Source organism: Cynocephalus volans, chromosome 4 (assembly GCF_027409185.1).
Source record: "Cynocephalus volans isolate mCynVol1 chromosome 4, mCynVol1.pri, whole genome shotgun sequence".
NCBI lineage: Eukaryota > Metazoa > Chordata > Mammalia > Dermoptera > Cynocephalidae > Cynocephalus > Cynocephalus volans.
In genome coordinates this window covers 10,480,684-10,624,862 of record NC_084463.1, presented here as the reverse complement: position 1 = coordinate 10,624,862, position 144,179 = coordinate 10,480,684, and the positions used below count along the sequence as shown (strand labels likewise).

General features: G+C 38.7%; 3 protein-coding genes across 11 annotated transcripts; 2 read left to right on the top strand and 1 right to left on the bottom strand.

Moving 5' to 3' along the window:
- The first annotated feature begins 31,674 nt into the window (after positions 1-31,674).
- USP28 (ubiquitin specific peptidase 28) lies at positions 31,675-87,659 on the top strand. 8 transcript variants are annotated; one of them, XM_063094459.1, is made up of 26 exons: positions 31,675-31,790; positions 45,340-45,417; positions 46,601-46,733; positions 56,383-56,488; positions 57,591-57,750; positions 59,964-60,050; positions 60,793-60,930; positions 61,899-61,972; positions 62,936-63,015; positions 64,380-64,528; positions 66,298-66,425; positions 69,134-69,229; positions 72,075-72,254; positions 74,338-74,558; positions 75,452-75,522; positions 77,257-77,485; positions 78,434-78,628; positions 79,213-79,352; positions 79,514-79,627; positions 80,669-80,764; positions 81,459-81,637; positions 81,755-81,833; positions 82,758-82,837; positions 83,380-83,503; positions 84,997-85,192; positions 86,442-87,659. In XM_063094459.1, the coding sequence occupies exons 1-26, from the start codon at positions 31,734-31,736 to the stop codon at positions 86,615-86,617; spliced, it is 3,366 nt and encodes a 1,121-aa protein (XP_062950529.1). In that variant the 5' UTR covers positions 31,675-31,733; the 3' UTR covers positions 86,618-87,659. The 8 variants fall into 8 exon arrangements, with proteins under 8 accessions (XP_062950529.1, XP_062950526.1, XP_062950531.1 ...); XM_063094456.1 differs by having other exon boundaries at positions 79,514-79,699; XM_063094457.1 differs by having other exon boundaries at positions 31,676-31,790; positions 62,939-63,015; positions 79,514-79,699.
- A 13,798-nt stretch (positions 87,660-101,457) lies between these two features.
- Positions 101,458-102,147, bottom strand: CLDN25 (claudin 25). The gene has a single exon (XM_063092699.1). It carries the CDS (start codon positions 102,145-102,147, stop codon positions 101,458-101,460), a length of 690 nt encoding a protein of 229 aa, XP_062948769.1.
- Positions 102,148-107,245: 5,098 nt separating this feature from the next.
- Positions 107,246-138,390, top strand: ZW10 (zw10 kinetochore protein). 2 transcript variants are annotated; one of them, XM_063094465.1, is made up of 16 exons: positions 107,246-107,409; positions 109,578-109,712; positions 114,741-114,842; positions 115,025-115,102; positions 115,256-115,415; positions 116,823-116,975; positions 117,395-117,586; positions 122,371-122,534; positions 123,083-123,265; positions 127,027-127,265; positions 129,321-129,392; positions 131,823-131,992; positions 132,835-132,965; positions 133,315-133,446; positions 134,188-134,390; positions 136,656-138,390. In XM_063094465.1, the coding sequence occupies exons 1-16, from the start codon at positions 107,305-107,307 to the stop codon at positions 136,774-136,776; spliced, it is 2,340 nt and encodes a 779-aa protein (XP_062950535.1). In that variant the 5' UTR covers positions 107,246-107,304; the 3' UTR covers positions 136,777-138,390. The 2 variants fall into 2 exon arrangements, with proteins under 2 accessions (XP_062950535.1, XP_062950536.1); XM_063094466.1 differs by lacking the exons at positions 134,188-134,390; positions 136,656-138,390 and adding an exon at positions 134,068-134,166.
- Positions 138,391-144,179: the final 5,789 nt, after the last annotated feature.

The following is a 144,179-nucleotide window of genomic DNA, read 5'->3' as shown; positions in this document are numbered from 1 at the left end:
GCCTCATATGTACCTCCATTAGGGCACTTATTCAAGTGTGTTACGAGTTCACTTTTCCATCTCCCCTAGAATTCTGTGACAACTTTGAAGGTACAGTACTCTTGTCTTATTCATCTCTGTATCTCCAGCACAGAGCTGGACACCCAGTGAGTGGTCATTAAATGTTCCAGAAGGATGGAAGGAAGAGAGGGAAGGGAGAATTAACAGAAAGAAAATAAATTTTGGCTTATCAAAAAAAGATGACACCAAGAGGGGCTCAGCTTGTTCACAACCACATCCAAGATGCCATCCTTTCGCCCTCATCTCAAAAAGGAGGGGTGAGAAGACGACTCAGATTTGGAGCAAGATTGCTTTTATTTGATTTGCTCCAGAACCAGCAAGCAAGCGGTGAAAAAGATGAACGTGAGACACAGGTGCAGGTGGATCGGGCTTCCCTTTGATTCTCTCAGAGGAGGCCCAGAGTTGGGGGGTCCCTGGGAGTAATATGTCCCCCAAAATCCGGAGGAAGATAGAACACAGAAGAAACTTGGAGGAACCCAGAAGCCTGATGCTTCTGTTCATGCTCCCAACTACATCAGTTCCAAGAGACGGCTTCGACTACAGTGTTGGGCAGCTATTCTTACTCAGGAAGTAAGCCACGTTGTTCAGTCCTTCTGCACAGATTGTGGACCTTGAAGTCTTGCTGTGCCAGGTGGCGGGATTCTCCTCTGATCTGTGGCTCACTGTGGGGCCCAGGACTTTTACATTTAAGCCCATTTAGGAGTTTTCGTGGAGAGGCCTGGATACATCAATCAGAGCATCCAGTAAGATGTTCTTGCTCGTGTCTAAATTTCTGAATATTTCCATCTTTTTGCTGGGGTGAGGTCTTTGATCTTTTAGAGCTTGTTTTATTTATTCATCCATTCATCCACTCACTATGTAGGGAATTATGGCAGACATTGGGGATATAAAAATAAGAAAGCTCAAGGGACTTGGGGTGGAAGTGACAGATAGGAAACACTTAGAATACAATGAGAGAAATGCCAACAGATGACTGAACTGGAGAAAATGGAGGGAAATCAAGGAGCCCAGACTTGGGGGTGGGGTGTGATGGGGAGAGGTTTGTTCCTGATGGCAGTTGTGCGGAGTGCTGATAGCTGAGTGCGGAGACGACAGAGCTCCTAGCGGAGGGAATGGCAGGATGGTGAGATGAGACGGTGCTTTCCAGGGGGCCCCAAACCTCATTTTGTAAAATTGGGGACAGATGATTCCAGACTCACACAAGTTGAATAGATTCACAAGTTGATGAAAAAGAATGTTGAGGAGGGATAAAATAGGAAAGTGAAGTATTGCATAAGTCTGTATAAGTGCTGTTATTATAAAGCTGTCTCCAAATGGCCTGTAGCAATTACTCTAAAATGCACAACAGCTGTATTTGTTCCCTCTCTGCCATGGCTGAAATTTACACTGTCATTGCTCCAGGAGGAAGGCTTGGCACTAATAACAGGTTGGCTGACTATGGCTGGAATGTGACAGACCTCTAGTTACAGCCGTGAAGACTGAGAGCAGAGGAGTGGGGAACTGCAAAGCTCCCAGAAAACCCGCTTGGGGCCGTGAGTACAGTCAGAGCACCACCTTGTGGCAGCCGTGATGCCTGCCTAAGCGAATGCTGTGCAGCCCCAGAAACCTCCATGCAACTGTTTTAAATTTTATTATACAGTGAACGTTTAGATGCTTCGAAAGTTATGTCAGGCCTCTGTTCATGTCACCACTCTTTTTCTTTGCTCTTAGTTCCCCTTTTGGGTTTCCCAACACCAACCCACACTGACCCCTCCGATCTGTTTCCACTGCCTTTTGAACTCCTGACTCTTGCACCTCTCAGCTATTGGTCCCTAGGAGCTCCCAAGTTTCCTGGGAAGCTGACTCGGTGTCTTAAGGGGTAGCTTCCCTACTCTTTTCCTAAGATAGGGAATAAATAAAGTTGGTTCTCTACTTCTGAAAAGCTATATAAATATTATTAAAAGCCATATCAAATTTTAATATTGACAGAAAGGATACTATTCCATAAAGTTGACTGTCTTATATTGGGTTTTCCTGAATCATACCTTTGATAAGGATTTGTGTACAAGTGATGTATTTCAGAAGAACTCACAATAGAAACTGGGAAGGAAAAGAGTGGACTGAGCTTGAATTTGATATCCTGGAGTGCACACTCTCACTTACACCTGTCAGTGCTGGCTAAGCAACAGCAGGGTGAGGTGGGGGATGCAGGGATTGAACTCCCAGGTTTTCCTTTTCTTTTCTGGGCAGGCAAAGCTTTAGTGGCCAAAGAGAAATCTCCTACAGAAGTCCTAGTATGCGCCTTGGAAGCAATCACACTCAGAAGCCCAGAGAGGGGAGCACAGAAACAGTAACAGAGATCTGAAATGATCTGGAAAGACCACTAAAGGTTTCCATTCCGGAGACAGCAAAGATATGTGGAAGACACTAAGTTTCCTATTCCTCCAGAAGAGAGTTACATCCCAAGGAACCTGATGATCAACTATTTCAGAGCCCAATTATACGGAAATATAATTAGCCATTTTCAAATTAATACTATCCCTCCTGGAGGAAGCGCTTCTTTCCCCAAAATACTTGATAATGAATTTGTCAAAAATTTTAGCAGAGGTACGTGGTCTTTCATTTGACCACATCTTTTAAGAACAAAATATGGAATAATAAAGTCTGAAATCTAAGCTATACTTCTGTGATGTCTAAACAAGTGAACTACAACTCTGACAGCACATTAGAGTCGTCTCCGGTGTTTAAAACCTTTTAAAAGTCAGGGCTGGCCCGTTAGCTCAGTTGGTTATAGTTCAGTGTTGTAACACCAAGGTCAAGGGGTTTGGGGATTTGGATCCCCAACCAGCCAGCTGCCAAAGAAATTGTAGCACTGGGGCTAATGTCGGAATCCTGCCAGTGTTGCCAATTGTAGCGTTCTTAATCCTGTTTGCGATACCAATTGTAAAGCTACACGACTGTGCCAGTTATCGGGCTCTTTAACCTGCCCGTAAACCTGCACCAAATGGGCCAATTGTCAAGCAAGGGCTGGGTCTGGAGCTCTCAGACCCCTCAAGCCTGTTCCAGGCTGGGCCACAAACCCTTCACACACCAGCTGGGTCCCCAGACCCCTCACACGCCAGGCTGGGTCCCCAGACCCCTTACACACAGGTCTATGAGCTAGGTAACTGGCAAACAGGTCCTTGGAAGCCATAAGTTGGAAAGCATGTCCGCCAGAGGCAGTAAAAGCCAGCCTAGGTGGCGGCGCTGCACAGGCGCACTAACCACCCACACACAACCTGCCCACAAAGAATACTGCACCACCCCAACCTGCCACGAGATGAGGGGGCCTGATTAAATTATTCTATTTTCCCAACAAATTGTTTTAAAGGAAACTTTTAAAGTTATAAATAAAACTTAAAAGATCACCTGGGTCTCACCTTTACAGATTCTGACATGTCAAAGGACAAAATTACAACAAGTTTAAAGATCTCGGCTCTATTTGTGATTCTAGAATCAGGCAACACTTCATTCCATAAAATAGAATAAGTGCTCCTTCAGTTGGTTAAAGTGCAAGGTCATGGGTTTGAGTCCCTGTACTGGCCAGCGGCCAAAAAAAAAAAAAAAAAAAGTACTCTAATGAGCCAAGCAAAAACAGTTGACTTAGACAGTAAAAGGGCTGAAGAAAGCAGAAACAAACAGAAAGCAGATTGGTCATTCTACAGTTACCTTTCTTATAAGGTGGAGACAAGAGGCAGACAATGGAAAAATACCATTAGTTAATATCAGGTTACTTCTTTAACGTAAGGATTAAAGCAGAGGGAAATTTATTGTCATGCCTATTGAAAATTTTTTTTTTGGCAGGTGGGCCATATAGAGATCTGCACCTGTGACCTTGGTGCTATAAGGCTGTAGTCTAACCAGCTGAACTAGCCAGCCAGTCTTTACTAAAGGTTTAAACTTGCTTATTTGGGAAATTGGTTGTTTGTTATCTTTCCTGATTTCGAGAAAGGTCAGACATCAACTTTGTTTGGGTTTGATGATGTGGAACTTCTGATATGAGTGACTCTATTTTGATTTCTAATCCAGTCTATTGGGGCCTAGTGCAGAATCTTAGTTCAAAATAAAGGTCTCCTATAATTTCTATTTAGCAGCTGTTACAGTATAAGCTGGGAGCCAGACACTAATATGGGTTTGAGATTCCATAGGTGACTCTGATTTGCTTCCAGGTATGGAAATCACAAGTTCAAATCAAGGCAGATAGGCTCACTTGTAGATGGATGGAATGGATTTCCCTTCATTCAATTATCATTTAATTTTGATGTTTGTACAAGGAAATTTGGGGGATATTTGCCCTGTCAACACTCCCATTCTCAGAGAATTACCTTCTTTTCCCGCTCCAGTGGCCACATGTGTGATGTTATCCCACCATCTCTTTTCCAAAGCCAAGAGGACAAGGAGTGGGTGCCTGGTCCAAATGGACCACTGTACTCTCTCCCAAACCTTGGAACAAGGACAATAAGTCACTAGGGTCAAGCTAGGGCTGGGTCTGGAGTTCACAGACCTCTCAAGCCCATTCACAGATTGGGTCACAAACCCTTCACATGCCAGGCTGGGTCACCAGACCCATCACATGCAGGTCTATGAGCTAGGTAACCAGCAAAAAGGTCCTTGGAGCTGCAGGTTCAAGAGCATGGCCACATGCGCCAGATGCCCGAGGCAGTAGACACCAGCCAAGTAGTGGCACTGCACATACACACTAACTCTACCCACACACAACTTATTTACAAAGAATGCACTGCACCACCCCCAACCAGACCTAAGATGAGAGGGCCTGATTAAATTATTCTACTTTCCCAACAACTAGCCAGTTGGTTAGTGGTGCTGAGGCTAAGAAGTGTTATAGACCCACAGCTGGGGTGACATCAATTTCCACAAAGAAGCAAAGAATGCTGGCTACAGAACATGAGAAGAAAGAAGATTGTAAAGAGATCAAGGGTGGAAAGTCATCTGTGGCAGCAGAGAGGAATAATTTTGACTTTTGATGACTGCAGGAACTGGTTTTAGTGCTCGTGTGGTCCTGCTTCACTCCCATGAGATTGCTCTGTGGCCTCCAAAAAACGCCAATCTCCTCCCTTTTCAATTTTACTTAGATTACCAGTCATGCTGATTTCTGTTACTTGCAACTAAAAAGCCATTGTTAAAACAATGGTAATTTGGCCAGGTGCAAATTTTGTACCAAAACATCTTTCTGTTAGGTGAAGTATAAGTATGTAGGGGAATGTAAACTGATAGAGCACATACCATGCTGGGCCTGTGTAATCATTCCTCACCACTGTGCTTCTCTGCCTCCCTAAACTAGATGCCATTTAAGGGCAAAAGGCCATGCCTTAAGTATCCAACCAGCATCTAGCACACTAAAGACATATGGCAATGTCCAGTAAATAATTGTTGAATTCAACTATTAGACTTATCAATAGACTATGCACCTATTAGTTTGCTAGGGCTGCCATAACAAAATACATCCACAGACTGGGTGGCTTAAACAACGGAAATTCATTTTCTCACAGTTCCAGAGGCTGGAAGTCTAAGATCAAGGTTTGGGCAGAGTTGATTTCTTATGAGGCTTCCTGCCTTGTTTTGAGATGGCTGCCTTCTCACTGTGTCCCACAGTCTGTGTCCTAATTTCCTCTTCTTATAAGAGCACCACTCATATTGAATTAGGAACACCCTTAACGATCTCATTTTTAATAGATCTGCAACATAACCAGCGTCATTTTAGACAAGCCCAAGTACAAAATGGCGCCGTCCACCTCCTCCCCTCCCCTCCCCCGTTCTCTTTTAAAAGAAGCCTCATGGTTTCGGAGAAAATGAAACTTTCGGTGTTTCTGCATGCGCAGAAATCGCCATTTCCATGACCTAAATCAATCCCCACCCCAGAATTACATCACCCAGCTCTTGGCGCCAACATACCAATATAAGCTCCCACTGCCCTATGTTAGCAGCTGCCCCCCACCCCATTTTCAGGACAGCCCCAGGCTGTCCTCCATTTTGAGAACAACTTGGCAGATTTCTTTCTTTAATAAAGCTTGAATGGTACCCAGCATCTTGGCTCACTTTCATTCAATTTTAACTTAATTACTTCTTTAAAGGCCCTATCTCCAAATATAGTCACCTTCTGAAGTACTGGGAGTTAAAATTTCAACAGATAAATTTGGTGGGGGGACACAATTCAGCTCGTATCAATGTATGTTCATTCAATTATTTATCAACATATTTTTAAAATCTAAGGCTACACACTTCATTAAAATGGTTAAATTTCCAGCACTTAAACATATTAATAAAATTAGTATGTATAGAGTTTTTTAAAAAGTTTTATTCTAGCTTTCATCTTTTACTTTATATATTTTTTCCTTCTTTCATGCTTTGTTTTTGTTACTATTCAATGGTGATGTGATATTATGATATATATTTTTTGGGTTTTCATACACAGTTCCTGGCCTGCAGCTCCTATAATCCTTGCAATTTCCTAAGTGACTAGAGCAATAAGAGTATCTTTTGTTAAAATATTTTGTCCTTTGTTCCTGAAACTCCAGAGCAGAAAAAGTTCTTTTGTTATTTATAACAAGTCCCTTTCAACCACACCTAAGCTTATGTTAATGAGGTGAGTTTTGGAAAGTCCCTAGATAACCACTAGTTGGGGGGCTCGTTGCCAGGGGAACCAACCAGAGGGTTGGAACTCGCAGCCCCATCCCCCACCTCCAGAGAGGGAAGAGAAGTGGAAGGTTGAGTTGATCACCAGTAGTCAGATTTAATTGATCTTGCCTACGTAATAAAGCTTCCAGAAAAACCCAAAAGGACTGAGTTCATGAGGCTTCCAGGATGGTGAACAAGAACACATCCACCCGCCCAGAAGGTGGTGCACCCCAACTCCATAGGGTGGAGTTGGGACCATTCCAGACCTTGCCCTATGTATCTGTTCATCTGGCTGTTCATTTGTACCCTTTAAAATATCCTTTATATGGCTGGCTGGATAGCTCAGTGGGTTAGAGGGCAGTGTTATAACACCAAGGTCAAAAGTTTGGATCCCCTTACTGGCCAGCTGCCAAAAAAACAAATATCCTTTATAATAAACCAGTAAAAATAAGTGTTTCCCTGAGCTCTATGAGTGGCTCTATCAAATTAATTGAACCCAAGGAAGGGGTCATGGGAACTCCAATTTATAGCAGGTCAGAAGTACAGGTAAAACAATATGGAGCTTGCAATTGGCATTGGAAGTGGGGGGCAGTCTTGTGGGACTGAGCCCTCAACCTATGGGATCTGAAGATTTCTCCATGTGGGAAGTGTGGGAATTGAACTGAATTGGAGGACACCTCATTGGTGTCCGCTGCAGAACTGATTGCTTACTTGATATGTGGAGAAAAAAACCCACACTTGTAGGGTCAGAAGCATGTTGTAAGAGTAGAGTAAGAGAAACAGTTTGTTTCTACTCAGGAAATAAGAATTTACATATAGTAAAATGCATAAATCTTAAATGTATAGTATGACGGGTTTTGAAAAATATATACATTAATGTAACCAATACCCCAATCAAGATATAAAACATTTCCAAAAAGTTCCTTCATGTCCTTTGCTGTTTTAGGGTTTCACATAATTAGAATATATGCTGTATGTACTCTTTGGTGTCAGACTTCTTTCTCTCAACATAATGTTTTTGAAATTCAAATATGTTGTTACAAATATTGATAATTATGAAATAATTTGTCATATGGATATAACACAATTTGTTTATCTAGTCTTCTGTTGATATATATTTGGATCATTTCCAATTTGGGACTGATAGGTTCTGAACATAACCGGTGCCGTTTTAGGACAAGCCAAGCACAAAATGGTCATCAGCCCCTCCATTGTAAGAAACCTCAAGATTTTTGAGAAACAGAAACCCTTTTGCTTCCGCAAGGGTGCAGTTCTCCACCCTGTTTGCATAGCTTCTGCATCAGCACAAAACCCCTCCCTGATTGAATCAGCCAGCCCTACAGCCCATATAAGCTCTCCTACCCCAACGCCAGGTGCTGCTCTCCACCTTGAGGGCAGCTCTGGCTGCTGCTCTCCATTTTGAGCGCGGCCCGGCAGATTCTTTTCCTTTAATAAAGCTTGACTGGTACCCAGCATTTTGGCTCACTTTTTTTCAGGGACTATTATGAATAAAGCTATTATGGACTTTCTTGTACAAGTCTCTCATGTATACATACTTTAATTTCTTCTAGGTAAAAACTAAGGAATGGATTGCTGAGAATTAGGATAGGTATATGATGAACATTTAAAGGAGTGGCCGGTTACTCAGTTGGTTAGAGCTCAGTGTTGATAACACCAAGGTCAAGGGTTCAGATCCCACACTGGCCAGCTGCCCCCCACAAAAAAAAACAATTATAAAATCTGAGAAACTATCAAAGAGTTTCCCAAAGTGGTTATACCATTTTATACTCCCACCAGCAATGGATGTGAGTTTAGGCTGCTCCATATCCTCTCCAACACTCTTTTAAATTTAAGTCATTCTAGTAGGTGTATAGTGGTATCACACTGTAGTTTTAATCTGCATTTCCCTGATGACTGAATTATATACCTTACTTTGTAAATTATCTGTTTAAGTCTTTTGCCTATTTTTAAGTTGGATTGTCTTTTTCATAATGATTTATAGGAGTTCTTTCTATATTCTGATATAAATCATTTTGTATGATAAATGTATTGTGAAAATTTCCTCCCAGTCGAAAGCTTACTTTTCCATTTCCCTAACAGTGTCCTTAGAGGAGCAGAAATTTTTAATTCTGATGAAGCCAGTGTATCAATTTTTTTTCTTTTATGGTTAGTGTATTTTATATCCTGTCAAATCTTTGCCTATCCCTCAGTAGAGAAGATATTTTCTTATTTTATCCTTTCTTTGGGAACATTAAAATATTAGTTTTACATTTAGATCTATGACCCATCTTTCCATCTTTTTCTTTTTCTTTTTTTCTTTTTTTTGACAGCTGGCCAGTATGGGGATTTGAACACTTAACCCTGAGTTAGCTGTACATGATGAAAGATTGAAGTCAAGGTTCATTTCTTCCCCCATATGCAAGGGCACTTCAAAAAGGTTGTGGAAAAAATAAAACATAAAGAGAAAAACATTTGTGGAAAAATGGAATTAAAGGATAATACAAATCTTTCCAAGAGCTTTTTGAAGACCCTTTGTAAGTATCCAGTTGTTTATCCCCATTTGTTAAAAAGACTTTTCTTTCTCCACTAAATTTCATCAGCTCATTTTCTGAAAGTTGACTTCAGATGACTGAATTTTTTTCTGGACTGCATTGATATATATGTCTATCATTAGGTTTCTCAACCTCAGCACTGTTGATATTTTGGGCCAGATCATGCTTTGTTGTGGGGGCTTTCCTTGCATTATAATATATTTAGTAGCATTCCTGACCTACTAGATGCTGGTAGTGCCCACACCCCTAATTGCGATAACCAAAAATACGACCAGGCATTGCCAAATATCTCCTGGGGGAGAACCATGGGAATATCCTTTTGCCAATACCATCTGACTTGAAATCATACAGTATAAGATCTCCAATGTTTTTCTTTTCAAGATTGTGTTAGCTATTCTAGCTCTTCTGCATTTCTGTACACATTTTAGAATCAGCTTATCAATTTCTACAAAGGAGCCTGCTGTGATTTTGATGGAATTATGTTAAATCTGTAGATCAATTTGAACAACATAATGATTAAATCTTCCCATCTATGAACATGGTATATCACTCTTTTAATTTCTTTGAGCAGTTTTGTATTTTTTAGTAAAGAGGTCTTGAACGTATTTCATTATATTAATTTCTAAGTAGTTTATTTTTCTGTAAATGATAATAATTTTATCTTCAAATTGTAACTAGTATATAGAAACAAACTTGATTTTTATATATTGACTTTGTGACTTTGTATATCCTATAACCATGCTAAATTGACTTCTTAGTTTCAATGGTTATTTTGTAGATTCCTTAGGATTTTCCACATGCAATCATGTTATCTGCAAGTAAACACAAGTTTACCTCTTTCCTTTCTATATATGTATATTAAAAGTAGTGAGAGCCGATATCCTTGCCTTGCTCCCAGTTGGGTTTTTGTTTCTTTGGTTTTTGGTGATTGGCCAGTATGGGGATCCAAATCCTTGTTCTTGGTGTAACTAACTGAGCTAACTGGCCATCCCTGTTCCCAGTCCTTGAAAGAAAGCATTTCACTATCTCATAGTGTGATTTCAGCTGTCAGGTTTTTAAAGATACCTGTTTTAGTCCGTTTTGTGTTGCTATAACAGAAATATCTGAGACTGGGTAACTTATAAGGAAAAGAGGTTTATTTGGCTTACAATTCTGGGACATCTGCATCTGGCATGGGCCTCAGGCTGCTTCTACTCATGGTGGAAAGTGGCAGGCAGCCAGCGGGTACAAGCAGATCACATGGCAAGAGGAAGCAAGAGAGAGGAAGCAAGAGAGAGAGAGAAGGTGCCAGGGTCTTTTTAAGCAATGAGCTCTCACGGGAACTAATCTAGTGAGAACTCACTCATTAATCCCCCCTCCCCCACGGAGAGCATTAATCCATTCATGAGGGATCCGCCCCCATGACTCAATCAGTTTCCAACACTGCCACATTGGGGATCAAATTTCCACATGAGTTTTGGAGGGGACAATACATCCAAACTCCATCAATACCCTTTATCAGGTTGTAGAAATTCTCTTCTATTCCTAGCTTGTCTGAGTTATATAATAGTTGGGTTTTGAAGTTTGTCAGTGCTTTTTCTGTATCCATGGAAATGATTATACAGTTCTTCTTTATCTGGTTAGGATAGTAGTATAGTAAATAATTTAACCTTTCTCCAAAAGAGGTTTGGCCTTTACCCTTGGCTTCAGGGAAGTAATCTCTAAGCTCTTGGAATGTCATGTGTAATAGGACTATCTTTGTTTACCAGGGGACTGGCTATACAGATAGTATGGAGGATGGGGTCTGACCATGTCAGAAAGGTTAACAATGTTGTTTAGAGTAGGGGTTCTGGGTCACACAGTTTCAGCTCAGCCTCTTAAAGGAGTAGAAACTGAGATCAGCCACATGAGCAGTCAGTCATACCTACATAATGGAACTCCAATAAAAACTCTGGACACCAAAGCTCAGGTGATCTTCCTTGGTTGGTAATATTCCATGCATTTTGTCACACTTTGATGCCCGGTAAATAAAGCTGTCCTGACTCCACAGGGAGAGGACAGTAGAAGCTCTTTTTTTGGACACTACCTTATGTACATCTTCACTTAGCTGATTTACATCTTTATCCTTTAGTTGTAATAAAACATAACCATGAGTATAACAACTTTTGGTGAGTTCTGTGAGCTTTTCTAGTGAATTATAGAAACTGAGGATAGTTTGAGGAATCCTGAAATTTACAATTGTTGTCAGAAATGAGAATGGTCTTGTTTGGACACTGTGATCTGTTTAACTTTGTAGTTGGGTAAACACTCATAGTGGTAAATTATATTGATTTTAAAATATTAACCAAACTTGCATTCTTGGGTGTGGTGGATGCCATGATGTACCACTAAGACCCCCATTCAGGATTAAAAGACTCATTCCCACAGCTGCTGGGAGCGTTGTAAGCAGAAAACCCACAGCTGCCAGCCACTTTGAAGAGTGTCTCAGCTGAAGTTATTTTGCCTAAGGATATATCCTTTTCTGGGGTGGCCCACATGCAATGGTTGATTAATGTGGTGGTATAAAGGCTGGCCCTGTCCCCATCCCCACTCAGGACAACTCAAAAAGACCATTCCAACTCCAGAGCTTCCTGCAGGATCAGCTGAGGTCTTTGTTCTGATTACATCGCAGCTCAACCTCTTCCTCCACTCAATCTTGCTTCCTTCCCTCTCCTTGTATTCCAAGAGCATTCCCTAATAAAATATCCTGCACACTAGAGTCTTCTCGGAGTTTGCTTCCTGGGGAACTTAACATGTGACAGTTGGTGCCAAGAATGGTTCAAGATAAAAGATGCTAAGATGGGATTTTGCAGCTGAATAACCTGATGTTAGCTGGAAAGAGGACATTATTATTCATAAATAATCCTTGTGCAAAGTAGAAGTGCAACTGTTAAAACTTTCATTAGTATTGAATTAGGATGGTATTCCAGTAGAAAGAAAAGCATTAGCTGGTGCAACATATAAGGAATTTGAGATTTATGGGGATAACAGGAACCATAAAGACAGTGGAATTGAGTGGCTATGGCTAAACTTGACTAAAACTCTGGAAAAAAATAAGGGAAAGCAGAGAGTTACTAACCAGCAATTAAAAGATAAGTGTGAAAGCCAGAGAACCACCTTGGTAGCATTTAAAAAGGATATTATCTCCTGCAGTAAAAGGATAGAAAAAGCTGAGAAATGGGCTCAGGACTTAATCAGTACGGTAGTCAAGCTCCAAAGAACATTAAATTCCCGGGAAACCAGGGCTGGTATGCCAGGGTTCGGCTCTGGGTAGAAAAGACGAGGTCCCTGATATATGGGATAGTAACATCTGGGTAATGCATCTCAAAATCTTGAACCCCAGATTTTCCTGAACCTGCTGAGTTTCAGAATTGGCCTACTCTTGCTTTTTTAAAAAAAAATTTATTTTATTTATTGATTCAAAATTGATTATACATATTTTTGGGCTTCAACATTGAGATATGTTGATCAAATCAATATTACTAGCACATATATTGTTACAAATCTTAATTATTCTATATGGCCCTTGTCCAATCTTTCACCATCCCCTGCTCCCCCTCTTCTCCCCCCTCAATTACCCTAGATTTCTTCTCTCCTTCTAAAAGAATAATGTTTACTCTGTTAATTTGTTGCCTAGATGATCTGTCCAATGCTAAGAGGTGTGATCAGGTCCCCCAATATTATCGTAGAGCAGATGCTTCTTCTGTCATTCTAAAATGGGCTTTGTGGAGAGAGACAGCCTCTTCTTTTCTTTATCTCTGCTGGTGACTCTCCTTGTGTCAATGCACTCCAGTGGAGTTATACCTGTTGCACTATTTTTTAGTGTACCATTTACAGTCCAGTTGTCATATGTATTAAATCTTTTTTTTTTTTAATTTTTTGGTGCTTGGCCAGTATGGGGATCTGAACCCTTGACTTTGGTGTTATAACACCCCACTCTAACCAACTGAGCTAACTGGCCAGCCCCCTGAATCTAAATATATTATATGCTCCATATGAATATAATTTTTTCTTTATACTGTAATATGTATCCCACTATTAAACCAATTCAATAAATTTTTTATTTCTGATATTGCATGTTCTACATTCTAAATTTTTTGTTTTCTTTGTTTTTGGTGGCTGGCCAATACGGGAATCCAAACCCTTGACCTTGGTGTTACAAGGCTGTGTTCTGACCAAACAAGTTAACAGCCAGACCAAATTTTTTATTTTGCTCTTGTTTATATTTTCTATTTATCTGCTGAGGTTTTTATTTTTTCATTTATTACAAGTATGTTTTCCTTTACTTCATTAAGCACAGTTATCATAGCTACTTTAACAATCTTTTCTGATAATTCCAACATCTGGATCAGGCATTTGTTGATAGTTTTTTCCCTTGAGAATGAGCCACGTTTTTCTGGCTCTTTATATATCAAGTAATTTTGGATTGTATCCTGAAAAATTATGTTATTTTGCTGAGACTCTAGATTATTTCATATCTAAAGAGTGGGGAGAGGGCAGGGGGACAATGGTATGTGTGTGTGTTTGTGTATGTGAATAAAATCTTCCTCCAGTGAATGTTGATGTTTTAGTTTTAACGGTGAATTAATTTGGTTAGACTCAAATCGTAAACTGTCTCTCCTGAGATGACAACAACTCAAATCTCAGTTTATTTCTTTTGTCCTTTTCTGAAGTGTTTTGTTTCTGTGGTAGAGAATTAGCCAGAGACTTAGACAGAGTTTACACAAGAACCTGGGGATTTCTTTCTCTTCACCTCTCTTTTTCTCAATTTCCTTCCTCACTTTTGGGTGGCTGTATCTGTTCCAAGTTCTGGTTTATGGTTCCTTGGGCCAGAAACCTGGTTTTTTTTCTGTCAGAGCTTCAACCGCTCTATGTCATGTCATGCTGTGACCGTGGCCTGCTGTAAAGCTGCAAAAAGGGCACACAGCCTTTGCTGAACCTTTTGTCCATGCTTTGATTCCCTTTTAAAACCTCAACTCGGACCCTTTAGGTAGCTGTTTCTTTATAGTGTCCAGAGTTTATGATTGTTATCTTTTGGAGAACAGGTTTGTTAGGGTTTTACTCCTCCACACCAAAAGCAACACTCTCTCTTTTTTTTTTTTTTTTGGTGGCTACCAGGTTCTGGGATCCAAACCCCTGACCTTGGTGTTACAACACCACACTCCAACCAAGTGAGCTAACTGGCCCGCCCCCAAAGCAATACTCTGGATTGATTCAATTTTTAACTCTTTTTTTTTGCAGTTGGCCTGAAGGAGAACCGAATCCTTGACCTTGGCTTTACAAGGCTACACTCAAACCAACTGAGCTAACTAGCCAGCCACTTTTTAAACCTGAATTTGTTTAAAAAGGCAAGACTATCTCAGTAATATAAAAGGAAAATAAATATCACTTGCTATGAACTGAACATAATCATAAAAATAACAATTATTAGGGCTGGTGGGTTAGTTCAGTTGGTTAGAGCATAGTGCTGATATGGGTTCAATCCTTGTATGGGCCAGCTGACAAAAATTTTTTTAAATGATAATTATTAATTATGATTAATTTTTCAAAGTTGAAAGTAAAAAATAATCAATAAACTGTAAATAACAATTAATAAATGTATAAAATATGGTTTTTTGTGTGAGAATAAAACTATTTTCAATTTGTCATTTGTAAAAGGGAAAACTAGCTCTAGGTAGCAACTTAAAGACAAAGATGAGTCTTATATCAATGAAACAGTTCAGATTTTTAGTTTTTATAACCATCACAGAGATTCTCAACTAATATGCTGCTGATTTAAATATTCCCTCCAAAACACATGTTGAGATTTAATTGCCATTGTGACAGTATTATTAAGAGGTGATTAGGCCATGGGGGCTCTCCCCTAATGAACAGATTAATGCTGTTATCGTGGCAGTAAGTTCCTGATAAAAGCAAGTTTGATCCCCTCTTGCCTACTCTTGCCCTTCCACCTTCTGCCATAGGATGACACAGCAAGAAGGCCCTTGCCAGTTGCAGACCTCTTGCCCTTTGACTGGACCCAGCCTCCAGAACTGTAAGAAATAAATTCCTTTTCCTTATGAATTACCCAGTCTGTGGCATTCTGTTATAGCAACACAAAACAGATCAAGACACATGTGTGCGTGGGTACAAAAGGTAAAAGATATATCATAGTTTTTCTTGTATAAAACAAAAATGTCACCTTTGTTATACTGCTGTTTCAAAAAGCCTCACCAACTGTTTCAAAAGCCTTACCAACAACCTCCAGAATCTAATCAAAATGTGGAGGCTTATTCGGTAGTATCCACAAAGTGATGGAAAAGGGGGGTCTTTTAACCATCCTATCCAGTTTGAGCAATGCATATTTCATTTTTTTTTTTTTAAATAAAACGTGTTCACATGTCAATTTGTCAGGTTCAAAATATTTTCATCGTTTTCTTCAAATGATCTCATAACCAGACTATTCAGACACCAAAGGGCTCACTCGCCATGATCAAGTCAGGTAGGGTTGGTTCTGCCATCATCCCGTTCACTTCATCTTGCCAAGGCGATCGTGAGGTTTAGCATAATATAGTAGTTGTTGGGATCACTGCTCATCTTTTCGTAAAGCTGAGGGAAGGAAAGTTGAGAATCCTCCACTTCAAATAACATACCTGATAGGTTCTGGAAGTGACTGGCGCCATTTTACACACACTCAACAAAAAATGGCCACCAGCCTTTCCCTTATGAGAAACCTCATGGTGTCTGAGAAATAGAAACTCCTCCACACCAGCACCAAACCCCTCCCCGATTACATCAGCCTTCCTTACAGTCTATATAAGCTCTCCCACCCCCACACCTGATGCTGTCCTCCATTTTGAGGGTAGCCCAGCAGATTCTGTCAGAGGCAGACTGACAACACCCAGGACCCAAGGCCCGCACGGAGATCACCATGCATGAGCCCAGGGTAACTTGCCTTGTAGCAGGTAAGCTGATCTCTTTTGTCATCGATATAGGGCCACTTACTCTACCCTTCCTAAATATGCAGGATCAACAACCCCATCTTCTATCACAGTAGTAGGAGTCATAGGATCAGAATACTGCCCATGGATCACTGAACCCTTTTCCTGCACCCTACATCACACCCAATTCACACACAAATTTTTAATAATGCCTCAATGCAAAGCCCCCTTACTGGGATGGGACATTCTTTTCAAATTCAAAGCTACTCTTATGCAGAGGATTCATAAAGTAAATGTAGTTCACAGGGCCTGGTTTTCCAAAGCCTTGAAGTTTCAAATATTGACCTTACAAAAGACAGGAAAATTTCCCCAGGCTATTGAGTCTCTGTTGCAAAATAAGAATTGTAACACAGCAAGGCTGCTGGTTCAAAGACACACAGTTTACTAATTGATTGTAAAATTACTAAATATCTGCTGGAGGGAGAAGGAATGTTTGCTAGATCAAGCTTTTGTTAGTGGATCGTCTTAATTGCATGTTACCAGCTTCTACTGTTAAAACTTATTAAACTGTGCTTAGCAAAACCCCACAGGTGTCTCTTCCTGAAACTTGCTGGTCTGGAGAATAAATGCAGGAAGAAAACACCAATTCGTGATTAATTTCCCAAATGGAAGCAATGCCTCACTGTTGAGGGCTATGGGAGATTAACCCCTTTTTGAGGCTTCTCACTGCTCAAAAGAGGTGGGCTTTGAGTAATCATTGGTGGCTCCATCACCCAGGGGAAAAGGGGTGACAAATCTGTGGGAGGCAAAGCAACACTCTTACCCTAAACACTTTAACTGCAGCTACAATACTCCTGTTACAGGCCGCACCCAGACCTGGCCCCTGAGGCTTCCACCTTCCCCTCCCCCTTGGACAAGGTTAATCCCTAGTATGGTTATGTTGCAGAAACACTCTTTGTTCCCTAATGTCCCACAATACCCCATTGCTAACAAACACCCAGTAGGCTTAAAACCCATCATACACAAACTCTTTCTTCTCATCTTTTACTGCCTACCCACTTGCCTTTTAATACTCCTATCCTTCCAGTTGTAAAGCCTAATGGCTCATACCATTTAGTTCAAGACCTCAGGGCCATTAAAGCAGATGTTTTACCCATAACCCCATTGTTTCTAACCCCTATACTCTTCTATACACAATCCCAACAGCAACCCATTTCTTCTCTGTACTTGACTTCAATGCCTTTTTTTCTACCCCCTTACACCTTTCCTGTCAAAACCAGTTCACTTTCACTTGGACTGATCCTGATACATGTCATTCCCAACAACTCACCTGGACATTACTACCTCAGGGTTTTTGGGATAGCCCCCACTTCTTTGGCCAGGTCTTAGCTCAAGACTTCTCTCAACTTCCTCCAACCTCTCGCACTTTAATACACTATGTGGATGACCTCTTCCTTTGTAGCCCCTCCTACGAGGATTCACAGGCCCACACAGTTGCTCTCCTTAATTTCCTGGCCTCCAGGGGATAGTGTATGTCCCCCAGGAAGGCCCAAATTTCTTCCCCTTCAGTCACCTATTTGGGAGTCCACCTCACCCCCAACACCAGAGAAATAATGTTGGATCAAAAAAGTTTAATTTCTGAACTACCAAGTCCTACCACAAAGAGTGAAATTCTCTCTTTCCTGGGGTTTGCAGGATATCTCTGCGTGTGGATTCCCAACTTTGGCGTGCTTGCAAAACCACTTTATGAGGCAGCCAAAGGGGATCCTGCCATTCCCTTAGATCCCCCAAAGCCCATTCATTCTCAGTTCCAGCGATTAACTACTGCTCTCTTCGCAGCTGCTGCTCTATCTCTCCCAAACCTATCTCATCCTTTTATCCTATATGTCACTGAAACCCAAGGACTGGCAGTCAGGGTACTGGGACAAGAGGCAGGAGATATTTTCTCCCTGGTTGCCTACCTCTTTAAACAACTAGACACCACAGCCTGCAGATGGACCCCCTGTTTATGGGCCTTGGTGGCAGCTGCCCCTTTAGTACAAGGAAGCTCTAAATTAACTTTTGGGCAACAGTCATTTGTTCCCCCCACCATTTTCAAGACCTTCTCAGCCATAAGGCCATGTCAATTCTCTCCCCTTCCCACCTACCACTTACCTACCTTACCTTCATTGAAAATTCCCAGTTCGCCTTTAAACCTAACCCCCCTTCTAAATCCAGCCACTCTCATCCCTATATCATAACCCCTACAACATAATTGTGTAGAGGTTTACTCTCCCCACACGGCCAAGTTACTTAAACAAATCACTCAAAATTGTCCTTTGTGCACTCATTGCTTCAATGGAGGTGGCCTCCAAGTTTAGTCCTTTCCCACCCACCAGGCCAGAGGATACACTCCTGGCCAGGAGTGGCAAATTGACTTTACTCACATGCTTCCCCACAAAAGGACATGCTATCTTCTAACCTTAGTAGATACCTTTTCAGGTTGGATTGAGGTCTTTCCCTGCACTTCAGAGGATGCTACAGCAGTAACACATGCTCTCACCTCAGAAATCATCCCTCGTTTTGACTTGCCCACCAGCCTCCAGTCTGACAATGGCCCAGCATTCATTTCCCAGATCACACAACTCACAGCACAGGCTTTACATATCAAATGGGACTTACATATACCATACCAGCCTCAGTCATCAGGCAAAGTAGAAAAAGCCAATCACCTCATAAAAACACACCTCACCAAGCTGTCCATGGAACTTCACCACCCTTGGACCCAACTTCTCCCTCTAGCACACACTTGCTTGGGAGCTGCCCCCCGCAAACCCACTGGCCTCAGCCCCTTCGAACTTATGTATGGTAGACCCTTCACTCTCACACCTCTCCCTTCCAGCTCATCGCCTTTAGGCCAGTGTCTCCCTATTCTTTCACTCATTAGGGATCTTTTTTGGGAATAGGCCAACCTTCTATTACCTCATCCTTTCCCCACTACCTCCTCAGACTTTAAACTGAGCCTGGGATGACAAGTGTATATTAAAACCTGAATCCCAAAGCCTCTCTCACTGTATTGGGAAGGGCCTTATGTAGTACTTCTCACCACTCTCATGGCAGTAAAATCACTAGGAAAGAGCCTTTGGTATCACTTATCCTTGGTAAAACTAGCTGTTAACACCAAGCCAGAGGGGTCCCTCTGCTCAACCCCCAACCCAACATCTCCTTACGCTTTGTCCATTTTAGGACCCACAAAATTGAAAATCTCTGGGACCTCCACTCTTCCCCCAATCCCAGAAGAAGGATGATCTTTCCCCTGGCGATTATCCTCTCACTCTTGCAGGCCCACTTCACGTCCTTCACACAGGAGCTGCTCCAAGACTAGTCCCGACCCGCCACCTCCAATGTTGAAGACATCCTTGAGTGGGTAACTGAATTAGCCTGGCAGGGTGCCCTCTGTGATTACACTCCTGACAAGGTTACCCTCTACTCCTTTTTCCTACTGTGCACCCTCTCAAACTCTCAGCCCCAAATGCTTGCCTTCTCTCTTCCTCTTGCTTCTTTTCCTAACAGAGACATATGCCACACCCTGTTCACAACGTATAACCAAGGTCTTGGTGGGTGGAAGGACACTTTCCAACCTCCCAGATTGCCAACCAGAATCTTCAGAGGAACCCTACAGGACACATTCACATCCCTGATATACGTTCCCACATGCTATGACCAGACAACTGCCACATCATGTTCTTACAGGGATAAAAAAAACTACAGGATAGCTCTTTCCAAAGGGGATTCTGCTGGAGTCCAGTGCCCCCCTGATGAAAGCATTTCTGCCTCACCCAAACTACTCTCCTTGGCTACAGTGATGGGGGAGGACTTCAGGACAAAACATGTCAGAACCCTAACCACGACAGGACTTATCCTTCTTCTTGGTCCCTGATAGGTTCTGGACATGACTGGTGCCATCTTGGATGTGACTAGTGCCATTTTACACACACTCATTACAAAATAGCCACCAGCCTTTCCCTTATGAGAAACCTCATGGTGTCTGAGAAATAGAAACTCCTCCACACCAGCACCAAACCCCTCCCCGATTACATCAGCCTTCCTTACAGTCTATATAAGCTCTCCCACCCCCACACCTGATGCTGTCCTCCATTTTGAGGGTAGCCCAGCAGATTCTTTTCCTTTAATAAAGCTTGATTGGTACCCAGTGTCTTAGCTCACTTTCTTTCAGTCCCTGCCTCTTTTGGTATTTTTCTAGTTTCTTACAGGAATGTATGCAGGCCTTCACCAATCAAAAGGTCACTGGACTCTTCATGGGAGGAGGATATCAGCCCCTCAGAATCAGCGACCCTTCCCTGGAAGAATACAGCCTCCCCACACAAAACCAATAAGCCAGCACCTAATTGTTTTAACTGCCAACATAAATCTTTTATGCCTATTGTGGCCCGGCAGATTCTTTCCCTTTAATATAGCTTGATCGGTACCTGGCATCTCAGCTCACTTTCTTTCAGTATTTGACAATTTTGAACTGAAGTACTTTTCTGAAGCTCTTTATTCCTTGCTACCAGAGCTCCTTCATTTGTGGAGCTGGCAGTCCCATCTATGAACCGTGTAATGGGATGTGGGGAGATGTGTGGAAAGGGATTGAGAAAGAGGTCTAAAGCCTCCATCCAATTGTGTTCTAAGGGTCATGAGTGTTTTGGGATGAGAGTGGCTGGATATAAGGGGGAGCAAGGTTTAAAGGAGAACTGAAAATTTTCAATGAAAGTAAGGTGAATAAATTGTAGGTGGGAAAGGGAGAGAATTGACTTGGCCTTATGGCTGAGAAGGTCTTGGCTCTTTGTTGTCTAAAAGTTAGTTTAGAGCTTTCTTGTGTTAAAAAGGGCAGCTGCCACCAAGGCCCATAAACAGGGGCCCATTCTCGAGATGTGGTGTCTAGTTGTTTAGAGAGGTATGCAATAGGGGAGAAAATATCTCCTGCCTTTTGTCCTAAAATCCCGACTGCCAATCTTTGAGTTTTGGTGATGTATAGGATAAAAGGATGAGATAGGTTTGAGAGAGATAGAGCTACGGCTGCCAGAAGAGTGGCTTTTAATCATTGGAAGGGAGAATGAATGGGCTTTGTGGGATCTAAGGGAAGGGCAGGATCCCCTTTGGCTGCCCCATAAAGTGGTTTTGCCAGCACACCAAAGTTAGGAATCCACACGCAGGGATATCCTGCAAGCCCCAAGAAAGAAAGGATTTCACCCTTTGTGGTAGGAGTAGGGAGTTCAGAAATTAGACTTGAACTGAAGGAGAAGAAATTTGGGCCTTGCTGGGGGACACTCGATATTCCCTGGAGGCCAGGAAATTAAGGAGAGCAACAGTGTGAGCCTGTGAATCCTCAAAGGAGGGGCTACAAAGGAGGAGATCATCCACATATTATATTAAAGTGCTAGAGGTTAGGGGAAGTTCAGATAAGTCTTGAGCTAAGGCCTGGCCAGAAAGTGGGGGCCATCCCAAAACCCCTGAGGTAGTACTGTCCAAGTAAGTTGTTGGGAATGGCACGTGTCAGGATCAGTCCTGTACTAAATGGTATGAGCCGTTAGGCTTTATAACCAGAAGGATGGGTGTATTAAAAGGAGAGTGGGTAGGCCGTGAGAGATGAGAAGAAAGGAGTTTGTGTACGATGGGTTTTAAGCCTATTAGGTGTTTGTTAGTGATGGGGTACTGTGGGACATCAGGGAACAAAGAGGAGCTCCACAATTCAACAAGGATAGGGGAATGGTGCGTAGCAATGGAGGGAGAAGAAGCATCCCGTACTAGGAATTAACCTTGTCCAAGGCGGAGGGGAAGGTGGAAGCCTCAGGGGCCAGGGCTGGGTGCAGCCTGTAACAGGAGTATTGTAGCTGGAGTTAAAGTGTCTAGGGTAAGAGTAGTTTTGAATTTGAAAAGAATGTCCCATCCCAGTAAGGGGGCTGGGCATTGAGGCATTATTAAGAATTTGTGTGTGAATTGGGTGTGTTGTAGGGTATAGGAAAGGTCTTGAGTAACCCATTGGTGGTATTCTGATCCCGTGACCCCTACTATTTTGATAGAGGATGGGGTTGCTGGTCCTGCATAATGAGGAAGGATAGAGTAAATGGCCGCTGTATTGATGACAAAAGAGATCGGCTTACCCGCTATGAGACAAGTTACCCTGGGCTCATACATAGTGATCTCCATGGGGGCCTCAGGCCCTGGGCATTGTCAGTCCCCCTCCTGGATAAAGCTGAGAAGCTCCAGTCGGAATAGGCATGAAGCCAAAGTCTGTATTTTGGGGACTGGGCCACTCCCTCTCTGGCAAGTGTCACAGTCAATCCCCTGGTGATCTGGCCATTTGCAGTGAGGACAGATTACAACAGGCCTGTGCTGATTGACCCGGTTGACTGACTTCGAAACAGTTTCCAGGTGGCTTGCCTCTTGAGGTAGCTGGCTTTGGAGTATGTGAGTCTCGGATGGCATTAGCCAGGAGCTGGTATTTGGCCTGATCTCTTTTATGGTTTTTTGAATATGAGGGACTGATTGGGTAATGAAATCAGAGCATAAGAGGGCCATGCCTTCAGGGGAGTTTGGGTCTATACATGTGTATTCATGTAAAGCCTCAGAGAGTCGGGTTAGGAACTCACTGGAATTTTCAGTGGATCTCTGTGTGATCTCTCTAAGCTTGTCAAAATTGACTGACTTGTGAGTAGCCTTTTGGAGGCTGTGAGGTAGGTGTGTGATCATATTATCCTGGAGATCCTGATCCCCGTGGCCAGCCCAGTAGTCTCAATTTGGGTCCGTGCAAGGAACAGCAATGGCTCCCACAGGCTGCCTATTATTTTGAGCATGTACCTGAGCCACCATCCCGACCTGCTCCCTGTACACGGACTCAGACAATTCCTTCCATCCCAGCCACTTCATGGAAGGGTTATAAAAAGCCAGAGCTGAAGTGTGTTGTTACCTGACGAAGGGGGAGAAGGGGAGGAGTTGGGCTGAGGACGAGCATCTGGAGGCCAGGTGTGGGGAAGAGAGAGAAATGTGGAGGGCTGATGGATCAGAAGATTGATCTGAGTCTGGAAGGAGAGGTCAAGCATGAGCTAGGAGAATTTGAGACATAGGACAGTTCTGACAGAGAGAAGAACACAGTCAGAGATAGGAAAAGGCCTGAACAAGGAATCTGTACAGCTTTTGCCACTTCAGTGTGTATCTAAATAGAGTGCCATCTTATGTCCACTGGGACCCATTGCAAAGAGGTGTTTGAGTTTTAATGTCTTCCTGGAAGCCAAGAAATTGGCCAGGAGATGACCCAGAGTCATAGAGTGTGGAGGTTTGGATCATGAGTATCCCGTGTAGAGGGTGAGAAAGGGAAGTCAGTCCTGGTAGAAGCAAAGTCCCAGCAAAGGGCATCCCCTTTGGTGCCCACCCTCTTTTCGAGAGAAAAGCCAATGACTGGCTAGAGGAGCATCCTCCAGTAGCTGGGGGACACAAGAAGCGTTCCCTCGGCCAGGCACCTGGGCTTCATAGAGACCAAAGTCATAGAGAGTAGATGGGGGAACTGTAGAAGTAGGCAGGACAGACCCACTGACTCACCCTGAATTGAGGCTGGTGTTGGATGCATTGGTCTGAAATGGCAAAAGTAGAAAGTACTGGAGGCATCCGGTTTCAGCAGGTCTGGGAAGGGTGGCCAAGGGCCAATCACCCCCAGAGAGAGGGGATCATCCACAACGTCAGGTTTCAGCACCATAATGAAAGAAAGTGAGCCGAGATGCCGGTTACTGTTCAAGCTTTATTAAAGAAAGAAATCTGCTGGGCTGTGCTCAGAGTGGCAGGCAGCCCAGGGCTGCCCTGAAAATGGGGGACAGCACCAGGTGTGGGGGTGGTAGAGCTTATATAGTGCACCAAGGGCTGGCTGATACCATCAAGGAGGGGCATTATGCTAATGTGGGTGGGGTAAACAACTGTGTCCTTGCGGAAGCAAAAGGGGTTTCTGTTTAAGTCAGGAGGCTTCTCATAATGGGAGGGGGGAGGGGAGGGGAGGAGGTGGACGGTGCCATTTTGTATTTGGGCTTGTCTAAAGTGGCGTTGGTTATGTTGCAGATCTATTTGTAGTGACCAAATCTGACCTGCTGGCTCTGGAACTCAACTCTTACTTGTACTTCTTAAAGCAACTGACACCCACTCTATAGAGCTGTAGCTCCTCACAGAAATGGCTGAAGAGGCCAGACAGTCTATTCAGAACCTTGTTCCTGTGGTTTTAAGTTTCTTGCTATGGATGACTCTTAAGAAATATAGGGGCCAAGGAATACTACAAAAAACAATTGTTCCAGAACTTTAGAGTTCTTACTGTGGCCATCAGGTCTGAAATGCTAAACTCTTCTCAAATGGAAACAGAAAGTCCCATTTAACTTTAGCTTCTAGCTTTTGCCCCTCTGGCAAGGACTATCAAACGCTTTTCTTCTTTACTACTTTACATTGTCTCCATCTTCTCAGGGATGGTCCTCAGGCACCTAGGCCTTAAATGCCAATAGAAGTTGGCTTATGCTCCTTCACAAAAGTGAAAAAGCTGCAGCCCTTTAAGAGAATGGGGCTCTCAGTGGGGTGCCCTCCACTCCCTCTGCCTGTGTTCTTTAAAAACAGATTAACCAGTGCTTGCTCATGATGCGTGCTTATCAGTGTTGACTCAGGATTTGCATTTTAGCTACACTTGCAAGACTTTGGGAAATACTATGCTATGCTGAGATTCTCTAAGATCATTGCTCAAGTTTAAGATGAAACTGCTCCATCATCCAAACCTGGAAGCTTGAGAAAGGAGGAGTTAACAGATAATCATCCGGGGGAAATAGGTGTAGACCAGATTACTCCAGTGTGATATTGTGAAACGTACATCCGGTCCTCATCAGTCTCCTGGCATATAAATCCTAAAATCCTTAGAATTTCCAAAGTGATGTCTTTTTATTTTTTTATTTTTTGTATGCTAATAAATTGAATAATGGTTGGCAGCCCATAGGTAGTTCAGGATGGGAGCTAGTCACAGAAACATCAAGGCAGGATTGGAGGGTTGGGACTTTTAGCTCCACACCCCCAACCCCTGGGCCTGAAGGTCAAGTTGATCACCAGTGGCCAATGATTTATTTAATCATGCCTATTTAATGAAGCCTCTATAGAAACCTCAACACGTAGAGGTTCCTGGAGGGTGCACCCAGGGAATGCATGGGAGTTCCACGCCCCTTCCCCTATACCTCACCCTGTATATCTCTTCATCTATATCCTTTGTAATAGACTTTGTAATAAACAGGTAAACAGAAGTTTTTCTGAGTTCTGTAAGCTGCTCTAGCAAATTAACTGTTTTTTTACATTTATGTTTTTTGGGGGGTTTTGGCAGATGGCCGGTAGGGGGATCCAAACCCTTAACCTTCATGGCACTATAACCCATTGAGTAACTGGCCAGCCCTCTAGCAAATTAATTGAATCCAAGGAGTGGGGGCATTGTGATAACCCTGATTGATAGCTGGTTGGTGATAAGTTCCAGAGGCCTGGACTCACAACCAGCATCTGAAGTGGGGGCAGTCTTGGGGACTGAGCCCTTAACCTGTGGGATCTGACTCTATCACCAGGTAGATAGTGTCAGAATTGATTTGAATTAGAGGACACAAACTGGTGTCTGCTGCAGAATTGCTTGCTTACTTGCTCTTGGGGGAAAATCCCCACCCATTTGGTCACAGAAGTCTTCTGTGTTGATCGTTGCTGAGCAAGAGCATAGAAAAACATTTCACTTTGTTTATTCCCATATTCACACCCAGGCAAACTGGGACCTGTGGTTACCCTAACTATAACTAGCCTTATGATTGAGTGCTAAGACCCCCATCGTCTTCCTTCAGTCTTCCCTGTCTTTCTCAACTGGGATCCAGTGGCATTTCTTCTAGAGGCAGTTCCCTTTCTAATTTTTCATCTTTTCAAACTAGGATTTCTTTAAATCAGAATCTTCTTATTTTTAACCTCAGGCTATAAAGAGAGAGCTAGACTGCTTGGCTCAGAATCCTGGCTCTACCCTGATTAACAGAAATACCTCTGGCAAATTATATAATCTTTCTGTGGTGGTTTCCTCATTTGTAAAGCAGGTATTAATAACAGCACTTACTTCATAGGATAGGGTGAGGATAAAACGAGCTCATACATGCCAAGCACACAAAACATTACCTTGTCCATTAACTGCTCAGTAGTGTTAGCTATTACTTTCTCTAAAGATGTTCTCTTTTCTTTCAGAATCAAATATCAGATCAGTAAAAGTATTTGTATTTCTAAAGGCTTACTCTTTCCCCATGTATTCTTTCACATTCCAATAATTTGAGGAGGAAGACTTTTTACTTAAGTGATGTCCTGAGTGAAAAATATTAGGTCACCTGGAGTCTCAGTTTATGTCCCAGTTCTTTCACATTATACAAGTTTCTATAGGTGGCTTTCTGGTTTCTATGCTAAATTATGTTTTTGATTTCTGAAGGAGTCTCCAACTTTGATACAGAAGTCTTCCCCAAAAGCTGGGAGCTAAAAGAGAAAATATTTTACAAAATAGACTTGCTAATTCCTTGGGCATTATCTAAAATCTGGAGTTTCGGCACACTAGGCATAAAATGGTATGGTAATTACTTTTAATTTGTTTTATCTTGAATATCGTCAAATTGTAATTTCTCCTGATTAGGAGAGAATGTTAAATCCTTGCCTCATGCATCGGCCAGCATAAAAAAATTATCTTCTGTAACCTGAAGAGACTTCTCTTGGTATATTTTGAGAGCACAGAAATGTTATCAAAGGAATGAGAATGGTATCCTTTTGATCTTTATTTTAAAGTAGTGTTTTGATCTTTCCTAAATTATTTAGTTACAAATGTATGTAAAATGATATAATGAACACCCATGTATCTACCACCCGATTCATGAAATAGAACATTATCGCTCTGTTGTATGCCCTATATGTCCCTCCCTTTCTCATCCTTTTCCTTTTCCCTCAGAGATATTACTCTGAATTTTGCGTTTATAGTTTTTCATTTATTTGTGGTTTAGCTATATGTTTATCTCCCCAGAGAATATATTGTTTAATCTTGTTTTTGTAATTTATATAAATGGAATCATTTAATGCATGTCATCTTCTGTGACTTGTTTTTTGCCCCACAACACTATGTTGCTTAGATTGATCCACAATATTCTCGGCTGTAACTCACGCATTTTCACTGCTAGGTCGTGTTCTATCACGTGACTATACAACAGTTTATCAATCTCACTGTTGATAAACATTCATGCTGTTTCCTGTTAAAAGTGCTATGACTATTTCTGTATATACATCCTGGTACAAATGTCCAAGTTTTTCTAGGATACTTAGGAGAGGAATCGCTGGTCATGAAGCATGTACAATTTAAAATTTTAGTAGTTAATGTCAAATTATCTTCCAAAGTGGTGGTACTAATTTACACTTTCAGGGTATAATGTTCTCTTTTTGCTCCACATTCAATAACGACACTTACTATGGTGGTCTTTTTTAACTTTTGCCAATTGTTGACATGAATGTTATTTTTTTGTGTTTTAATTCGTGTGTCCCTGATTACCAATGAGTTTAGGTCCTTCATATGACTGGGTTTCCTCTTCTGTGAAGTGCTTGCTTAAGCCTTTTTGGTCTTTTTTTTTTTTCTATTCCACTATCTTTTTCTTTTAAATTTTTTTTTTTAACTTATTTTACATCAGCGGTTCTCATTTGCATCTCAGGAAACATTTGGCAATGTCTTGAGACATTTTTGATTATCACAACTGGCATCTGGTAGAGGCCAGGGAGGTGGCTAAACATCCTACAACCCCCACAACAAAGAATTATTTGGCCCAATATGTTAACTATACCAGGTTGAGAAACTTTGTTCTAGATATCAGTTTTATATATTACAAATATTTTCTTTTAGTTTGTGGATATTTTCATATCCTTTTTGATACCTTTTGAGGAAGAGAAATTCCTAAATTTAACATACTTGAATTTATAAATCTTTTATAGATTATGCTTTTTGTGTCTGATTAAGAAAATCTTCTCTATCGACAAAGCAGAGAGATTCTCCAGTAGAGTTTATAAAAAGTTTTTAATTTTGCTTTTTACATTTAAGTCTTTAATCCACCTAAAAGTGATTTGTTTATAATGTAAAGTAGGAATCCAAAATTAATTTTTTTCACATGAACAACTGTCTAAGCACCATTTATTAAAAGTCCATCCTATCCCCACTGTTCTACAATTTTGGTCTGTCAAAAATCAAGTTTGCAGAAATTTATGGGATTATTGCTAGTTCTTCATTATTACCTTTTCATCTGGAGGTTAATAGTTATTTTCACCTTCTTATAAAAAGAAAATTGGATCCCAAGAGTTGAAGACTTTCAAGATTTCTTCATGAAAACAGATTTTAAGAGCTTTTTCCCCAGTGTTTCTCTACATTTTCTAGAGAAACAAAAAGAAGGGGACATGAGGTTGTTATTTTGAATACCAAAGTCAAATACTTCTAAATTCAATTTACTAACTTTACTGAAAGTTATTTCAATTATTCACAAACTACATTGCCTACAGTACACATTTCAGGATTTTGGGAAGGTTGGAAATCCACTCCTTTTTCTTTCTTTTCTTTTTATTTGTAATTTTATTTATATTTATTTATTTATTTTGGCAGCAGGCCAGTACAGGGAACCCTACAGGGAACCTTGGTGTATACATTTATTTTTCAACCAACAGTCTTTTCTGAAACATTTTTTTTTTATGGCTGCTTATCAGTACACTGAAACACTTTCTTAACACCTATAATTTAACCTTATATATGATCTAATTCTTTCACCTAGAGGTTATAATGGAAATATCCATATTCTTTTCTCCATAGTAAGAAAGGCCATTTTCCTAGCTGCTGGAAAACAGGCCCTTAAGGACATTTCTAACTAGATCATTCCTGAAAAGGAATCCATAGCTCAAAGACCAGTCACACCTGTCAATCAGCCATAGCCTTCAGCTTTCAAATTCAGTTGCTCAGAAGCCAGTGGCAAAAACTATTTGGAGTGAAGCTGAGAAGAAATAGTAGTACTTGTGTCTTTCCCCTTTTCTCTATTTTTTTTCTCCTAACACTTTCCCTTCATTCTCACTTACCCCCTTACTCCACACAAGCATTCAATAACACCATAACAGGTTCATTTCATTATAATATAAACTATATTTTGTGTTTGAGGTAAATCAGAAGAGAGACAAATTTCATTGACCAAGAAAATAACAGCGTTAGGATAAAAAGTTTTCCAGGAAAGGAAAAAAATTTTTAAAATTTCTTCTCTGGAAAGACACTCTGAAAATAAAACACTCTGGAAACTATTTCTTTTTTTTCTTTTTTTTTTTTTTTGGCGGCTTGCTGGTACAGGGATCCCAATCCTTGACCTTAGTGTTATGACACCACGCTCTAACCACTTACCTAACTGACCATCCCTGTTTTCTTAACATGTTAATTATTTGTTATTGCTCCTTCTTATTTCATTTTTCCCCCTGAATACTCTTGAAATGATTGTTGACTAACAATGTAAGAATTATTCTGGAACCTTCACGTATTGGCCCTTAAGAAGAATGAGAAGGGATTTTCTGTAGTGACAGCACATGTTCCACGATATATCCACTTTTGATACTTGATCACCATGAGGCTTGCCAACTGATGGTCAAGCACCCATTAAATACTATGGTTGGACAGGGTGTCTCTTGCTGATTACCATGTCCAGCACCAAGTGGAAATTAAAGGGGGCTAAGAGGACTTATTGGATCTCGAGCCCTCAAATTGATTTAGATCAAATTTATTAGATCTGAAGTTCTGTTTACAACCATATAGCAGAAAGATGCTTAATCAAAACTCATGAGTTATATTTACCAAATGGCCTGTATACATCTTTCAGAGATATGAGTACAGAAGGTCTCTGGTGATCTTTTAAGGAAATTTTCTTGAATAAGGGTTATAGGTTTTGATACCACTTACACATTAAAAAAGCAATTTCCTAAAATGAATGCGTAAAGACAAACAAGGTTGTTCCAGAGACATAGTAACAACACACAGAAATAGAGTTTCTAGAAGTGTAGAAATATGCTATGCTGCAAGAAACTGGACTTAGAAAGGAAATTAACTTGTTCTGCAATGATACCCAGGGTGAGGCCATCAATACAGGTTTTGATTACTCATGAGAAAAAAAAAGGCAACATCAGAAACAAAATGTCCTACAACCATCACACATGTACACAATAGTCAGCCTGTTGAATGTAGAAGATCCTGAGACAGTCACTCAGTAACAGATCACTGCAACCAATGCTCATGTGCCAGTTTACCTGCCAGGGAAAGGGACCCCCTATAAAAGCATCTCCAGGTGATGGAAGTAGCAGCTGCCCTAGTCTGGCCCCCCGAGAGGCTGCACCTGTCCTATACCTGTTTCCTTATGCCATAAGCTGTGCTCACGAGCACACTAAAGAGGCCTGTAGCTGAAACATCACAATCACAGGGACAACAACACAGGAAAAGCCACCATCCACATAAAATTCACACTGAAAGTGCCGCCCAAGGGCCAGACCAGGGCAATGGTACAAGCGATCCTCTCAAAATTGGCCCTTAGACGCTCGGCCTCTTTGCAGACTTGGGACAACCAAGAAGTGCGCCGAGTGGATTGTCATCGTGCTACATTTGTATCTGAAACGTGAAATGCGGTTTAATCATTACAATTTCCACCAAGTTGTTGAAAATACAATTCAATTGGGGCACCTTGGCTTTTAACACAACATCATAAGTATCTGGCTCAAACTTAACAAAATAACACAAAATTTTAGATTGAACTCCTGACCATCTAAAACTAGAAAACTCTGCCAGTTGTTTTCTAATGGTGCCCAGGTCAAGGTTAAAGGCACCACGCTGGGCATTTGTGAACGGAGGTTCTGGTCCATTTGGCTAGGTTTAGACAAATCACTCCATTCAGCCCCCGCTTCTCCTTTTCTTAGAGACGATGCACAGTTTTTCGTGTCACTGGACTTGGCTCCACGGACACGTGGGGAAGCCTCTATTAGGCGGTCCCTAGGCAGTTTCCCACAGAGGGGAGGCTGGAGATGAAGGTCAGTTCTAGAAATGAGGAGGTTCCGAGGGCAGAGGAGACGAAGGAGACTTGGGAAGGCAGTGTCCTCGCCCCCAACCCCAGTTCCTCGGCACCCTCCGGCCGGAAAGCCACCGCCACCGCCCTGGGCTGTCGCGCCGACCGTTAGCAGCAGGCGGGGCCGGGGTCACGTGGCCGGCGCCGAGCCGGAGCCCGGCGTGCGCGGGAGCACGCAGCGCGGCTCGCCCTCGGCCGCGCGCCTTACGTGCGCGAGCAGGCGGGCGGGGGCGGGCGTGTGTGGGCTGTGCCTCCGGCGCGCGCGCTGCGGGCGGGGGCGGGGGCGGGGCGGGCTGGAGGGGGCGGGGCCTCCTCCTGCGCTGCTGGGCTGGCGGTAGCGGTGGGAGGTGGGTGACCCGCGGTGGGGCTCCTCGGCCATGACTGCGGAGCTGCAGCAGGACGACGCGGCCGGAACGGCCGACGGCCACGGCTCGGTGGGCCTCGAGGCGGCGAGCGGGAGCCGGGGGGCGGGCTCCGGGGCCCGGGCAGGGAAGCGTGCGGGCCCGGGCGGGAGAGGCGTGGGACGCGGGCCAGCGGGGCCTGCGGGGCTGCGGGCGCGGGGCGGGCGGGAGCTGGGGGTGCGCCCGGGAGGGTGAGGATGGGCGCTCGGGCAGGAGGCTGAAGCCTTTTCAGGACTCGGCTGGCAGAGATAGAGGACTTGATCTTCGAGTCCGTGGGCGAGCTGAAGTTGGAGGGGGGTAGATGTTTTGGAAAACCAAATATAAAGGGCTGGACGTGGGGTTGTCCGCATCAGGGATCAGTAAGGAGAGTGCTCCTGGGCCCCGACTACGAGCGAGAAACTTCCGAAAGGAGCAGCGATGGTGGTTCTTGTTTGTTTTCCTTTGACTTTTAAATCAATTTTATGGCAGTGTTGTTTTAAAGAGTCTAAAGCAGACCGAAGTAATCTCACTGAAAGCCGGGATTTATTAACGTCTTGTAAAAGACCAGGGGTCCTAGTTACCACCACCTGCCTCTGTTTTTTTGTTTCCCCCCTCCCCCCCACCGAAGCAGAGAGCAGCCTCCCCAATTATTGCATTAATCACTCTAGATTTTTAAGGAGGGAAGAGGAACAGCGCGATGAATAGAGTGTACTGATAATGCTCTCCTGTTCCTAATATCTAAGATTGAAATCAATACCGGGAGCGAAGGTGGAGAGAGTAAAAGAACATTGGTTTGGGAGAAAATCAAAAGGCTAATGTCTGTGTGAAGAAACTTGGGAAGTGTGCAATTTGAGAACGTCTTCTAATGTTACTTTGGAATGTTATAACTTAACCCTACATTCTTACCCCTCAAATACTGCACTTTTTAAAGACACAATGAGAAATCTGTGCCAGATATTCAAATGTGAGTTTCTAAAGGAGAAATTTCATAAGATATCTATAATACAACGCTGTCAGATACCTCCAAGTGAGAAAATGCCTTTTTATTCTTTTTAAGTATATAAATAAACTCATGTAGAAAAAGATACCTCCAGGTCCTGGGCTCCAAAATGAAAGTATGTGGATGGTGTTTCATGTGCTGGTTTCTAATGGAATTATTATTGTTAGATGTTCACAAGTGCCTATTGGGATTTGGGTCAGGATTTTTTTCTGTTTGGTTTCAGAGATCAGTTCTATTTGTTTTTAGGACAGTGACTTAAAAACAAGTGAGAAGACTTTAGTTTTGAGACAGTCATAATGATTTAGAGAAGAGACTATTTTAAGGAGAAGTCATATTTAAATTTGTTGGGGCTGTGTCATTTAAGACCACGTGCCTGTTGATCAGCGGTATGTTCATTTACCTCTGCCACAGTCTGAGTAGTGACCCCTATTTCAGCATGCTCTACTGGAGAGTTTGTATGTGAGGTGTTGGGTGAGTATTTGTATATAAGTCATGGCTATTTTGGGAAGGCTTGGAACGCCAGTGGCTGTGGCTGGCGGGAGTAGTACCCTGATTCCTGGCGACCTGCAGAGTGACGACATTTACTTTTCTTCCTGGTGATTTGCCCTATACTGACAGATGATAAGCTTGGAATGCTTGATAATGTTTGCCCTTTTTGTTCTTGCTAATGTAAAATGCTTGAAGTTAGCAGGCTAGGTCAAAGGAACTTATATGGGAAAAGTACCTTTCTCATCTTAGAGGAAAGATTTTAATAACTTCTTCCTCATCTTATTAAGTTTCCTGTTAGAATGGATTCTTTTATTTTGAGTTCTCTGAGGCATTCTAACCTTTCCCTTAAAGGATATTTAATTGTTCTAGGTGAGAAGAGCTATCCTCCCCTGACACTCAGAAGCTATTTAAAACCTAGAATGCCTCCCTTCCTTATTGGTTAGTTGTACACAGGACAGACAAAACCCTTTTTAGCCTCCCAAGAATTTTAGTGAGAGAAAAATGTAGTTCTCTTGAAGTATGCTCTCAGTATGTACTCGAATCTAAGAGTGAGCATTTTGTGATATCACTAAATCCCCTAGACTGCAGACAGATATTTGAATGTCTAAAGAGATTACTTACTGACAGCATCCTGTATTTTAACCAATTCTTGACTTAGATAAACACCACCAGCAGCGTTTACTGTCATTGTAGGATAAACAACTTGAAGTCAGTTTGGTTCTTATAAACCTGTAATTCTTGGCAGCAGTACTGAGGGTTCACATCAAGCATTCTTTTTCTGGTGGCTAGGCAGTACAGGAATTGAACCCTGGACCTCACATCACACATTTTTTATGCTAGCTGAAGCCCTGTTAAAACCTGTCAATTTCAGTAAAAGTTTAATGCCCTTTTTGCTTTCCCTTGATTTATTGATTTTTCATTTCCTTTTACTTTGTCTCATTAATCATGATTTTTGGAACATCAGTAAGTCAGTAATTGGTTGGCTTCCATAACTCTCATACTCCCTTAGCCGCAAACAGTTACTGCTGTCACAGTGAGCATAGTATTTATAAGACATTGACAAATAGCATCTTGCCAGACAAGATTTTCCCATGTATCCTGTTTCATCAAAGAAATTTAAACCAATAGCAAAGTGTAGCAAGTACTAACCAAGGAAAGTAATGTTGCTGATAATAGTAATAGCTAAGATTAATTGAGCATGTGCTATATGCTGGACCCTATGCTGAAAAATTAACATATATTATCTCAGTACTTACAACAACTTCATGAAGTTTCTATGAGAAGGCTTATACTTGTTAAATAATTTGTCCAGGGTCATCCAGCTAGGAAATAATACAGCCAGGATTGAACCCAGGCAATTCTGACTCCAAGAGCCCAAGACATCCCTGATCTTATTTCTTAGTAGATAGACCTATTGTGCTGGGTCAGAACCTTTTCATTAATGCCTTCTCTAGAACTCTCCTCCTAATGTTTTAAACTTTTAGTCCTTCCTGCATTCTCTTTCTAAAAGATAACCTTCTTTTCTACTAAAGAGAGCTCCTTGTCTCATGTTCCCCACCCCCACCCCCAGCATCTCATCTCTTTTCTCTGATTTCGGTGGAAGAGGTACTCTTCCCTTTCTCCCTCTTCATTTCTTAGAGATAAATCTAGATCATTGGTTCTTACTGGGGAGAGATTTTGCCATCTAGTAGATTAGATATTTGGCAGAGTCTGGAGACCTTTATGATTGTGACCACTGGGAGAGGATGCTACTGGCATCTAGTGGGTAGAAGACAAGAATGCTGCTAAACATCCTGCAGTGTCCAGGATAGGCCCCAAAACAAAGTTATGGGCACAAAATGTATGTAAGTGCCAAGCTTGAGAAACCTTGATCTAGATGATGTCTTTCCTCACTCTCTTATTTTATGTCACTTCTCTTTTATCCTTGTCAAGCCCCCAGACAACTTCACTGTCTTCTGTTCCCTTGTTACTCAAATTATGGTCCATAGACCAGCAGCATCCGCATCACTGAGGATTTAGAAATGCAGAAAGTTGGGTGTGCTGGAGCCAGCTCATACTGCCTCTCCAGCTGATTGCGTATATCTCTTCCCAGCTCTGTGTTCAGGGACCTCATGTTGATAGCTTGAAATTGCCAAGGTGGGAGTGTGTATACCAAGGAAATAAGCATTGCAAATCAGCACACCAGTGCTTGGACCTCCTCCCTAGACCTATTGAATCAGATTCTGCCTTTTGACAAGATCCCTGGGTGATTCATTTGCACATTAAATTTTGTGAAACACTGTCCCGCTCCACAGATTTCCAATTTTCCATTCTGCTTGCACATGTGTTCTTGGTCCTCAGACACAATAACAACAAAATCCTCTGCTGCCCCATCCAGACTTTGTCTTGCCCACCTCCTTCCTTTATACAGAGTTTCTAAACCCACCTGTTTTTTTCCTAAAACATTTTTCCAATGACAATGTAATTCAAACTCCATTACAATTAGAAAACCTGGAAAACACAGACCTCAGCAGGATTAGCTCCTAGCTGATAGGACACTAAGGCAGGTTAGTTCCCAGATTCCCCACAGAGCTTGAGGTTGTTGCAGAATCAACAACAGCTTCTTCAAAAGCCCGAGTATGAGATGGCTTTGGGGACCAGTCTGGGCTCCAGCAAGAAGAGGGTTGATTGCCCAGAGGCCTGTAGAGTTGCTGACCGGGCAGCACCAGTTAGGTTGTAGGGCAGAGTGGTTTAATGTGAACAGCATCTGCCAGGCTGCGTAAAAGCCTTGCCAGAGTAGCCTTTTCATAAGTATTTGTTAATATTGACTGAAACAGATCTCTGGGGGCGGGCAATGACTGACCACCTTCTTGTGAAATCTGTGCCCTTTCAGTAGTAATACTGTTTTTACCATTTTCCCTTGGTTATTCAAGTACGCGCTCAAATTTTATTCTCATGCTTTTATTATTATTATTTTATGCTTTTATGATCTCTCCTTACTTTTTTGTTGATATTTATTTTGGTGTTTGATTTTATTGTTATTTCTTATCAACTAATCTGCTTTTCCTAAAAACTTCCAGTGTATATTTTTTAATCACTTGCCGTAGTCTCATCACAGAAGTACCACAGTAGGCCCTTAGTTCGGAATTGGCTACGTAATTTAACAACTTTCTTATGAATATAAGCCCTGGAATAGATGTTTGAATTTACCTAATACATCTTCATTTCATCTTGCACATGTAGTAATGGATTTAGGGAGTTGATTTCCTCATGATCACACAGTCTTTGCAGAACCCTGGCCTCTGCCTTCAGTTCAGTGTCTTGGTAGTGCCGCGCACTGCACAGCTAACTTGCTTCCTCATCTTGACTCCCTTTGATTTGTGGGTCCAGCATTACTACTGGTTCTTCTACCTTTCTTCTCTTCTTTGGCTTGACATTATTTGCCCATTTTTTAATTGAGGTGTTTGTCTTGTGGTCGTTAAGTTGTAGGTCTTATTTATTTATTTGGCAGCACCTGGTACAGGGATTGAATCCTGGACCTTAGTGTTATCAGCTCTCTGCTCTAACCAACTGAGCTAACCAGCCAGCTGAGTTGTAGGTCTTTGTGTAATCTGATGCCAGACCTTCATCAGATATATGATTTGAAAATATCTCCAATTATGTATGTTGTCATTTCACTTTCTTGGTAATAACCTTTGATGTACAAAAGTGTTTAATTTTGATGAAGTCCAGTTTTCTATTTTTTTCTTTTGTTGCTTTGGTGTTATATCCATGAATTCATTGCCAAATCCAAAGTCATGAAGATTTACCTCTATGTTTTCTTATATTTAGGTCGCTGATGCATTTTGAGTTAATTTTTGTATATTGTGTGAGGTAAGGGTCCAATATCATTTTTTTCTTATGGATATCCAGTTGTCCCAGCACCATTTGTTGAAGTGACTATTTTACCCTCATCAAATAGTCTTGGCATCCTTGTCGAAAATCAATTGACCATAGGTGTATGGAATCTCAATTCTATTTCATTGGTCTTATATCTATCCTTATGCCAGTGCTACGCTCTTGTGATTACTGTAGCTTTGTAGTAAGTTTTGAAATTGAGACGTGTGAGTCCTCCAACTTTGCTCTTCCTTTCAATATTGTTTTGGTTCTTCAAGGTCTCTTGAAATTTTATATGAATATGAGGATCAGCGTAACATTTTCTCAAAAAAAGGCCATTGGAATTTTGATAGGGATTGCACTAAATTTGTAGATCATTTTGGGTAGTATTGCCGTCTTAACAGTATTAAGTCTTTGTGCTGGTTAATTTTATGTGTCAATTGGATTGGGCCAAAGGGTCCCTAGATATTTGGTCAGACATTATTTTGGGTGTGTCTGTGAGGGTGTTTCTGGATGATACTAACATTCAATTAGTAGACTGAGTAAAACAGATTGCCCTCCCTGGTATGGGTAGGCCTCATCCCATCAATTGAAGACCTAAGTAGAACAAAAGGGCCGAGTAAGTGGGAACTTCACCTGCCGACTGCTTGAGCTGGGACTTCAGTCTTCTCCTTCCCTCACATGGGAACTTACAGCGTCAGCTCTTCTCATCCTAGGGCCTCAGACTTGGGCTAGAACTACACCACTAGTTTCCTGGATCTCCAGCTTGCTAACCTGCAGGTCTTAGGCCTTGTTAGCATTCATAGTTGTGTGAAGCAATTTCTTATAATAATAAATCTCTCTGTGTCTATATATATATCTCCTATTGGCTGTGTTTCTCTGGAGAATCTTGACTAATACAGTCTTCCAATCCATGAACCTGGATGTCTTTCAATTTATTTAGGTCTTGTTTAACTTCTTCCAGCAGTGTTACTTAGTTTTTAAATGATTCAAGTCTTTCCCCTTTTTCCCCTCTTTTGTTAAATTTGTTCCTAGGTATTTTATTCTCTTGGATGCTATTGTAAATGAAATTTTCTTAATTTTCTTTTTGGGTTGTTCTTTGTTGCTATATAGAAACATAACTGAATTTTACACATTGATCTTGTACCTGAAACTTTGCTGAATTTATTTACTAGCTCTAGTAACTTTTTTTGTGATTTTTTTTTTTTTTTTTTTTTCTTTTTTTTTGGTGACTGGCTGGTATGGGGATCTGAACCTTAGACGTTGGTGTTATAATACCATCCTCTAATGTAATTTCTTTGAGATTATCTATATATAGAATCATGTCATCTGTGAATAGAGATAGGTTTACTTTTTCCTTTCTGCTTTGTATGCCTTTTGTTTCTTTTTATTTCCTAATTGCTCTGACTAGAACTTCCAGTACAGTTTTGAATAGCAGTGGTGGAAGGGGGTATCTTTGTCTAGTCTCTGATTTTAGGGGGAAAGCTTTCAGTTTTTCACCAGCAAATGTAATGTTAGCTGTGGGGGGGGAGGTATTGTTTTGTTTTTTAATTTTTAATTTTGGCGGTTGGCTGGTGGCTGGTACAAGGATTGAACCCTTGACCTTGGTGTTATTAGCGCCATGCTCTAACTGACTGAGCTAACCAGCCAGCCCTGGATTTTGTTTATAAAGGCAAAAAAAAAAAAAAAGTTCAAAATTTCATATTGAAGTTACCTTCTATTTCTAGATTTTTGGCAGTCTTTATTATGTATGGGTGTTGGATTTTGTAAAATGCTTTTCTGCGTTAATCAAGATGTGTTTCCCCCCCTTTTTCTGTTAGTGTGGATGTATTACATCGTTTGGTTTTCTGCTGGTTTCCTTTTATGTTGTTGGCAGTAGCACTCTCTTAGGCATCCATTTGCAAATGTTTGACAAAGGTTTATCTCTTCATTCTTTGGGATGTTCAGAGTATATCCTACCTTTCTATTTTCCCACCAGCATCCTACCTCTCTCATTACAACTGGTTTACTAAGTAGCTCTGGAACTCCATAGTTAAACTTTATTTACCTAGTCTCATCCCACTTCGATCCTGTTGTTCACGTGTGCTAGGTTAATCCACTTAAATACATCTTTCTCCCTCATATCTTTTCCCTGATCAGGAACCTGTATTGATCATCCGTTGTTCATCAGAACAAGTCTAAACTCATCCTGACATTAAGAACCCTTCATAATCCAATCCCACATCACCTCTCTGATCTCTGTTATTTATCAGAAATAGAAACTATACACTAAGACCCAGCTAATAATAACTTTAAAATTTACTGTTGTTAGATTTCTGAAACTATAGGCATGTAAATTTGATTTTTCATATCTTTTCCCGATATTTTCCTAGTTTCTCAATTAACCCTACAATATATTGCTAAAAATGGTATTTTCGTTAATTTTTGGAGATACGTTTCATATGACAATGTAGTGACTTCCTAGTCTCATTTCTTGTATTTGATCGGGGTATGTATTCAGATAAATGAAAATATATTGTCTTAATATGTCCTAAAGTCAGAAAAAGTGAGAGTGTAGGACATTATGTATAGTATGAAAAAATATATTCATGTGCATAGACAAGAAAGTTGTATCAGAAACTATTAACAGTGGTAGCCCCTGGGAAATAGAACTGGGGTGGGAAGAAGTGGGCAATTTCCTTTTAATTTTATATCCTTTTATACTGTTGGAATTTCTTACTCAGTGTATATGAAAAAAAGATGACAAATTTTAAAAATAAATAATGATTGATTCCTATTTTTTTCTTTTAAGTTCTGTCCCTCTATATCATGTAATAGTGGCTAAATTTTAAAAGCTTTTAATGCTCTTTAAATACTTGAAGCAAGTTGGTGAATTGAAACAGCCATTTTCATTATGTACCGGCCTTTTTATCATTCACATAAATTATCAAGTAGCCCATTTTCAGGGAATTTAGTTGTATCCACAAAAGCTGCTATTGGTCATTTTAATTTTATTTTCTTTTTTTTCTTTTTTTTATTGAAACATAATTGATTGTACATATCTGTGGGGTACCGTGTTGAATATCAGTACATGTATGCAATGAATGATGCTCAAATCAGGATAATTAGTGTATTCAACATTACACAATGCAATCATTTTTTGTGGCCTTTTACCAATTTCTATTTGTCATTTTTCGAGAGTCAAATCCTTATGACTACTTTAGGTTTCAACTCCATAAATAAATTGAACCAACATGGAATTGTTGCCAGAAGAAAAACTGAAAAAATACCAGGGCTTTTATGGACCATTGCTTGCTTTGTGTTGGTTGGAAAGGTTAGCAACTGTCTCAGAATGCGTTATTAAGACACTTATCCAGACAGAGTTTCTAGAGTTGCTGCTGTGTATTTTCTTTGACTTCTACTTATTTTTTTGCTTTCCTTGGGTACATCAGTTTTATTTTAACATTGAAAAACCAGATTTTTAACTTTGGAGGGAATTCTATTACGCACACCTTGGTAGTTCTTTGGAATAGAGAAACATTTATCAATTATTTACTTGTTTTTAAATTTAGAAATATCTTCCTAAGACTAGACAGTTGAGATCAGGAAATATGTGCATCAGAAAGATGAAAAAATAGCATCCCTGTTTGAAGGAATGGAATAATTTAGAAAGCACCTCAGTCCAATGCTTAGTTAGGCCTTTTAGAGATTAGTAATTAGAAATTTTGCCTTATTTGATCAGAGAGTTTTAATTTGGTAGGATTAGGCCAATTATTGTTTGTTACAAAAACTTGATAGCTTAATGTTTTTATTGTCTGAATAATTCTGTTTATTGCTTATTGTGAGTTGAGTTATTATTTTTGCTAAGAAAATATCAGTCCTGGGAAGTGGACTGGATTGCACCAAAACCACTGAGTGAGTGAGGAGCTGAGGTCAGAAAGCTTGAGATCCTTCCTTCTAGAGACTTTTGTGTGCCTGTCTTTCTTTACTTCTTCTGAGCAAGAAAAGAGAGTGATTTTTGTTTTGTGAAAGCAATTTGAGTTTAGCTAAGGAAATGCAAACCTGTTGGCTCTTGCCAGTTATTTGACCTCATTGTGACAGGAACACAAGCTTTGTCTTGTCTCCTATTGGGTATGTACTTTATACATAGCAATGTAGTTAGAGTGACGTTAATATTTAAATCCACTTTCTGTGAAGTTCAGAAGAAACTGTGAGTTAGTCATACAATAGGATCCTCATGAGTTTCATTTGTTACTGTAAAACTAATGGACAGTACATAGTATTTATTAGGATTTGGGATGTGGGTACTGTTGCAAACTTAGGTTTAGCTAAGTATTTGTAAGACCGAGTCATGTCATAGCAGTTGCATGTGTTGCATGTCAATAGCATAGTACAATTTTTGTGAAATATGTTGTTCAGACTCTTAATAGCTACCTTCAATTTATTTCTTAGTTCAAGACATTTGATAATAAATAGGTTTTGTAAACCTTAATTTTCTAGTTTGCACAATGCTTACCTTTTGAGGTTGTTATAAGGATTACATGTATGTAAGGTGCCTAAGTTTCCTGACATAAAATTAGGTGTTCAGAAATGTTACAATTATTATCAGCACTATCCTTTAGATAATTTAAATTAGGCAGTATGTTGTATGAACCTTGCTTTAAGGGAGGTAAGAATTTTACTCTTTTCTTTCTCTCTCTCTTTTTTTTTTTTTGTGGAAAGCCAGTCTGGGGAACTGAACCCTTGAGCTTGGTGTTATTAACACCACACTCCAACCAACTGAGCTAACTAGCCAGCCAAGAATTTTATATTTAAAATAATTAGAGAACTGTATAATGAGAAATACCAGGTAAAGACTGTAAGTGCCATTCATTCACAGACTCATTTGTTCACTCAGCATGGGAGATTAGAACGGGGAGAGAATCGTATGAACCACAGTTCTTGGAACAACTTTATGGAGGAGGTAAAACCAGTCTATCCCTTGACTGTAGGCTGGTGTTCTTTACTTCAGCAATGTACAATGTAGGAGATATTACTAGAGGTAATAGGAGCAGCACTCCAGGGCATGAGAGAGTGAGTTTGTAAGGTAGGGAATTGAGTAGAAGAGGTTCAGCAGGTTAAGGGTCGAGTCAGGTCTTTGGCAAGATTAAGAGTGTGTATTTGAATTACCACATAGAACATTGTTCTTGGAGCTGTACAAAATAATTTTGAATAATTGTCATCTTTGCCCAATAGCTTTTAAAAAAGGGAAATGAGTTTATTTTCCCTTTCCTGAAAGCGTTATTCTAGATGTACTGATGTCCATTGCTACCTATTACAAGTGGAGAAAGGGGAGTTGTAATACTAGAGTGTAACTAACTTTAATCCAAGGCCAAATGTAAATAGTTAGTAAATTATTTAATATTTGAATATCATGTTTCATCGATTCACATTTATTTGGCATTTAAGATCTCTGAAATCAAGATGTCCCTTACATTTACTATCATCTAAGTAGCAGATGTGATGTAGTTGTCGTTGTCTGCACATCTGTGGACTTGGTCATAGCTGTTCCTACCATCATGATAGTCAAGTTATATGCAGTGTTAGTACCACACAGTTTACTTGCCATTTAAAATCTCTTTTAAAAGATTACACTGTGATTCAACATTGAAATAAAAAACCAAAAAACCTGTGTATGAAGAAAGGCATAGGAACAGAACAGTGGGATATAAATATGATTTTATGTGAAGCATAACATTTATCATTGGAGGAATGATTGCAGTTTCAAATTTTCTTGCAACGCTACAATCAAGTAACTTATGCAACCTATAAAGGAAGATACCATGGGTGTATTAAGCTGTGTTAAGTTTTGTTACTGAGAAATATGCAGAAGAATTGCTTGTCACATGCCACGCAGTGTACCTAGGAGTAGGGGAAATTGCTATATTCCTTAACATAAATGAGAAAATTCAGAACTACAAGAAGCTGGTGTGACCAATTCATGTGTCCTGGGAAGGACTGTCATTAAGGCATTGTGTCATAGTTTAAGGAGCAGCAGGTTTTTTTTCTTAGTCTATAACCGATGGCACCTTAGATTCAGTCAAATATATAGTATTCCCCTCTCCACTTCATGATGATAGCTCATTTGGAACAGATTGTACTAAGTAATCAAACTTGTGACTGTATAAAGGCAGGCAAAATAAAGAAGTAGGATACTTGTTAAGATGCAAAGATCATGGTCAAAATACAAGAATGAAATATTTGCACTGTTTTGCATCAAACAGTTATTGCCTATTTCTTTGTCTTCTCACATACAGTCTGGCATAGTGGTTAGAGTAGAGACTGGAGTCAGGCAGCCTGGGTTCAAATCCCAGCTCTACCCTTTAGAACCAATAAACTTGTATAAGTTACTTAACCTCTCTGTGCATCAGTTTTCTGTCAAGTGGACATAATACCTACCTTACAAGATTTTTATGAGGGTTAAATGAGTTAATTTAGTTAATACATGCGAAATGTTTAGAACAGCACTGGCTAAAAGTAAGCAGTGTATGTTAGCTATTTTTTTGTTGTTGCTATTTTGTGTTTTGGCTTTTTTTTTTTTTTTTTTTTTTTTTTTTTTGGTGGCAGGCTGGTTCAAGGATCTGAACCCTTGACATTGGTGTTATAACACCACAGTCTAACCAACTGAGCTAACCAGCCAGCCTTATTAGCTATTATTTTTTACTGGGATTATTTTCTGTAAATTGCGTTAATTGCTATTCAGAGTAATTCCAGATGAAGATGCGATTATCTATCCCATTGTTACCTTCTTGGTATTAATATGCTACTTATTCCCCCTCCCAATTATTCTATCCTTTTTTGGCTATATTGATTGTGGTGTTTTTAAAAATTGTGTATTATTGAGATACATAGGTTCACATACTTTTCCACAGTAAAATAAATGAAATCAGAATTAATTTGGGAAAACAAATTTAATACTTTATTTTTCTAAAAATCACATGCTTGTATTTTCAGCTGTTGCCAAGGATAAATCTGTACACCTTTTAATCTGTTAATCACTCTCCCAGTGCACAGGCGATGACTGGCTTTAACAAGACTCATAGCCTCAAAGCCTGCTGGTCTCAGCAGGGTAGGGTTCCATTTCCAGCCTATGACTATAGCTTATGACTAGAACAGAAAGATTGTTCATACTGTTTCAAGTAGGGGGATGTTTCAATTAGTTATTTCTAGTTGTATGATACTTTTAAGTGTTGCACTGGGCCCTCCACTGTTGAAGAACATAGGATATTGTTTGTATTTCAGCTGGCAGTAAATGTTTGTAGACTGTTTCTCTGAGGCATACTACTAACCGAAGGGTAGTTAATGGTGAAGTATCAAGTATTGAATCAGGACTTAATTTTAGCATAACCTTAGGAATGGTATAAATTAGATTTTTTTCTTGCTGAATTAATTTTGAACTATTTTGTTTTCAATATTCATTGAAAAGGTCATTGTGTCTCAAGTTGAGCCAGCCAGTTGTTTAAATTGAGCTTTACTTGTAAGTAGGTGTTTTGTGTTAACTTTTGTCCTTGTGCAAAACAGAATTAAATGCTAGGGTAAAGATTTTAAGGCTGAGAAGTAGTTATAAACTGATCTTGTGGTAGCTGGAAGTTAACAAGGTAAGTTTTTCCATGATTCAGATTAATGAAGAGAAAACATTCTGTAATTCATTCCCTCTGGAATTATACATTTTATTTAACAGTTCAGAAAATTCTTAGCTTTAGCTATACTTTTTAAAGCAGTCAAACCTAAAGTTTTAAATATGTTGTTGATGGCATCATTTGTTAATTAAATGATTGGAAACTTATTGTCAGTGAAAATTGACACACACAAATGGCATGTGCAGTAAAGCTTAAAATAGCACATCTTCACATTCATGCAAATTCCCTGGACTCTTTATATGACCTACTTATGCACTGCCTACAGAAAGAAAAATATGAGGCACTTTAAGTCTTCATTACATTTTAATACAGAATATTACATTTAGATGTTTTATATATTTGTAGTTTTATTGTTTACTCACCTTTCACAAATGCCAAAAGTATTTCCTACGATTAAACTTTTTAAAGAGTAATAGAGTTGGCATTTCGGAATACATCTGACATGTCAATACTTTGTTACTTCAAGCTTTTCAGTTCTTTAGAGTAAAAAATGCAAGTGTCAGGCTCTGTTTATCCAAGATACTTTTACTTATTCTTTAAATGTGCCCAGTGTACTTTCTGACTGACGTATATCTGTGGTTTTTTTGTTTCTCAAATATAGAGCTGTCAAATGCTGTTAAATCAACTGAGAGAAATCACTGGCATTCAGGACCCTTCCTTTCTTCACGAAGCTCTAAAGGTTGGTTTCCAGACCCCTATTAGTCAACAGGCTTTAAAACAGCTGTTCATTTCATAGTTATGTCAGTTCAAGCTATTTTTATGCCAAAATGAAAGCGCATATAGGGACAGAAGCTCTGCAGGTCAAATGACTCAATATCTTCAACATGTAAATTATAAAGGGATGGGGAGACTCGTGATAGGGGTTTCCTACAGGATAAAAGAGATTTAAGAAATATAACAACCAGTTTCATTGTATAAAGCTTATATGGATCCTGATTCAAACCAACTAACTAAACAATATTTGAGTCAGGGAAGTGTGAACTGGTTATTTGATGTTAAAAAAGCTGTTACTCAGGATATGATAATAGCATTGTGTGTTAGATTAAAAAAAGATACATTCTGAAGTGTTGATGCTTAGGATTTGCTTCAAGATATCTGGGAGAGGATGATCAGCAGTATAGATAAAACAGGATTGGCAATGATTTGATAATTGTTGAAATGATGGGTACATGGGGTTCAATTATTCACTCAACTGTTGTATATGTTAGAATTTTTTTCTAAAAAAAGTTGAAAACAAGTATGGTCACCACTATAAAATATGGTAACTGCTTGGCACTTTTATTGTAGAGGTTGACTTCCTGTAGAATCTCTGTTAATTGCCACCCCCCTTTTTTGATGTCTTAACTATTCTGTGAAGTCCAGAGTAGTGGTATCTTAAGCCATAAGAACAACTCTTCAGCAAGATTTTGGTTTTGGGCTGGCCCGTGGCTCACTCGGGAGAGTACGGTGCTGATAACACCGAGGCCACGGGTTCGGATCCTATATAGGGATGGCCGGGTAGCTCACTGGCTGAGCGTGGTGCTGACAACACCAAGCCAAGGGTTGAGATCCCCTTACTGGTCATCTTTTTATAGGGAAAAAAAAAGAAAAGATTTTGGTTTCGTTTGCATGTTGTGGGAGATAAGAGCATGACAACTCTCTTCCTGTAACTATGTGTTTGATATATGCTTTAAGCATGTTAGACTTGCTGTCTCTTTTTTCTTACTCTCTTTTTTCTACATTCTACCCCCGAATTATGCCTAAACTTACTCAGTATGTCACCAGAGCAGTAAGCAGTTATAACCAAAAAACTAACTTTCCATGTATTTTAGATTCTATGATGCTTTCCTTCTGAAATTCCTGTTGCCTTTTTCCCTGCTTAGGCCAGTAATGGTGACATCACCCAGGCAGTCAGCCTTCTCACTGATGCAAGAGTGAAGGAGCCCAGTCAAGACACCACTGCTACAGAACCATCTGAAGTAGAGGGGAGTGCTGCCAACAAAGAAGTGTTAGCAAGTGCGTATGTCTTGTCCTGGTTCTTCTCTGAACTAGCAGAAAATAAGGAGTGAGTGTATGTGAGTTCTGTATCAATCACATCAACCCTTTGGAAATAATTGTAATAATAGCTAATTATGGAGCCATTACTATGTAGCAGGCACAATTCCAAACACTTAAAAGGTTTCATTCATTCATTTATTCATTCATTATTTAGCACCCATTTAATCACCACCAACTATTGTGCCAAGCTCTCTTGAATCCCTGCTTTCATGTAGTGTATTTTATAGTGGGGGGAAATTAACAAATAAATGATATGGCATATTAGAGTGTGATAAGTACCATGGAGAAAAATAAAGGATAGAATGAAAGAAATGAAAAAAGGAGTGCCGGACTGGACTTCAAATAGGGTGGACCTTTTGAGAAGGTGCAAGGGAGGTGAGGGAGGGAGGAAGGAAGTCACGTGAGGCGCTAGGATGGGAATGCACCTGGGCTTGTTTAAGGAGCCACGAGAGGAGAGGCCGGACCGAGGCTTAGTGAGTGAGGCGCATCACGCAGAGCCCTCCTAAGTGCTGGCTTTTGTTCTGAGTTAGATGGGTAGCCATTGGAGAGTTTGGAGCAAAGGAATGATGTAAACTGGTTTCCATTTTCTAAAGATCATTCTGACTACTGTGTTGAGAACAGAGTGCGGGGTAGGGGGTAGTGAGGAGCATGGGACTCAGCAATGGAGGAGAGAAGTGCTTTAATTCTGGCTGTGTGGTGTTTTTAAGGGAAAGGCAATAGGATTTGCCTACAGAGGAGATGAGGGTTATGAGAGGAAGAGAGGAGTTAAAGGTGATGCCAGGTTTTTTCCCTAAGCCGATGACAGGTTGGAGTCGCACTTAACCGAGATGGGAATTATTGCATGTGGAGAAGATTTAGGATGGAAGATGAAGAGATCAGTTTTAGTTATATTAAGTTTGAAATGCAGGTTAGACATTCAGATGCAGGTGGCAGAAAGGCACTGGAGACCCCGGTTCACAGTTCAGGGTAGAGACCTGTTGTTTGCATCCCACGGATTTGTCACCCCTTTTCCCCTGGGTGACGGAGCTGCCAGAGATTACTCAAAGCCCATCTCTTCTGAGCAGTGAGAAGCCCCGAAAAGGGGTTAATCTCCCAGAACCCTCAAGAACAAGGCATTCCTTCCATTTGGGAAATTAACCGTGAATTGGGGTTCTCTTCCCGCATTTATTCTCCAGACCAGGAAGTTACTGGAAGAGAACATAGGTGGGGTTTTTTCTAAGTACAGTTTTAACAAGTTTAACAATAGAAGCTGGTAACATTCAATAAGACAGGCAAGGTGACCTTCCATAATGCAGTTTGCAACAAAAGCATGATTTTAGCAAACATTCTCTTCTTAAAGCAATTTCCCAGTATCTTTATATATCAATCAGTAGCCTGTCTGTCTTTGAGCCAGCAACCTTGCTGTGTTACAGTTTTTTATCTTACAACAGACACTATATAGCCTGGAGAAAATTTCCTGTCCTTTGCAAGGTCAATATTTGAAACTGTGAGGCTTTGGAAAACCAGGCCCTGGGAAGTACATTTGCTGTATGGATACTCCACAGAGACCCAGGCTGGAGACAAACTTGGAATTATAGCTTATAAAGGGTATGTAAAGCTGTGACACTGACATGCTCTCCAAGAGAGTGGATGCAGGAAAGAGGAAAAGGCTCAGCCACCAAGCACTGGATGATCCCAGCATTCAGAGGTCTGGGGAAGTGGAGCATATCTGGGAAAAAGCAGAAAGGTGATAATCTGGAAGCCAGGGAGGCCTCCAGGAGGAGGGACCCATCAGCTGGGTCAAACAGTGTTATTGGATGTTTGGGCTGTTTGAGTTTTGAGCTGTTCTGAATAGAGCTGCTGCAAATATTCTTGTATGTGTCTTTTGTGCACAGTGCGATTTTTCTTCAGTTGACATTTTTCTTTTTGAGACTCACCCATGTTGAAAGGTAGAACTGTAGTTCATTTTCACCAGTGTGTAGTAATTCCATGGTTTGAATATACCACAGTTGTGTGTATTTGTTGATTGACTTTTGTGTTGTTTTGAAGTTTTTGCTATTATAGGCAAGGCTGCTGTGAGCCGTTTGGATTCATGTTTCTTGTGCATGTATACAAGTTTCTTTAGTGTGCATACCTAGCTATATAGTTGGTGGGTATTAAAACGTTTTCATCAACTTTATAGGTAATGACAGTGTTTTCCAAGATGATTTTTTACTTATTTTTACTCCCATTAATAGGGTTTGAGAGTAACCATTGCTCTCAAACATGTTAGGATTGTTAAATTATTGACAGTCCTTTTGATGTGCAATGATATATTTCTTTTAATTAGAGTTTTTAAAATCAGTGATGAGATTGAGTATCTTTTCTTTTTTGGCCATCATGTTTCCTCCTATGTGGAACTTCTGTGTCATGATTCTTGATATTATCTTACTGATGTTGACTTTATTTTTGATATTATTCTTGATGTATATCTTACTGATACTGACCTTACATATCCTTACTGATATTAATCCATTTCTTTTGATTTGTATTTTATATATATCTTCTCCTTGTTGGTGACCTGTGTTTTTACACTCTGGTGATAAGCTAGAGCTAAATTTCATTTCATTTGCATTTGTCATTCTTTTTCTGTTGTTTGTGTTTTTTGTATAGAATTCCTTCTATACCCTGAGGTCATAAGGATATTCTCTTATATTTTCTTCTAAAATTGTAATGTTTTGCTTTTCACATTTGTACGAATATTGAGGGAAAAAACAGTTTATCTTATTTCCTGTCACTTAACTTTCAACACGGAAAATTTCTGTGGCCTCTCTGGTCACTAAGGAGTGTGAGATTTCTCCCTACCAGCAACCAGTCAGTCAGTTCCACAGTAGACACTAGCTGGGTGTCTTCTAATTCAATTCATTTCTGATACTGTCTACCTTGAGATGGTGTCAGATGCCACAAATTAAGGGCTCAATCCCACAAGACTACTTCCCACAACCTATGCCAGTCTCAAGCACTGACTATAAATGGGGGTTCCCACACCCCCCTCCTCGGGTTTCATTAACTTGCTAGAGTGGCTCACAGAACTCAGGGAAACATTTTACTTACAGTTACTGGTTTATTATAAAGAATACAGATGAGGAGATGCACAGGGCAGGGCATGTGGGAGGCGGTGCGGAGCTTCCATGCTTTCTCTGGGTGTGCTACCCTCCAGGAACCTCCACATATTCAGCTACCTGGAAGGTCATCCAAACTGTGTCCTTTTGGGCTTTTATGGAGGCTTCATTATGTGCTTATGTCTGATTAAATCTTTGGCCATTGGTAGTCAATTTAACCTTCAATCCCTGCCCCCTCCCCAGAGGTGTGGGGTGGGGCCAAAGTCCCAACCCTCTAATTATACCTTGGTCTCTCTGTGATCAGCTCCCATTCTGAATCTACCTAGGGGCTGCCTGCCGTCAGTCAACTCATTAGCATACAAAACGACATTAACACTGCAGATTACCAGATTTTAGGAGTTGTATGCCTCTTAAAATTCTTAAAAGGATTGGGGGAGGGAGAAGAGAGGGAGGTTTTGGTGATGGGGAGCAATAATCAGCCAAAATGTATATCGACAAAATAAAACTTTTAAAAAAAAAAAAAAAATTCTTAAAAGGCGGTAGACCAAATATATATGTCACACCATTTAAATCTTTTATTTATCTGAAATGGATTTTTTTTTTTTTTGGTATGGCATAAGATAGGCATACAGTTAGATTTTTCCTCCATATGTACTTACCCACTGATCTGCAGTATTAGATTTGTGATATCTCAAAATTTCATGTTTTCCATTAAATTTCATTGAGTATCTGTTTTCAGTTTTGGGTATACACCTAGAAGTAGAATTGCTGAGTCATGTAATAATTATATGTTTAACTCTTTGGGTAATATTTCTAAAAGAGGATACTTTATTTTTCATTACTGCAGCCTTATCACACTTTAAATCTCATCAGATTCCAGTGTAGATATTTACCTGAATGTCTCATTAACAATGTTTGGAGTTGGTTTGCGAGAATAAGGAGCCAAATAAATTAGAACATAAAATATGTTTGAAGTGTCTGTTAAGACTTTCTTTCTCTGTAAGTCTCTCCCCCTTTTTTTCTTGCAAATCTCTCTGAAGAAATCAAGTCCTTTGTTTTGTCAGATTTCACACATTCTGAAATTTGTTTATTGCATTCCTGTGGTGTCTTTATCAGCACCACACTCTCCCGAGTGAGCCACGGGCCGGCCCCCTGTGGTGTCTTTAAATGGATTTTTTTGTCCCATCTTTCTTATGAACTTAGATGCTTATTGGGCATGACTGTGTCATAGGTAGTGTTGTGTGTATATTTCCTATTTTGTCATATCAAGAAGCAAATAATGTCGGATTGTCCACTTTTTGTGTTGTGAAAATTATTAGTGTGTTCAGGTATTGTCAGCTTGATTTCTTATTATGGAGTTTCCCACTTAGTGTTTTCAGCAGCCATTAATGATTGTTGCCTAGATTTTTTGTTTCATTGGAGAGTTCAAAATGGTAATATTATCATAATAATGATTATTGGATAATATATTAATTGGAATTGTTTTTTTATTATAGTAAGAAATTAACAAAATATAAGTGTATCTTAAATATTTGATATTTTTATATCATATCCATTTTTTTATTCAGGGTGGTATGGCCATAGACTGTTTTATCCATTTTTAAATGTAGAGTTCCGTAGTGTTAAGTATATTCATGTTGTTGTGAAACAGATCTCCAGAATTTTATCATCTTGCTAATCTGAAACTCCATACCCATTAAACAAACCCCTTTACACTTAAACCCTTTCTGCTTTCCACCCAGCCCCTGTTAACCACCATTCAATTTTCTGTTTCTATGAATTTGACTATGTTAGATACTTCATATAATGGGAATCATTAAGCAAAAGTGTACTTCAGAAAGTTCGTGGAAAAATAGAATTAAAAGCTAATAGGAATCTTTCCATGAACTTTTTTTTTGAGGCTGGATCCAAACCTGTGACCTTGGTGTTAATAAGGCTGCACTCTGACCAACTCAGCTAACTGGCCAGCCCCATGAACTTTTTATAGTACCCTTGTATTTGTCTTTTTCTGACTGGCTTATTTCATTTAGCATAATATCTTAAAGTTTTATCCATGTCGTAACATGTGACAAGATTCCCTTTCTTCTTTTTTTTATTTTACAAGATTTTTTTTGGTAAAATACACATAAAACAATTTGCCATCTGAATTATTTTTTAGTTCACCATTCAGTGGTATTAAATACATTCATATTACTTTACAACCATTACCACCAGCCATTTCCAGAACTTCTTCATCGTGGAAAACTGAGGCTCTGGATGCATTAAATAATAACCTCCATTCTTTCCTCCCGGCTGGCAACCAGAAGTCTACTTTGTATCTCTGTGAATTTCTAGGAACATCATATAAGTTGAAATATGCTGTTTGTGCTTTTGTGACTGGCTAATTTCACTTTGCATAATGTCTTGAGAGTTCATCCATGTCTCATAACTTTCTTCCTTTTTAAAGCAAAATAATCCATTGTATGTATATATCAGAGTTTGTTCATCCATGTATCCATCAATGGACATTTGGGTTGCTTTCACCTCTCGGCTGCTGTGAATAGTACTGCTATGAACATGGATGTGCAAATATCTCTTCTAGACCCTTCTTTCGGATATATATCCATAAGTTGGATTGCTGGATCATATGGCAGTTCTATTTTTAATTTTTTAAGGAACCTCCATACTGTTTTCTATAGCAGTTGCACCATTTTAAAATCCTACCAGCAATGAACGAGAGTTCCAGTTTCTTTACATCTTTGCCAAGTTGTTATTTTTTTGATTTTTGTTTTGGTAGCCATCTCTGTGGGTGTGAAGAGATATCTCATTGTGGTTTTGATTTGCATTTCTCTAACATCAGAAGATGTTGAGCATCTTTTCATACGCTTTTTAGCAATTTGTACATCATCTTTGGGAAAATATCTATTCAAAACTTTTGCCCATTCTTAATCAGGTTATTTGATTTTTTTGTTGTTATTGTTGAGTTGAAGGAGTTCTTTATATATTCTGATTATTAAGCACTTATCAGATATATGGTTTGTAAATATTTTCTCCCTGTTCATAGGTTGCGCTTTCACTCTGTTGATTGTATCTTTTCATGCACAAACATTTTTAAGCCTGATTTATTCCTATTTGTCATTTTCTGCTTTTGGTGTCAAGAAGTGATACCCTGTGGAGAGCTGCCATAAAAAGAAGGAAAAGAAATGATGTCTAAGAAATCATTGCCAAGTCCAATGTCATGAAGCTTTCTATGCTTAACTTTTTGAAGAACTGCCAGACTCAGTCCTTCAGACTACCAAAGAAATCAGCAGTGCCATTTTACATTTCCCTCAGCAATGCGCAGAGGTTCCAGTTTCTCCACATCCTCACCAATGCCTGTTTTCGGGTTTTGTTTTTTGTTTTTGATAATAGTCATCCTAGTGGGTGTGAAGTATATCATTGTGGGTTTGATTTGCACCTCCTTAATGGCTAATGATGCTGAACATCATTTGGTGTGTTAATTGGTCATTTGTAGATCTTTTCTGGAGAAATGTCTGTTCAGATTCTTTGCCCATTTTTTACATTGGGATATTTGTCAGTTTATTCAGTGGCAAAAGTTCTTTATATGTTCTCTGATAGACCCCTTATCTGGTACATGTTTTATGAAAATTTTCTCCCATTCTGTGCTTTGTCTTTTTACTATCTTGGTGGTGTCTGCCTTAGATTGAGTGTCCCCCCCAAAACTTGACCCCCACTGTGAGAGTGTTAAGAGGGTATTATGGTAATTGAAAGGTGGGGCCTTGAAGAGATGAGTAGATTGTAGGACCATGCCATAATGAATCAATTGGTAATGGTGGTCAGGGATGTGGTTCTGAGGGCTTTAAAAGGGGAGCATGAAGAGTCTGTTTCTCTCTCTGCTCTGCCATTTTCTACCACGTGAGACCTCTGCATTGCTGTAAAGCCACCACCAAAGAAGGCCCTCACCATAAGTGTTCTCTAGACTTTGGACTTTCCAGGCTCTGAAACTGTAAGTAATAAATTTTGTTTTCTTACAAATTACCCAGTTCTGTGTATTTTGTTATAAGCACCAGAAACGGACTAATACAGTATCTTTTGAAATCCAAAGGATTTTTACTTTTACTTTTTAAAAATTTATTTATTTATTAACATTATTATTTTTTTTTCCATTCTAAGATGTTGTGGAACAGTTGGGGGGCAGGGGAAGTCAGGCAGGGGGAGGGAAATAGAGTAGGAGGAGAAGGAAGGAAGGGGGGGTGTAGTCGAGGCCTGTGGCACTCCTCTCACTCTGTCAGAAGAGACCAGTTCCAGCTTGGGCTTGCTCGTTGCTGGGCTGGATGCAGATGCCAGCGGGTTGTGGTTGAAGCCCTCGGCGCCCCCCCAACCCCCACTGCCCTGGCTTCGGAGCCCAGGGCGTTTCTGGTGGCGGCTCAGTGGTCATTGCTGGGTGAAAGATTTTTTATTTTGATGATGCCAAATTTGTTTATTTTTGTGCTTTGAGTGTCATATCTAAGATGCCATTGCTTTATCCAAGATTATGAAGATTATTCCTTTGTGTTCTTCCAGGAGTTTTATAGTTTTAACTTTTACCTTGAGGGCTTGATCCATTTTGAGTTCATTTTTGTATATATTAGGTATGGGTTCAACTTGATTCTTTTGCATGTGGATATCCAATTGTCCCAGTACCATTTGTTGAAAAGATATTCTTTCCCTATTGAGTTGTCTTGGTACCTGTGTTGAAAATCTATTGACGGTAAATGTGAGGATTTATTTCTGTCAGCACCACATGCTCCCAAGTGAGCCACGGGTGGAACTGAGGATTTATTTCTGGACTCTAAATTCTGTTCTATCCATCTGTATGTCTGTTCTTATGCCAGTGGCACACTGTCTTGATTACTGCAGTTTTGTAGTATCAGTGTTTTTTCTTTTTAATTAAATGTTTTTTGTTGCTTCTGTGTAGAAATTCATTTAACTTTTTTGTATTGATCTTTTATCTAACCACTTATTATGAATTATAACTATTTTCTGTAGATTATTTTGGGTTTCCCTCATAGGTCATTATTATCTGTGAATTATGACAGCCTTTCTTCTTATTTTCCATTCTTTATATTTTCTAGGTTCTTATCGCACTGGCCAGAACTTCCAGAACCATGGTGAATAAAAGCAGTTGATAGTAGACATGTTTGTCATTCTTGGTTTTAAAGGAAATGTATTTAACATTTCATCGTTAAGTACAAAGTTTGCTGTTGGTCTTCTCATGGATACTTTCTCTCAGCCTAAGAATATTCTTTTCCTAATTGGTTTAGAGTTTTTATTTTGATGGAAGTTTGAATGTTATCAAATACTTTTTCTTTATCTATTAGATGATCATTTTTTTCCTCCAGCTGTTAAGATAGTGAATTTTACTGGTCAGTTTTCTAATGTTAATTCAATATTTATTCCTATATTGAATTCAACCTGCTCTTAATATATGTGACATTTTGGTACCTTAGTGGGTTCTACTTGCTAATATTTTGTTTAGGTATTTTGCATCTGTGATCATGTGTGAGTTTGTCATTTTTCCTTTCTCTTACTATTCTTGACTGGGTTAGGATATATTAGGTGTTATGCTGACATCATAAAATGAGGAGTATGTCCTGTATTTGCTAGAATGGTTGTGTGAGATTGAAAATATCTGTTCCTCGAATGTTTAATATTAGCCAATGTTTCTCTATGATAAATACTATAGAGACTATTTTTTTCTGTTTGATTAATTAATTTATTATTATTGGGGTGTTTTTACATTCTAAGATGATGTGGGGCAGTTGTGGGGGAGGAGAAAAGGCGAAAGGGGAAGGATAAGGGTGGGAGGAGGGGGGAGGAGGGAGGGTGGGGCGTGTTTGAGGCTTGTGGCTCCCCTCTCATTCTGGCAGGGGAACCCAGGGAGCTTCTGGTGGCAGCGGCTTGGTGGTTGTCACTGGGCTGGATGTGGATGTCGGGGGTGGGGGTGTGTGGCTGATGACCTTGGCACACTTCCACCTTAGCTTGAGAGCCTGGGGTGCTTCCAGCAGCATCTTGATGGTCATCTCTGGGCTGGATGCTGACATTGGAGGGGCGTGGCTGAGGCCTTTGACCCACCACCACCCTGGCTTGGGAGCCCTGGGCACTTCCAGCAGTGGCCTGGTGGTCATCACTGGGTTGGATGTGGGGCATGGCTGAGGCCCTTGGACGGGCTCAGGAGCCAGAGCGCTTCGTAGAGACTATTCAACCTACAGGTATGGGGTGTACTTTTGACTTTGTGGAATGAGACTGTAGAAAAGAGTATTTGATTCATTGCATTTTAATAGCTTGTTATTTCTGTGCTGTTGGCTAGTCTAAGGTTACAATGTAGCTCTAAGTTATTCATTTGACTTTGGCTTATAGTAATAAAATTGTTACACAGATGAGCCATTGTAGTGAGAACCAGGGAGTGTATCTGGTTTTGTGAATATTTTTACCTCTTTTCTCATACTACAGACAGAAGGGCAGTGTTTTCTGTACATAGACTAATAAAATTTCTATTTATCTTATAGAAGTGATAGACCTTACTCATGATAACAGAGATGATCTTCAGGCTGCCATTGCTTTGAGTCTCCTGGAGTCCCCCAAAATTCAAGCTGATGGAAGAGAGCTTAACAGGTTTTTGATTTAATTTATAATCTTTGCCCCTCACATTTGTATGTAGGTCAAAGGCAATAGCTCTGTGAATGCCACTCAGGAATAATTCTGGCAAGCTCCTTTTTTTTTTTTTTTTTTTTTAAACTGGCAAGCTCCTTTGATGGCACCTGAATTAAATTTCTTTTAGGAGAAACTTTGAATTCACATTAGCTTATTTCCCGTCGGATTCACTTCTGGAAACGCCAAATATGAAATGGCTCTTACTGCAGCCTGTGCTCTTTGACTGGAAGTCTGCAAGGTTTTGTAGTTAACAGTTGCTAGAGAAAAAAACAGCCTCGTTCAAGAATCTGATAAATACGTATTTGCTTTATAAACTTTATAGATTCTATTAGTTATTTTCAAATGCAAATTATCACTCACCTACACTGTCTGAGAAGTGACCAGGGGATATATTTTTTGAATTGGTACTAATTTGGCGATTGGCACTGTTCAAAAACATGCAGTTCCAATAATAATAATAATAATAATAATAATAATAATAATAATAATAATAGTAATATCGTGGCCTAACAGTTTCTGGGTATGTTTATTCCCTCACACTGCTGAGTTTTTCTTTCAAGGAAATAGGACTGGGTTTTATGTGCTGGGTAGTTTAGAGGTTCTTATTTTTAGCACAGTGTCTTCCTTTCCCCTTTCAATGGTGAGGCCTTAGATAGGGCGCTATTGTTAAAATCTAAAACTTTTAATATGGTAACCATAAATAGTCGTGAGTCTCAACTCAGATCTATGATGGACCTTATTAATCATAATTTCTGTTATGGAAGGATTACGATTTCTGTATTTAAATCTTGCTTTTCACTTACATTATAATCTTACAGTTACTATACAAGAGGACTTCAAAAAGTTCATGGAAAGATCTGTATTATCTTTTAATTCTACTTTTCCATGAGCTTTTTGAAGTGTCCTCATATAGTCAGTGACTATATTTTTCGGTAGTAAATGACCCCAAAATAGTTTTTCTGGCATTTTGAATTATCTATGAAAGTTTACCGAAATCTTTCATGTAGTATGTTGTTCTGTAACTATTTCCTTTTTTGATGTGTGGTATATTGGCATAATACAGGATGCACGAGGCAAACTCTGCAGAAACTAAACGCTCAAAGAGAAAACGTTGTGAAGTCTGGGGAGAAAACCCCAATCCCAATGACTGGAGGAGAGTTGATGGTTGGCCAGTTGGGCTGAAAAATGTTGGCAATACATGTTGGTTTAGTGCTGTTATTCAGGTATGGTATCTTTAAGAGACAACTGTGTCTTCTGGAAATAATTTTGTAATTTATTAAACTGAAATATGAGAAACATAGCTTTCAAAAAATGAAAACAGTTTCATAAAACTGGGGAATTTTTCTCATTGTGTTATTGTGTTTTGGTTGCTTTTTTGTGATTTGAATTTAGGTGCTCTAATGTCTAAATTGGGTAATACTAAAAACACAACCTTCTGTGGTTGTAAATATATTGAGTGGGTGTTTCAGCATTTGGTGGATACCATACTACAGCAGAGTGAGAGTGGATAAGGAGAAATCAGTTGCTGGGAGGCTTTCGTCTATATCCAGGCAGGAGACGATGGCAGCCTGGAGTAGAGAAGTGGCGGAAATCATGGAAGGAGAGAGGTAAAAGCATTCCTGAGGTCCTGAGGGGATCAAGTGTGCAGGATTTGGTGAGCTATTAGACATAGGATATATGCACGGGAGGGTCAAGAAAGACTCCAGGGTTCCTAGCTCGAGTAACCAGGTGTATTATAGTGCCATTTGATACTGGAGGAGGAATCACTTGGCTGTGTGGTGAGAGTGGATTTCAGTTCAGTTTTAGACATGCTGAATTTGAGGTACCTGTGTAAGACACCCACAGGGAGAGATACCATGTAGGCAGCTAACTATACAAATCTTAGTTTAGAGAAAAGATCTGGGCTGCAGATACAGTTTTGGAAATAAGTACCATATAGATGGTAATAAAGCCAAGGGAGTGGGTAAATTCATCCACAGTGATGACTCTAGAAGTATCTCCCAGGCACCTTCAACTGAACATGGCCATGATGTAACACTTGATCCCAGCCCCTGCAGTCTTCTCCATTGTGGCAGGTGGCAGCTACCCAGCTGCTCAAGCCAAAAAATAGAATCTTCCCTTTCCACACAAACAGTACATTCAGCTTACTATGTGTCTGGTACTGTTTTAGGTGCTGGAGAAACATAGTGAAGAAAGCAAGGCCCCTGTTCTCATGGAGTTTACGTTGGAAAGAGTGGGATAGACAGTAAACGAAACCTGTATCAGGTGGTAATAAGTGTCAGAATGGGGTTGAGTGAGGCTAGAGGGGCTCAGCTAGAGGGAAGGGGTGCTATCTACTTAAGGTGACCCAGGATGGCCTTTCTGGTAAGGTGGGTACTTGAGCAGAGGCCTGAATGTGGCAGCACGGCCTGGTCCGGTTGCGCACGTACCCTGTTGGCTGAATCCCACAGGGCTGTGATAGATGGAGGGCAGCTAGAGAGGTGGCACGTAGGCTCCAGTCAGATGCTGTCATTTTGATTCTTTGTTTGACATTAAGGAGTATACCTGGGGTTTTCAGAATATTAAGGAACTATTTTATCTAGTTCTGATTCCAAAGTGTTGCCTATTGTCTACCCAGGATGCTGCTTCAGGAGTTCCACTCTGAAGGCTTGAGGGGCTTTTCATTTGAGTAGTATGTTGGGATAAGGCGTTATGTTCATACAAGGGAATTAAAAAAAAAAAAAATACAAAAGGCATTCATAGTATAAAAGTATGTGATTTACAAATAATAAGAATCCCTCTCTCCAGTTCTGCCAGCCAGAGATATCTCCTGTTAAACTTTTAAAAAATATAATATTCATGACATAGAGTGGAGAATGGTGAACATTGCTGTACTTACCACCCAGCTTAAGGAGTCAGTGTCACAAATCCCTGTGCTATTGAGTTCCTGTTGTCACATCTTTTCTCCCCCACAGACGTAACCCACAGATATATGTATCCTCAAACAAGATAGCATTGTTTTATCTGTTATTAATTTTAATAAACAGTATAATACTCTGTTTTTCTGCACCTTTTTTCATACAGAAGACATTTCTAAGATTTATCCATGTTGATACACATAGCATTTGTTTATTTTCACTGCTGTAGTCCATTTTATGAAAACATGTTTTTCTATATTATTTTAATGACTACATGATAGTATATTGTATAAATGTAGTATGGTTTAATCTATTCCTTTTGTTAGGTTGTTTCTATTTTTTACTAAAAGGGTTGACATTCTTTCAGCCTAATTTTTTGTGTGTAACCATTATTTCCTTTGAAGTAATGGAAGTAGAATTGTTAGGTTGACAGTTATACATACTTTTAAATATGAAAGAAAATATTTAAAGTGAAGGTATTTAAATATTTAAAGTGCGTATTTTGGAAGAAAGGCTATGAATCAGTTTCTTTCTTTCAGTCTCTCTTTCAGTTGCCTGAATTTCGAAGACTTGTTCTCAGCTATAGTCTGCCACAAAATATACTTGAAAATTGTCGAAGTCACACGGTAGGTTGGTGTTGAAAAATTTTTTCACTGTTGTTTAGTCCCCGTCATCCCAAAACCTTCTAAAGTTTTGACTAAAGCTGATAACTGTAATTCTCTTTGGCTTGTGCTAATATTTGTTTTCATTTCTAAGTGGCTCTTTTTCCATCCTTGTGACAAAGAAATGAGGGTTTGCAAAAATGTAAAATTAAGTAGGGATAAAGTGAGAAAAACTTTTCCAAGAAGGTATGGTGAGCCGCATTGCTGGCCTTAGCATTTCTGCCTGTGGTGGGGAGACTCAGCATACCTGTTCTGTTTGTGCTGTCCTTCACTTTTCCTGTAACTGCTCAGGCCAAGTGATGCGGAGTAGATGACCCCATGCCAGAGGCCTGGACCTTCTTAGAATAGATTTTAGTCTGTTCTTGCCAAAGAATGTAGCCTCCTCCCAGCGATCTAATGCTTCCCAGGGTTTCACCTTGGTGTAATACATCTTTCTCACAGTAGGGAGGGCAACAGCTTCAGAAAATGGACATTTCTCTTTTTCCAACAATATTATCTCTCTGGTTTCTAAATAGCTATTCTTCAGTTTAGAGTAATCCCCTACTCGGCCTTTATCAGAGGCCCTGTAACATAGTTTGAGACCTGACTCTGACCTAAGTCTAGGTAAATATAAATTAGGGAGTGATTATTGACAGCTTTTCTCTTTATGTGTTTTAATTTTTCAAATAAGATGGTGTAAGAGTACACATTGCTGTGATTTTTACAGGAAAAGAGAAATATCATGTTTATGCAAGAGCTTCAGTATTTGTTTGCTCTGATGATGGGATCAAATCGAAAGTTTGTAGACCCTTCAGCAGCCCTGGATCTGTTAAAGGGAGCATTCCGATCAGCAGAGGAGCAGCAGGTACGAAGGAAGCCTGTTCTTCTTGTCTTCCCTCAAACTCTGTAGAGTATGAAGTCACACTTTGTTAATGTCACGGTGATATTGCTTTATTTCAACTGCGTAACAGGCTGTGAACATGACTAAGCAGGACTGTTGGTGCCTGCTTTTGCCCTTTTTGTCTTGCTTACAGAACAGGTGGTGAGAAAGAGAGCGAGCATGTGTAGCAGAGAAAGTGAGTGTGAGTGTGTTGCACAAGGGGCTGGCAGTTCTAACGGGAAGAAGAAATAGTAGTAGAAAGAATGGTAGAATTATACAGGGGCTGTTGAAGTAGAAAGGAGATTGGAAAATATCTCAATGAGCCGTAGCAAAGGTTCAGGGAGAAAACTGCACCTTTGTCTTGGGATGTCCCAGCTAGAAATTCTATTTTTAAAACTATCAATATGAATTCATCAGCTTTTCTGAGCAATCTTCTCTTCTAGACATTAATAATTTCCTTCTGTCTCCTCTCAAAAAACAAAGCTGTCACTGTTAGATCAGCTTCTTCCTCATATAAATTTTTAATTTTTTTCTCTTTTATCTAAAGGTCCTATAGTTCTGCAAAATTCTCTAAACATTTTATAAAGGTTTTCTTTCTTCATTCAGATTTCACATTGCTCTAGAGGACTATGGTCTGTTCTTTGAGCCTCTTTTTTCAAAGGCCTAATTGGAAGAGTTTGTTTTTTTCTGTATCACAAATAGATGTGGCTAGAAGTGGTAGAGTTCCAATTTCCTTCTAGCCACAACTTATTCAGAGGTTGCCTAATGCACCTTCTATTTTACCTGTAGTAGCTGGATTTCAGTGTTCTTATATTTGCATGATATTTGGCCCTATAAAGGAAATGTTTTCATAGTAATAGAATCTTAATTCATTGGTGGGATGAGGGCAGATTTTCATTTCTCTCAGTATAGTGGTGTGTCTAACTTTTATGCAATTTGTGCCTCTCTTGTAGCAAGATGTGAGTGAATTCACACACAAGCTCCTGGATTGGCTAGAGGACGCATTCCAGCTAGCTGTTAATGTTGAGTGAGTGTTGAGGGTTTGTTTGAACATCCTTCCAACTCACAGTGGGCCAGTGAGAATTATGATATGGGGGCAGTCACTCTTCTCAAGTCACTCTTCTCAGTCTCTCTTCTCAATTGCTGGTTTTTACCAAACATCATGGGGTCCCCACTGAGATATTCTTCATTGTGTATCCCATTGCTTTTGGTTTTTTTCCCCTCTAAGGATACATATGATCATCTTCACCTGCAGCTTTTTTATGGAAAGGGCCATAACTGTAAACTTTGTTGAAGTAATAGCCTATGCTGTAAAATGTACTTAAAGACCACTTTTGAAATCTACTCAGAATGTGTAGAGTATAAGTTTTAGTCATTTCAGTCACTGACAGAAGTGAAATTCAGGGCAAAAATACATGGATCTCTTGCCTAATATACATGCTGATAAATTTATTTTCTAAATAGTTTTAACTCTGGGTAGAAGAATTGTATATCATAAAATGGCTTTGCAAATAGCAACTTATATAGCTAATAATTTAAGATAGGCTTGTAGAAAAAAACTATTTTCATTTCGTTTCTGTTGTACCACTGAGAAAACTTTTTTGTATTTATTTGTAAAACTGCACAAGAGAGTTCATTCTTACCTCCATACTACTTTTATACCTTATATACATCTATCATTGGATATAGATTTATATGCTGAATTCATACAAATACATGTATTTGTCTGCATATGTGACTCCCTGTTAGACTTTAAACTCCTTACAACCAGGGATTATTATATCTTATTGTCTTTGCGTCACCAGAATTTAGCACAATGCCAGGCATATCCTTGTTCAATAAATGTTTGAACTGAACCAAGCCATTACTTACTTGAAACCATACCTGGCTCTTTGATGAAAATGCACTATTTTTTCTTTTGCGTAATGCTTGAGTTTTGCATAGCACATATTTGATCCAAATGATACAGAATTGTCTCCTTCTTAAAAAGCAGCAATCCCAGGAACAAATCTGAAAATCCAATGGTACAGCTATTCTACGGTACTTTCCTGACTGAAGGGGTTCGTGAAGGTAAATTAATTCTCTGCTCTGAATGTTAATTCTAGACCTGTGACTTTATCTTTATTGCTGTATCCTTTGGCGAAGCAGTATAATGAATAGGCTTGAGAGTTGGACAAACCCAGGTCTGAGTAATGGTTCTGCCTCTTAGTATCTATGTAATTGAGGACAAACTACATGAGCACCTACATCCTTCCTTAGTCTTTTTGTCTGTAAGATAGGCACAGTATTTTTTTTTTTTTTTTTTAAGATGACCGATAAAGGGGATCTTAACCCTTGACTTGGTGTTGTCAGCACCACACTCTCCCAAGTGAGCCACGGGCCAGCCCTTAGGCACAGTATTTATCTCAGAGTTGTTTGTTATATTGAATTGTATAATATTTGCACAGTCAAAATCTAGCATTAATGTCAGACCCATAATGATGTTTCTACGTTTTTTTCTGTATTTTTTATTTCCATATATTATCTAATCTCAAATGGTTTTATTTATTGAGTTAGACTGCCAAAAATGTTTGTCTACTCTAGAGGCGTGCCTAAGCTGCATGCTAGACATATAATTTTTTTTTTAACTATGGAGAATTTTGAACACATACAATTAGAACAGTATAAAAATCCCCATGAATCCAGCAACCGTTAGCTCACAGCCAGTCATTCCCTATCTAACCCCTGTCTACTCTTACCCTTCTGATATTCTTTTTCAAACATAACCCAGTACCACTACCATTCCAAAAATAGCATTTTTGAATATAAAATATCTAGTTAGTTTTCAAATTTCCAATTTGTTTACATAATTTAAAAAAATAAAATTAATTTTACAATTTTAATCAAAACCCAAAAATGACTTATTATGATTGGTTGGTATCTCTTTTAAGTCTCTTTTCAATATATGTAGGTTCCCCCTCCATTCTTTTTACCCTGAGATGTATTTTGCATATTTCCCACAGTCTGAAATTTTGCTGCTTTTATTCCCATGATACATATTTAACATTTTAACATATTCCTCTCTAATTTTCTTGTAAGTTGGTAGTTGGATCTAGAGATTTGACAAGATTTGGATAAGGCTTTTTTGGCAAGACTAACCCACAGGTGGTGGGAAAGTCTTTGATCAGGAGGCACATAATGTGGTCATCTTTCTTTTTGCAATATTAGCAGTTGTTAGTGGTCGCTGCCTGGATCCACTGGCCCCTTAGAGGTTGCCATACAGGCTTAAGTGCATTTCTAACCAGTTCTCAGGAAGTTGCTGAATTTAAGAAGATTTTGTCTCTGTGGAGCTAGAAAATAGGCTCTAAATAGTTGTAGCAATGTCTTTAAAATCCACCCTCTCTCTTTTATAGTTGTACCAACATCTTTAAAAATCAACCCCTCTCTTTGTCTAGGAAAGCCCTTTTGTAACAACGAGACCTTTGGCCAGTATCCCCTTCAGGTAAACGGTTATCGCAACTTAGACGAATGTTTGGAGGGGGCCATGGTGGAGGGTGACATTGAGCTTCTGCCTTCCGATCACTCAGTGAAGTATGGACAAGAGGTAAGTTGGATATTTTTATTTGCTGTGTCAATGACAAAGCCAGTGAAGCAGGACTGAGCTTTTAGGCAAACTAGTTTCCCATCATGTACTAAGTAACTTACACTTAACAATTTGAATTTGTTTTAAGTCTCTTATCATTGGTATGAGTCAGTGAGTCTTAGTGCTTTGATAAATAAATACTTTACTAAAACTATGCATTTGAGTTAATCATGTAAAGGATGTATGCTGCTTCTGATATTTTAAGTATGATCAAGTTTCTCTCTTTCTGTTGAAGCCTACCTGTACCTGAGTAGGGAGAACCCACTGCCTCCATATTTTCGGAGGGTAAAAGTTCAGTGATTAACTCCTATGGTATGCCATTTAGAATATTTTCCCTATTACAGTATTTACTGTTCTCAATTGTAAATTCTGCCTTTGCTTTTACATCTTTTTAAATTGAATTTTCACTTATTTATTTGTGTATTTATTTTTGTGGGTTGGAAAGAAAGGGGGAAAGTTAAAGGGAGAGCAAGGGTGATTAATGTCTCAAAATTCCAGTTAGCTTAAGAGTTAGCAGCATTTGTAGCATGACTATCACCACGGCACAGTTGGATTGTTCTCCTTTCGTCATATATCTTGAGGCAGTATTGTGGCTTATATAAGAGTCCAATTCAGTAATTACTACAGGAGAAAGAAAAACTTTCTTGACGTAAAATAGGGAGCCCAGCATGAAACTTGTGAAAGTTCATTAGCTATAGAGCAGTACTGGAACTCAGAGCTACTGCCTCCCTGGCTTTTCAAGGAAAGACTAATTCCTAATGGGAGAATTCTCTCACACAAGAGGGAAAGTTCACTAGCTCCTTAGACCTCTGGAGACCTGGATTCAAGGATGGGAACTTTTTATAAAAACAAAAACAAACAGAAAATCATTATGCTTGTTTAGATTTAGCCCTGAGGTAGTCAAACAGGCTGTCTGGATTCACCTTGTTGTGCCGACAGGGTATCTGAAGGGCACGCTGTTTGCACCTTTAGCAGAGGGAGCATTTAAAGCTGTTCCTAAGAACCTCTGGCATACAGGTGAATTGAACCAAAATGCCTTTCCTGGTTTGGTGTTTGCTCACCTATGATCAGCAACAGTTGAAATCTTTTTGTAAGTTAGTGCTTTCCTTTCTTGAACTGAAGGTAACATTGTAGGTTGATTCGATTGACTTCCTTATGAGACATCTGTATGTTCTTGGAATTTAGAGATTTTCCTCACAAACTTGAGATATTGTAAAATCATGCGGCTATAAAAGGATTTTAAATTATGGTTAAAAGACTGTAAATAAATAGTACATAATATATGTGCATACAGTAGTTTTTTTAGCTGATTCATGGAGACAGTTGTTTTCCTTCACTGTGTGTTGTCTGGATCATAATTTCACATTCTTTGGTTAAGCTCGCTAAATTCAGGTTTCAACTGATAACTTAATGAATGAGTTGAGTAGCTTCACACAGTTGACACATTCAAGGGTGGTTATTTCTGAGGATGATGGTTGAGTAAAATGCTGTTGGCTGGCTAGTAAATTTGGAATCTTGAGGAATGTTTGACCATGTTCTCTAAGAGTATGATTCCGAGTATTCTTAAGTGCACTTTAGTATTTGGGATTAAAAAATGCTCTAGTATGAGTTTGATTTGAATATAAATTCCATACCAAAAAAAAAGGAAATTTGAGAGAGATATTTTAAATCTAACTATTATTATTTCCTAAAATTAACTTTTTTCTTCCACATTTCTACTCCTGACATAGCGTTGGTTTACAAAGCTACCTCCAGTGTTAACCTTTGAACTCTCAAGATTTGAGTTCAATCAGTCCCTTGGGCAGCCCGAGAAAATTCACAATAAGCTGGAATTTCCTCGGATTATTTATATGGACAGGTGAGTTCTTGGTTGATTGTCTTCCTGATGTATTGCAGCAGTAGGAATGAGCTTGTACTAAGTATACTGTGGATAGAATCACTCAGAGGACTTGATAATATGCAAGTTTGGATTTGGTGGATCTAGGTTTGGGTACATGAGTTTGCATTTCTTGTTTTGTTTTTTAATTTATTCGGCACCTGGCTGGTACAGTTATCTGTGCCCTTGACCTTGGTGTTACAACACTGTGCTCTAACCAACTGAGCTAACCGGCCACCCCAAGAGTTTGTATTTCTAACAGGCTCCCAGGATGATGCTAATGATGGCGTCTGATCTCTGGACCACAATTTGAGTAGCTAGGCTTTAGGTAAAGGCCTTGCTATTTGCAGGTTAAGAACAATACTTCCAGCCAAATAGCCACCAGAACAGTCAAGATATAGGACATCTCCATCACCTGAAAGTTTTCTTTTGCAGTCAGTCTCTTTCTCCCACTCCCAGGCCCTGGCAACCACTTACTTATTTTCTGGCCCTGTAATTTTGCATTTCTGAATGTCATATTAGTGACATTAGTATTTAGTATGTGCCCTGTGTGGCTTTCCCTTAGGATAATGTTTTTGGGATTCACCCATGTTATTGCACATATAAGTAGTTTGTTCCTTTTTTTGTTTATTTGTTTGTTCTTCATGAGTTAATTTGAAGTTTGTTCCTTTTTATTGTTGAGTATTATTGTATTGTATGTATGTACACTCACTGCATGGGGCATTTTTACCATTCACTAGTTGGTGGATATTTCAAATGTATCCAGTTTTAGGCTATTATTAATAAAGCTACCATGAACATTTACGTACAAGCCTTGGCATGGTTTTTAGTTCTTTAGGGTAAAATACCTAGGAGTGGGATTTTTGGGTTGTGTGAAAAGTGTATGTTTACCTTTATAAGAAATTTTCAAATAGTTTTCTAAAGTAACTATACAATATTACATTTCCACCAGCAGTCTACAAGAGCTCCATTTGCTCCAAATCCTTGCCAGTGCTTAGAACTATAAGTCATTCAAATTTAAATTTTAGCCACTCCTAATGGACGTGGAGGAATACCATTTTTTTAAATTTGTATTTCCCTGATAATGATGTTGAGTGTCTTTTCACGAGCTTAATTAATAATAATTTGTATATTTTCTTTGGTGAAGTATCTATTTAAATCTTTTGTCCACTTTTTAATTGAGTTGATTGTCTTAATACTGAGTTGTTAGAGTTCTTTATATAAGGGTACTTTAAAAAGTTCATGGAAAAATAGAATTAAAAGGTAATACGAACTTTCCACAAACTTTTTAAAGTATCCTTGTATATTTTAGATACATATATTTTAGATACAAATATTTTCTGTGTGTGCTTGTCTCTTTCATTTTGTTATCAATGTCTTTAGAAGAGCAGAAGTTGTTAGTTTTGATGAAGTCTAGTATATCAGTTTTTCTTCTATAATTTGTACCTTTTCTGTTTTCTGTTTCAGAAATTTTTGCTAACCCAAGGTCACAAAGATTTTTCTCATTTTTTTTCCTAGAAATTTTTTAGTTTTAGCTTTTTTATTAGAACTATGAATCATTTAGAGTTTATGTTATGAACTTATATTCATATGGTATGAAATAAGGGTTTTTTTGGAGAGGGAGGGAGGCGTGTGGGTGTCCAGTTGTTCAAGCACCATTCATTGAAAAGACTCTCCTATCCCACAAACATATATTTGTGAGTCTATTTCTGGAGTCTCTATTCTGTCCATCAATCTTATGCCAGTGCCACATTGTATTGATTACTGTGGTTTATTGTAAATCTTGACATCAAATAGTATGAATCCTCCAACTTTGTTCTTTTTCAAAGTCGTTTTGGCTATTCTGGTCCTTTGAATTTCTATATAAATTTTAGCGGCTTGTCAGTTTCTACCAAATGGCTATCAGATTTTGATTGGGATTGTGTCAAACCTGAAGATCGGTTTGGAGAGAACTGATGTCTTAATAACATTGAATCCTTAAATCTGTGAATATAGTATAGTTCCATTTATTTAAGTCTTCATTAATTTATCTCAACAATATTTTATAATTTTTAGTGTATGGGTCTTACACACATTTGATTAAATTCATCCCTAAATAATTAGTGCTTTTGATGTTATTATTTTACTTTTCATTTATCAGTATATAGAAACTGTTCTTTATCAGTATATAGAAACTGTTCTTTATCAGTATATAGAAATGCTGTTGATTTTTTTTTCATTTTTCAATTGACTTTGTATACTTTGACCTGATTAAACTCATTTATTAGTTCTTTATTTTTTCCTTTTTTTCCCCCACTTCTGAGAAGTTGTGAATGAAACTTATTAGTTCTGTTGTGTTTTTCTAGATTCCTTTGAGATTTTCCATATAGACAATCATGCCATCTCCAATTAAAAGGCAGCTTTACTTCTTCCTTTACTATCTGTATGCCTATTATTTTGTTTCTTACCTCACTGCACTGGCTGTGCCTTCATAAAACATTGAATAGAAGTGGCAAGAGTGGGTATCCTCGCCTTGTTCCTGGTCTTAGGTGAATGTATTAGTCTTTCACTATCAAGTATAATGTTAGCTGTGCGTTTTTCATAGATGCCGTTGATTTAGTTGAGGAAGTTTCTTTGTATCCCTATTTGCTGAGACTTTGTGTCATTAATGTTTTAAGATATAAATTGTGTTTACGGTGTTATTTGCTTAGGTACATGTACAGGAGCAAGGAACTTATTCGAAATAAGAGAGAGTGTATTCGACAGTTGAAAGAAGAAATAAATGTTCTGCAGCAAAAATTGGAAAGGTGAGTTGTGGACACATTCATGCGTAGAAACGTAAAAGATACAGAGTAGAATATTAAAATAAGATAATTTGTTTATATTTAAAAATTAATTCAGAGTTTAAGTATTAACTAGGATATTTTATAAAATAGCTAAGAAAATTTTTTTTCTAAGTGTGAAGCAGCGTTCAAGATCAGCTAGTATTATCCATGAGTAAACAGTAGTCCCAGGGGACCTAAGTGACCCAAAGTCACATAGCTAATTATTGTCAGTGAACCAAGGAGAACCCAAATTCTGGTTACATAGCCTTTTACTTTTTCTACTCCATTTTCCGTCTTTTTCACAAACATGAGAGAAGCAACTGTCATAATGCTTCAATCTACTTGTCTTGGAAAAGCAGCTTCTGAATATCTAGGAAAGTTAAAAAATAATGCTGTTCTACCTAGGGCAGTGCTAACTGATCAAAAGTGCTAATATTTCTGACACATACCGGGTCCTTTATCTTACGGGGGAATCTTTACTTTTCTGTTGGTTTGCTTTGCACTATGGAATCACCCTGTGATTTCCTTGAGAAGAGTCAGTGTAATTACTTTCTAGCCTAGGGAGATCCCATTGATTTAGCATTTAAGGATATCTCATGCACTGTCAATGGCTTTTTTCCTTTTCATCTACTTAACAATTTCTCACCTATCACAGCCCTACCTCCACCCACTCCATTGCTAGTTTAATTATTTCCCTGAAGATCAATACCTTCCATACCAGGCCCAAAATTGACCCTGCCCCCTGAGCCCCCCCCCCCCCAGCTTCCTCTCTCACGCAGGAGGAACTTACCCACGATGTACTGTGACCAGTCTTCCATTGGTATTAATAGAGACTTCAGCTGAAAATTGATTCCCCAGATACTGTCAAGGAAGTGATTTACAGGACTCTAAGTGTGGCAGTATTTTACTTTAAAGGTTTTAGTGATAATTTTTAAGGCTGGAAAATTTTAATTATTTTTATAGAACCAAACATACCTAATGTTTTATATTTTTATAGCTCAAAAATACCCAATTTACCAGTAGCCAACAAGATATTCTCACTTATTTGGATTTTAAAATAGAGTATAGGAGCATTTTTCTTAGTATGATATTACTTTTGTTTTCAATACAATGACTTACAATTTTCAGATAATTTTATTTATTTATTTTTTTGAAGTTACACATATCTGCTTTTATATGTGTGACATACTCCTTAAAAAATGTACAAGAAACTGTTAATGGATACCATTAGGTGGTAGAACTGAGATAGGAGCAGATGACTTTTAGAGTCTACACTTTCTTGTATTTGAATTTTCTTCCAGTTACATGCATTACTTTTATTGTTGAAGAGTAAAGATATTTACCATCTTTTTTAAGATAACGTTGATATAATTTTAAAAATAAGATTTCTTTTGTACAGTGTAGACATCTTTTTTGAAACCACTTTTGCTCTGATTCTACTAAATTAATACAGGTGCTGCATTGTATGAAGTAGTTGGTCCTATAAGTTGTCTAAAAGAATTCAGTAGAAGAACACAAAAATGATTATGTCATAAAATTGAAGATAATTTCTCAGAGAAAAATTTTCCCTAAGATTTTACATAAGTATTTTGTATTAAAATGAAGAGTTACAGATGTAAAATGGTGACTTAAAATCTTATGACTGATTGTCAATGCTGCATTGCATATGAACTTTGAAAGATAAATAGAATTCAGATAAGCTGATAATAGCAGAAGTGAAGGCAAGGAAATACATCTAAGGAATAGGACAGTTCTCTAAGATTTTTCAACCTTTACATATTTTACATCCTTTTAAATGAAAGCTGTGACTTTATGTGGCAAGCAGATTTTAATTTTATTTTTCAATATATGGTTGACTTTGAGTTGCATTTTATTTCATTTTCCACTAGTATTTTCACTTAGTAGTGTTCTTTTTGACATAGAAACAGATGGTTTTTCTTCTTCTGAATTTTGAACCTGTTTTTTTCTTCCGCTTTATTCAGAGAAGGAAAATGTGAAGTGAAGAGAAGGAAAGCTGTAAATGGGAATTAGGTGTTGATAAAGGCCACAGTTTAAGAAAACTGGTGAATCTTTCTTCTACAGGGTCCCAAATACCCTATAATGCATACACCTGTTCAGTGGCATAGGCCAGGCATCAATTATTGAAGATTTGGTTAGGATGAATGTCATACTAAGTGATATCATACTACGATGGAATCCCAGAATTATAGAGTTAGCTGTACCAACCAGTCAGGTTGATTATCGTACCATTTAAAGTCTGTCTGCTTTAGTGAACTCTAAAATTCATTAAACCGTATATTTATTGAATCTAAAGTAATGCACTAATAATGGCAGAATAGTGGATATTATTAAATTATTTGTTTATTACTTTGGTCACGTACTTGAAGATATTTATTATTTGCTCATTCTAAACAAATAAAAAAAGTAGCTGGTTTAAAGGGCAGAAAAGAAAAAACTCTTGGGTACTAGCTCACCAGAATTATTTTCACATTTAGGTCCTAGTAATATGTCTATTTTTCCTTTAAGAAATAATTTATTTTTATGACCAGAGCCTAAATGTGATATGACATCAAGAGAAAGCATTGATCAGGAACTTACTTGAAGTGTTTCCTGACAGATATAAAACTTTAGATTGTTAGCAGTTTTAACTTACGTAGTTAGAAAATTTTTACCCTATAGATTGTTTGAGAAACCTATTAAATATTGTATAGCCTTTAGGAATAAGCCTTTCCATTGACTCTCCATTCAGTAAACAAATCTTTCGTCAGCAAATCTTAAAATCCAAAGCAAGCTTGGGTAGTCGAGAACCATTGTCTTTGTGTCTTAGGTACGTGAAGTATGGCTCAGGCCCGGCTCGGTTCCCACTCCCGGACATGTTGAAATATGTTATTGAATTTGCTAGTACAAAACCTGCTTCAGAAAGCTGCCCGACTCAAGGTGACACACACATGACAGTACCACTTTCTTCAGTGCACTGCCCGGTTTCTGACCTGACATCCAAGGAAAGGTAATGAAAACAACATTTTTAAGTGATATGTATTGTTTTTCTGGTTTAATTTGAACTATGCATCATCTCTCCACCTGATAAACACTCACCCTGTAAGAGCTTAGGGAACCGTGAGCTCTGTCTAAAGGGAAGGATTTGCCAGCGGTCACTTGTGTGGGAGTGTTTATAACTCCCACTAGTGCACTTGTCTTGCCCACAGGATGATTGGGATTATTTCAGAGCCTTCTCGAACTGTCCACAATAGGGTTCATACTGCACCAGGGCCACCTTGTTTTGAGGTATAAGCCAGCTGCCACTTAAGGCCTTTCTCAGAGGAAACTTCAAGCGCTGTTCTTCCCAAACATCTCATGCTCCCCATCTTCTGTGAAGTATGCACAACTAAGTAAACATCAAGGAAGAGAGACTTATTCATGAATAGAAAATTAAAACATGAAAAAGAGCTAGCTAGAAATTGAAGAGGACAATCTTAAGAGGCTTGTCTAGTGAAGAAGTTGGGAGGTCAAATTGCATGAACTCTCTGATTCTATTCTAGCTCAGCTCTGTTCAACAATCTTTATAGTTCAGAGGGTCAGCTCTGATCATGTTTGATATGTGTGTCCTGGCTAATACCCATGAAAAAAATAGTTAAACTTGTATGTTAAAAACGCAGCCATTTTTCCTGACACCCTGCCCCCCCCCCCATTAGTATTTATTCATTCATGTATACGTAGAAATGCTTGTCTGGATAGAACATTCCAAATTTTAAGAATGATCTCTTGGGTATCTGGGGTTGGGCGGTTTTTTCACTTTTTATACTCTACTTATGCATTTGGATATTTTTTTAAATAGAATGTTTCATGTATTTTGTGAAATATAAATGGTTTTAATTTTTAAAAAGTGGTTGGTCAGGCTATTTAATAAAATAAAATAATACTACTTGATATTATTAGATTTCAAAGTTACTGTGTGTGTATAATAATCTCTTCTGAGATTGAGATACCTGCTCTCTTGCTCATATTGGTATTATTTTTTCATATGTATGGATCCTTAGGGAGAAGAGATTTTCTCCGTAATTTTTTGCATGTGCCAGAGGGGGAGGGATGGAGTAGGATTTCTTTTAAGTTAAAGCTAAAAGAAGTTTATATTTTTCAGTTTTGGTATGAAAGAGAAAACTAAGTATAATTAGAAGCTTATTTTATATTCCTGTCTTTTCCTCTATGTGCAGGCTTTCTCTGACAATAGTTAATTAGTAGATAAATTAACATTTACTTTACATACTTGATTCTCTGTTCATTCACAGCAACGATATGATGAAGTTAATATTTACATTTTGTAGATGAGGTATTAGATTACTTACCTGAGGCTAATTCCTCTTCCTTGGGTATTTAGCTAAAGTGTGGTAGGGCTGGGATAATCTGACCTGAAACCCTGCCCGCTGAACTCTCCCAAGGTGTGAGTTGGATGTTCAGTTGATACTTTATTTTTCTTGGCTTCTGTGTATTTTGATCCTGGATGGATAGCCTCACTTTAGTTGATTACATCTTGGGAACTCTATAGTTGATTCCTTGATTCTTCCAGTCCCACCCTTCTCTTTTCCATCTTCCCTCTTGTTCCTATTTCATGAGAAGGCGTTATAATTAGTGATTAGAGAACATGAATCATAGTCTTTGGCAGGTCTGGGTTAAATCCCTTTCTATCACCTATTAGTGAATTTGGCTAAGTTGCTTAATTTCTTTAAAGTTTAGGTTTGTATGTTTTGTTTTGTTTTGTTTTGTTTTTGGCATCTGGCCAATACTAGGGATCTGAACCTGTGCTCCTGGTGTTACAATGCTGCAGTCTAACCAACCAAGCTAATCAGCCAGCCTCAAAGTTTAGGTTTCTTTCTGTAAAATACGGATAGTAATTTACCCAGCTAAAGATACCCAGGTAGTATCTGCCCACTAGGTAAATTATGTTAAATGAGATGATACATATAAAGAAAAGTTTTGGCTCAATACCTTTACAGAGTTAATACTAAATAATAGCAACTTGAATTCCAAAACACATTATTTAGGCCAAGATATCTTTTGGAAATTATCATAGCATGATTTTTGTCTTCCTTTAGTACAAGTACAGAAAGCTCTTCTCAGGATGTCGAAAGTACCTTTTCTTCTCCTGAAGATACTCTACACAAGTCTAAGATAATGAATAAGCCACTTACATCTTCCCGGTCTTCCATGGCAATGCCTGCACACCCAGCTCCTCGAACGGTCACAGATGAGGAGATAACCTTTGTTAAGACCTGTCTTCAGAGGTGGAGGAGTGAGATTGAACAAGATATACAAGGTCGGCTCTTTTAGAACTTGTCAAAATAGTTACACTGCCTTTTCTGTTTGTTTGAATATATAGAAGTTAGTCACCTTGATACATTTCCTGCCGTTGCTGTACACGCTGTTGAATTTTAGCATAGTAATTGTGACTTCTTTTGGACATTTAGTGTCCTGTAAGATTGGTTCATACCCTCATTATACAGCTGTGGAACGATCCCTCCTAGATTCCCTACTCGACATTTCTAAAAATTCCTAAAACTTAGACACTCATGATCACCTTGCTAGGATTTTTCTGCAGCTTCCGATTCTGTTTCTGTAGCAGTTTAACTGAACTCTGGCTTCAGTTGACCCAGACTTATAATTTAGCTTCCCTAGATTTCTGCTTTTAAGTCTTTTCCATATGAAGCATGCTTTACTGAAGGTTGATGATGCAGAGAATATTTGAGCATTACACACAATGTAAAATTGAATTATTCAGCATTCTACTCTTAAAAGTCCTTTGGCCTTATGGCTGTATTGCTTAGACTATCCTTTCTCCCCTTTCTTTTTCCTTTTATCTAGGGAACGAAAAGACAAATGAAACTCCAGTTTCCTCTCAAGTTTTTATTTAGAGAATTTTAGCCCTACCCTTTGTTCTGCCTTCTCATATCAGATCCTGCCTGAGGGACATATATTTTACACCAAGTGCCAATAGATAATTTTTTAAAACCTTAATGTAATTATATTGAACGAAAAGCCTTCATAACCTAAAGTGCTAGCTGTTTTAATACTGCATACTACTTTATAGTTCATAGACGAAGTTGGAATCATTAGAACCCTAGATACAGATAAGCAATACTTTTTGCTGAGTTGAAGTAGCCTGTTTGACATGGAATGAGATCATTTTAACAAAATATTCTTTTTTAACAGATTTAAAGAATTGTATTACAAGCACTACCCAGACTATTGAGCAGATGTACTGTGATCCTCTCCTTCGTCAGGTAGAATGAAAATTGATGGGAAAAGTAGTCAAGGCATGTGCTAATTGCAGATACAAAAAGAAAATTTCTTAGTTTTCTTTGAAACCGAATGGGAATCTCCCTGAAATACAAGAATAAATTTATGATAGAAATTATACTTTCTATTTTTCTATTTTAGGCTGAAGAAAGCAGTATAATTTTTACCAGCAATAGAACTGAAAACATTTGTTTTGATTGTGCCACATGGTATTTTTTTCATTTAATGGAAAGGTTTGCTGTCAAATATTAATAAGAATTTCCTCACAAAATGGTAATTTAATTAGTGCAGTGGGTGCAACATAACCTGGGAAGAGTTACAGGTATAAAATGATGACTTAAAATCTTATGACTGACTGTGGCACATGAACTTTGCAATATCCATCCTTTCCAAAATATCGTGGTCCTTCATGATCTTTAATTTAGCAGCATGCCTTAAAGCTTTATTTTTGTAATAACTTGTAACTCCAAAAGGGTGTTAGGTGGGGCAGAAATTCTTAGTGTCCACGTTTTGTTTAGAGTGACATTCCGGGTGTGGAGGGATGAAGAACCTCTGGTCAGGGCCTGGCCTTGCAGTGGCTCTGTGTGAATGGCTTTAGGAGGACAGCTCTGTTTCTGGAGCATCATTGAGGCACAGTTCTGTGCACCACAGGAACGTACCATGTGGATCTTGGGGTTGCCTCAGTTTCTTTTTTGTGTTATTTCAAAATCTTCACTACCAGTAAAAACATGTAAAGATTAAGTGCCAGTTATTTCATTCCACAACTGGCTTTTCTTTCTTTTGCAACACTTACATTTAAGTGTTGCTCGGTTTTTTCCATATTGAAAAAGTACAGTTGACCCTTGAACAACACAGGTTTGAACTGCGTGGGGCTACTTATATGTGGATTTTTTTCCAGTATATTTCAATGTTGTTTAAATATATTTTCCCTTATGATTTTCTTATATTTTCTTTCTCTAGCTTACTTTATTGTAAGAATGCGGTATGTAATACATATAACATACAAAATGTGTGTTAATCAACTGTTTATGTCATTAGGAAGGCTTTTCTGGCCAAGAGTAGGCTAGGAGTCAAAAGTTACACACGGATTTTCAACTGTGTGGGGTGTTGACCTTTCTGACCCCCAGATTGTTCAAGGGTCAACTGTAGATGCTTTTCAGATGTTGAAACAAACAAGTATGTAGTTAAAAGGGTCTTCACCTCAAGTAGGTGGATGATCACTCACAAGAAGAAATATGAGGAACACGTGACTGATTTATAATGAAATATGCTAACTTAAATGTTGGTACCAAATAAAATAGGCATATAATGAGATAGCTGCTAAACTTGTTTTTATGTCCAAAATACAGTATATACATTTTCTCAATGTGAATGGTCATGATTCTATTTTTAGAAAACCGAGTCTTGAATTGGAAAGGTAAATAGATGTAGGCTATCTTTGGTTTTAGATCTGTAATCCTAAGTATTTAGAGTTGAAAGAGTCTTCAGAGAGGTCATCTGGTTCAACTGTCTCTGGCTTTAAAGATTCAGGAACTGAGACATAATCGATAGATTCCAAAGCTGGGTTTTTGTTATTTCAAAATTTGTTATGATACACACATATATAAATAGTCATTTTTCCTGTCTGATAATTGGAAACAGTTTTGAATTTTAACAACCTAAACTTTATCAGATTACTTTGCTTAACTTCACCGAAAAATGCACTTTCTGATTTTCAGGTGCCTTATCGCTTGCACGCAGTTCTTGTTCATGAAGGACAAGCAAATGCTGGACACTACTGGGCCTACATCTATAATCAACCCCGACAGATCTGGCTCAAGTACAATGACATCTCTGTTACTGAATCTTCCTGGGAAGAACTCGAAAGAGATTCCTTTGGAGGTGTGAGAAATGTCAGTGCTTACTGTCTGATGTATATTAATGACAAGCTGCCCCACTTCAATGCAGGTAAAAATATATTAGGAGAACCCAGAGATTGGGGAAAATCTGTACTGTCCAGGGAGGGAACAGTTTTGTACTTCCATTTAAAAACTTTAAACTATAATTTTATTGTTATTATGTAATAATGCATTTTTAAAATACAAACAATATACAAGGGAATAAAAAGGAAAAATGTTTGCTTTCTTACTTCCATCCTTTTTTTTTTTTTTTTTTGGCAGCTGGCCTGTATAGGGATCTGAACCCGTGACCTTGGGCTTATAAGACTATATACTCTAACTAACTGATCTGCTTCCATCCTGAACCACTGCTGGTCCAATCCCCAACAAATATACACTGTTACATTTCTTATATAGTCTTCAAGAAATGTTCTATGCATATGCTAGATTTTATTTCCCTGTATCTCCCACCACACCCCTATTTTTCCCCAAATAGAGTATTTTTCCATTCAATTCTGCACCTTTTTCATTAATTGAATATTTAGCAATCTCTGTATTTTCCTAAATAGAACCTACTCATTCTTTTTAACAACCGCCTAATAATTTCATTCCATGGACAATATGTGCATATAATGTATTTAACCAGCCTCCCATTGATAGACTTTCCAATTTTCTCTAGTTTTTTTCTCTTTTAGTGACATCCTTATACACACATTTTTTGCCCTTTGGAGAACAGCTTTTAAATTTTAAAAGTGGATTTGCCTGAACAGTTTTATGCTTCTCATAATACTACTACTAATGCCAATAGCAATAATAATTGTCATTTATATTGGTACTTTACTCTTTAATGCATGCTTTCAAACTTTATTTCTGATGGAGTATTTATGCATGTATGTATTTTTAGTTAGTAAGAAAAAGATGAAATGTCCTGTTTTCTTCCTTTCTAGAAAGGACCTTTTGGTTCTTAGTGACCTTTTGCTGGAGAGTGCTCCATTTAACTGTCTTTGTTTTCCCTCAGAGGCAGCCCCAAATGAGTCTAATCAAATGTTAGAAGAAGTGGAAGCCCTCTCTGTTGAACTTAAGCATTACATTCAGGAAGATAACTGGCGGTTTGAGCAGGAGGTAGAGGAGTGGGAAGAAGAGCAGTCTTGCAAAATCCCTCAAATGGAATCCTCCCCCAACTCCACATCACAGGATTCCTCTGCATCACAAGGTACCTGCGACGGGCATTCATGCCAGTGATGTAGTAACACTCATACTGCGCTCTCCCAGCCAGACCTGTACTCTTTAACTAACCACCTGATGTCTTCACAATATATTTCATGTATTTTTTTATTGCATAACCTGATGGAATAAATTGTGGCTTTTAAATGTGCTTTCTCACGAGCAGAGGTAATGTCAGAAATACTAGCTACCTATACTTTCACCGTGTCTGTAGTTTTGCTTATTTCCCAGATTGTAGGAGAAACTGTGATAGGATTAATAGGTAGACTTTATGAAAACTGTTCTCTAGAGGTGATGTTTCTAACAGATGGTTGTTTGTAGGAAGGCTTCTTGGCATAAAGAAATACGACAAAGTTGGGAGCATATTAAATTTTACAGAATCATCAGTATGTTCTTGCTGAAGTAGCTGTTTCTTGTCACAAGTTTCTAGGAGAAATTTGCATAGGCTTTTTAAAAAGTTGTGTTGGAAGGGTTGTGAATTATATTGTGTATCCATCTTGCTTACTTTTCATCAGCATATTCCAGATTTTTTTTCTCATCAGATGCTAACACCTTTGTACAATTCTTTGTCAGAGCCTCCAGGAGCCTCTTCTCATGGGGTTCGCTGCCTGTCATCTGAGCACGCTGTGATTGTAAAGGAACAGACTGCCCAGGCAATTGCGAACACAGCACGTGCCTATGAGAAGAGCGGTGTAGAAGCAGCATTGTGTGAGGTGAGAATGACTAAGAACCCCAAGTTCAGGAGGGGTGGGCTTTCAGCAGAAATTGCCAGCTTTCTCACATTTCTATTATTCTGTGTCTCTGCTACCTTTAACCAACCCCTCTTTATTTCTCCTGTTTTTTCTTATTCTCTCTCTCCCTTCTGCTGCCACAGCTTAAGGAAGCTGAACCCGAGAAGCCCATGCCCCAGGAAACAAACCATGCAGAGCAGTCAGAACAGCCCCAACAGGCTAATGACGCAGAATCTGCTGCCCAGCCTAATTCTGAGGTCTCTGAAGTCGAGATTCCCAGTGTGGGAAGGATTCTGGTTAGATCTGATGCAGATGGATATGATGAGGAGGTACAGAGATGAGTGCAGGATTTAGCTGTTTGTTGTCAGTCTTATATTTCCTTCTCGTGTGGCTAAATATACTTTTTTAGGGTATCTGGTAATGGCTAATATATGTTCATTGAAACATAATTGATAAGAAGGCCTGTCTAGTTATGACCTTAGTTACCATTTTTTAAAAGGTAGCCTTGCTCCTACTGTATGCTACTCCCAGTATATATCTGTCTACCCAGGCTTATTCTTATGGGCCACTGCAGATGACTCAGAAAGGTAGAATTTAGTTCCTGTTTTACTATTATGACCCAAAAATTGCCTTCTTATTTTAAGTAGGGAATCTTTGTTTTTATATCAGTCCACTGTTTTTCCTCCAAATATAAATTTGTCAGTTGTACATTGTGGATTGAAGTAGTTGTTTTTAATTCTAAAGCTTTAGGAAGAAGCTGTAGAACCCCAAATTATGCATTGTTGATCTGCTTTTCAATAGCACTGCACATAAATGATCATGAAATCCTGTCTCAGATTTTTCTTTAATCATTGAAAGGTTTTCATTTTATAGAATTATGTAGCCCCTAGTTTCCAGACTATTTTAAATGTATTTTTAAAATATTTGTGTATTTAAGATAAACACCCCAAAGTGCAGAACTAAATTGGAATTCTGACCTCAGACACTGCCCCTCTTAGAGCTGTAATTTAATGTAATTCTTCTGCAGTGCCATACTGGAGATATTTTTTGACATGCATCTTCATCCTGCTAAAGTAGAGAGAACGCTTAGTGTAGGAATAGGTTGTCTGGAGCAAGGCGTTGACATTATATAGAGGACGGGCTGGGAATGCACACAGGAACAGGGGGTGAAACTCGACTTGCAGTTGATGCTGGCAAGGTTGCTTCCCTGCAGCACTCTGTTCACCTTGCTCTCATATAGTCTTCTTTTGAACCTTTCTTTTCTTTTTCTCTCCATGGTTTGTGCCCTCTTGTGGTAGGTGATGCTGAGCCCTGCCATGCAAGGGGTCATCCTGGCCATAGCTAAAGCCCGTCAGACCTTTGACCGAGATGGGTCTGAAGCTGGGCTTATTAAGGTATCTCTGTTTTTAACATTCTGATCCTCATAAACAGGTATTATAATATTGGGACAATAATTCTACAAGATGGGAATAAAATGGGATTAAAGATGTCTTTTATCGAAGTGAAACATAAAACTCCCTTTCCTGTTTAATTAATGAACAGTTTGTCCCACAATACTTTTCGCTCCTCTTTTGGCACTGACTTGATTAGCAGTGCCTTTCTGTGTTAAACCTAGCCTAGAGTGGCTTTTGTTGTTGTTAGGAGATGTCTATTAACAAAGCTGTAAGTGAGATCATGCCATTGTAATTTGGGGGCCATAATATAAGAAAGTAGGCCATGCTTTTTAAGGTCTTTGAGTACAATGTAAAGTCCTTGAATAAAATTGGGTTTATATGGATTTTTAAAATTTAGGTCATTGGGGGACTCAAGTATATGCCTGAAACAACTAAAACTAAATATTTTTCTGAGAATTTCATGAGAAAAATGACTTTCTTATGAGTACATATGTCTTTGGTACTAGAATGCTAGAGAGTTTCATCCCTTATGAAATGCAAACAATTTTCATAGTTGCCTTTGTAATTCCTCACAAAGAAGAATTTGTTAGAAGTCTTCCTGGAATTAGGAGACCCTCTAGCCCTTAGGCATCAATTTTTATGTGCAGAAGCCTACAATGCACCAGTTTCTAACTATCAATTCTGTCTTTAATAGGCATTCCATGAAGAATACTCCAGGCTCTATCAGCTGGCTAAAGAGACCCCCACCTCTCACAGTGATCCTCGACTTCAACATGTCCTTGTCTACTTTTTCCAAAATGAAGCACCCAAGCGGGTAGTAGAAAGGACCCTTCTGGAACAGTTTGCAGATAAAAATCTTAGCTACGACGAAAGGTGAGAAGGGACCACTCAGGCGAGTCGCCTGTCTGTCTGGCTCTGGTAGACTGACCCCTCTGATGGGGAAGTTTGCCCCTTAGTCTCTCACTGCTTTCTGACCATTGTTCCACACAGATCGATCAGTATTATGAAGGTAGCTCGAGCTAAGCTGAAGGAAATCGGTCCAGATGACATGAATATGGAGGAGTACAAGGTAACGTCTTTTCTTTAAATCTGCAAAGTAAAAACATTAATTCCAGAGGCAAATGGTACTTGAGTCAGAATTAGCAATTTTGTGTTGTTATAGACTGACTTGTTTCCCCCCAAGCCACCCCCCAAAAAACCTGGAAGGGAATGAGTAAATGATCTTTTCTTACTCTCAGAATAGGAGGTTTCTTTATTTCCATTCTTCTGCTAGCATAAATCAGTGCCTCATTTCCCTTATATACCTACTTTAGCCTTGTCCTAGGCAGTACAATTTTGAAGTCATGCTTTTGGTTTGTTTTAAATGATATAGTTTTCAGATACGTATTAGGGGCTGGTCAGATGGCTCAGTTGGTTAAAGCACGGTGCTGATAACACCAAGGTTCAGGGTTTGGATTCCCTTACTGGCCAGCTGCCAAAAAATCCCCATGAAAAGCGAAACATATATAGCTGCAAATTTTCAAGAAAAACCATTGCATTCTATGTAAAACAATGTTATGTCCTACCTAAGGTGTGCCCAGCACACTCACTGAGCTTGAGTGTTGTACTGTATGATTTGGAACTGCCTTGTCCTTCCATTTTCCCCACATCTGGATGGTTTTGTCAGTATTTGGGAGGTCATCCGTTTAAGCTGGAGCCGAATGACTTTGACATGGGTGTTGGAAATTAAGATAATAAATTCCAAAGCTCATGTGAAATAAATACTTCTGTTCTACAGTGGAAGGAACAGAACATTGAAAATTAAAGTCAGTGGTAGACTTTTATTCTAAATGTTGAATAGGTTGTTATCTGAAAGCTTTTGTGTTTATTGTTTTTGTGCCTGGCCAGATGTGCTCAATAAGTATTTATATTGAATTTTAAAATTTACTATCGTGGAAAGTGCTGCCGTCATTCCTTGTGATCATAATCATTAATGGTAGTCGTTCCTTTTCAGAAGTGGCATGAAGATTATAGTTTGTTTCGAAAGGTGTCTGTGTATCTCCTAACAGGCCTGGAACTTTATCAAAAAGGAAAGTATGTCAGCGTTTTATTTCGTTAGGATTATTGGTCAGGACACTGTTATTTATTGATGCCCTCCCAGGAATGCTGAGTCACAGCCGAGCATAACCTCCCTTGTAATACATGTTCGTGTGCCTCTGCTCTTCCCAGAGCTTCTGAACATCACATGTCATTTTTCATCCTTCACATAATGAGATTTATTAGTAGAGAGATATATACTGTGCCAGACTTTCTTTGTGATAAATGAAGATGAACTCAGAAAGTTAATTTTTGAGTTGGCATGGACCCTAGTGAGCATATAGTCAACTTCTTTGTTTTAGAGATGGGAAAACCAAGGCCCAGGCAAGCTTCATGGGTTTCTTGGGGTTTTTGGCCAGTGTGTAGAAGAGCTAAGATTGGCTGCAATCTTTGGCCCTCAGGTTTTACCATGCTGACTCCATCTTTAAGACTTTCCCATAATTACAGCCAAATAGATTCTTGTGTTGGGGTACAATGACGTCTAAGGCCTAGATTTTGGCAAAAGAGCATGAGCTGTTGTTTATCTCCCATTTTCTAAGGTACCAAGAGGCACTGTCCTACCTGGTGTACGCCTACCAGAGCAATGCTGCTCTGCTAATGAAGGGTCCCCGCCGTGGGGTGAAGGAGTCGGTGATTGCTTTATACCGAAGAAAATGCCTTCTGGTTTGTACTGTTTGTAAAGCCTTAAGGGTTTTTTTTGCTTTTTATTTTTGTTTTTATTGTGTTTACTCCTGCTTCTTAAAGCCATGAACAGTTATAACTTAAAAAACAAAACAATTATCTCCAACAGGTTCTAGATATTTTTTCCACTCACGAGCACTTTTACATCCGAACGAGTTCTTTTCAGTTATAGTTAGTGAACATCATTCTTCTTCAGCCCCTGACAGAAGCTGAGATGAGACTCAGTCATCAGCCTGTCTGTGCCTTTCATGGGTGCCTGCGCTGTAGCTTTTGTCACATTGCTTCCCTGAGATTGTGAGCTCCCTGAGCACAGATCCTTTTCTTATTCAGCCATTTCCTCTGTGCATGGCATGTAGTAAGCATGTAATAAATTTTACATGTTGAGGAATACAGAACTTTTTAAGTTTTCCCTACTGTGCTACTGGGTAAAATTTTTAGTTAATTCTAAGAGGCTCTAGCTTTTTAAAAAAAGGTATGAACCATAAGAATTGGTCCTGTTTTGATAGCGTCATTGTCATACACTAGTGCAGACTAAATCCATCCTGACCTATTTTGCCTTTGGCAGCCCCATGGAAAGGCAGACCTATATCCCCTTGCCTACCTATGGGTTTGTACAGTGCTTGTCCTTCAGAGAGCTAGAAAGAGGTGGCTTGCTTTCAGATTGTGTGCTTGTGTTTGTTGCCCCTGTACTCAGCAGACTTTCCCTTCACAGAAGTCAGGCCAGCATTTCTACAACTGCCTTGGCCTTGTCTATACCAAATGGAGGAGATTAAATCATCATGTATATTCATCTCAGGAGCTTGATTTTCAGATTTATACTTTGATATCTGTATTAGTTATAGGTGTGGCATGGCCAGCTTGAAGCCAAAAATAAAAGGGGGGGCCGTGTAGATTTGATGGAGCTGAATTTTATTAGAGCCATGCTTTTATATTTTAAATCACCAAATACAGATTGACATTTTGAATATCCTACTTAGCATCCACAGTAATGCAGTAATAGTGATTTCAAACCTTTCCGACACTGGCTCCCAACCCCCACTGTGTGTCATAATCACGGAGGGAGATTTCAAGCAGTAGTGATGTTCGGGTCATCTCCAGACAATTAAACCAGAATCCCTGGGGAGGGATGTGGCCTCAGTGTGTCTTCTGGAGGTGGTTCTGATGCTCAGTAGAGATTGAGAACTGTTGAACAGGTCTTTGGATAGAAGCAGGTGTTAAGTATGACCTTGTAAGTTTAGGCCATTGGGTCAAAGATTTTGCTGCTGCATTAGAATCACTTTGGAGCTTTTATAAAATCCCAATGCCCAGGCCATCCTCGTGCCAATTAAAACCAGCATGTCTGGAGTGGGAACCAGGCATCATTAGTTTTTAAAGATCTCCAGGTAATTCCATTGTGTAGCAGAGTTTGAGAACCACTTGTTTAGAGTGTTATTAAATAAATGACTTTTTTTCCCCACTCTGCCTTTTATCTGTAGGAGCTGAATGCTAAAGCGGCTTCTCTCTTTGAAACAAATGATGATCACTCTGTAACAGAGGGCATTAATGTGATGAATGAGCTGATCATTCCCTGCATTCACCTTATCATTAATAATGACATCTCCAAGGATGACCTGGATGCCATTGAGGTCATGAGAAACCATTGGTGCTCTTACCTTGGGCAAGATATTGCAGGTATGTTGTTCATTGTACTTCTAATAATTTTCTAAGGTTTTGAGAGGTCTAGACATTACAGTGGTCTCAAACTATAGCACTGGTTGTTAAAACCTTTTTGAAGAATTGGACTTCCTCCTCCCTAATCCCCCACCCTCCACCCCCACATGTAAGTGAGTTGAAAGTAGATCTTCTCTACTGAAATAAGGGGAAGAGAGCCTGGGCTTCTTAACCTCCCCTTACCTTACCTGTGGCAACTCCATGGGCAACCAACAAGCCCTTTTTGAAAAAAGCCACTGCTTTCCAGGAGTGTCCAACTTCTAGTACTCTCTTGTCTGCCAAATCTGAACTCATTTATAATTTAAAAATCAGAATCTGATTTTTAAAAATCAAAACCTGATGGTACCTCAACTAAATTTTCCTGTGGCTTGAAGTTGTAAGACATTAAAATATTATTAACTATGATGGCTTCAAGATTAATAAGCTAGTACACGGAATATCCTTGCTTGTCCAGAGCATCTTGGGGAGGGAGCCTACAACTAGTAATTTTTAGGTGAATTCAGTAGACTTGGACAGTTTGTGTATATTCTGATATGAATCCTCTTTATTAATTTCTCACTGATGTAAAGATATTACATTAACTTGTTGAAGTGTTCAAGTTTATAGTGTTTATTGAAAAATTCTGTATTAACTAGTTGCTATGTATTTGCTTTTATTTTATTTATTTTTTGGTGGGTGGGGGCTGCCGGCTGGCACAGGATTGAACCGTGGACCTTGGTGTTACCAGCACCATGCTCTAACCAACTGAGCTAACTGGCCAGCCTGTATTTCCTTTTAATGCCTTCAGTTTTTATTTAGACCATGTATGATATATACCTTAATATCATATGTACACACTGGTATATTTTAATCATTTGAAACAAAATAGCACCATTATTTTTTGGTACTGAGTATCATACCCAGTTTCTCAAAATTTAAAAGAGTGATTGATTAGAGACTTGTCCATAATGAAGTGAATATACAGTGTTATTTTGCCAACATCAGATGACTTAAAACAGTGGCCTAAAGCTCTGGTATATTTGGCAAGTAGGTCTTTCTCCTGGTTCGCCTTAAAAGAATCATCATTTGTTTTTAAATGCCAGCATAATCTTTTGGCCTTGAAGTTGGATAATGGGTTATTTGAAGGCCTTCCTTTATAGCTGTAGGCTTATTGGTTTTTACTCAGAGATCTATTTATCTGTATATGTAACCATCTGTTTCTCCTCCACAGAAAATCTACAGCTGTGCTTAGGGGAGTTTCTACCCAGGCTTCTGGATCCTTCTGCCGAAATCATTGTGTTGAAGGAACCTCCAACTATTCGACCCAATTCTCCCTATGACCTTTGTAGCCGATTTGCAGCTGTCATGGAGTCAATTCAGGGAGTTTCAACTGTGACAGTGAAATGAGCCCTGCATGTTCAAGGCCCATCCTGGTCTCTGGTTGCCTGCCTGTTGTACAGAAGTCTATTGTCACAGTGTTCATCTTGGGAAAGTGGTTAGGTGGACAAGATTCAGATCCAGACCCCTACCATGCTGCCTCTAAAGAAGGATTGAAAATAAAATTGCACTTTTTAGGTACAGAATCATAAAAGTTATTTCACTAAAAAAGGCAGGAACCAGTGTATTAAGGTATTGAATTATGCCAGAAGACCTGAAATGCCTTTGTACCTACAGTAATGCTTGGGTTCTTCTAAGCCTCTTGCTACTTTTTAAATTATCTTTCTGGCATAAATATTTTTGACAGCAGAATAGAAGAGTGATTCATCAGAACATGAACCAGATGAACAGCTACTAGTTATTTTATCAAATACAGGTGACATTTAAAAATTCTTAACTACAAGAGATTAGAAATCTAAACCTTCTCTGGCTTTTGACAGGAGATGACAAAAAATGGATTGCTGATGAACTGCCACCCTATTACGTGTGGGTAGAATATAAGGTCACATTGCAGTGAGATGCTGAAAAGTCACAAGAAAGTGGTCTCTTCTTTCTTCTCTTTTATTTTTTTAAATAAACCAGAAAACCTCATACTCAGTCCTGGGTGAAAGAAAGAAAAACATTAAGGATTTAGACAATAGCATTGTGAAACTTGACTAAAGATAATGTGTTAATAGTTGCTAACCATTTAGGTGAAATTTTCTAGTACCTGAAAATTCTCACAGACTGGTGTCTAAGGCTACTGCTGGCCCCCCTCCCCATTGATACCCCTCTCCTTTTTTGCTTTTTGAAAATGAGGGATGTGTATTTGTAAAAAGAAAAAAAAATCTATATATATGTATATAGAGACGGAAAACTATCCCCTGTTGACCATTTTTAAAAGGCTCCTTATCGGACATTGGGTTTTAACCAAATTTTAAAGATTAATGGAGGAATTGTGGGAGGAAAGAACACTTGATACAACTATGCAGATTTTATAAATGTGCAATAAAAGTATTTGTTTTACCTTTGGCATGCAGTATGGCCTTTATTTAAATATTTTTTTTTTCATTTTGGAAATGGATAGACTCAGTAAGCATTTGTCTTGTTTCAGTTTTTCTACTTTAAAACAAAAAAGCAGATTAAAAGGTTGAGAAACTTAGTGGGAATGGAGGTTTCTGCGTTTGAAATAAGAACGGAGCAGTCACTTCTTGAGCAGCACCTAGTGGTGACTGGCATCTTTTCATCTTATTTGCTATTTGCATTTCAAGTAAAGTGTATGCACTTTGTAATTTGTAACATTTTAGAATGCAAAAAATTATTTTCTTAAAACTGAACTTTTTGTATTTTGGTTAAGTTAATTGTAGGCCATCTTTAACAGATACTCAGAGATGCTTTTGTGTTTAAAGCTTTGTGTTGCAAAGATTTGTTTCATGGGAAGTTGGATCATTTTTCTTTCCCATTGATTTACCTCTTGCTGTTTAAAATTCTATGTACCACCATTCGCCTTTCATTTTTTAAATCCATGTCATCATTGAGTACTGTGCACAGTGCTTCAGTTATATTATTTCACTTAATATAACAAGCTGGGATGATGATAGGGATCATGTTTGTCCAAGGTCCTAGATCTTATATACTCAGTGGAACCAGGATACGTAGCCTGTGCTCTTAACAACTACTCAGCTGCCCTTGGTAGTCTTGCAAAATGTTTTGCTTTGTATCTTCTCCACATTAGTGATTTCCTAGTCAGCTACTGGGAATCTACATTTGGCCAAGAAAGGAACAGATGGACATCTGTAGTGTGCGATGCTGAGTAAGTAGTCCGTGTCATTTGGATCCACTCAGACCACCAGGGGGAGTTCTGAGAATTAATATCTTTTTCCTGCCATTAGCTGACTACCCTTTACGTACAGCCTGGCTTCTTGCAGGGGTCCACAAATTAAGGCCTCAGGCTGTTTCTTTACGGCCCTTAAGCTAAGAATGGTTTTTACATTTGTAAAGCGTTGGGAAGAATAAGGATGAGGGGAAGGAGAAGGGGAGGAGGATGAAGAAAAAAACCTACATGACCCTTACCGAAAATAATTCAAGAGTTTGAGCAAGATACTTCACCTCTGCATAAATCCTCTTGAGACTGGGTTTAGACTTTCCATGGTTGACTGGAAGTATAGTCCTCTTTTGTTTGGATTTGTTAGCTCCTTTAAGTACTAGGAGGCATATAAATTCATTTTACCCTATCTACTTCCAGAAGTATGAGGTGGATACATACAGCAAAACAATTTAAATGAATGAATGAGTGAATGAGCAAGAGGCAAGGATTGAATGGAGAGCTGGGGGATATAGCAGGGATGGGACAGAAGAAGGAATTGGTTGTGCCAGAACTTGTGTAGTTGTTTACTCATTTTCATTGCTTCGTTATTGTATTTTATTATATGACTGTATCTCACAGTTTATTCTGCTAATTGTCCACTTTTTGGCTATTACATATAATGCTACCAGGAACATTCATTTGTGTGTCTTTTGATGCACACAGGAATGCATTTCTGTTTGTATATAACTAGGAAAGGAATTGCTGGGTCATAGGAATATATGGAATATTTAGATAGATATGTTTTTATTAGGTACTGCCAAACAGTTTTCCAAAGTACTTATGCCAATTTAAATTCCCACCAGCAGCTTATAAGATTTTCAGTTGCTCCATATCCTTGTCAAAATTTGGTTTTGTCAATACTTTTAATTTTAGCCATTTCGGTAGATGTATGGTGCTATCTTATGGTTTCAATTTGCACTTCCCTGCGTAGTAAGGATGTGTTGGGCATATCTTTATATACTCAATGGCCTTCGGCCTTTGTCTTTCATGAAGTAACTATGTATTATTCTGTTTCTGTTGCTTATAACAGAGTACCTGGAACTGAGTAATTTATAAGAAAACAAAATTTATTTTTTACAGTTTTAAAGTCTGGGAAGTCCAAAGTCCAGGGAACACATCTGGTGAGGGCCTTCTACTGCAATGCAAGGTATCACATGGCAAGAATGGGTTGAGCAAAAGAGAGCTAACCTTCCCTCTTGCTCTCCTTTTAAAGCCATCAGAACCATGCCCATTACTCCATGAATGGATCAGTCCATTCACCAGAGCATAGTCTTTACGATCTAATCACCTATTAAAGGCCCTACCCTTCAAACACCGTAATTGGATTTCCCTTTTACCACTGTTACAATGGGAATTAAGTTTCCAATACATGAACTTTGGGGGACACATTGGGCCCATAGCAAGCTGTTAAGTCTTTTGCCTATTTTTTTGTTGAATTTATTGTCTTGAACTTACTGATTTGTAGGATTTCTTTATACATTCTACTTATGGAAACTTTATTGGTTATAGGCATTGCATGTGTCTTCTCCCACTCTGGCTTTTCACTCTTGGTGTCTTTTGATGAGAATAAGTTTTTATTATTAATGTACTTCAGGGCTGGCTAGTTATCTCAGTTGGTTAGAGCTCAGCCTTATAACACCAAGGTCATTGGTTCAGATCCCTGTACCATCCAGCTGCCCCCACCCCACCCAAATTAATGTAGTTCAATTTTTTAGTCTTTTCCTCCATGGTTAGTGCTTATCATGTCCTGTTGAAGAAATGATTACCCAGGGTCATAAAGATACTCTGCTATACTCTGTTCCAGAAATTTTACTCTTTAAGCTTTCACATTTAGCTGACTGACCCAGCATTATTTATTGGAAATATCCTTTTCCCAGTGCTATGCATTGTTACCTTTGTCATAAATTATGTGTCCATTATGTAGGGGTCTGTTTGGGGGCTTTTTTTGTCTTTTTCATTGATTGACCTATTAGTCTACTTGTACCAATATCACACTTTCTTTAATTAGTGAAGCTTTATAATAAGTCTTGATTTCCAGTACAGCAAGTCCTCTAGTCTTGTACTTCAAGATGGTCTTGGCTATTCTTGGTCCTTTGCATTTCCATGTAAATTTTAAGATCAGTTTGTTAGTTTCACATGTGTACATACAAATCTCCAGGGATTTTGATTAGGTTTACAATGACTGTAGATCATTTTGGGAGAACTGACTTGTGCTGGTGTCAGTTGACATCTGCTGGTGGACAACTGCATGGTATATCTTATTTATTTAGATTTTCTTAATTTCTGTATAAAGGTCTCCCACATCATCTAAAAGATTTATTCTGGGTTTTTGAAGTTTTTCAAGCTATTATAAATGTCGTCATTTTAAAGATCGCATTTTTAATTGTTTCTTGGTAGTATCTTGGATTAAACTGATGTTTTCATATCAACCCTGTATCTAATAACCTTGGTAAAAGTGCCCTTATTCTAACAGTTTATCTGTAGATTTTTATAGTTTCTTTGTACACAATTATTTTATCTGTGAATGATGACTCTTATTTATTTATTTTGAATGCTTACAACTTTTAAAAATTTTTCTTGCCTGATCACACTTATTAGGACCTTTGGTACAATGCTAAATAGAAATAGTGAGGGGTGGGTATCTTTGTCCCTTAATATCAGGAGTGAAATTTTTCAATATTTTACCGTTAGTATGCTGTAGGTTTATTGTAAATTCCACTTATTAGGTAAGGAAGGATCCCTTCTATTCCTAGTTTGCTTAGAATTTTTTAAAAATCATGAGTGGCTGTTGAATTTTATCAAATACTTTATATATATATATATATATATATATATTGAAATGTTCACATAGGTCTTTGCCTTTATTCTGTTAATGTGTGATTACATTTATTGATTTAGAATGTTAAACCAACCATGCATTGTCAGAATAAGCTGAATTTGACCATGATATATTTTTATATGTGTGTGAAATTTTTTTCATATTTTGTTTAGAATTTTTGTATGTATATTTATGAGCGAGATTAGCCTTTAATTTTCTTCTCTTGAGATGTCCTTGTCAGGGATTTGGTATCAAGATTATTCTGGCCTTATTGAATGAGTGGGGAAATGTTCATTCATTTTCTATGCCCTGGAAGAATGGATAACAGGGTATTTCTTCTGTAATGTTTGAGAGAATTCATCACTGAAACCACCTGAGCCTGGAATTGTCATTGTTTGTGTTGTTTGCATGTTTTATGGGAATGCTTTTAATTGTGGATTTAGTTTCTTCTATATACTTAGGCTATTCAGAATTTTTTTTTTTTTTTTTTTTTTTTTTTTTTTTTTGGGATACTTCCTCGTGTCAGTTTTGGAAGATTTTTAAAAATTTGCTCATTTCATCTAAAATTTAAGATTTGTTGGCAAGAAGTTCATAATAACATTTTGTGATTTTTATTTTTTATTTTATTTTACCATCTACTTGTACATATTTGTGGGGCACAGTGTGCTGTTTCAATACATGCATATACTGCACAATGATTCACTTAGGGTAGAGAGCATAGTTTTATGTCCATTAGTCCACCACTTATCCCCGCACCCTGCCTTCAGCCTCTGGTAACCATTATTCTACTCTCTGCTTCTATGAGAACCACTTTTTTATTTTTAGATTTTACATATGAGTGAGATCATTCAGTATTTGTCTTTCTGTGCCTGACTTCACTTAACGTGATGGCTTCCAGTTCCATCCTTCTTGCTGCAAATGATAGGATATCATTTCTTTTTATAGCCGAATAGTATTCCACTGTATATACATACCAGTTTTTTTTTTTAAATTATTCATTCATTTGTTGATGAGCATTTAGGTTGATTCTGTCTCTTAGTGAGAATAGTGCTGCGATGAACATAGGAATGCAGGTGTCTTTTTGATATATTGATTTCATTTCCTTTGGGTATATATCCAGTAGTGGGATAGGTGGGTGGTAGGGTAGATCTATTTCTTGTTCTCTGAGGAGCCTTCATATTGCTTTCCACAATGGCTGTACGTGGTTTTTTGTTTTTTTTTAATGATTCTAAGTTCTGTAGTCATGTCCCTGTTTTCATAACTGATACTGGATGACTTCTACCTTCTTGCTTTTCTTTTTGGTTAGTATTGTTAGGGGTTTAGTAATTAGTCTTTTCAAAGAACCATGTTTTGTTTACTTTTCTCTAAGTTTTTCTCTGCTTTTTTAATCCAGTGTTCTTCAGCAGTGTTTCTTAACCTTGCCTGCCAATCCAGAATCAGCTGTGTTGCTTTAAAAAACACAGCTGCCAAGCCCTCAACCCTACACAGACACTGACTTGTTAGATTTGGGCTGGGCCCCTGACCTTTTATGTTTAAAAGGCATCACAGCTGTTTCTGATATACAGTCACAGTTGAGAAACCTTCATAGAAATTATATGCCTACTAAGACTGGCTTTTACATTGTCATCAACACTCTGAATTCTGTGGTTTTATAAAACATCTGTAGAACCTCCTTTAATGATAGTTTACAGGTTTCATGAATTAATGTATTTTGTATTCTGCACATTCTTCATATTAAACTTTGATGCAGATATTGAAAAATATATCATTTTCTGTGTAATTAACTTCCTTTAATTACCATAAACATATCAATTTCTTAAGCTTTTCTCAGAAGTTCCACTTCTGAGCTTTTTAATTATTAAATTTTTCCTGAGCCTTTAAAAAAATTCTCTATATTCTTTTTTAAGTTGTTGAATAATAAACTGTCACATTAATCTACTACAAGTCAGGGTAGAATGGGCCTGAGATATTTTAAGGACGTTCGTTGGGAAAATGTAGGAAAATGGTCAGGACCCCTCAGATGTTCAGAATCTTGCCGAGCATTTGATGTAAATATGCATGTGTGCCCAAGTGTTCCTTGGCTATTGACTAATGTAATTGCGCATGTGCACCCAGGTGTCCTGGGTTATGGACTTCAGTATAAAGGATGAGCGGCTCTGATCCATGGGTCATCATCCCCTGGCTACCGGGATGCCCCCTGGGGGGCCATGGGGAGGCTGCTACTGCTGCTGCCAGGGCCCCTGGGACCTTCCAAGAGGCCACCACTGCCACCGGACCTGTAAGCTGCTGCTGCTGCCGTTGCTGAGGACTGAGCTCATGTTGTCTGCCAACAGTTCCCGGGATCTTTCCCAGTTACCTAACGTGGACCTGTGTGTGTGAGGTCTGGTGACCCAGTCTGTACAATGGGTTTGAAGGATTTGAGGGTCCTAACCCCTAACCCGGACAATACAGATGGAAAATTTAGTGTAACTAAAATAATGAAACATTTTGGTTTTAGTTATGAATTGTGGTAACCCTACGATTGGCGTAGTCGTTTAGCTTTACAGCGTCTCTCTTCTTTCAGCACACTTGATTGCTGCATTGCCTATTAAGTTGTTGACTGGTTAAGTTGTTGACTGACCTCTCAACCTCCTTGTTGTGTTAGCTGTTGGCCATTTTTAGACAGGTGAATAAAATCTGCTCAAGGAATGGGTCCAACAGGTCAGAGACCTTTCTCAATATAAGACAAGCCTGGGGTCCTGCTATACTAGGTAAAGAAATTGTGATAAGCAATGAACAAGAATATTAATTTTGAGTAGAAGTAGGGCATAGAAACTGTCTAAAGAATTTAGATGTCTTGGAATTGACAAGCTGACACAGAAGTGGTACCCAGGAACTATCAGTAGTGAACTTTGAAAATTAAATGTGTGCTGGTCCTGGTATTAATAGTATTCATGCAGGGATGGCCAGTTTTCTGTTGAGTCCTGATGGTGGGCTAGAAATACCACAGCACACCAAAGATAATCTTCCTAAATTAGCATTTAGATTTTAACAGGAAGAACAGGATCTGCAGTGATGACCTGAAAGTAGTACCGTCATTCGTGAGGTCATCTTGACTGCCTGCTTAAGGAATAGTCAGAGCTCATTCGTAACTTAAGCAGTTCTACAGCTTTCCTGATTTACAAATCATTACTGAGTCCACATGTCTCTTATGGGATGTGGTTCTGTGGAAAGGATATTGACATTGGGATCTGACACATTTGAGTTCAGATACTGGCTGAATCTTTTCCTGGACTATAAAACAGGAAAATACTACCTTAAAATTATGTTTTAAGGGTTAAAGGAGAGAATAAACATAACAGTGACTCAAGTAGAGCCTAAGACGGAGTTCTCACAGGGAAATGCAGTATGGGGCAAGAATTTTAAGGGTTGCCCTGGCCCGCATGGGGCCCACAGGTGGATTCTAAATAGTTAGGGCATAATGCAGCTATCTAGGGAATTATAGGTCTCTGGCAAGTGGATATGTTCATGCTGGCTAGTGTGACTGGAAGACAGTGTTATTGAAGGGATCAGGGCTTATGCTGGTTATAAAAATTACAGTACCTCAGGTCTGATTCTTCTCCTGTTTATTTAGATATGTCAATTGAATATTCCTTATCTGAAATGCTTAAGCCAGAAGTGTTTCAGATTTTTTCGGATTTTGGAATATTTGCATATACATAATGAGATATCTTGGGGATGGGACCCAAGTCTAAACACAGAATTAATTTGTTTCATCTTATACACATAGCCTGAAGGTAATTTTATATAATATTTTAAACAATTTTGTGCATGAAACAGAGTTTGTGTACACTCAGCCATCGGAGAGCAAAGCTGTCACTATCTCAGCCATCCATGTGCATAGTCTATGGTTTGGTCACCATCATTACCTACTGAATTTGTATGCTACTGAGGAGCAATCATTTTCTTACACTTTTGCACATAAGTACTTAATAAAAAATGTGACATTCCATTAATACAGTGAACAAATAATGTGTTCAGGGTAACTGAGCAGCACAGAAGCGTCACCAGAACACCTGTAACAACTGCCGAATAACAACAAACAGCAGGCTTTCATCTCCACCTGTGGTGCTGGGTTTTGATTAAAAAGTTACCGTGCACTGTATTTTTTTTTTTTTTTTTTAAGGTGAAAAGAAACGTCAGAAGCAGTTGAGGGACTGGGAGGTGGGTCCTCTAGGGATGAGGAGGCATTCTGCTGGATGGCTTTTTAAAATGTTTCCTCGAGTCATCTGCCTCATAAACAACTGTTTTCATCTTAGAAATCTCTCTTTGATTTTATAAACAGACATGATTTCTTGTTCTGTTATGAATGCATGCTGCTCTAGTCCTTCAATAAGCCCATGACACATTTTCACTATGTTGTCTATAGGCACTTTTTCTGCAGTGTTAACATCATCTTCGTCGTTACTATTATGATCACCTTGATTCAGAGCCATTTCAGCTATTTCGCCATCTGTCAATGAGTAAACAAGTGGAGCCTCATTATCGATGAGCTTCATTATCGACTTCTTTGATATCCACTTCCTCTAGGTCACTAATGGACTTGAAGGTTTATTTTTTGCATATGTAGGGAGGTCAGACTTTTTTTCTCACTTGACACATGGAATCTTTCAAAGTCACCACCTTATTCATCAGCATCACTGAACATAATCATAGGCCACAGGTTGTGCCAGGTATGCACAACTGTGTCTTTAGTCACTGTGTTCTCACCATTGGCAACAGCACATAGGACATCTTTCATGCTAAACTCCTTTTGAAAACCTTTTGCACCCATGCCTTTGTTCACTGCTGCTAGCATACTGTTCAAGAAAGTGTTTTTATATTTACTCTTCTTTGATCTAAGGATACCCTGGTCACATAGCTGAATTAATGAAGTCATATTTTGAGGAAAGTAAGTGGCATAAATATTAGCTTTGAGAATTTCAGCAGGAGGGTGAGCAGAACAGTTGTCGGGGGTAATGTGCAGTCATCATCGAGTCCAGTTTTCTTCCAGTGACCACAAAATGTGAAACCAATCAGAAAAGATGTCCCTGGTGGTCCATTCCTTTTTGTTAGCATAATGATGGACTGGTAAATTCATTTGAAAACAGAGAGGACAGAAACTTTTGCCAATCACAGCAAGTTTACATTTATGCCCGCCTGCTGTATTAGCACATCCCAGCACAGTTGTTCTGTCATTGGCATCCTTAATTCCTGTAAGGGCTGTCTCATCAGCTGTAAGCAGTGTCTTTCTGGGGCAATAACACCAAAACGGTGACGTTTCATAAGCATTATGGACTTGTTCTGGCATCAGATTTTCATCAGTGATGACCTTGACAAACTTGTCAATGAATTTCTCAGGTGCTACATAATCAGCAGAGGCTTTATCACCACAAATCTTTAAAATTTTAATGCCATGTTGTTTCTTAAATTTCTGCAACCAGCCTATTGAATATTCAGTTTCCGTCAGCTTTCAGTTAATTGTGATAGATCTTTGCTTATTTCATCCTTGAGTGGCATGTGTTCACTGCAGCGCTGATTAAATCTTTCAATACACAATCGAGATCTTCATTTTTAGCATTATGTGGTGTTTTTCTATTTTTACTCTATTTTATCACGTTCAGCATAGAACTTCAACAGTTTATCCTTCTTTTCTCTGGGTCATATATAGTGGTCATTCCAACACCATAGTCTTCTGTAAGATATTTCACACACTGCTATTTGGTTTCTCCAACAGCTTGACTTTCTGTGCTATTGATAAACATACATGCTTTCTCTTTATCTTGTCACTCTTATTCCTAGGGGTATCGGCAGGCCTTTTTGACATTTTCAACATCTTTACACCACAGAACAGAGAATAAGCAAGAAAACCAGTGAGTAGTGCGGGTAGGTCTTGGCCCCATGTGAGGCATCATGGGGAGCCAGCCATTGGTGTGTGCAGCTGCACTCGTGCCATTTTATTACCCATTGTGGGCGTGCTTACACGGAGGTATCTGGGCATGTGTGGAAAAGATACATTGCAGCTAAAGGGGGCTAGCAGCATTTTCTCTTGGGGATGCTGAATAAACTGTGTGTTGTGTGCCTGCGTTTTGACTGCTACCGGTCTCATGAGGTCAGGTGTGGAATTTTCTACTTTTGGCATCATGTTGGTCTTTCAAAAAGTTTCAAATTTTGGAACATTTTGGATTTCAGATTTTCAGATTAGGGATGCTCAATCTGTATTTTTTCTTTAATATCTTTATTGAGTGGCCTGAACTTGATAGGGTCCAATGAGTCAACAGGTTTATTTTTGTTTTCACTGCTACCTTCAATGTGATCTTTTGGATCTCCCTTCAGTGCCCCTTGACAGCATCTCAGGAAGACCGTGTAGCTTTATTGTTATATTTGAGTATGGAAACAATTATTTTTATGTATTATAGAGTTCAGAGCAGTCTAAATCCAAAGTTCGTGTTCATCTGTTTATTTCAGTGCTTCTCCCCTGTGCTTAGTTCAGGCCTCACTCTGAGGTTCAGCAACCAGCAGTACAGAAGGATATGTCAGATATATTTCACTCTCCCTCTTCCATTTCCTCTTCTCACTCCCAACTTGGTTCTCCGAGAGCCTGGGGGAGAGGAGTTTATGGGAGAAGGCAAAGGATGTTTTTTATTTCTTAAAAAGCTATTGTTTATACTACTCTCTTGAATGCTCTTGTTATAGTAGGAATCCAATTATTAGCTATTGATTGTATGGGGCATTTTATGAGCTCTTCAGAGAACCTTGTAGAAAACCACCACACTTCATTCCTGATGGCTTTTGGGTTTTCTGGCTGATCTCTTACCGTCCTTCTCAGCTCCTGTCCTAGTTATTCACCCCTTCCAGCAGTGCTCTGGGACAGTGCCTTCCTCAGCATCCATTTGGGCTATGGAATGCTCTCTAGCTTGCCCCAGGAAAAGGCAGATATGCAGGCACTGCCGCTATCCCGCTCCAGCCCGCCTCCCACCTCTGGGCTGCTCCAGGGATGGTCAGACACCCATCTCTATGCTTCTGCAACTCAAGTCAGGTTTTCCCAAGAACTTTCTTAGGCTCCATCCTGGTGGCAGCAGGAGTGGGCTTATGGAATTTCTGCAGCTCAGCAGGTTGGGATGGGTATGCTTCAGATATTGATCTTTCCTCGTGGGAACAACTCTGATCTATAAGTGGTTCTCCTGAGGTCCATCTCCATCCCATACCTCACAGGGAAGGGTAGAGAACATCACAACACTCTCAACTGTTAGGAATTCCCTTCCAAAAATCCTCCCCTAATAAATTTGGATGCTTCTCTCCTGAAGGCTATTGGGTCTGAAGTCTGACCCATTGACACCTCTTATCAGCAATGTGTTTAGTCCCACCCTTGAGAATATGATGCACATATCACCTGTGGGACATGGCTTTCAGGTATTATTCAAAATTCTGGGCAACAGAAAAGTCCATTCCACATCCTCTAAATATAGATGGGTTGTGAGAAAACTGACTGGCTTAAAAAAAAAAAATCTGTCAAGACAGAGCGAAAAGTAAACTCCAGCTTCTTCCAGTTAACTATTAGAGGCCAATGACAACAAACAAACATTTTCCTGACCGTTTTTCTTATTGTCCTAACTCTGGCTGCTAAGACACATCTCCTGGCAGGAAGCCTATGAAACCATTTCTGACTTCCCTCCCACCCCAAATGTATCTAACCCACATCAGGTTCCCTTAGGACTTTTCCCCTAGAGCTAGTTCAGAGGCTCAGAAAGGTAACCAATGAGTATTTTAATAGGAACTTTCTGGAATGTCTTAACCATGAATGGTGAAATTTTTAGACCCAAGGACAGGCTTGTGGAGAAGATAGCATTGAGCTGCATCAAATTTAGTGAGTCCCTGAGTTATTTTCTTACAATGCTTTGCACAGAATAGAAGCTTTTGACTTGAAATATTGATTGATTCATATCTCTTTCTGTCTAGCACACCTGACTATACCCTCTCCATGTGTAACCACAATAAAGAAATGTTTTCAATATTACAATAATTTGCCGCAAATCTATGTGAGAAAAGGCTGTGTTGAAGCTAAGATTTAATTAGTTCTACTCTTATTTCTCATTATTTCCCCCTTCAAAGCAGGTGGATTAAAACAGTGGCAGTTTTAGGTGAACAGTGTCTCCTTCCTCAGACTCTTTCTCTAAAGGTGAATTCTCACCCAAATGCAGATCACATTCCCTTCTGGGGCTGACATGCCATTGCCTACTTGGCCAACATGTCATCAGCAGTCTTGCCCCATGCCCATTTTTTAAAAATGTGTGTGACCTTTAGAAGGAGAGTTGGGAAGACAGAATATTTTCTTAACAAATCTTCCTCTTTGCAGAGAAAGCCCTAATCACATGCTGATGAAAAAAAAAATCAGCAGCACCTGCACAGGTGGGATCAGGATGAGGGCTGCAAGCCACCAGCAAGAGCAGGTGAGCCACGTGGCATCAAAGAGCCTGTTTGGACCTCAACATAAGCACAAAGGAGGGTTTTCTTTGTTGGTCTTTGGTTTTTCCATTTCCATTTTTTGCTTCAGTTCTACTCTTCCCTTTGTTTTGGTGCATTGTCTAGGCAACCCAGTTCATGAAGCAATAGGACGAGGTGAAGAAAGGCAGCCATGGCATCAAAACCCTTTGTTCATGTCCTGACTCAGCTAATTACTCTCCATGGGCATGTTGCCTAAATTCCCTGAATCTCAGTTTCCTTATTAGCAAAGTGAATAATATCTGCTCTCCAAACCTCAAAAATCTTTCAAGATGTGTTAAGACTACTAAAATATGTGAAAGCGTCTATTCCTGGACCATGCACTTGGCTTCCCACGGTCCTGAGAATTCAGATCATGTTCTTTCCCGTGGCCTGCAAGGCCCTGCAAGGCCTGACTCCTTCCCACTTTCTCAGCCTCACCTTATAGATTTTCCTTTCCCCTCTTCATGTAGCACTGCTATCCACCCTTTACCATTTAGCTAGTTATCACTTCCTTAGGGTACCCAACCATGACTTCCTGACTGAGTTAAATCCCTTTTATTGCATGATCTTATAGGACCATGTACCTTTCTAAATTTGTAAATTTTGTCAGTTACAATTTACATTTATTTGAGTGATTTCACATTAATATCTGTCTCCCCTCTTTGCCTGAATGAGAGGCAGGGATAAATTTTGTCTTACCATTTCATCGCTGGTTCTTAGTGCAGGGCCTGGCACATGGTAGGTGCTCAATAAATACTTGTTACATGGGTGAATATATGATCAGATGGATGAATGATAAAATAGTTCCTTCTTGTAGACACTGTGGGGGAAAGTAAACACTTGGATATTTGAGCCTTACCCCTGATTGAAACTTAACCCAAAGAGCTGTGAAACTTGATTGAGAAGGGGTAGCTGATAAGACAAGCATTGGAAGCAGTTTTCTGACTTACTAGAGGTGGGGGGAACAATGAGAGGTTATCGCTTAATGGGTACAAAGTCTGTTTAGGATGACGAAAATGTTTTGGAAATAGAGGTAGTAGTCACACAGTGTTGTGAATGTAACTAATTCCATACAATTGCACGTTTTAAAATGTTTAAAATGGCAATCCTTATATTATGTATGATTTACCGCAATAAAAAAGTGTGTTTTTTTTACACACCAAATTGTGTATCTGAGACTGAAAATGGATGCAAAGGAGGATTGCTATCCTAAGGTGCTATTCTGTGCCAATAATTCATTTTCCTTTGACAAGGCACCTTCGTCAGCTTTGTAGCTATACATACAGTGCCTCTTCACATTAGATTTTCTCTGATGGATGCAGTTTTGTAATATATTTTTCCTTAGTAATAAAAGGATCAGATATATAATTAATGTTATGAGTTTGAAAGCATTTTTATATAAATAAAATCTCAAAACCAAAAATCATGTTTTCAGAAAAGCATGTTTGTTAAACCCTGTGCCCTGATCTTTCATTCTGAAATGTGGATCACCATATCACCAAGATTATCAAATTTTTAACAAATGGGACAGTGACCACCATCCCCCAAAATGAGGCAAACAAATACAGAGCAATGAGCAGTAAGGAAGAGAAAGGACTCTACTGACATTCCTTTATTCCAGAGATCCCTTGGCAGAAGCCAGTCCTAGACGACCAGGTTTCTAGGTCTTGGCATGAGATGGAAGGAGCCGTCTGACTCTTCCACTGGAGCACAGGATGGTGGGGCTATCAGGTCAGCCCTCCAGGGAGAAGGTGCATCTTCTTTTCCCAGGCAGGCCGAGAAGATGAGGAGTAGCCCACCAAGAGCTAGGAAAATACCAGCAGCCCAGCCTAGGAAGAGGGCATCTCCAAATTCCCACCGAGGTATAATCTCAGGGATGCTGTCATCCCAGAAGTCTTGGATGGTGGCATGGGCCACCCAGGAGATGGGAAAGAGGGTAGTAGCTGAAGCTGATGCCTCCAATGTCCCTCCCAGGAGGCAAAATCGCCTCTTGAATACCCATCTGATCCTGTGAAACTGGAAGCATTCAGATCCGAAGGCAGAGAGCAGAAGTCCCCCTAGTCCCAGTCCATGGGAGGCTAGCATGAGGGTGCGGGATACCTGGAGCTCCTGGGGCAGAGACAAGAAGGACTCAAAGACCTTGCACACAGTTGCACCTTCCTCCTGATTCACGCAGACCTCCCAGAGCCCCATCATCCACGTCTCCATTTCGTTCAGTTCCAGGTTGAGAGTCTTCCACTGGGGCAGGACAGTGGTGATACATGAGCACACCCAGCCAAGAAGGCAGAGGAGCAGCCCCCAAAGCTGGACTTTCCCACGGAAACTCCAGGCCATCTTTGCTCCCACTGTAGAGGCAGAAAGAAAAGGAGGAAGTGGCTCAATGACTAGTTAGCAGGGACTGCTTCTGGGGAGGCTTGCATGGAAGATCTTTCACATTTGGAGAGGGTTTTTATTTCAGTTTTCTGGGCTGCAGCTGAGGCAGGTGTCAGGAACTTGGCAATGTTTTGGTTTAGGGGGTGTGTCCAAGATCAGATGTGGGTGTGGATTCTGAGGGAGGGTCGCCTGAGAGGTAAAAAAAAGCCATCCAGTAAGCCATCAATATATATCTGATGAATAAGTTCCCAGTCTTACAATCACTCCCCAGCTCTGAGATCATGAGAAAGATGTTCTGGGAATATACATTGATATGCTCTTTCTGGAGCGCATGACTTCATGTTTCCTACTTTTAAATATATTACACTTTGACCCAGCATCTTATCTCCAAGAATTTACTTAATTAATTGTAAGTATGTACAAAGATTTACAAAAATGTCCATTGAAATATTGTTAATAATTATAGATTTTGGTAATACTAGGTGGCCATTTTAAAGTGATATTATAGAAGAAATTTTAATAACATAAAAAGTTTTTGATGTGTTTATAAGTGAGAAAAGTAGATGACCAAACAGTATATAGAGTACATAGAAAGCAATTTCATTTTCATAAAAAAGTGCACGCATGTGTGTGTGTATATATATATATAGATAAATACTTGTACATACACTCGCGTGTGTGTGTGTGTGTGTGTGTGTGTGTGTGTATACACAAAATGTTAGCCATGGTTATTTTGGTGGTAGGGTTATGAATAGTTTTTATTTTCCTATTTTTGCTTTTCTATGTATTTTATAAATGTTACCAATTTATCATTTTATATTTTTGAAAACTGGAAATCCCACAAATATTAATTTAAAAAAATTTTAAAATTCCTCAATCCAAGGAACCTACCTACACCCAGAATATACCCAGAGGGAAGTGCTCCCTTCTGAGGCTCCTGCCACTGCTAGGACATTAGCTATAAATAGGTGGTGATCATACCAGCTTTCATTCCTGTTTGTTGCTGCTGCCAAGTAGTAGATTCTGACAGGAAAGGAAATAATTTGCATTTACTGAGTACAGCTAAATGCCAGACTTTTGGCTACATGCTTCATATCTGTATTTAATTTTTATACTGTCACTGTGCGATACACGTTAGGTAACTTGCCAAGGTTCCCCCCAGCTGGTGGGCAACAAACAGATTGAACACTTGAGCCAGGTGGCTGGGCCTCGGACATTTCACGTTCTTGTCCCCAGTCCATAGCAGTGACTTCTGCCCCACCCCTGCACACGGTTGACCTAGCATGTGGATGAGGGTTAGTCTTTACAGAAAAACACAGAAGAAAACCTGAATTTATTATACTGAAGCCACAAATGTCTGACCAAAGTGTTCCTCTGTTCACATTTTTTTTTTTTTTAAAGATGACTGGTAAGGGGATCTTAACCCTTGGCTTGGTGTTGTCAGCACCACACTCAACCATTGAGCTAACCAGCCATCCCTATATAGGATCTGAACCCGTGGCCTTGGTGTTATCAGCACCGCACTCTCCCGAGTGAGCCACAGGCCGGACCTCCTCTGCTCACATTTTAACCTACTGCACACCGTGTGGGCAATAAGACATGAAAGCAGAGGCATGGGCCTGCCAGCAAACAGGAAGCATGTCCCAAGAAAGTAAGATCTTGCCTTTACCTGACTGACGTCTCACAGCAGTCTGATAGACCAGTGATTACCAGTGGTGTGGGGGTGGAGGGGCAGAATCATCCAAAATGCTCTTTTTTGCTTTTATTGTACTTGTATTAGTCTGTTTCTGTTGCTTATAACAAAATACCTGGAACTGGGTGATTTATAAGAAAATGACATTTTTTGCTTATAGTTTCAGAGGCTTGGTAGTCCGAAGTCCAGGGAACACATCTGGTGAAAGCTTTCTTTGGTGGTGGCTTCAGTGATGGCAGGATATCACATCATAAAAATGGTGGAGTAGAGAGAGCAGAGAGAGAATTCCTCATGCACTCTCTTTTTAAAGCCCTCCAAACCATGCCCAGGACCACCATTTTTAATCCATTCCCTAAGATGTGGTCCTATAATCTCATCACCTCTTCAAGGCCCCACCTTTCAATTACCATAATAGGATTTCCCACCCTCAATGGTTACAGTGGGGATTAAGCCTCAGTGAGGTTGGTGGGGGAGCATCCAATCCACAGCACGTTTTGGTTTTTTTGGCAGCTGGCCGGTATGGGGATCCAAACCCTTGACCTTGATCTTATTAACACCATGCTCTACGGAGTGAGCAAACCGGCCAGCCCTCTTTTATGTTTTATTACAGAAAATTCCAAATACATACAAAGGAGAGCAAATGGTATAAGGAAATCCGATATCCCATCACTCAGCTTCAAAAATTATCCACTCGTACCTATCTTGTTTCATCCATACCTGTACCCATCCCCCACCTTTTATACTATTTTGAAGGAAATGGGGTTCTCTTTCAAAATTGTAACTCCTTTTGCTGATTTTATAACAACCACATGTGCTAATCAACACTATGGCAGACACTATGCAAATCTGGAAATGTTGTCTGCTTGTACTATCCCTGGTCAGAACTGTGTGTTTGATACTTTGCTTGCTGAATACAGGTATGCCACATATATGTGAACCATGATAGGTAGGGAGAAATCTTGTCAGACGTTGCTCCTGATTTCCTTGCCTTTTCCTAATGATTTGTGAAAATCTATGAATTGGGAAACATAAACCATGATAAGTGTGAACTATAAAGAGGGTCAGGTTAGTGACGAAAAGCAAATCTCATTAATTTCTTTTTTTTATTCAAGTATTCATTCATTCCTGCATGCATTGACTGCACATAGCAATCCCCTCTATTACGTGTGCTTTTTTGTCCTCAGCCTACTTCTGGCTCTTCCCTGACTTTTCCTTGGACTTTGAGGAACAGTCCTTACCTTACCCAGTATTCTCTCTGCTCAGGGTAAGGCAGGAGCCTACATGGTTGTATTTGTGGATATGTACGGATAGATTTCCTGGAGGAAGATCTCCGAACCTCAACCTTAAACTAACACCTCCTTCTATTCTCAGTTCAAATTCCTCCTTGATGCAGTCATAGACTACATGCTCCTCCACCATTATTTCCTCTGCCCTTTCCACCTTCCTGAAGGTAGATTAACCTTCAGGTCTTGTTACTTGCAGAGGTCCCATCCAAGGCCTGCACCTAATTTTGTATTTATTATTTTATATTCTTTAAGAGTCCTCCCTCTCCCTGCAACTGCATGAGATTTAGGTTCCACTAAATCTGGATCCATCCCTCATCTACCTCCAAAACAGTAGTTATATTTTTTCTGTCATTATTTATTCACATGTTTTGGATCCCCACACCTAGTATAGTGTTTGTGATGTAGTAATTGCTTAATAAATGTACAAGTTTTTAGAAATTTCATTTGTAGGTCCTTCTTAGTAATTGGGCACTTATCATTATTGGTATTTAGAATTCAAAATAAGGTTGCCAAACAGAAATTGATTTGGTCTTCTAGGGAGAGGTGCTTCCCAGAATGTTATTTCTGCCTTCAGTGCTTCCTGTCTCATCCCCACTTTCATTTCCTTTGCTCACAGCACAGGAAAGCTGCTCTTGCTTCACTAGGATATGCAGATTGTTCCACAGACACTTAAAATTGGTAGGGACCTTAGGGTCAGCACCTACTTGAGGCAATCCTCACAAGACACTTTTTTAAAAAATGGAAGATAACTTTTGAATCAAAGCAGTATATTTTTTGTAGAAAAATAAAAAAAACAGGGAAAGAGCCCATCCATTTTGATGTCCTGAAGAGGACTTCATAAGCCCATCACCCAGAGAAATAATTTGGTGTACAGATGGTTCCTGATTTACGATGGTTGTACTTACTTTTCGATTTTGTGATGGTGTGAAAGCCATGTGCATTCGGTAAACTCCTTGACTTCCCATGGGGCTACGTCCCATAAACCCATTGTAAATTGAAAATATCCTAAATCGAAATTCAATATTTTTATTTACAATGGGTTTATTGGAAATAAGTCAAGGTACATCTGCACATCCTTTATATACATACTCGTTTATATATATTTAAATATATATAAAAATATATACACACAATATATATATACACACACACAATATATATATATATATATGTACACATACATATATATATATATATATATATATATATGTACACATACATATATATATATATATATATATATATGTACACATACATATATATATATATATATATATATATATATATTTTTTTTTTTTTTTTTTTAAAGATGACCGGTAAGGTGATCTTAACCCTTGACTTGGTGTGGTCAGCACTACGCTCTTCCAAGTGAGCCACAGGCCGGCCCTCATACTCATTTATATTTTAAAAAGGAATCATACTATACGTAGTATATTGTAAACACCATTCAGCATGCGATACATTTAGATAATGAAACTTAATTTTAAAAAGCTTTTGATAAAATTGATTTGTAATCTCTGATAGAAAGTGCTAAGCAATAGGACTAATGTTTATACCTAGGTAATATAAATATGTAATTATTACATAGATGTAATATATGAACATAGATTTAATATAAACTATGTTATATAAAAGGAGTGCAGTTATAGGTAGCATTTTATTTATAATGAGATGACGCTACTTCGTTGCACAACATTCACATAGATTCTGACGGCCACTGCAGCCAATGAGAGTGAATAATGAAAGAAGAGCCAGATGGCTCGTTGGGTCTTCCGGCTAGATAATTTCGCAGGTAAGCGTTTTGAAGTTGAGAAAGGTTCAGTTAGGGCAGGTTACTAGATAAAAACTATTTAACTTCTTCTGTGAAAAATGGGCGGGAAGCGACAAGCTATTTGAAAACTAAGGAAGAAAACATGTCTCCGCCCAGTTTGCCAACTACGTAACAACGTAGAAATCCCACGGTGGGGCTGGCGCGGGGCCTGCTGGGAGTTGTAGTGCGGCCCTCGCCTTCCGTACTGCGGTCTGGGCCCCGGGAGACTTCGTTTCCCGGCAGGCCGCGCGCCGAAGTCGCCGGCGGGACCGAGCTGCCGCGCTGGCTGCGAGAAAGTGACCCACTCGGCGTTGGTTTCCGTCGTGGCGATGGCCTCGTTTGTGACAGAAGTATTGGCACACTCGGGGAGGCTCGAGAAAGAGGATCTGGCCACCCGGATCAGCCGCTTGACCCGGCGGGTCGAGGAGATTAAGGTGAGGGCGGGGCAGCCGTCGGCTGACTGGAAAGGGACGCCGGGTCCGTGAGCGAGGGGACTGGAGAGCAGTGGGGGGCTAAGGGCAGACAGAGTGGGTACCAGCAGAGTGGGACCTGTCGGAGAGATACGGGTGTGCGGGCTGAATGGGGAGAATGAGGAGTGGGACCGCCGAGAAGTGTGTGGGGGGCGCTCGGTCAGGGATTGGGGACAGAGGAGGCGAGGAGGCCTGAGACTGTGAGGAGGAAGAGGCGGTGGCAGGGGAATGTTGGGGAGTGGGGTTAGGTTGGGGAAGAGTGGGCTAGGGGAGGAGGAGGAAGACTGAAGAGACCAGCAGGGCGGGAGGTGGCACTGCAAGCACCGAGGTATCTAGGGAGCGAGCTTATGAGAGGGACAGAAAGGAGGACAGGACCTCCTCATCTGTATTTGTTGGGTATAATAGCTCTGGGAGGATTGCGCCATTTTCCTCCCGACATTTGTTTAACCCCCTCAATTTGTTTTTTTTTTTTTTTTTTTTTTTTTAATAAGATGACCGGTAAGGGGATCTTAACCCTTGACCTGGTGCCGTCAGCACCACGCTCAGCCAGTGAGCTAACCGGCCATCCTTATATAGGATCCGAACCCGTGGCCTTGGTATTATCAGCACTCTCCCGAGTGAGCCACGGGCCGGCCCCTCAATTTTTTTTTTTTTTTTTTTTTTTGTCGTTTTTTCGTGACCGGCACTCAGCCAGTGAGTGCACCGGTCATTCCTGTATGGGATCCGAACCCGCGGCGGGAGCGTCGCCGCGCTCCCAGCGCAGCACTCTACCGAGTGCGCCACGGGCTCAGCCCTCAATTTGTTTTTAAAACTCTTCTTCATCCCCGTGCCCTTGAAGCTATTATGCTGAGTGTTATAAAACATCCACCTTGCTGCCTTGGGACTGATACAAAAACAAAAAGCGGATAAACACGCAAGTTTCACTTTGTGCTGATGTTACCTTGTTAGTGGTTGCCCACATCTTTAGTTGCTTTTGTTGAAAATTATGTGTACCCGCATAAATCTGCATTTCAGGGAGCAAGTTTGGCATGCACCATAAAGGCACAAGATATAGCTTTTTCTAACAACCCTGATTTTGTAAAAGTGGTTTCCTAAATTTTATGTATTCATTGCACGGCATCTCTTCTTCAGTGTGACTTTAGGATTTTTCACCAGTTTTTAATGGGATGGAAAGAGGACAGACTTGTAAGAGCTACCTTCACAGGGCACTCAAGGCTCTTACTTGTTCTGGACCTAACCTACCTTTCCTTTCACCAGTTTCCTTTACCAACTTGAATCTTCAGTCAATTGAGAATTATTTTCCATGCTCCAAGCAGGCCCAATTTTTTTTTTTTTTCCTAGTTCCCAGATTTTACTCTGCTGCGATTTCTCCATCTTTATCTGTAGTATTTCTACCCATTTTTCAAATTACATCTCAAATGTAGTTTCCTACATAAAAAATATCCCTATTTTCTCTCAGGGAGAGGTGATCTCTTTCTTTATTGTACTCTTGGAGGACTTTGTCTCTCTGTTGCTATATTACATTTCAGCCCTGTATTCTAGTTACTTAAGTGTATAGTATCTTTCCTATCTAAAGGGAATTTGTGGACAAGTATAAATTACTCTTGTATCTTCCAAAGGATTGAATAATTCAGTGCAAAGTATTCAGTAATTTGTTAAGATAATTTGAATTAAAGGAGATGAAACACAAATCAATGTAGAGTTATAAGATTAGGCCTTAAAATTTTATAGGCAAGGAGATAGAAATTAATATATTGAGGTATACAGATTATGGATTTAATGTGTCCATTTGTTTTCTTTTCTGTTAGATATATGATCAAAATTGGTGGCTGCAGTGTGATATATAGTTCAGCATGAGTACTTATGGCTCCATCTTTTTCTTTTCTAGCATTTGTACAACCCTTGGGCACTGTTGGGGTTTGGTGATCATTGTCTTCTTTTATCCAAATAATGTTATGGGACCCTTAAGGGTGGGAGAAATGTATTTTTGAAAGAAACCTATTGGCTTGGAGGGAAAGTGAACGGGTGTGGGTAATTGGCAAGAAGGCTCCAACGTGGAAGATGAGCTGAATATTTTTAAACAGTTCCCTACTCATCTCACTGCTTTATAATTCTTCTGTCTTATATCGTAGGGTGAGGTGTGCAGTGTGATCAGCAAGAAGTACAGTGAGTTCCTGCCTAGCATGAAGAGTGCACAGGACTTGGTTACCCAGGTGGATAAGCTATCTGATGACATTGACCAGCTGAAATCCAGGATAGAGAGTGAGGTAAAGATAGGTTATAATATTGGGTAGGTTTGTAGGGAGGCAGTTCAGCTTCCTGATTCCTAAGACAACTCAATTCTGTACAACTTTTCAAGACCTTACTTTCCTTATTGGTAAATGGAGGTTGAACTAAATGTTTGTAGGATGACTTTGATTTTGAAATAAAAATGTTTTCCAAAACTACAATTTAAGTAACTTCTTTTTTTCGGTTTTTTTTTTTTTTTTTTTTGTGGCCGGTAAGGGGATCGCAACCCTTGGCTTGGTGTCGTCTGCACCACCGCTCAGCCAGTGAGCGCCCCGGCCATCCTTATATAGGATCTGAACCCGCGGCCGCGGCGCACCCAGCGCCACACTCACCCGAGTGAGCCACGGGGTCGGCCCAAAGTAACTTCTTTTTTATGGTAAAAAAATTTTTTTAGCTATAATAACAATGTCTTGCATTTGAATGGCACTTTGTAAATTAGAAAAAATAACCTCAGGATTTTATTGTCTTCATAATAAAATAAAAATAGATAAAGCTTAAAACTGGAGCATTTGGCCTTTTTGCTTGTCTTCTAGTTTAAAATGCTCACATCTTTTAATGGCTAGCATTCTCTTAGATCTGCTTCTGGCCTCAACACACTCAGGCTTCAGCACAATCTTCTTTGTCTTTTGGCTTTCTTCTGGAAAATTGGCTTGGTTTGCTCACCACAACCACTCTACTTCCTGTCATAAAGCCACTTTCCTAGGGCATGCAGAGGATCTTTGCCCTTTTTGTATAGTGTCATTTTGTGGGCTACTGTTTGATATACTTCCTATGGAAAATCTAGCAGGTTTTAGAGATGTTCACCATGTTTGCTGGAGTGCTATCATCACTAAGGGTAGTAAGTCTGGAAACAGTAATACCCACTTTATAATTTCAAAAATATGTGTACATTTATTATCAAACCAGAATTTTCTCCTGTAGTTTCTTTTAGGAAAAACAGGCAAAAATAGAGGGCATGCTGACATCAGAGATTTAAACAAAGTACAATCTTAGGTGTCTTCTACATTTATTTCTAGATTATTGCTCAGGACTTATTGATATCCAAAATCATGATGATGATGTATTCTCAAGGTTGTTAATACCAAGGAAAGTTATAAAGTCTGTTCCCTATGTTAGTTATTAAAGAAGGGAAGTGAACAAATGTATTTTTCAGAAGTTTTCTGTAAAACTTCACTCACAAGTTAGGAAACCACTGGTTACCTAGAAAATCTGTTTAGCAGCTCATTCACCAATCATTCTGATTAGAGATTTAAAAAATGAATCTGTTACTCTGCAACTCTGGCAAGAGCAAAAAATATTCCCAGAGGATATTCGTAATCAGTTGACTATTTGATCAAGTCAATAGTACAATATTACATTGTGCTATTAGAAATGAAATGCCTGGAACAAGACAGTAGTGGACTCCTTGTACCTTTTTCTGGCCAGATTATGACTGGTGAAATTTGTTCAATTCTGGTGGTTGTGTTTTGAAAGACGGCTGGCTGGTCCAGATGAGAAGGTCCAGGCTTGAACACTGTACTGTTTGAAGAACAATGAAAGAAATTGAGGATATTTAGCCTTGGGAAGAAACACTTTCAATATTTGAAGTCCTGTCATATGGAAGAAAGGTTCAGATTTATGGCTCAAGAAAGGGACTAGATTCAATAGGTGAATGCTATAAAGAGGATTATTCAGTCATTTGATGTGTTTATTGAGCACCTACAAGGTACCAGATCCTGTGATAGTTGCTGAATATGATAGTTTTTTATTTCAAAATGTGAATCATGCCTGATGTAGATGAGTAAAGGAGTGTGATACAACAGTAAATAGGAGTAATCCCATTAGAGAGAGGAGATGTAGCTAATTATGGCTTCCTGTAGGAAATACAATTCAAACCAAGACCTGAAGTGATAGGTAATTAATTAGGCAACAGGGAAAGGATGAATGTTTTGGTTAGGTGTAAAGGATAGCATTGCAGAGGCATGGAGGGAGTGGAGAGATGTCACTTTTGTGGAACTGAAGGTATTTCCTGTGACGTATTTAGGGAGTGTGGTGGGAAGGGGCATGGGATGAGATTAGGAAGGTAAGCAAGGACCTCATGTATCAGATTAGTAGTATAGATGTTACCTTGTTGGCATTGCGGAAGACAAGGAGGGCTTTAAGCAAGGTAACATCAGATTTGAATTTTAGGAATCCCATTCTGCTTGCAGTTTGAAGAAAAGACTTGAGGGAAATGAGATTGGGAAATAAGACAGCAGTTAAAGTGTTAGGAGGTAGTTAAAATAATCTAGAAGAACAGGGTGGTGACCTGCTCTAAAGGCACTGGCAATGGGGATGGAGAAAAATGGATGAATCCTAGTGACATTAAAGAGATAGGATCTTTGGGACCTGTTGATGTGGGGAGTGAAATGTGCAGGAGTTAAAGATAACTGGGGAACTAGGTCACTGATTACTCCATCACTGAAACTGAAAATCTGGAGAAAGCAGATTTTTTTGTTTTTTGTTTTTTTTAAAAAGATGACCGGTAAGGGGATCTTAACCCTTGGCTTGGTGTTGTCAGCACCACGCTCAGCCAGTGAGCGAACTGGCCATTCCTATATAGGATCCGAACCTGTGGCCTTGGTGTTATCAGCACCGCACTCTCCCGAGTGAGCCACGGGCTGGCCCAAAGAGCAGGTTTTTATGAGGGATTTGAAGAGTTTAAGGAGCCTGTGGGATATCCAAATGGACTTGCAGAGGCAGTTGGATTGATTTAAGGGGAAGGCCAGACTGTTGTAAAAAATAAAGTAATGCAACGGCTCAAACAAGATACTTTTTTTTGTTGTTTTTAGTTGTAGTGGTCTAGCAAGCTAGCTGATTCTATAATCTAGGGCCTAGCTACTGTAGTATAGTCTGTGTCAAGAACTGAGATTTTAACCTATGTGTAAGTCAACAAGTTAGCCTGCTGTAGTTTCATGGGTTCTGGTAGAAGACATGAGTCTCCTTGGTGAGAGATGAAGGACAGTTTATTATTCACAGCATTAGCCAGAATATCAGCATTTTTGTATCAGTTGCCCCAGTCCCAATTCCTATAGGGCATTGTGCAGTGGGGATTGCCTTATAGAAGAGGACTCCTGAATCTTTTAAAATGGTTATCAAGCATACCTCTCTTTTGCTTTGGAGGGAGGCACTGTCTCTATTTTCCAAAGCTGTTTGCTACATAGACATCCTTGAAAAGATAGCCCAGAACTAAAGACAGTCATTGCCTCACTTGCAAGACAGTGCAGGAATGTGAGACCTCTAGGAGATATTATTTTCCAAAAGTCTGTAGGGCAGCAGTATTGGCAATACGTGGTAGCTTGTTAGAAATGTAGGATTTCAGGCTTCAACCAAGACCTACTGAATCAGAATCTGTATTTTAATGAGATTCACCAACTGATAGTATATACGTTATAGTTTGAGAAGCACTGCTCTAAGGTTTTACCATTATTTGCATGGTTGAATCTGTTCTCTACCCATGTCCAGTTTATAGCTGGAGGTAAAGTGCAAAGAGAGGGCATGGAAGAGGCACATCTATTTTCTTAAGACTCAGAGTTGGAAATGGTACACATCACTTCTGCTTACATTCCATTGGTAAGATCTTAGACACATGGGCACATCCAACTGTGATGGAGGCTAGAACATATAGTTTAGTTGGGTGCCATTAATGTGGAAAAAAGGAGAATAGATTTTAGCAGACATTTTGCACATTAATCCCACTTTTATACATGTTCGGAGGCTGGGAAAATGATGTGCACATGAGATAGCAGCACTTAGAAATGGAAGCCATGGGGATGGACAAAGCAGGGTTTCTTAACCTCATCGCTATTGGTATTTTGGGCTGGATAACTCTTTTTTGTGGAGGTCTGTCCTGTACATTGTAGAATGTTAGCGGTATCCCCGTCCTCTATCTACTAAATGCCAGGGAATTCCCTCAGTGTGACAATCGTTGTCTTCAGACATTGCCAAATTTCCCTGGATGAGGGTGGGGCAAAGTCACTCCTTGCTGAGAACCAGTAGTTCAGAGTTAGAAGACAACCTAACCTGGGAGAAAGGAATATCAATATGTGTGGAGTGGCCAGAGGGAAAATGAAGCTCTCAAAAGAAAGTAAAAAGGAATGGCTAGAGAACTAAGGAAAATCAGTAGAGAATGGTATTATGGAACTAAGGGAAAAGAATTTTTCAGAAGGAAGGAAAGTAACAGTGTATTGTTAAATAGTTAAATACTGGTAATGTATGCTTTGGATTTAGCAACAAGGAGTTGATTTGTGTTTTGGTAAGAACAGTTTTGGTGGAATGGTGGGGCTAGAAACCAGATTACAGTGAGGTATAGAGTGAAAAAGAGGTGAGAAGATAAAGACAGTATGGGTCACTATTTCAGAAGCTGTGAGGGGGAGGAGAGAAATACGGCAGCTGCTGAGAAATAAGGTGGTTGCTGAAGTGAAGGGAATTTTTTCTTAAAAATGGGAGAAATTTTAACATTTAAATTTGATGGAAGGAGCCATGCATTAGTAGGTATTCAGTTGATATATATTTCATGAGTGGATAAATGAAGATGAATTAGGGAGAGGTTAAAGATATAGAAGAAGGAAATAATTGATGGTGTAAAGTCACTAAAAAGGTGGGACAGAATGGGAAGTGGATTCTGCTTCAACATAAAAAATGTTTCTAATAGTTAGAGCTATCCAATTGTGCTTTGCAGTGGGGGTACCCTTCTCCAGGTAGATGAGCTCTCTGATGAAAGATAACTGCTTAAGTTAAGAATAGATGATGACATGAGGATATTATGTTGATGGGAATGAGTATTCTTGCATGGGATAAAAGTTTCGATTAGGTGGACCTCTAAGGCCTCTTTTTTCTACATTCTGTGATTTTTATTCCAGTCTGAACTAGCATTTAAATTTCAACATGAATTATATTGACTTAATAACACTTATTGATTAGCTGTAAATGTTTTATTTCTTAGGGATGGTATGGCTTAAATTACTTGTCTTTGATGTATGAATTAGGTCCGCAGGGATCTTCATGTATCAACTACTGAATTTACAGACTTGAAGCAACAGTTGGAAAGAGACTCAGTAGTCCTAAGTCTGCTTAAACAGCTACAAGAGGTTAGTAAACTCAACTTGAGCTTTAGTGTTTTGGTGCTGAGAAAGTTATTTTTTTTTCAATTGGTCTCATTATTCAATGGGTATCTGCTGATGATATGTTTTTAAAATATTTTTAAAACAGATACTTGAAATAATAGGCTGTATAAATTAAAGTACATAATAACTTATACTTGTCCTTTCAGTTTTCTACTGCTATTGATGAATATAATTGTGCATTATCAGAGAAGAAGTATGTCGCTGCTGCTCAGCGTCTAGAAGAGGTACTAAATCCTTTCTGCAAAACATGAGCTATTAGTGCTATTCTTGTTTTTAGTAAATTTTATGTCGCATGTATTCTTTATTATTATACAAGTATATTCTAATTGCCCTGAGTCCAGATGGAATGTTCAATAATGATTCCATTTTACTACCAGGCACAGAAATGCTTGAAGTTATTAAAATCCAGAAAATGCTTTGATTTAAAAATGTTGAAATCTCTCAGCATGGAGCTCACAATACAGAAACAGAACATACTTTATCACCTTGGAGAAGAGTGGCAGAAGCTGATTATATGGAAGTTCCCACCATCAAAAGGTGCTGCTGACCTCAGGTGGACTGCTTTGCTTAATCTGCCTGAACCAGTTTGGCCTCTGGATATACTCTAAATATTTTGTATTGATAGATGAGAAGGTTTCGTTCATAACCTCTCAAGTTTATATTGAGTTCTCACATTAAGCAAGGTGCTTTGTTAGGATTAACTCATCTGAGTCTCTAAAGTACCCTTACCTTGCTTCTCTTACATCCATCCTTCTGTCCCCTTCCCTAGGAAAATGAGGAAAGATGATTGGGTGGGTGGAGTCCACATGGTAAGAGTGTGCTAGAGGAAGGTAGCAGTTTGAGACCACACTAAGTTTCCACTGCCTTGTAGGATGTACTCTTTCCCAATAGCCCTAATTCCAACAGTTTATCTTAGCTAGAAAGCTTAAAGAAGCTGTTTAGCCATTCTCTCTCTTGCTGAGAAAAGATGATGGGGTTAATGGGCATGTGGGTAGAGAAGGGATTTGGCTTGATTGTTTTCAGTTCTTGGGGGAAAAAATGGTGACAAAATCTTTAGCTAGGGAGTGCTTTGCAAAGTGAAGAAATAGGATTTATCATCCCTGGCTTTGATTTGTGCTAGTTGGCCCTCAGCCCTTCTGCCCACCTTGGTGTGGGCTTCTTTGGATGTGTTGTTTGCCTTGAGAGTGAAACTTCAGGTGTATGTAAAGGACATGCCATTATACCTGGTGTGTTTTCCAACACTGGATCTTGAAATTTAGTATATTTCAAGGGAAACCTCGTAGTCTCCCCCTGTTCCCTTGCCTATGTGCACTTTGGCTCCCAAATACATTATATATGTATGTGTGTACATAGATACATGTACGAGGGTGTTTCAAAAAGTTCGTGGAAAAATTGAATTAAAAGATCATAGGGATCTTTCCATGAACTTTTTTTTCCTGTGAACTTTTTGAAGTACCCTCATACACATATGTATATGTATGTCAGGTATTTTGAAGGAAATAATCTAGAAAATTTTAAATTCTATTCCCAAGTAGACTGTAAATTAAGAGAAGATAGCAGGTGTGCTGAAAGCTTTGTGATAACACACCCTACCTGTTAAACTTGTTTGGCAGAAAGAACATAGAGCAGGTCTATGAAACTAAGACCTCATTTTTTATTCCTTGCATTAGTCATTCAATACATATTTAGAAAGCATTTCTTAAAGGCACATCATGTTTCTTTTACACTTACTTTGATTCTTTGAACTTATCAGTAAAAAGTCATTTCCTGTTTTAAAGTGATGCCAAGGACAAATATGTTATAATGAATATTTGGTTGCATTAGAAGTATATTGTAATAAAACTACATATTTAGGAATCTCAGTAGAGAATAGGCTCTGAAGAATAAAAGTGGGAATATCTTATATTGCTGAGACAGCTGATATTTTCCCCCGCTTTTTCTTAGATACTAGCAGCTTGGAATCTTGCCTACAAACGGAACTTCATTTATGCACTGAGCAATCCCAGAAAGAGGAGAAGACTCCCGTGCTGTCCATCAGTTCTGTCCTCTTGGCATTTTCCATTCTTGGAGAACTACACACCAAGCTTAAATCATTTGGTAAAACATGCTACTTTGTTTCATTTACTTGAAGTCTCAGAAGGCCCAGTATTAAAGGGATGGCAGAAAAGATTATAAAATATTCTGTGGAGAGTATTAATGATAGGGTTTGGTCTCATGATTTATCAAAGGGAATTGTCATAAATATTACCCTTTTTATTAAGGGTTTGGATTTTGTCTTTTTAAAAAACTAGCTCTTATTCTTTTTTCTTCCCCCTGAATAATTTAAGTAAAAATCTGTAGACAGTCTGGGAAACATCAGTAGAAAACCTGCAGTGCATAATGGTTGGTGTGTAATGTCATGGTATATGTATTTTGGTTGTTAGGCTCAAAGATTGATTTTTTTTTTTTTTTTGATATGCTTACTTTTTAAAAGTGTCTTCTTGTGCTTTTTGATAAGTGTTCATATGATTTTTCAGGTCAGATGCTGCTGAAGTATATCCTTAGGCCTCTGGCATCTTGCCCATCCCTTCATTCTGTGATAGAAAGCCAGCCTAATGTAGTTATTGTTCGTTTCGAATCTGTGAGGACTGACTTGGAACATCCATCACCATCTGAAGTTTTTACAAAGATCAGACTGGTACTGGAAGTGATCCAGAAACAGCTTCTAGGTATGTATCCCCAAGGCAGTGCTTTTATATTTTGGAAAAGTAAATATTATTTTAAAGTAAAAATGCCTGTAATGTGAGTGAAGGGAGGATGAGTAAATTATGCCATAGGAGCAAAGTAGTTACCTTCTTGTTTCTTGCCTACTTTGCATTCCTTCTCTGTGCTATATTGACAAGTAGGGTCATCAGTGGTTCCCTAGATTCTGTATTTGTAATATTATTTTAATTGAATTCTGGGATGCACCTTTCTCACTGGACTTCCAATGACATCTCACATTTTGGGACTCTTGCTTTAATTATAGTAGAGAAGCAGAAATGAATCAAGTGCTGTTTTACATATTTCGATGAGAAAATTCCTGTTAATCTGATGTAAACAATCTAAGTTTAACATAGAAAATAAATTGCGTTCCAGCTCAGCCTATTGGTTAGATCTTTATATATTCCCATAAGAAATAGCCAGTTGCTGTGTTTCTTGAATCATTTTCTTGGTTGTCATACTACTAGAAGCAAAGTTTCTTCTGGTATTTTCTTTTAATACTGTTGTTTTAGTTTAATTGATTTACCTGCTTTTTGCTTTTTCCAGTTGTCTGCCAAGCATTCTTGCTGTGGAGAAAATAAAAAGTAAAAATAAATAAAAAAGAAATGCTGTTATTGTTTATATGCCTTCCTGGAAGTCATATACTTGTTTGTTTATATATAAATAATTTATATATAAAGCAAGGAATTCTTTCTGTAATTTTGACAGGAGCAGAGAAGAAGTTTCTGAATTGCATAAACTGCAGAAATCCAAGGTAGTTTTTCTTGTTCCCAGATCCTTCACTTAGGGAGAAATACAATTTTATTTTCATAAACAAAGTGTGTTGTAAACAAACATCCAAGGATTAGAAAGAATCAGAGGTGATTCAGTCCAAATATCTCTGATGTTTGAATCTTGTCTATGGCATTTTATCAATTGATGCTACAGCCAACCTGAACACCTTTAGTGAGAGGGAACTCACTTCCTCTTGAGGCATTCCATCTTGCTTCTGGGCAACTGAGTAACAGGAGGGTTTTCGTTTTGTTTGTTTTTTAAAACTCATGTCTCCTGTCTGTACTAAATACTATTACCAAAATGCCCATTTTGCAAATTAAATCTTTAGGGTAGTTGTTTAAAAAGTTTATTCGAGATATATTGCCCTGTAATGTCTGCTTTATTGATGCTGTTTCTATTGTGTGGAGCCCTGCAGAACAAGTCTAATTCCTATTACACATGATGGATTTTCAAATTGTTTACAATAGCTGTTATTTTCCCTCCATCTTATCACCAATGTAAACATCCTTAGGTTTTAAAAATTTCTTTAATTTTATTTATTTATTTATTTATTTATTTATTTATTTTTTGGAAAATTAATTTCAGAAATTTCAACTTAACAATTAGAATTCAGGTCAAATACCAGTTCATTGTAGGAGCAAATAAACCAAGTTGAAAACAAGGGACTGTATTGTCTTAACCTTTTAAACACTTTAATGAATTTCTAATCTCTCAAGTGAATACTTTATCAGAAACATTTTAAAATTTATTTTAAGTCTGTCATTAAATCTTATTTTCAAAAACTCCTATTAAATAAATTATGCATACAGCATGGATATATCAGTTTGCCAATCAGTCTCAAAATGTTAGTTTTTTTTTAAATGACATAGTTTTATGTTCCCATTGCTCTTTTGGTGTTGGCAGATTTGGTTTTTTCTGAAGCCTCTCTTCTTACCTTGCAGGTGGCCTTCTCCCTGTGCCCACTCATGGCTTTTTTTCTGTGTGCTTGCATCCCTGGTGACTCTTCCTCATAAGAACACCAGTCATATTGGATCAGGGCCCTAGCCTTACGACCTCAGTTAACTTGAGTTACCTCTTTAAAGGCCCTGTATATCCAAATATGGTCACATTGGGGATTAGGGCCTTAACATATGAATTTTGGGGGGACACAAGTCAGTCTATGACATTGTGTGTGTGTGTATATATTTGGCAAATTCTCAAACACACACATATCTTGTTCAGGTGCAGTGTGATACGAGTAACAAAACAAAGTATGTTGCCATTTTCTATCTTTGATTATTTGAATATTTAGCAGGAATTCCTTTTGTTTCAAGAAAATCTTGAATTGAAAATAACAAGTGCAGTAAATCTAAAACTTTCAGACTCAACTAATGAGCATTGGCAAAGAACATAAGATTGTTACATTTATTGTCTTCTGTTTCAACAGTTCTATTAATTACTGATAATTTATGGTGTTTGTGTGTACATAAACTGAATGATTTTAACAACCGTATTCATTATACTTTTCATAGAGTGTGTTTCAGAAAAAAACTAACACAAATATGTATCATGCAGTGGAGTGAAACAGTAGAGAATCATCAGTCTCTTGTTTTAAAATTCCAATAAATCTGGATTTTTTAACCTACTATAACAGTAGAACACTGTCTGTTATAGAAACTATTTCTTCTTACCTTGCTGAAATCATTCTTTGACAAATGTAAAAGATTAAAAATATCTATACAGTGAGATTGATTTTTTTTAGGCTGTGAATTGATAATATTTCTTTGTAAATATAGAAGTCCTTTTAGACAAAATGTACCCAAAGTATCATCTAAAGCTAAAGAAAAGAATACAATTTTTCAGAAGAAATTGAATCAATTGTTCTTTCATATTGTTAAAAAAATCTTATATCTTATGGACAGTGTTGTATGGTGGCTTCATTGAAAATCTTTCACATTTTAAAAAATGTTTTTTCTTCATAATTTTCTAACAAAATTTCTGTAACTGAAATAATAATTTCTTTTGTCATCTCTCCATCTAAAAATATTTGTGTGTGTGTGTGTGCAAGAATCCATTTCATTTTATAGGTGGTGAAAGTTAGCAGTTCAGTCCTGTTAATTGTGTTTTTTGTTGGACATTTAGTTGTGATTTCAGTTGACTAGTTTTGTCAATTCTCTTTGGAGGGGAAACGTTAAATTTCAGATACATTTGCTGAAAATGTCTCTTACTATTGTCCATTTTATTATCTTAATCTATTTTTTTTACACACAAGCAAGCAGCTTTTTGCTTTTCTTTGTCGTAAAAAACTGCAGCTGCCATTCATTGTGAAATCTGTGACATATTTTCTTCCAGTATTTTTTTCTTTTATTGTTGTAGTGGTACTACTAGCTTCTGTATCTTTACATTAGTCTGCGTCAGTAGTATGCCTGGTTTAAATTTAAAAGTCTGTCTATGGTTATGTTTTTAAGCTACTAAAAGAATTATATCATGATTAGAATAAGTACTTCAATTTAACTACCCATCACAATTTATACAGGTATCACCATAACTTGTGCTGTATGCATAAAATATTCAGACAAGTACATTACAGTGTACATGAGTGCATCATTGGAGTGGAATCAATCTGTTTACACTGACTGGGTCAGCAAGGTGTTAATGTGAAATGCTAGAAATGACATTTGTGCTTGATGTGTGCTCGATGATGGAACAGTAGTATCTTATGTGGTGCAATAGTTCCGGTGAAACGTAGTCTTATCAAAACAATGAAATTGTATTTAGCAGAAAACTATTTTACACTGCTTTATTTTTTATTTTTTTATTTTTATTCCAAAAAATCAACAGAGAGGTCACAAGTACCCTTCACCCAGTTTCCCCAATGTTAATATCTTGTGTAACTATAGTGCAATAGCAAAACCAGGAAACTGACATTGGTACAATTCACAGAGTTTATTCATATTTCACCAGTTTTACATGCACCTGTGTGTGTGTGTGTGTGTGTGTGTGTGTGTGTGTGTGTGTGTGTGTGTAGTTCTGTGCAATTTTATCATATGTGTAGATTCATGTAACCACCACTGCAATCAAGATACAGAACTATTCCATCATCACAAGGCTCCTTTTGCTACCCCTTTTTAACCACATACATCCCTGCTTCCATTTTTAAACTTAAATTTAAATTGATTAAAATTTTAAAAAGTTTAGTTGCTCAGTCACACTAGCTACATTTCAAGTGTTCAGTAGTAAAATGTGGCTGGTGGCCAGTGTATTGAACAATGCAGGCCTAACTTTTAGACATTGTAAGGTACCTTAAGGCTCAGACAATACGGTCACTTTCTTCTAAGGCTTTTAACCCCCTGTGATCTTTCTTGGTGAATCAGAAGTAGGTTCAAAATAGCTGGTGCCTTTTATGGTCTTCTTCCTTGTACACTGGATGCTGATTCTTAACTATTATTTAATTGATCAATAGGATATTCTAAATATCCTCAAAGTGTGCTGGAAACAAATATTGTAAGTTATACTATAGACAAATTATTGTAATATTCTGTTTGGTAGACTAGATATTTTGCTTTAATGTAAGGTGTTGATATTTTACTTAAGAACAATCAGATCCTATGCAGAGATGAAAAAAGTATGTTTACTCATTATTAAAGAAGTGGGGTTTTATTCTAAACTAGTTTCAACTTGAAATGCAGAACTTATAAGTGCTTGTCATATACTGAGATCAGTAGTTTAACGTAGATGATTATAATGTAAATGGCTTAATACCTTTTTGTTAACAGAGTGCAGGCAGTAATATAGTACAGACGATTCATTTGAGCAGTGAAAATAATATAATTGTGTGTCATGCTTTGTCCCACACAGTTGAGATTGCTGTACAATTATCTATGTACTATTTTCTTACAGTCTTAAAATTAAAGAATTATAGAAAATTGAGGAACCTAAGAATATATCAGTATTATGAATAGTTTCTGGTTTAAAACTTTTTTTTTTTTAAATTCAGATTTGCCTCTTGACACTGACATAGAAAATGAAAAAACATCTACGATCATATTGGCAGAAATGCTTGGTGGCATGATATGGGAGGACTTGTCTGACTGCCTCATCAAAAACTGTTTGGTTTATTCTATTCCAACAAATAGCAGCAAGTTACAGCAATATGAAGAGGTAAGAGCAGAGATATCACAGAAGGTTTTAAGACACTGTTGGTTCCTACTGCTGTCTTTTGTATTTCCTTGGAGATCTTTTATTCTTCAGTTAACACCTTTAAGAAAATTATTAATAAGGAGTGGAAGCAAATTCCCTATAACTTTTATTTCTCTCCTGACGTCCTACTTCTTTTATTGGGGAACTATGTTTTCTTATTAAGTATATTTTCGTTATATTTTTATACTTGCTTTAGCTATAGTAGCTATCATATGACACTTTACTTTTTTGCTTCTATTTAGTGTTTCCTTGAATGCTAAAACCAGTATATTTATTTTAAAGATCTTTGCACCTTTACTAAATAGAGTCAGAAATTTCTGTTGAAGATATTCTTAATGAATTTAAGGCTGGAAAAATGTATATTTTTTACCTAGTAATTGATGATCTGTTCTAAAACTGAAATGACCAGCTTGGTCCTTATTCTTTTTTGCACATTGAATTTGAATTTTCATATTAAAGTGGAATGTATGTATATAATTCTTTCCCTTTTTTTCCCTTGTGTTTCTCAGATCATACAATCCACTGAAGAATTTGAAAATGCCCTAAAGGAGATGAGGTTTTTAAAAGGAGATACTACTGATTTGCTGAAATATGCCCGTAATGTCAACTCTCATTTTGCTAACAAGAAGTGCCAGGATGTGATTGTGGCAGCCAGAAACCTAATGACCTCTGAAATTCACAACACTGTGAAGGTACCAGGGTTATATTACATTGTATTTAGGAAGCGGCTCATTTTTGAGAAGCATGTGGTAAAGTGGAAGAGAGCATGACAGTTGCTGAGTTCACTGAGGCAAGTAATTAATCTTTTGAACATTAGTTTTGTCCCCTTTAAAGTAGTCCTAATATCTACCCCTTTTATCAGGTATTGTGAGGTCCAGATAAGATAATACACATGAAGGCTTTGTATAAGTTGAAAACATCTACATGAATGTAATGGATTACTGTTGTTGAAATCAGACTGTAAATTATTTTTGTCTTTATTGCTCAAGATTTTAGTATACAATTTTGTGACAGATATTCTTTGGCTTTGTTATGTTCAGAGATTATATCCTATTTGAAAATGTTGACTTCATCTCAGGCTAATAGAGAGACTAGTTAAAATAATGAAACAAGTAAACAAAAAGATAGGGTATAAGCAATTACCTGCAAAGGCAGTGGACTAATTAATTTGAATTGAGGATAATTTACACCTTTGACCTTAGATAATTCTGTGCATTTTCTTTTCTATTTTTTTTCCATAGCTTACATATATAAAATAATATTTGGTAAATGCAGGGTATTACTTAGATTAAAGCAAAGTGTAGACTAAGACAGTCCCTTAATAGAAGATTCCTCTGCCATTTTTCAGCTGTCAGTGAGGAGATTGGGCCCTTCCTCCCTTAATCTTTTCTTCTGCCATCCCAGATTTTCCTTGGGGCACCCTGTTATTTTATCCACTTCAAAAAAATAAGTAGCGCCATTTGAAATGCACAGATATTAACACATTGTTGGGAAAATGGAACAATTCGGTCAGGCTCCCCTTGCCTTGGAGCTGGTTCAGGGTGGTTCAGTAAGCGTGTGTGTGGGTGGAGTAAGTGTGCCTGCAAGGTGGTGCCGCTTTGGCTGGTGTTTTACTGCCCTGGGCACGTACATGTTTTTCCAGACCTGCAGCTTCTAAGGACCGTGTGGCCGGTTATCTAGCTTATAGAACTGCGTGAAGGTGTCTGGTGACCCAGCCTGGCATGTGAAGGGTTTGTGATCCAGTCTGTGAGTGGGCTTGGGGGGATCTGGGAGTTCCAGACCCAGCCCTAGCTCAACCATTGGTCCAGGTGGTGCAGGATTACCAGCAGGTAAAAGAGCCCTGACAACTAGCATGGTCACCTAGCTTTACAATTGGTGTCACGAACAGGATTAAGAGGTAGACAATTGGTGCTGTGAGCAGGATTCACGACATTAGCCTTGCAATAGCCAGACACGCATTTTGAGATAATTTTGGATTGTTAAGGGAGCTGAAATCTACTTAATACTAGGAACTGTGCTGTGATTTCTTTTAACATAAATATCACTTGATTATGTCACTATTCTGCACAGTATCCAATGTCTTCCCATCTAATTTAGAGAGAGACCCAATAGCCTTTTGGCGGCCTACAAGGCCTCATATGATCTGTCTCCCATTGCCTCTCTTACTCCATCACCTGTTGTGTTCTTTTATCATGCTGCTGTAGCAGCCTGGACTCATTGGTGTGTCTTGAATGTTCCAGACCCACTTAGTTGCACAACCTTTGAACCTTTTATCCCCTCTACTTGGAATATTCTTACCACAGATAACCATGACTTGCTGTTTTTAAAGTGCTTCCTGACGACTTTTTAAAAAATTGTAGACACCCCTCCCTCCATTTTCTGTACCCATTCCTTGCTCTATTATTTTATATTACTTATCGTCAACCAACATTTGTATGAATTATTTATTATTTCTCCCTGTTTAGAAAGTAAGCTCCATGAGGGCAGGGTTTTGTTGTTTGTTTTTTTGTGTGTGTTTTATTGACTGCTTTGTTTACTGTTGAATCTCTAGCACCAAGAAAATACCTGGTACATACTCCTATGTACTCAGTGCTCGGGTGCTTAATAAATATTTGGTAAATGAATTTTTATATATCTCACTTACCTCTGTCACAACTCCTTTTTTTTTTCCTCTCAGTCACAACTCCTTGATGTAAACAGTATTATTACTGGATTGCTCTGTGACTCTGGGCTTAATCTTTTAACCTTGTTAGGCCTCATTTTTCTCTTCTGTAACATGAGAGAATTGAACTAGATAATCTCTGAGTTCCCTACGCAAGTACTTCTGACATTCTGTAAAAACTGCATTTTTCCTGAGTATCCAGATCCTAATAATGTAGCTTCCTCTAAGTCAGTGTTTCTCAGCAGTGGTACTGTTGATATTTGGATCCAGGAGATTCTTTGCTGTGAGGGGCTGTCCTATGGGATGTTTAGCCCCATCCCTGTCTTTTATCCACTAGATGCCATTTGCACCTCTCCCAGTTGTGACAACCAAAAATATCTCCAGATGTTGCCAAATGTCCCCTGGAAGATGCAGTTTTCCCTGATTGAGAACCACTGCTCTAGATTCTAACCTGGTTCTTTCTCTTGGCATTTATGCCCTGGAATTAGATCTAAACTGCCCAACTTTGAAATGTTCCTCTTCTCTTTTCTAAAAGCCATTTTCCATATAGTTGCTTTTCATGGTCTTCATCTAAGTTCTCTCTAAAACATCCCCCTATATGTACTCACTATTTTCCCAAAAGATCTATGAAGCTATGTGTTTGTTGTTAGTTTTGTTTTTACATTTTGACCTGAGAGATATTGCATTAGATCTTACCTTTTTCCATCTTAGATTCCTTCTCCCGCCTCATGAAGTCACTTTTTAAAATCATATATATTTTGAGCCTACTATTTTTCAGACAAATCTTAGCATTTTTTTAGTGGTCCCTATAATTATATTTTTTCATCAGCATTCTAATTTTAGCCATAATTATTGGCTACGTAGGCCCTGACATTTGTATTGTCATTTAAAGTTCTTAACAGCCCTCTGAAGTATGAGTACATATTATTATACCATTTTACAGATTAGGAAGCCAAATCTGCTGACTTAAACATTTTTATTAGACTTGGAACTGTTTCTATTAGCAATTTTCTGTAGAGGTCCAGTATGTGCAGAGCAGAGCTGCTGTTCTTGCAGTGGGAGTAGGGAGTGGGCTGTCTTCACCTGCTTAATCTCTCCTTTTTTTTTGCCCCTGAGGCATCTTTGAGAAGCAGAATTTGAAAGCTGTTATTAGTACAGTTTATTCATTTTACAGTGAGAAAATTGAGATCCAGAAAGGTTACATGACTTTGTTAAAAAGTTAGGGTAAAAAATATCTGTTTGCAGACTTTCAGCCTAAGGTTCTTTCATTTAGTCCCAACCAAGACTGGGAATTTTTATTCTATATAAATGTTAGGGAGGCTTTTTGGGGTTTGGTTTGGAGGTTTTTTTAAGGGGAATATGTGCTAGTCTGGGTGAGTTAATTCTTAGACTAAGCCAACACGTGCACCTGGTGCAAAATAATTTGGTTTTTTTTAGACAATGGAACTCAAAATTATACTGGTCTTAATAATTTAATAGTTTAGACTGAGAAAGATGATTTGTGAAGGTCTTTTGATTTACCTGAAATCTTGGGCTAGTCGCATTGCTTTGCTGTTTTTATCAAGATTAAGAGTGTTTGGAAGAATTTCACAGTAAAGAGTATTATTCTTTCTGATGACATGCTCTCACCCAAGACTGAGGAGTCTTTAAATACTTAAATCTTTTAATTCCTCTGTAGACCCACAGCTTTATCATCATGGAATCAACCAATATCATATTGCTCACTGTATGCTTGTATTTGAATTATTCTGAAAACAATGCATTTTCTATGTTTCTGTGTTTGAATCTTAGATTACTCCTGATTCTAAGATAAATGTGCCAGACTTACCCAGTCCTAATGAGGATGACAAGCTAAACGTACAGAAAGTATCCAAAACTCATTTCAACGAAGTGGTGAATTTAGAGCCTGAGAATACATTGGACCAACATTCCTTTTCTTTGCCCACATGCCGCATCAGTGAATCTGTGAAGAAATTAATGGAACTTGCCTATCAGACTTTACTAGAGGCAACGACGAGCAGTGATCAGTGGTATGAATTCTGAGTTGTCTGAAAATGGCAGTGACTTGGTTAAATGCATATCTGGCTAGACATTGAGAAAATTTGCTGGGATTCTTTGGGTTTTCTTATCCTATTAGTTAATTTTTTTCCTCTAGAAAAACACAGTGCAACACACAGATACATATTGATCTCTAACTTTTATTTACAATAACATATAGACGTTAGAGCAAAGCAGAAGAAATAGATGCACATATGTGGATGGACAAATGGGTTTCTTTGACAGTAAAAACTGGTAATCATTTTTTAACAAAAAGCTCTTTAATTTTTGTTCAATTTTTACTTTCATTTGAATTGAATGATATTACATGAGAAAGTATGTGCAAAGAACTTTGAACATGACCTGGAAAATGATTAATACTCAAATGTGAATTGTTACTGGTGGCGGTGGTAATAGTAATAGCTGATCTGTTCCAGCTTGCTCTGGCTCTTTAGCTTAATATTCTTTTTACCTTTTGAAATCCAGGCCATAATTAATTTACATTTTAAATGTTTATTTTTAAAGCAATAACAATTTGTCAGGCAGCCAGGTAGAAGGAAAAGAATGGAACATACCAAAGATCTGGCTTCAGCTTTTCAAGATGACTTCCAACCCACATTGTATTTGGGGTACCTCAAACTCTATTCCATATCTTGTACTGAATCTCTTTTTTTTAATAAGCTCCTTCCCTACTCCTAGACTAAATTGAGAAGAGAGGCAGACCATAGTCCCAAGTTGATTGCAGAGCAGATTTACAAAAGCCTCTTTAGTTTGAATCTATGTTTAGCAGTTTTTTACTTATTCTCAGTAGAAAACAATTTCATTTAGGGCTTGACTTGATCAAATTGCATCTTCAGATGTGCTTCCAGAGTTTTGGTTTTTATCTCTACATGCAAACAAACTTCTTTATTTTATTCTGCTCTAGGAAGAACATGTTTTCCAAGATACTTCCTTGGCTTTAATGAATCATTATATTCTCAAGTTCATCCAGTTTTGATTATAACTAGGAAGAAAATACTTCCTTATAAAGGAAGTATATTCCTTCGGCACAATAAACATAGGAGTGACTGTTTCTTCACGTGGTGTTTTCCTGAAATTTATCAGACCAGAAGTTAGAGATGCAGAGCAGTATTTCTTAAATTTTTGAGAACAGAGAACATCAAACAATATTTTTGTATACTGAATATATCTATGTACATTCTTTCCTCTAAAAGAGATAGTTTTTAACAGGACAAACAAAAACACAAATTACACTACAACAACCCTCTTTCCCATTATCAAACCTCAGATAGCGATGGATTCATCAAAAATAAAATGAAATAGTTTAATCAGGTAATCAAGTAGTAACAGCACATTATCATAGTAATCAAGTAGTAACAATGTTTTGGGGTGTGATTTATTTTTCTAAATATTTGTTGAATTTCTGTGAGTTATTCTAGGTACATAGTTTAAGATATTCTTATGTAGAGGTAAGCTACACAAACCTTATATTTGCTTTTTTAAAGTGTGTTTAAACAATAATCTTTAGATGTTTTAAGGCTAGATGTAAAGGGCAAAAAATCTTGAGGGCTAGATTCTATTCTAGAAATGTTGATTCATCTCCTTGGATTGGGGTAAGAAGGAGAAAAAATGAAAGCTGAAAGTCAGGCTGATTCTAATGCCTTTATTGATACCTTGCCCTTTGCAGAGTGCATCAGTGAGTAGGTGACATTTGCTTGAGGCTTAGCTCCGTTTGATACTGAAGGGATACAGTGGGTGCTGGCAGAACACAAATTGATAAATGGAAAAGAGACTTTGGGTTGAATGCTGCAGTCCTTAAAATTATTAATGGGATCCTGGTTTTTAGAACTGCAGTCTAATTAGTAAATACTGGTTGAGAATATATTTCCATCTAGATTAATGCTGTTTTCAGCAGTGATCAAGGCAGGTATTCTTTGCAACTGTAGTTTTAGCTGATGACTCTCACTGAAAGTACACTTAGTTTGAATTTTTTTTCTCATTTTCAGTATATCCTTATGCTTTCTGTTAAATCTTTGTTTTCCTTTTAGCGCTGTTCAACTTTTCTACTCAGTGAGGAATATCTTTCATTTGTTCCATGATGTTGTACCAACATATCACAAGTAAGTGCCACCGTATGTCGTTTCTGTATAATTGTACATCTAAAATGTTTGTAAGACAAATTAAAACCAGTAATTTTGTATTTCCACCAAAGGTATTTTGTTTGCTAAAATGACTTGATCATAAAAACTACTAAATTAATAAGGGAACTATAATCTTGTAGTATATAGTTGGTGACACAAATTTCAAAACCTCAAAGAACTTTATTCTGTTTTTGATGCTAGACATTTTCTTTTTTACTTTTTGTTGTTGTTGTTGTTGGTTGGCTGGTACATGCATCTGAACCCTTGACCTTGGTGTTATCAGCACCATGCTCTGAGTGAGCTAACTAGCCAGCCCTTGATACTAGGCATTTTCAGACTGCCTTTCTTTACTTGATTAAAAAACAAAAAGGTCATCACTCCATATTGCTGTCCAGCTAACGTACCACATTTTACCTTGGCATTCTTAGCTCTGCAGATGATACCATGAGAGTGCTATTTAACTGTCAAGTATGATCAGCCATTCTTCCTAGCTATCTTAGGCTGTATTTGCCTTTAGTCTTGGGTTTTAAAATTTTCTTTTAATGTTAATCTGAAAAGTTACTCAACTCTAAGCCTCCAGGAGTTCTCTCTGTTATTTGAATTAAGCATTTTGGATGCCTTTTATATATGTTTTTAATAATATGTCAACAAAGCTATTCCATAGCCAAAGACTGTTTTCAGAGAAAAATCAGTTTATTATTTGAAGTATTTTTTTAGTTCAGATTTTTGAACAATTGATGTCTTTAACTAGGCCCACCTGTTGTTTTTATTATAAACAAGAGCTTATTTATTGTGAACCTTATTACTTTATTTGTATTCTCTTTGCCGTGGTTTAAAATTCTTATTTCACTTTCTAAATAGTCAAGTAATGGAAAAGAGAAAAGATATTAGGGTCAGCTGATTGCCTTATCCTTAGGGATTCAGAGACAGGTGGCTTAGAAATTTCCATGTCTCAGAAACATTTTTCACACTATCGTGGGGTTTAATTTGCCTCTTGTTTTCCTTTGTATGATCTTGGAACTTTGTGCTGGACCAATGGTACACAAACTTTAGTGTGCTTTGGAATTGCCTGGAAGCCTTATTAAGTTTTTTTTTTTTTGTCTTTTTCGTGACCGGCACTCAGCCAGTGAGTGCACCGGCCAGTCCTATATAGGATCCGAACCTGCACAGCGGGAGCGTTGCCGCGTTCCCAGCGCCGCACTCTCCCGAGTGCGCCACGGGCTCGGCCCTGGAAGCCTTATTAAGGCACAGGGTTTGGATCCTGTGCCCAAGATTTCTTTGATTTTTTTTTTTTCTGGGTGGCTGCTGACATGGGGATCTGAACCCTTGACCTTGGTGTTATATCAGCACACTCTAACCAACTGAACTAACTGGCTAGCCACTGTTCCCAAGGATTCTGATTCAGTAAGTCTGGGGTAGGGCCTGGATTTTTAACAAATTTCCAGGTGACACTGATGTTACTTGTCTTGTCACTTTGAGAACCACTGTCCTAGATAATGGTTCTCAGCTTTGGCAGTATTTTAGAGTCACTTATGGAGCTTTAAAAATATATATATTTGCCTCGGCCCTACTCATAGAGCTTTTGATTTATGAATCTGGTGTAAGACCCATGCATCTGTAGTTTTTTGAAGCCCCACAAATTATTCTTATGTAAACATAAAGCACAAAATGAGGACAGTTGTTTTAGCTTGTTGGTTTCTGACTTGTATATCCTAGCCTGATACTGAATCAGCAAACTAGAAAGTGTTAAACTGAATAACTACTAGTGATAAACAGCAGAAATATAAGATTATTCCCAAGCTGGGTAGATAGACCAGTATATGTGGGAGAATTAAATTGTGATTTTCAATGCTGAATGAAAAGTAAAATCACCTGGGAATATTTTAAAATGTATAAATGTCCTGGTTTCAGTCTCAGAGGTCGTGATTTAATTTGGGGTAAAGTCTAAACATCTGTATATTTTAAAATTTCCCAGCTGACTCTAATCTGTAGTCAGCTTTGAAAAGTAGTGTATTAGAAAAGGGTTAAATGGTTTATTATACAAATGAAATAGGAAAGTGGAGAAAGGAGAAGAAAACCTGTATTTTCACAGAGTTACCAGTGTTATATTTCAAGGGAATTATTTTGTATAGCTTTGCTAGGTTTCCAGCACAAGGAGTTGACTCAGGTAAGCATCTTGATTCCTTTTTTCTATTTTTGTTAATCACTGGGATAGTTTTATAGGATAAGGTCACATTTAGGCAGAACAGCCTCCTTCTGAATGGGAGTGATGAGATTGCATTTTATGTACAGCATTTACAAAGCAGACAATTATTACAGTCTAGAAATACATTAGAGGAATAGTGGCTTTTCATCAACCCCAACTTTAATAACAGGTGGTTTCTTTTTTTGTCCCTCCTCCTGTCTTAGGGAGAACCTTCAAAAACTGCCCCAGTTGGCTGCAATTCACCACAACAACTGCATGTATATTGCTCACCACTTGCTGACCCTCGGGCATCAGTTCAGATTACGTTTTGTCCCCATTCTTTGTGATGGCACTACTACTTTTGTGGATCTTGTACCTGGATTCAGGAGACTTGGTAACTGATACCTTAAATTTAGGAAAACATGTATTATGCCACTTCTCACCTAATATCTTTGTAACTTATGAACGAGGTAGTAGAAATTAGGTCCTGAGCTATATTGGAAAGTGGGAAGGCATTTAATTTGCAAGTGTTCTGGTTATTTAATTTTATAAAGTGAATGTAGTCTTTGTGGAAGCATTACTTTTTCGTGACATGATTTCATGGTACATTAGAGTTTCAGACTGCTTGCTGGTGTGCATTGAATTCACCACAGCAGAGGTATGTCAATAGAATGACACATTATAAGATTTGTATTGTGACAATTCTGTTAGCATTGTTGGTAAGAGCTCACTAATATCAGTGCTTGTTCTCTTGCAAAACTCAAAGACAGTTCCCCCCTCATACACCTCCCTTAATTTTACTTGGGATTATTAAAAATCAAAAGAAATGAATGTGGGTAAATCAGTATGTTTACTGTAATGGTAGCCTAAGAAAAGTAGAGCATCTATATGGTTCACTTAGCTTTTCAATTCTTGACTGTTCACTGAGGTGGTGTAGATATATCAGAATAATAAGTACTTACTTCTTCTATATAAGTAATTTTTCTTAGCTGACTCTAACTCTAGGCAAACTATTAGGAAGACTTATTATTATCCTGAGGGTGGGGTTGGAGGGGCTGGATAATATAAGTGATTGTTTCTAATACCTTTAGGATAGCTTTATGATGTTATCTAACAATTGTTTTCATATAGGCAGAACTGATACATGGTTTATGCTTGTCTCTTCTCTTCTACCCTGGTTTTGCAGTGTGTAATTGACCAGCATTTAGAACTCTTTATTCTGTTTTCCCATCATAGGGACAGAGTGTTTTTTGGCCCAAATGCGGGCACAGAAAGGTGAACTTCTGGAAAGATTATCAAGTGCTAGGAACTTTTCAAACATGGACGATGAAGAGAATTATTCTGCAGCAAGTAAAGCGATCCGGCAGGTGGGAGGCTGTTGCTGGTGCTGGAATTTATACTCTATCCTTAGATGTCCCCACCCCTTTTTGTAAAAAAAGTTGCAAAGAATATGTAACAAGTAGCTCAGTTGATTTCCCACACTCCCTTTTGGAAAATCTAGATATCTTTTATAGTTATGTTTAAGAACTCTTTTTACCCCTGCCCCACCAAGACAACAGGAAGTTATCTTTCCATCGGCCCAATAATGTGACTAGTTATCTAGTAAGTCTGTCATAGCTATAGTTGACTCATGAACTTGGGTTTGAGAAATGTGAAATATTGGCTTTCATCTTAATGCCTCTGTCTTCCATGTAAATTGCTGTATTTTTTTGATAGGTACTTCATCACCTAAAGAGACTTGGAATTGTGTGGCAGGATGTCCTGCCAGTGAATATATATTGCAAAGCTATGGGGACTTTACTCAATACAGCAATTTCTGAGATCATTGGCAGAATCACTGCCCTAGAGGTAAGAGCCATTACATGCTTCACCAGATTTGAGATGCCGTCCTTGTCTCAGATGATCACTTTACTAAGGAAATGATGTTGAAGTCTCATTTTTAGTCAACACAGATGGTAGAAGAAATTGTTCATGTTTCATGCCATGTTTCATTATGCTGTTACATTTTCAGTTTTGCCTTAATTTTATTTTGCTGGAGACTTGCTAATCTCTATCTTTTATACCTTTATATGAAAGTAGGATTATACTGCTTCTCAACCTAGAATCTATAAATTAGCAATGAGGAAGTTGGAAAGTAGTTAGTGGTCTTGAGATGTATTGTATAGTATGAAGTCATTTAATTTGCAAATGAACTAAATAATTTAATTTAGTAAAGTGAATGAACTCTTGTGCAGTTACCACTTTTCTAACACACTGTTGCAGTTGAGAGTATATGTGTGATCCTACAGGAAAATTGCCTGGACTTCATCATCTAATACCTGTAAAGCATAGATTGACTATACCCATATTTGTAATAACATCCCCTGGTTTGCAGCAAGCTGTGCCACATTCTACTGGAGAATTGGGTTCTTTCAGGCAGGCAAACTAAGTTACTGACAATCTATTGAAACATATTTTGTGTCATTCTAGCTCTAGGAGTATTTGTCAGAGAGATGAATCTAGTGTCCAGTAAGGTGTGCTAAATTGGTTGGAAAACATTGCTGCAGCTGACCCAGTTCTATTCTGTTGGATTTCCTTTGTGCAAATCAGGACATCTCTACTGAAGATGGTGATAGATTATATTCCTTATGCAAAACAGTGATGGATGAAGGACCCCAAGTATTTGCTCCTTTATCTGAAGAAAGCAAGAATAAGAAATATCAAGAAGAGGTTCCAGTTTATGTGCCAAAATGGATGCCATTCAAAGAATTGATGATGATACTACAAGCCAGCTTGCAAGAAATTGGGGATCGGTGCGTGTAACCCTTCTATAGAGGCATATATCTCCCCGCAGCTACAAAAGAATAATAGTGCCATTGGTAGCAGTGCTTTTCTCAATGTTTCTTAATGTTACTCAGGAAAGAGTTTCATATTGAGTAGCAGCAGTTGGGGCCTTTTCATAGTCTATCATAGTGCAGATCTCATTAGTACTTTCTCCTATTTGATAACATAAAGACTTCTCATTCCTAATACTTTGGTCTTGAACATGTGGTTTTAGCATGCTGTACAGATGATCTGGCATCTGTAAGAAGTACAGCCTTCTAACACCTAGTTGGAAATTGTTGCTTACTTTAAGCAACAGCAGATGCATTTTAAGAATAACTTTGATATGTTAACAGAGAAATGACTTTTATCTGTCTGAAATATTCAGCATCAAACTGTTGTTTGATTGACCAGCAGTCTTTGTGCAGGGAGTACAGTAGTTTTAGAGATTAAGCACCATACACCTAGAAAGGATTCATCTTTTCTTAAATGCAGTGGATAAGGTTTTCTATCAACATCATCACTTAGTGTTGCTCTGCCCAGTAAGTGTATGCTATCTCATATCATAGTGTGTGGAAGTCATCGATACTGCACAAAACATAATAAATGTGGGTTAGTTACACATGCATGGATGCTTTTATATTGTCTTGGTAGACTGTTGATGAGTATGTATACATTGCATAGGGAACTCCCTGTAGAGGTTTTAGGGTCCATCTTCATCCTAGAGCTACTTGTCTGTCTACTTTAGCTTGGTTTATTGCAGATGTCCAGTTATATTAGATCAGTCACCCTAGATGTGTATGAATTGTTCACAGCAGATACTGTCCATTCTAAAGCAATGTAAAAAAGATTTCTACTTGAAAAAAAATCAAATCAAAATACCTCTCATTACATTTAGTACAAAGTTTTGATTTACTCATTTGTTATTTATAAGTCCTTAGTGGGTTAGAAAAATGTCTTTAGCTAATAGGCTCCAGAGAGCAGCAGATAAGAATTTTTCTATCTGCTGTTAAAGGGCCTTCTTTCAGCCTAAGAATGATCATTAATTCCTTGTTATGAGAGAAATTATAATACTGGTATACCTAAACTTCTTTTGTCTAGGAAATTTTTTTCTCCTAGAGATTTTAGTAAATATAAGACTAATATCTAATTGAGAAAATTTTTCACCAAAGAAACTACTTCCAGTCTTGTGTAATTTAAACATTTTAAAGTTATAAAAAAAAAATATATATATATATATATATATGAAGGAATACAGTATATACAACATATATTCACAATTTAAAGAAAAAGAATAAATGTTCACATACCTATTACCCAACTTAGGAACAATATTACCAGTACCTTTCAACATCCTTCTGTACCCTTCTCTGAATGAGAGGTAAACACTGTCTTGAACTTTGTGCTATTTTCTTTCTTTATATTTTCTTTTTTTACCACATTTACATATTTTCCTAAACAATATAGTTTAGGCTTTCCTGTTTTTGAACTTTCTATATGTGGAATCTTCTGTAACTTGCTTCTTTTGTTCAATATTATGTTTTTTAAACCCATTCATGATGATATGTATAGCTGCCGTTCATTTTCACTGCTGTGTCGTATTCCATTGTACAAATACTTCATAGTTTATCTATCCTGTTATTTCATATTTTCACCACTATTTGGAATTGTCAGTCTCGAAAATTTTTGCTTACCTAGTTGGTATGAATTGATAGCTCATTGTCATTTTAATTTACATTTTCCTAAATTATAATGAGGTTGAGCATCTTTCAACTAGCCTTTCATGTTTCTTCTGTTGTAAAATGCCTGTTCATATTTTTTTGCCCTTTATTCTAGTAGGTTGTTTGTGGTTTCAATATTATGTGAGTTCTTTATATGTTTTTTATAAAATCCTTTGTTAGTTAAAATTTATTACCTGTGGTTCACTTTTTAATGTAGTTATAGAACCTAAGGCATTAGAAAATGGTCGTAATTCTCAAGTTCAGAGAGGGCTTAGTGAGTGTAGAATAAGGGAGAACAGTCTTGTCTTCCTCACTTGGGCTCTTCTTCATCCAGCTGTGCTGATACCAGATGCTGACAATGAGCAAAGAGGTTAAAGAGACTGAGGGGTAGATCTGTAAAGAAGAGAAAGGATACCCAGGATTTGTTTTATTTCCATTTAAAACATAAATGTTTGGATCAAATAAGTAATTTTTGAACCTTGCTTATACTTTAGAGACCTAATAGGAAATAGAGTTCTATCTTTTGTTTTCCAGGTGGGCAGATGGAAAAGGGCCCCTGGCAGCTGCGTTCTCTTCCAGTGAAGTAAAAGCTTTAATTCGTGCCTTGTTCCAGAACACAGAAAGAAGAGCAGCTGCCCTTGCTAAGATTAAATAGCTCCACCTTTTTGAGAAAGCCATGTCTTGACCATGTGGATTCCTCCTTTGACATAATTATTCCCTTAAAGACTTCCTGGAATCTCCCATTGGTTCTGGTGAATCAGTATACTGTGGAAGTTTGACTTTACATTAAAACGTCTTACCTCATGGCCTATATGAGGCTTTGTTGAAGAACTGGATAGTAAGATAAAATATCAAGTGAAGCACCTGAATTCATTGACTTTCTAGTTACACGCCTCTAAACAGATGAGAAACTGTAAGGCAGCATCATTTCATGCTGCTTCCAGTGCCCTCTGGGAACTATATATATTATAAACATAGACCTCAGCTTTGGATCAAGGAATCTGGGAGATTCCAAGAGTCAGGATAAAGAATTTGTGAGCAAATGGGAGATATTTTTGTGGGGGTGGGGGAAGACAGGGGCACCATATTTGGCCTTGCAGGAATTAAGTAGACTTTCTGTAATATTTCTTTCCAATAAATAATGCTTTTTGGAGTTAAGGGTGAGTGTCTAATAACATGGGAGCTTTAACAAAAGAGACTAACAAGTTTTCTTATCTTCTATGCCGTTCTTTTTATTGAAGTATATGACCCTTCAGAGGACTCACAGACTTGTCATATCCTTTCTTCATAGCACTACCTGATAGTTTTTCAGAATTCCTAGGTATAGGAATAAATTTTAAGTATAAATTTTGGGTTCTTTCTGCTATTTCAACTAAATTTTATTTTCGTGATTGGTTTTTTCCCCTTCTTAAGCTCCACTGTTTCTACAACTTGTCAAATGACAAAAGCTTTAAATTGCTGATGTTCCTTTGAAACATATATGCCATGAGATGCTAATTCTGGGCTCTATAGCCTAATCCTTTATTTGGTGGACATAGGTAATCCATCAGCTCAACTCTTTGTGTTTTTAAGTTTGCAGCCAGTGGAGGTTATGTGTTATGTTAAGGTTATCCTGGACCTCACTGGGACTCTGGATTGTATTTCTTCATACTAAAATACAGTTTTGTTTCCTGAGAAGAGGGTAAGAGGTGTAATCTTTATGTGCTTTTGAGGTGGGTGCTGTCTGAAGGAAATTTCTTTTTTTTTTTTTTAAAGGTGACCAGTAAGAGGATCTTAACCCTTGACTTGGTGTTGTCAGCACCACGCTCTCAAGTGAGCTAACTGGCCATCCCTATATAGGGATCTGAACCCTTGGCCTTGGTGTTACCACACCACACTCTCCCAAGTGAGCCACGGGCCAGCCCTTGAAGGACATTTCTATGGGTGTTCTTTGTCCTCAGCCTCCCAATCCCTTGCACACAGAACAAATTGTTTTTCCTCCTGCCTTCCTCTATTTTCTGCCTTCACCCTCTTGTTCTTAGTTCTGGCTCAGCCCCTTTAATTGAGTCATTATGGTTACTTAATCTTTTTCCTATTTAAGGGTCATAGAAGAACTATTAAGAAAGAAGACTGGTTTTCTTTTTATAACAGAACTCAGCTGTGGTTAACAACAAGCTCTTTGTCTGTACTTTGCATGTTCTACTATGAGAACTCACAGAGAAAAGAACTGTCTGAACCAGCTTTGTTGTTTTTTGAGAACAAGCTGGCTTTCTTAGGAGAAAGATGCCATTTTCACAGGAGAATAAAACATCTGTTTTTGAAAATTCACACAATTTCAGGTAGCATTCCTTTTTAGCTATTGAGAGAATGGGGAAACAAGGGCAAAACTGAAGTAATAATGCACTATAGGGCTATTACACAGAACAGCGATTTCTTTTGTTCCTAGAAGCTATTCCTGTTGCTTGACAGGTACAGCAATTTGGGGGTGGGTTTTCTTGTAACTGAGTAGCATGCTCTTCACTCCTTCCCTCACCCCAGTAACTCAGAAAACAGCATTGCAGTTCTTAGACTGTGTAGACTCATTTCCCTGGGACTTTTCCCCCTAATGAATAGTTTGTATGCCGTGGCACAGAGAGTGGGCAGACTCCATCCTCTTCTCTGGCCAAGGCAATTGATCGCTGATGACTGGATGTTCATTCTGGTTAGGGATGAATCATCCGATTGAGCATGTGGACATTGGGTCTGACAGCTCTTACAAGGCCCCAGAGGCTACCTGTTCTGATTGGGAACCTCAGTTGGAATGGGAACAGAACCTTCTTCCTTCAGGAAGAGTGTGTAGGTTATGAGAGGAAGGGAACTACAAGAGGCTTGACTCATTCATTGGATCTATGGGCCAAGTAGGAGAAACCCCTTCCCAAAGAGCAACCAGAACTACACAAATGACTCTGAGAAATGAAATTCAAAAAAGGTTTTCCACATTTGTAATAAAAAGGAAAGTTTTTCTTGAAAAGGCAAGTCTGCAAACAGCCTAAGTTTGTGAGGTTACTTGATGGTGGCTCCCATTTATGTGGATCCTGAATTGCTGGTGCCATGTTTCATGGTCAGTTTTGCAAAAGCATTTCTCTTTGAATGGACATCCTCCAGATGGCACTGTTTCCTCAGGCCTGGGAACATCACCAGACATTCAGGCCTGGTGGATGCCAGAAATGAAAATGGAAACCAGAGAAACTGCCCATTTTATCCCGAGCTTGTATTCTGGCCTTGGTTAGCTCTGGAAATGTCTTCCAGATTCTGAACAGCATCTGTACTATAAGTTGCAAGACATTACTGAGCAATGGCTTGTGAAGAGATCAAACAGTGTTCACTTTGATTAATTGTTAAAGGAAATGTGGATAATCCCCTTCTCACGCATGCAGATACTTTATCATTTGAGGCAATGATTGCCAGCTTTTTGTGGATTTTCGTTCTATTGCTTATCTGATCTTCCAAGATCCATTGAAAGTACTGAGTGGTACACACAAATACACACACATGCCCTAGGGTATTTTTGTGATCATTAAGAAAACTGTCCCAAAGAAGTAGTTTATCCAAGCTCCATAGCTAGTTTGTGCCATGGAAAAATGAAGGTGTGTATGTGTAGGAGTAACTTCTTAGTGATGGGAGATAGCTGTAAATGCAGGGAGGGATAAACCTACTGGAAATTGCCTCATGTACAAAAAGTCTTGGCACAAAGTAGTCTTTCTAAATTGGGTTTTGATGCCTATATTCTTCCTAATCATAAAACTTGATTTTGAACATTAGTTTTTGATAACTTCTTCGTAAAAATATGCATTTTGCCAAAGCCTAAAATTTCCTAAAAGCTAAAGTCTAAGTTTTGAAAAGTTTCTTAATTATTATATGGTTTAAACAGAAATCTCTTACTTTGTCATGAAGAATTTGGTTAAGAATTTTGGGATACCACAAGCTATAACTGCAAATAGCCTGAGATGTCCTAATACCGAGTTATGAAATCTCTACCTAGAGATTGGGAAGGAGGGCAATAATTGGGATCGGAGTAGTTGGGTCTTAGCTACTCCAGCTATTGAAGAGACTAGTACCAAGGCCAAAGACATCTACTGCCTCCCTTGCTGCAGACTTCTAAGTAGTCTTCAAACTTTCTACATTCATGCCACTCAACATGTTATGTGTGCCAGGCATTGTTCTAGTTACAGAACAAAACGACAAAAAACCAAAACAAAAAATCCCTTTTCTGTTAGTTATTTAAATATTCATAACAAAAAATAATAAACATAAAATAAGTAAATTACATAGTATGTTTGAAGACAAAAGTTCTAGGGAAAAAATGAACATAGGGTAACGAGGATTGGGAGTTCCAGACAAGGGGGTAGAGGGGCAAGCTGCAGTTCTAGCGGGATGGTCAGTGCACCTCCTTCCATGAGAAGGTGAGTCCTATGAGTGTCTGCATGGAGATAATGCTAAGCAGAGAGACCAGCCTTTGCAAAGGCTGCAGGTGCCGGGAGTATGGCTGGTAGCTCAAGCATCAGCAGAGAGTGAGGGAGCGAGTAGGAGGCGAGGAGGCTAGAGAAGAACAGGAGAAGAGGGGCAAGATTATGTAGGGCCTTGCAGGCCAGTGTAAGAGTTTTAGGGTTTTTTTTCACTTTGAGTCAAATGGGAAATCTTTAGTACCTTAGAAAATAAAAATCTTTCTAAAAAAGGAAACGTATATAAAAGTAGAGAGAATAGTATGGTAAACCCCTGTGTCCCCATCACCCAGCTTCAACAATTATCACATAGCCAGTCTTGCTTCATGTACACCCCCTTCCAACACCACTCCCCAACCCCTGCAAACACACACTGGATTGTTGAAGCAAATGCCAGGCAACGTATTTCAAACTCAGAGCTCATTTATAGTCTGCATTTAGTTTCTTTTGAAGCTTTCTCTTGTTGCATCCTTTCTTCAGCTCTTGTCATTCCCCTTGTCTCTGCCCCAGGAGCTGTCCTCTAGCTGCCTGCCTCTCTCCCTCTTTCCTTCAATCTCAAGTCTCCACTCAAGCTCACCCTGTATGTACTCCACTCCCACTCCCTGAACACTGGGTATTAAATAACGAAAACCTCAAAAGCAGCTGACAGCTGACTCATGCCTCCATTTCCCCTTTGTCTTGTCCTTCTGCCCCAGCCACTCACTCCAGCTAACCCAATCTCATGGTTTCTGGGTGTTCAAAAGCTGCACGGAAAAGACTTTCCTGTCGCGATTGTTTCATCAGAGAGGGTATTCCTTGTCCCTTTAGAGCCAGATTCTCCTGGGTTACTTTCATGGGGAATCCCAGAAGTCACGGTTACCTCACTCCACATATTGAGTCCTAGGACTGTATGGCGGCTGGAGCCTGGGACTGGCTTGATTTAAGGCAGAACAACCCCTTCCCTAAGATCTGTCTGGGTGGAGTGGTGGAGAGTGGAGCAGCTGCTGGCTGGTTTTTGTCTCCCATTCCCCATTTCCTGCTTTAGAAATGCTGCTTTAAAAGAATATTAAAATCAGCAAAGGGCCACAAAAAACGATTACATTGTATACTGTTGAATATACTAATTATCCTGATTTGAGCATCATGTATTGCACAAAGGTGATGATATTCAATTCTGTACCCCACAGATATGTACATAAAAAAGAATTGTTTTCATTTTCATGATACCATGAAGGATGATAAAAATTATGCATAGCATTAAATGTCATTAACATTGTTATAAATTTCATTTAATTTCAGTGCTAAGCTCTGTTCCTAACTATAGTGTAAATAGTTTGCTATATCTGTATCTACATTATTGTTTAAAATGAAAAAGTTGGACTTCTTGCTCGCCAACTATTTAATAATCTGTTCTAGGTAGGATCTTTTATAAATCTGACTTCAATTGCACTGGTCTGAAGGAGCAGTAGATCTTTTGCTCCCTTTCTGAAAATTAGGGCACTTACTCATCTCAAGGACTATGTAACATGGTTTCATGATTGCATCTGCAGTTTTTTTTTATTATTTGTAAGTTCCATGTGATATAATTCCTCTGGGTCTAGAATTATGAACTCATTTTAAACACAGGTTTTCTTTTCCTATCTTTTCACCTATCTTAGGTTTCATTTTTCTCTTAACTATATGGCTCTATCCTGTCCAGGTTGAAGATAATTATTCTTGATAGGAAATATGGAAGCAAAATAGTGCTTGTACTCTTCATCTTTCTTTCTGTTATTTTTTTAACATCATGTTGTCAGCTCCAAGCATAGCCTCTTTCTTGTTCCCTTTCATTCACTGACAATACCCCCCATCTACTCCCCCCAAGTTCCTTGAAATAATGTTTTTCATAAACTTCAACATATTCTGGGCTTCGATCTCCCTTTTACTATTTTTCCATGTTCAGGCCATTCTTACAATTTTCCTTATAAAGGCCCTGGTTTTTTGTTGTTGTTGTTGTTTTCTAGAATTCATTACTGGTTCCATCTGCAGCTGCATTCCTGTTTTTAATTATATCATCGTATTTTATTAAATGGTCAGATTTTCCATTTTGAAAGACCCCACTCCTGACCCTCCACTTTCATCCACGGTATGTCTCTCTTTTAAGGTTTATGGCCATGATACAATTTCTGGCATTTTTCTGTGCTCTCTGAAAGATGCTTTCCTTCAGCCTGTACCTAGGTCACACCATTTCTTCCTTGCCTATTGTGAACTTTGCAATTGTTCTCTAACTGATGTTTCGGATAAAAAGTTCTCTTTTTGGCTTCTTTGACTTTCTGAATGGTAGTTATTATCAAGGCAATTAAAAAACACATCGGACATTCTGATTTTTAGAAGAATGGGATCTGTAGCAGACTTATGAGAACTGAGATCCTCTGCATCTCTGTGTCAACTTACTCATTTTAGGAAAACAATAGCCACCTCTTCCATCTGGCTGGGTGGTGTTGTAGTATATGTATACGGCAGCATTATTTCTAATTATTTTTCTGTTTTTCTTCATCCCAGGTGCCTGGTTGTTTAATGTTTACTTTATTAACCTATGAGAATTTGATTTGGGGTCCCTGGGAACTCAATAGAAGCTTAACTTTCTGGTGTGTGTTTGTCTTTTTTACTGATTTCTCTCAGCAAAGCAGTAAGAAGGAAAGAGTAGTTCAGTCAGAGGAGAAGCAGACCTCTATGAAAACTCTCTTTTTTAATTTTTTAAAAATAAAGACAAAGTTGTGGTCTCATTGAGAGAGAATAATGTTATTCTTCCAATGAGGCAAAAATAGCAAATGCATCCTTTTTTGATTTGCACTGAAATTTGCTTCAAATTATAAGAAAAGGGCTCCTGAGAAGGCTTTATTTTAAGTTCTTTATTTTTTAAAAAATCTCTTCTTATCTTGGAAGAGATTGGTAGGAGCTGTGGGCAGAGTATGTGGGGATGAAAAGAAAAGGGGGAAGAAAGGTGGAAGGGAGCTCTTTCTGATCCTTTGCAGAAGTTTTGCTGTGGCCATCTGGTCTACAGGGACTCAGAGAAGAGGAAAGGAGGAAGAGGCAGTATTGGATTGGTGAAATGCCAGCGTGGACTCTGGGGTCACACTGACCAGGGTTTCATACCCAAGTCTATATTGATTTAGCTTTGCGACCTTGGGCCAGTTACTTATTCTCTATCAAGTCTAAGAATCTTCATTTGTAAAATAGGAATAATAATATGACCAAGAATATGAGAAGACACACAGCATAGGGCAGTGATCATAAAATGCCAGCTTTCATTATTCAGCACTTCAAGCTCAATGCACACAAGTTAGAGTTTAATAACACAGGCAGTTCTCTACCCTTACCTTGGTGTTGTCAGCACCACGCTCTCCCAAGTGAGCCAACCAGCCATCCCTACATAGGATCCGAACCTGTGGCCTTGGTGTTATCAGCACCGCACTCTACTGAGTGAGCCACGGGCCGGCCCAACACAGGCAGTTCTCAATCAAATAGGAGCTCCTATGAAGGCAGGAATAGTGTCTAATGCTTCTCCTGTTGCGGAGCTGGGTAGAGAAGCTTACTAAATATGGACTGATTTGAGGTCAGCTCGTTACAATGTATGGCA

Coding starts and splice junctions, on each gene's coding strand:
- CLDN25 (XM_063092699.1), bottom strand. CDS start 102,147: ATGGCCTGGAGTTTCCGTGGGAAAGTCCAGCTTTGGGGGCTGCTCCTC.
- ZW10 (XM_063094465.1), top strand. CDS start 107,305: ATGGCCTCGTTTGTGACAGAAGTATTGGCACACTCGGGGAGGCTCGAG. Junction 129,393..131,822: donor GTTGTACCAACATATCACAA/GTAAGTGCCACC, acceptor CTCCTGTCTTAG/GGAGAACCTTCAAAAACTGC. Junction 133,447..134,187: donor GCAGAATCACTGCCCTAGAG/GTAAGAGCCATT, acceptor TGTGCAAATCAG/GACATCTCTACTGAAGATGG.
- USP28 (XM_063094456.1), top strand. CDS start 31,734: ATGACTGCGGAGCTGCAGCAGGACGACGCGGCCGGAACGGCCGACGGC. Junction 78,629..79,212: donor GGATTCCTCTGCATCACAAG/GTACCTGCGACG, acceptor ATTCTTTGTCAG/AGCCTCCAGGAGCCTCTTCT. Junction 80,765..81,458: donor CTGAAGCTGGGCTTATTAAG/GTATCTCTGTTT, acceptor TGTCTTTAATAG/GCATTCCATGAAGAATACTC.